This window comes from Sardina pilchardus, chromosome 15 (assembly GCF_963854185.1).
Source record: "Sardina pilchardus chromosome 15, fSarPil1.1, whole genome shotgun sequence".
In the NCBI taxonomy this organism is placed as follows: Eukaryota; Metazoa; Chordata; class Actinopteri; order Clupeiformes; family Clupeidae; genus Sardina; species Sardina pilchardus.
In genome coordinates, this window is record NC_085008.1 from 6,452,099 (window position 1) to 6,572,098 (window position 120,000).

General features: G+C 46.8%; 7 protein-coding genes and 1 long non-coding RNA gene across 9 annotated transcripts in view; 7 read left to right on the forward strand and 1 right to left on the reverse strand.

Annotated features, from left to right (window-relative positions):
- ell (elongation factor RNA polymerase II) overlaps positions 1 to 12,384 on the forward strand; it is a 31,885-nt gene extending 19,501 nt beyond the window's left edge. Inside the window, exons 4-12 of the mRNA XM_062555520.1 lie at positions 917 to 1,080; positions 3,116 to 3,375; positions 4,405 to 4,529; positions 7,321 to 7,417; positions 7,532 to 8,195; positions 8,602 to 8,665; positions 8,816 to 8,987; positions 9,391 to 9,435; positions 9,541 to 12,384. Of these exons, the coding sequence (XP_062411504.1) occupies positions 917 to 1,080; positions 3,116 to 3,375; positions 4,405 to 4,529; positions 7,321 to 7,417; positions 7,532 to 8,195; positions 8,602 to 8,665; positions 8,816 to 8,987; positions 9,391 to 9,435; positions 9,541 to 9,657 (1,708 nt within the window). The 3' untranslated portion in view covers positions 9,658 to 12,384. The remainder of the gene's footprint in view (positions 1 to 916; positions 1,081 to 3,115; positions 3,376 to 4,404; positions 4,530 to 7,320; positions 7,418 to 7,531; positions 8,196 to 8,601; positions 8,666 to 8,815; positions 8,988 to 9,390; positions 9,436 to 9,540) is intronic.
- Positions 12,385 to 22,736: 10,352 nt separating this feature from the next.
- dot1l (DOT1-like histone H3K79 methyltransferase) lies at positions 22,737 to 47,460 on the forward strand. Its single transcript, XM_062556467.1, has 28 exons — positions 22,737 to 23,051; positions 31,039 to 31,082; positions 31,360 to 31,434; positions 31,630 to 31,693; positions 32,363 to 32,591; positions 32,715 to 32,809; positions 32,958 to 33,020; positions 33,141 to 33,196; positions 33,452 to 33,531; positions 34,187 to 34,255; positions 34,441 to 34,547; positions 34,665 to 34,706; positions 35,069 to 35,158; positions 35,610 to 35,889; positions 37,113 to 37,226; positions 37,568 to 37,659; positions 37,886 to 37,987; positions 39,977 to 40,114; positions 40,480 to 40,605; positions 41,375 to 41,805; positions 42,079 to 42,178; positions 42,622 to 42,768; positions 43,230 to 43,314; positions 43,807 to 44,318; positions 44,468 to 44,673; positions 44,834 to 44,901; positions 45,031 to 45,744; positions 46,790 to 47,460. The coding sequence occupies exons 1-28, from the start codon at positions 22,971 to 22,973 to the stop codon at positions 47,458 to 47,460; spliced, it is 4,881 nt and encodes a 1,626-aa protein (XP_062412451.1). The 5' UTR covers positions 22,737 to 22,970.
- A 143-nt stretch (positions 47,461 to 47,603) lies between these two features.
- On the forward strand, positions 47,604 to 52,008 carry LOC134101826 (uncharacterized). Its single transcript, XR_009941457.1, has 2 exons — positions 47,604 to 47,870; positions 48,342 to 52,008. It is a non-coding gene; the product is annotated as an uncharacterized LOC134101826 (long non-coding RNA).
- Positions 52,009 to 54,333: 2,325 nt separating this feature from the next.
- amh (anti-Mullerian hormone) lies at positions 54,334 to 59,042 on the forward strand. 2 transcript variants are annotated; one of them, XM_062557023.1, is made up of 8 exons: positions 54,334 to 54,382; positions 55,230 to 55,429; positions 55,668 to 56,033; positions 56,283 to 56,467; positions 57,041 to 57,158; positions 57,254 to 57,401; positions 57,676 to 58,109; positions 58,338 to 59,042. In XM_062557023.1, exons 2-8 carry the CDS (start codon positions 55,336 to 55,338, stop codon positions 58,760 to 58,762), a joined length of 1,770 nt encoding a protein of 589 aa, XP_062413007.1. In that variant the 5' UTR covers positions 54,334 to 54,382; positions 55,230 to 55,335; the 3' UTR covers positions 58,763 to 59,042. The 2 variants fall into 2 exon arrangements, with proteins under 2 accessions (XP_062413007.1, XP_062413006.1); XM_062557022.1 differs by lacking the exon at positions 54,334 to 54,382 and having other exon boundaries at positions 55,105 to 55,429.
- Positions 59,043 to 61,646: 2,604 nt separating this feature from the next.
- On the forward strand, positions 61,647 to 68,672 carry oaz1a (ornithine decarboxylase antizyme 1a). The gene is given in 6 exon segments (XM_062555441.1): positions 61,647 to 61,830; positions 66,083 to 66,140; positions 66,142 to 66,228; positions 67,197 to 67,372; positions 67,511 to 67,596; positions 67,721 to 68,672. Coding segments are annotated over 6 exon segments (657 nt in total). The 5' UTR covers positions 61,647 to 61,711; the 3' UTR covers positions 67,852 to 68,672.
- A 1,266-nt stretch (positions 68,673 to 69,938) lies between these two features.
- peak3 (PEAK family member 3) lies at positions 69,939 to 74,343 on the reverse strand. The gene is made up of 4 exons (XM_062556907.1): positions 73,661 to 74,343; positions 73,098 to 73,273; positions 71,981 to 72,522; positions 69,939 to 71,364 (listed from the first exon to the last, which is right to left on the reverse strand). Exons 1-4 carry the CDS (start codon positions 73,720 to 73,722, stop codon positions 70,279 to 70,281), a joined length of 1,866 nt encoding a protein of 621 aa, XP_062412891.1. The 5' UTR covers positions 73,723 to 74,343; the 3' UTR covers positions 69,939 to 70,278.
- A 4,096-nt stretch (positions 74,344 to 78,439) lies between these two features.
- org (oogenesis-related gene) lies at positions 78,440 to 80,448 on the forward strand. The gene is made up of 7 exons (XM_062556186.1): positions 78,440 to 78,586; positions 78,863 to 78,943; positions 79,144 to 79,360; positions 79,510 to 79,673; positions 79,915 to 80,019; positions 80,176 to 80,224; positions 80,362 to 80,448. The coding sequence occupies exons 1-6, from the start codon at positions 78,458 to 78,460 to the stop codon at positions 80,197 to 80,199; spliced, it is 720 nt and encodes a 239-aa protein (XP_062412170.1). The 5' UTR covers positions 78,440 to 78,457; the 3' UTR covers positions 80,200 to 80,224; positions 80,362 to 80,448.
- Positions 80,449 to 100,986: 20,538 nt separating this feature from the next.
- The window catches only part of lingo3a (leucine rich repeat and Ig domain containing 3a), a 31,996-nt gene continuing 12,982 nt past the window's right edge, over positions 100,987 to 120,000 (forward strand). The window contains exon 1 of the mRNA XM_062555895.1: positions 100,987 to 101,074. The gene's annotated coding sequence lies outside the window, so the exon portion shown is untranslated. The remainder of the gene's footprint in view (positions 101,075 to 120,000) is intronic.

Here is a 120,000-nt window from a genome sequence, read left to right on the forward strand (position 1 = left end):
CTCTCTCCACTGTTTATCTTTCACACACTCTCACCCACTTTCGTTTCTTGCTCTCACTTTTTTTTAGCTTTTGATCCCACTGGCTGTCTTACACTCACTCTCTTTGTCTCTGTCATCCCTGCTCTCTCTCAGATATGTATACACACACATGCATGCGTGCACGCGCACCCACAGATTTATTTTAATGGCGAGATTTATGCGTACTACAGGCCTGAGCCACTGCAGCAAGTCATTACTCTTAAGTTTGTTTGCGAGCCACAGGCGAGTGGGCGCTCCCACGTCTCTGTTCAGTGTAAAGACGGGGGCACGGCTGGAGGTCACGTCCAGTTGTAGCGCATCAATCAGAAATGTGCGTGCCGAATCCCTGGCCCGGGTCCAGTGTCAGAACACCAGCTGCCCAATTACCTCGTTGGCTTGCGGCGGAGAGGGCCGCGCCGACACCAAATCTAATTTCAGCAGATGGTTGATGGGAAGTGGAAGTGGGAGCTTAGTCTGGTCCCAGCAAAGCCACTGTACCCAGCCCTCAGTACTGCCCTATGGGCCAATCACACTGACCTCTGCTAATGGCCATGTGGATGATTTGGCCCTGGTCACAAACATGCGGTTTTGGTTCTCATCCTGATTATTTTCTTAGCTGTCTCAGTTTTATCGGCTGAGTTTTGCTTTGATGCTAAATCCTTATCGAGGGAATAGCTAAAGCATCCAACATGCACTGTTAGCCAAAATAGTAGAACTGCTCGTAACTTTCACTTTTGAAGGGATAATCTAGTCTGAACGGTCTAATCTGAAACCTCTCCCCACACATGCCCCATCTGTTCACTTATCTGATTCACCCTCTCTCATGCTATGTTGTGGTTCAGCCTCTCTCGGGGCCTTCAGCGTCTGTCTCATCTGCTCCTCGTTTGTCTCCCGGCAGAGATGGCAGTGTGGAGCTGGACTGCCTGGGCGGCATCCAGGACAAGATCACGGTGTGCGCCACGGACGACTCCTACCAGAAGGCCAGGCAGAGCATGGCCCAGGTGGAGGAGGAGACGCGCAGCCGAGGCGCCATCGTCATCAAGCCCGGCGGCCGATACGTGGGTAAGGCACACGCGCACGGGTGCTGGCTGGCTGGCAGCCTGCCCTGACCTCCCTGCTCTCTGCCTGCACTCACCGATCGACTCGCTCCTGCAAGGAGTTGCCCGCTGCAGTGTCCAGAAATTACATGTCATGCAGCACCGGCGTTCAGCATCCATGCCGCACTGTTCCGCAGCCTGTAAAGACGAGTCGCCCTGAATTATTTAGTGCTCAGTAAGAACAGCGTCTGTTCTGGGTTCAATAGGGATTGCATCCTGCACCATTTAGCCTTTGGTACAGACTGTTTTGTGCGCGCATGTGTTTTTCCAGCGAGAACATTACACAATTCGGCGGTCTGTAAGAGCTGGTGTGCTGCGCTTCAGTTTGTGTGGATCAGCACCTGACACTTCCCGTACGAGCAAGGAAAGATACACAGTTCTGTTCTGGGTTGGATATAATTGGCATAGCTGGCATGACGTCTTTGCTTGCGGACTGGCAAGCCCCACTGTGCTACTCATGGTAAGACTGGCACAGGATGGTTTATTGTTTACCCCCTTGGCGTAGGAGTGAGCACAAGCTGTACTTGCTCCGGTCCTAATCTGGTTGGTTCCCGCTCTCTCCCAGGTTTTCGGAGAACTTCCTGTGCTAGACAGACACACATTCTGTGAAGTCCTAAGTGGTGCTACATGCTGTGTCTATGTAGGCAGGTGTTGAGAGAGTGGAATGACTTGTCTATGACTGTATTGGCTGATTATTTTCTGGTTTATTCTAGTATTTTATTTTTGTACCAAGTTTTGAAAGCAGTGCCTTATGATGGTGTACCACCTTTGCCCCAGATAAAGGCTTGAGATTATTTCTTAAAGGACTGCAAGTACAACTCCATTTGTTATACACTATTCTTGTAAGGGGACAGAGTGAGACTTTCACCACAGATTAAAGAGATGTTTCTGTTTTCTGTTCTGATGTTGCTATGTTTGGCAATATAACCACAGCTGCCATGAGAGTGCTGCTACTCTTTTGTTTGAGCTATTGTTTGAGTATTTGTCCATCCTCTCTGAAGTTTGCCACCTTCGGCAGAGTGCCTTTGTTTCAATTTGGTCTGACTCTGGATCATATTTCAAAGTGAGCAGTGATACTGAATTTAAAGCAGCCCTAGTGTTGTGTTTAATACTTTAACATATTTATTAGGGATTCTTTTTTTCTTTGTTCATGGAATGGCCTGTGGTTCTACAAAGAATGACATTTGAGTATGTCATTTCAGTAATCCTTACAGCACTGAATACACTCCCAAATTGAGGATATGAGACGTACTGGCCCACTGAGTCTGCCTCACGGCCAGGCAGGTTTCATGCCCATCTCCTCCCTGATGTGAGCTGAGTTGATCGTTGGAACTGCTGGCTGCGTCTGTGTGCTTGGATCTGAGAGCAGGAGGACTCGGTGTGCGAGGTGTTGGCATGCGGTGCCAAAGTCTAGGTCAGCAGCGAGAGAGAGCAGAGCTCCCCGTGTGGCTCAGAGAGCTGTGTGGGAGGTGTGCAGAGAGAGAGAGAGAGAGAGAGAGACACTCATCATGATGACCAGAGAGACGACGACTGCTGGAGGTGCTTAAGGACAGTCACATGATCCTGTGGTCATATGACCACCAGGTCACGTGATCTGCGCTCACATGATGACTGGCACTTTTGTCTATCAGCCCATTCAAAAGGGGAAAACGAGCAGAACTTGAAAAGCCAGCAACTGATTATATTTGGTGCTAATGCTGTTTAAGCAGTTCTATGATTGTGCGTGTACAGTATGTGTGTTAATTGTGTAATGTTGTGTATGTATTTCTTGGTGTGTGCAATTTGCTTAATGATGTGTGTGTCTTGAAGCTAATCACAGATGGTGTTTGGCATCTCCTTCTGTATTGGTCTCTGATTACGGAGTCTGCCATCAGTGTGCTGGCAAAGTCCGCAGACAGGGGAATTATAGCTTGCGTAATGATTAAGTGTGTGTTATCACTACATGTGCATCAGTAATAACAGCCGTCTGTGTGCGTCTGTGTGTGCGTGTGTGTCTCCAGGGAAGCGCGTGCAGCGGCGCGGGCCGGTCCCGGGCCTGACGGACATCGCTCCGTCGCGGCGCACCTCGCGGCCCGTGCTCATCTCGTCGAGCGCGCCGCGGAAGGGAGGGGGCGGCGGGGCGCAGCTGCGGCCCCTGAGGGAGCGCCTCACGCACCTGCTGGCCCTCAAGCCCTACCGCAAGCCCGAGCTCATCCTGCGCCTGCAGAAGGACAGCCTCACGCAGCAGGACAAGGACTCTCTGGACAGCCTCCTGCAACAGGTCAGCGCCACACACACACACACACACACACACACACACACACACACACACACAGAATGAGGGTGGCTATGTGGGGGACTCCACCCTGGGCAGTGGAGACAATGAGGGGAAAGGAAGACTCAAGGGATGAACAGAGAGAGACCAAGAGATATAGAGAACACATGCTCTCACACACACACACGCGCACACACACACACACACACACGCACACACACACACACAGAGAATGAGGGTGGCTGTGTGGGGGACTCACAGGGAGATAGATCAGAGCAGGGGGGATGGGGGGGGGTTGTAGTCAGGGTTGTACTACAAGAGATTTTGGGGTGCTTAGAGAAAAGCCATTAGCTAACAGTGAGCAAATTGAGAGGATTTTTTCTGGATTCTGGAGGCACTTGGAGTGTATGAAAATCCCTTGTCAAACACACAGGCTGTAGAGTCTAATTCTGGAGGTTGTTCATTTATGAGGTGTCTGTTTTCTCTGTGTCGAACGACAATTGCCTCTCCAGATGCATGGAAAACCCTGAAAAAAAACAATGTTTCAGAAATCCCGGGCCAGCCGTAGCGGCTCGCCGGCGGTGCGTCTGGCGTTTTTTTTATTTTTGGGCGTCGAGTTCTCTGCCACTCTGGGTGTCGCCCCGCACACGACGCGGAGAATTCCGCAGCGCTGCAGATTCCACTCCTCTCACGCAGCCATTGTTGCCCTGGAGCGCGCGCCCCGGAGATCACTGAAGTGGCCAGCGCTGCCCACGCTGAGTCACCGTAGTGGCCAGAGCGCAGCAAGGCCGCAGCTACAAGCAAGTCATGCGTGGGTGTTAGTTAAGACGGGGCTAAAGACGGGACCTGACCTGAATCATGCAGCCCACACCACATGCTGCTGTTCTGGCGTAATGGCGTCAGAGGAGAATAGACTGACTGATTGCCTGGGGGCAGTAATTACTAGTCAAGTTTATTTGTGTCTGTATCTGTGTCTGTGTGTGTTCATCTGAAAGATTTGTTCCCCTTCACCACCACCACCCCCTCTCTCTGCAGGTGGCTAACCTGAACGGGAAAGACAACACCTTCACGCTGAAGGACTGCCTGTTCAAGGAGATCCAGAAGGACTGGCCTGGCTACGCTGAGGTGGACCAGCAGATCCTGAAGCGGATCCTTGTACGGTGAGCAAAAGCCCCTGCCCACCCCACCAGCTTCAAGGAAATGACAACCACAATGCAAATGGATGACTGTTGAGTGTCTCATTGAGAAAACAAGGGGCTTGCCATTCTAAAAGGAGGGGGAACTCCAGTTTTGAATTATAGGAATTTTAGGAGGTTATGAGTGGTCAGTTTTTGAATGCATCATAGCAGCGCTTGTCAGCCTTGAAAGGCCCCAGATGTGTCCCTGAAGGCAGGTGTGATGAGGCCAGGCCAGGGTAAGGTCAGTTGTGTCCCTCCAGGCCAGGCTCCAAGGTGGCCCGACTGGGCAGGTGTTTCATAGCTGGCCCTTGAGAGAGGGTGGGCGAGACATATTTGTTTGCTCAGCTGGATCACATCAAGTTTCACCTCTTTTTACCCTTACTGATACTGAAAGCATAGGCTGGACACTTCTTTTGGTGTATGCTGTATTTGTGTGTGCAAGCTTGGACCAAAGTGTTGCTTGTATGAGTTGGATATGGTCTTTGATATGGATTTGAGGTGATCAATGCACTGCGCTGCATAATAAGAACCGTCTCAGGCTCGATATCGAGTTGAGTTCAGCAGCTAGTCTGCGTTTCAGTCCAGGAGCCGGGCCGTGCCCTGGCCTTAGCCGTCCCTCCTTTCAGCCGTGCGGTCGGAGTCGCTGAAGCCTCTCCTGTCTGCCTCGGTCTGTGTCGCTCTGTCTGCGCCCCTCGCAGCCCCAGTGGAAAACTCGGGTTTCTCATGCTCTCCGAGCCAGCGAGCGAGCGAGCCAGCGAGCGGCAGGGCACAGCAGCGCTCCGCTCCGCACGGCGCAGACAGCCGAGCGGCTAAATATAGCGGCGCGCGGTGGGATGCCGGGTAAACCCACACCAGCCCAGCAGTCTGGACAGCACCACTCATCAAAATATTTTCCCACAGTCTCGTTTTCTGAATGAGCGCCCTTTCAGAACTAACGTTACACTAATCGGCCGTGGGGTCCGGTCTCGGCGGCCGCGTGCGGTCATGTCCTGTGCGCTCACTCTGCGTGCACAGCGGCATATGTGTGTTTTGTGTGTTTAGCCCTGCGCTTTGAGCCCTGGTCAGTTGGTCAGCTGGTAGCTGTTTGCGAAGACACTGAGTCCCAGTCATGGCGAGGAGCGGCCCGAGCCAGATTGGCTAGTAAAGGGGCAGTCCTGAGAGGCTGCGCTGTGCGTGTGCAGGAAGGGCTCTGCTGCAGAAGGGCTGCAGTGGGCTTGCGGGGAGGAAGGCGCAGGGGACATTGGTAACGGCAGACTGTCCCTGAACATGCTGATCCATGTGAGGAGGTGGCAGCCGGCCAGCGCCTCGACCTCAGGCCCACCCCTCGGAGCTGCGCTGTGGGGTTGGACCTACCACACACACACACACACACACACACACACACACACACACACACAAACTCACTCTTTCCCTCTCACTTTTTCACTCACTCTCATTTTCATGCAGACACACCCACGAGTCTTCGAGTTCAAGAGAAACATTAATCTCCATTTCACACTCACACATTGCTCACACACGCTTCACAGTTAGTGACTGATACACACATGCACCCCCACTTCTCCTTTGCCCTCAACTCATAGGAAAATGCGACACACACACACACACACACACACACACACACACACACACGCAATCAAGCAAGCTACTCCCCCCCCCACCCCTCTCAGCTCTCAGATACACTGCATAACATGCACTCCAGTGATGATTGGGCTGAAGCTGTCTGTTGCTGCCCTCTACTGGCAAACCACCGCGACTACAACAATCGGGAGTCCCCCCCATTTGTGCTGCCCGCAGCTACAGCTGAATGAGTCATTCACAAGAATGCCTCTTTCCACACTTCTCGTAGACTGAGCTGCTGTAGCGGGACATCTTTCAGTTTTATGCTGCCCCTCATCGATTTTTCCCAACCTGTTTTTATTGTTCACCCAACCAGCCGCCTCTCCCCGGCGCTCGTGCTGGGCGAGGAGCCAGTAGCCCAGAAGGCAGGGCCTCCCTCCAGCTCTCCATCCAGCTCGTGCATCAGGCAGCCTGTGGCTGGTGTGTCATTCCCCCACCGCTCGTGTGTAATGAGAGGGGGTGTGTGCGGGGTGTGTGTGTGTGTGTGTGTGTGTAGGCCCTCTCCACAGCTACAATGTGGGAGGTGTGCGTGTGTCAGAGGGCTGAAGCACTGAGTTTGTGTGTCTTGGGAGATGAGTGATATGGCTGCGTGTGTAAGTCGGTATAAATGTGTGTGGTGTGTGACTGTGTATGATAGGTGTGTGTGTGTGTGCGCGTGAGAGAAAGCGTGAGAGGGGGAGAGAGCGCTAGGCTGATGCAGTGTAGCTGGGTGGGTGTATGAGTGGAGAGCAGTCTGCCATGTCCTCAGCTCCTGCCCACAGTGCCACTGATTCACCCAGGCCTGCCAGGCAGCGGAGAGTGCCCATTCTGTTCTATTCCCACACACTGCAGATGATAATCTAACGCCAAACTCGTTCAAACTTTATCATGCTTTAGCATAGATTTCTTGTGCGCCTGAGATGAATGTCATGTGGGAGTTAAGACTTGTTGTCATGGTGTACCGTTTGAGTTTGTATGTCTGTGCTGTGTGTGTAGGTGAAAGATAAAATTGACTGACATTTAGCAGATATGAAGATAGAATGAAATTTATGTCCATGGATTCAATCAGATCAGGGTCGACCGATTATCAGCTAGTGACGTGGCCGCTGCTCCGTGAGTGTTTGAGTGTATATGTCCGCGTGCTCAATGGAGTGTGCTTGTGCTGGTGTACCTGCAGGAAACTGTGCAAGACTCCCAGCAAGACCCCAGCCCCAGCCGCAGCCGAGGTGCCTGCAAGTCCCCCCAAGGAGCCAGCCAGCAGCTCGCCTTCTCAGGTTAACACACACACACACACACACAAATGTATGTGTGAGCATATTGTTGAAGTTTTGTCATAACTGTGGCCAAATATGTTACTTTTAATAATGAGGCCTATATTTGCGCAACAGAAACGGCCAGCTACAGAGTTCATTGACCCTCTGGCCAACAAAAAGCCTCGGATATCTCATCTGGTCAGCAAGCCTGCTGCACCAATCAACGGCAAGCTGAGCTCCTCCAATGGCAAGGAGGCGTCCTCGTCCGGGACGTCGTCCCTCCTGACCCCCCTGTCGGTGGAGAGCGCCGCGTCGAGCTCGGCCCTGCCGCCAGCACCGCTGCTGGACCTGCCGCGTCTGGACCTGCCGCGGCCCTTCGACCCGCTCTCGGACGTCAGCAACGACTCCAACCACAACGGCCGCGACAGCGACGGCCGGGACACTATGGCGGTGGCCGAGCGGCTGTCCCAGCCGGCGCCGCACCCCGCCGCCTCTGGGCCGGCCTCCAGCCTGCCCCCCGCCGCGCCCGCGCCCCAGACCCTCTCCCCGTGCCCGGACCCCGCGCGCGCCCACCCCAAACCCCCCTCGCCCGCCCCGCACGGCAAGACCAAGAAGAAGTCCAAGAAGCACAAGGACAAGGAGAAGTCGAAAGACCGGGAACGGGAGAAGGACAAGGACCGGGAGAGCCGCAGAGAGAGGAGGGGAGGAGAGGAGCGCGTGGCTGACCAGAGGAAAGCCTGCGAGATCTCCTCCAGTCCGGACGGCATGAAGGCCAGCAGCGGCCCACACAAGAGCACAGGTACGCACACACACTACAGAAATGCTATTCTATCCTACCATCATTTCCCAACTATTAGCCACGGCTTATACATTGATTTTGCAACATTTCTTCAGCTATGAGGTTAATACATTGGGGGCAGTTAATATGGTATTAATATGGCTTTGTTTCTTTTAACTTGCATAAAGCACTGTCCTGTGGCTTATTACACAATGTGGCTAATACACAGTAAATGACTATTGCAAACTGCATCCTGAAGTGCAAAAGCCATATGCACCTGTATCTTTGGAAAGGTTCATGCGTCTGTAATGGACATTTTAATTGTCTATTGTGAACAACTAATTGTCTTGGTTCTTCTCTTGTCATCCACTTGTCATGCACAACACACTAGTTGTTTTGTTAAGTAATACTTTTTAATTGCTTTCAGATCTCAATGGAACGTGTGACAGCTCCAGTGCCCCAACGCCACCAGAGGTGGCCGACTATTTATTGTAAGAGTCTTTTCATTCAGTGTACAGAATTAAAAAAGTGTTATTAAATAATCATTGTCAACAGTCTTGTACCACTGCACAAGTCCAGCAGTTTTAGCCCAGGACTCCTAAGTAGTCCCTCATCTTATTCATCCATGTCTCTGTTTACAGGAAGTACACTGTGATTGCCTCTCCGGAGCAGCGGCAGGGCTACAAGAATGACTTTAACTCTGAGTACAGCGAGTACCGGGGGCTGCACGCGCGCATCGAGGGCATCACGCGCCAGTTCACCATACTGGACGCAGAGCTCAAGCAGCTGCAGCAGGGCACAGACAAATACAAGGTACATTTGAACCATGTCTGCCTTAAGGTTTGCTCCATTGACAACCTATAGGCCTTAAATAAATAAACGCAGGCAACTACCATGTTTACACCTTTTTACCATGTCGTAAGTCGCTTTGGTTAAAAAGTGTCTAATGTAATGTAATAATGTAATGTAATGTAACTACCAGTGAAATACACTAATCATTTGGGTTGCCTACCAGCAGCTTTTTGAGCAGTAGTTAAAACAACAATATTTCATTCAAAGCCAATCAAACATCAGATATATGGCTTAACCAGCACATGGTTAGAGAGGCAATTATGCCTGTCTGCACACAGCGACTCAGTCACTGCGTTCTGTTACCGCCATCTGGTCCTATTGCCCCTGCCAAACATATTTACATGCTCTGTTTTTGTGCCCACAGCTAATCCACAATCAGATACTTGAAGAGTATCGCAAAATTAAAAAGGTATTACATTTTGGATATAGAGTTTTCATTAACTGTTATTTATTTTTGTATATTGTCACTTACTGTCTCCACCACCTCCCTCACCAGTCTTTCTGTTTCTCCCAGACTAACCCGCACTACAGTCAGGAGAAGAACCGCTGTGAGTACCTGCACAATAAGCTGGCTCACATCAAGAGACTGATAGCAGAGTACGACCAGCAGCAGCTGCAGAGCTGGCACTAGTGTCTCTGCGCGCCGCACGCGCCCCCTCTGGTAACCAGGCGGGGGGTTCAGGCGGCCTCAAGGACTGGCTGGCTGGTGTCTCTGGCCCGGCCCGCGCCACAAACAAACAAACAAACAAACACGCTCTAATGTGCCACGCCACGGAGGGATGGGCCCACCACCCCAACCCCCCCCCCCCCCCGACCCCGACCCTCACCTGATCTCCCCAGACAGGGTCCCTCTGTGCTCCACACCCCCAACCCCTCTCTCTCCTTCTCCATGTCATTTCATTCTCTGTTGATCCAACTCTTTTGGGAGAAAGCCTCGAGTCCCTCCTCAGCCCATTTCCCATCCCTCCTAGCACACACAGAGGCGTCTCTAGAGAGTGCCTGTGGAAAATCCACCTCTCTCCGAGGACCCCCTGCATCAGCCCTCACTCCCCTTCCCCCCCCTCTCCCCCTCGCTGCTGACACTGAGCTCGGGCTGGGCAGAATTTGCTTCCCGAAGTGCTAATAGTTTATATATATAAAAAAAAAAAAGTACAAGACAAAAATTTAAATGGATTATTATTTCCCCTTTGTTTGGAAATGGAAAAGCTCCTATGATATTTTATTATTATTTTTTTTATTTATTCTGTAATTTTTTTTTTTTTCCTTCCGGACTTCCATGGGGAATCTTGAGTTGATTTATGTACACTCCGCAGTATGGGCGCCAGAGTCTGTCTCTGGGGAGCCTGCTTTCCTCTTGCTTTCAGTCCTCTCCCTCTTGACTATCAGTATTTTATGCAAAAGCTGCCTTGGCTATCAAATTGTCCCAGCTGTTGCCATTCATGACATTATGTCCCCCCCCCCCCCCCCCCCCCCCCCCTCCACTTTACCACACGAGCAGTATACATTCAGCCAGTCAAAACAAAAGGACTAGTGCAGATTCTGACTGTTGCACACGTGCATGGAGCAGGCCGGTAAGGCTTTATTGGCTGCTGCTGGGTTGAGGCCACAGCAGTGTTCCTGTTTTATCAATGAATCTTGTGAGACGAAGCGAAACGATGTCTTCTGACTGAAAGCATCAATGGTGCTACCAAGTCATCTCTCCCGGTGTGGACAGTCACTACCAACCCCCTGACCTGTGCTCAGATCAGATCCACAGTTCACCCTCCACACATTTCATTCAGAGCCAATCTACCACTGGTCTGAGTTCTGTTGTTTGACTGGCATTACATTTGGATGAAGGCTTTAAAACATTAAAAAAAATCTCATCAACTCTACAAGTATTTCCCGTCTGTGTGCGCCAAGTGTTTTTAACATTTCTCTCTGGTCAGCTGCCATCCATTCCGGCCTTCTGTTTGGCAAAGGCTTCCTTTAATGAAACAAGTCCCCACAGAGTGGGGCTGTGACTTCACTAACGTACGTTTACACACCTACTGACTGGCTGAATGTCATTCATACAACACGCACACACGCACACACGCACACACGCACACACGCACACACGCACACACGCACACACGCACACATGCACACACGCACACATGCACACACGCACACACACGCACACACACAACCAACTTCCATGCCCCCCCCAAACCCCCCCCAAAAACCTGGAAGAGACTGTTATTTTAAAAAGAAGAGAAGAAAAGAGCTTCAAGCTTCTTCCATGAAGAGTGGATTGTATGTTTTCTTGATCCGGCGAAGGATAGAGAGCCTGGAGTCTTCGATCTCCCATCAGCCAGGGAGGACCTCCCCTCCGACTCCTCCTCCTCCTCAGACTCTCACTGCCCTGGGCTAGTCCGGCAGAAGGACCCATTGTATTTCTGATATTGATCTCTTTATGTTGATATTAAAACTCAGCACTTTCTTGCGTTCCGCCTCTTGCTGTTACTCTGACCTGGGTTGTTCTGAGGGAGAGTGTTTTTTTGCCTTGTCCCAGCGGAAGTGCATGCTTTCTTAGTGAATGTGTTTTAAGTACAGTCAGACCAGTATTTGCATCTCAATTTTTAAACTGCTGTTCCAAGGCATTCAAATCCAAACAAAGGCCTACATGCACACCAACCCCTGTTTGTATCGCCGACCTTCGAGAGAGAATTCTCATGTATTAGAAAATGCACAACTTTTAAGCCAGTCCTCAACCTTTAATGAACACACTGGGTTGAAATGATCACAGCTGAACATCATGGTGCTTGTACCTGCTGCTATTGAGGCAGTCAGACTGGACTGTACATTTATACATTGAACACACGGCTGATATGTGTGTGGAAGAGACGTGTTTACAGCCATATCTGACCTGTGTGATTGAAACACTATCTGTGTTTCTCTTGTCAAATGCAAGAGTATTTTCTTCCTTCTCTGAAATCTCTCCCGTGTTTTGTTTGAACCCCCCCCCCCCCCCCCCCCCCCCCCCCCCCCCCAATCACTGGCATTGTTCCCCTATAGCAGAGGCCACATCTGTGATTTCAGATGATCTCTGATCATGGGGGTGATGGTTACTGGGGTTTTGTTTGGATTTGGAGATACCTGTGTTGTTTTGTTTTTGTTTTTGACTATGATTTGCAAGTACACAACACCACATGGGTTGAATGTGCCAGATCTGAGCTGCAGTTGCAGATAGTAAAGGAGGACCTGCTGTGGCCAATTCAGCATTATAGAGGGTCCCACTGCTCGAGAGGGAAGTACCAAAGCACGCTTTCTGAAACAATAAGGGACTGGGACTGAAATTTCTCTTGACATTTGAATAAAAACCCTGGAAAATCAAGTCTTTTCTGTTTATTTGTTATGTGATCTTTCATCTTTCTATGTGATTGCGTGGAGGAATAGCACGATTTTGCGCATGTCAGACAGGCCTTTGTAATAACCGTAAACTAAAATGGCCACAAGGGGGCAGCCGATACTAGCGTTCAACAGCCCCAAGAGGCAGGCTATATGCTGAATTTGATTATCAAGTGTTGTCTACACGAAAGAGACTTCCGGAATCCCATCCCACAGCGGTGGCATAGAAAGATATACTGCCGTGTAATTTAGCAGATGCGACAATATGTCAAACCTGTCTTATTTTTAAAATATTGAGTCTTTGAGTTGCAACTTGTTAACATTACGATTCAGCGATCTACATCCAGGTAGCCTATGTGACTGAGCTCGGAGAAGGTAGGCTATTGCTTCCGAACTAAAAGGACCAGGATGCTCAGACGCTATTGCATAGGCCTATTTGATAGATAAAGGAATTGGGACGGTGATGTTGAAAATTGTTTACGGATGAGTAATGCAGTTTATAGAGATCAGGACAGAGTTATTATGGCAGATCTCGAAAAGAGCCATGCTTGGCTGTAGTTGGCAAGTCGCACAGTTTTTGGCTGTCGTTCTGCAGAGCAAGCTGGCCTCAATCCGGGCCGCGCACGGAGTGTCAGTGAGTTCAGTTTGGCACCGTGCCCACTCCAGCTCGTTCACGGTGAGCACAAACACACTACCCCTCCTCTGACCATCTCATGCATTAGTGCGAACACGCCAATGCGACCAGTCACTTTCGACACAATATGGACATAGGCTACTGCAGGTTAGATTTGACGTATAGGCCTTACACGATGCTGCGGGGGCGTAAAGCGACTTGTAGCCTACATATAGGCCTACCTACAGTGGATTAGTGTGAATCAAATGTGACGAGGCTCCTGTTTGAGATGCAAAGTTAGTCACTTGGCCAGTCACACTTCTCCTTTTGTTACCCATTAATAATAATTAATTAGGCTATCTGATGGATAAAGAACATCACAGATCGACTGACAGATGGAGAATGACTTACCAGGCAATGTTTGTGATGCTTTTGAAAATGGCAGAGCCAAAGCCAAGGTCAGGGGGTCCATTCCGGTTGAAATCACATTTATTGAGGCAGATCTGATGGCATTCACTGAACTAGGCTGCATTCAGTAGCTGAAAGTATAGTCTAACTGCTGTGTAGACCTCAGTTAACGCGTCCTCGCAGTGATTTTGAAGACAAAACACTAGGCTATAAGGTGGAATATTGTGTTAATGTTATCAGAAGAGATGCCCCCAGGACTTGTGGTGAGGCTATATGAGGGGCACTATAGTGTCCATGAAAGCAGGGGCTGTTGGAGGGTTAGGACAATTCAAAGGGCCAGCACTGCCGGGGGCCCCCAGAGAGCCCAGAATTATTGTCTGTCATAGAGCCCATATTTTCTAGCAGCACCCCTGCATGAAAGTGCAACGACATTAAAAACAATCTTTCAGTTGTCAAACTTCATGTCATCTGCAGAAAGGCGTATGGACTGTAAGAGGAACACGGAAGCATTTTATTTTATTTTATTTTTTTCATAGTCCAAGAAGCATGCTGAACAACCCATTAGCCTCAGGTGGTTCTGGCTGCAGGAGGCGCTAACTCCTCCACTCCGTCACAGCATAGCGCCCTGTGGTTATCCTGCCATGTATCCCTCGGCAACTACCGAATTGTCACTGACAGGGGGCAGACATTCATCTTAAGAGTCAAATAAATATTTCAGAAAATGTTACAGTGGGTTTCATCAGGTCCCTTTTCTCAGGTGTATAAAATCAAGCACCTAGATTGTGATTGACTGCATGGTGCTTGATTAACCCTGTGGAAAGGGACCCGATGAAACCGATGAATATAATAAAATAAATGATATTCTTAGTTAACTGTAGTAAGATGTAGCTCAGTTGTGCATTTCAATGTTTTTCCATAGTCACTATGATGTGACAGACAAAGATAGGCCTGTGACTTGTCTTTGGTGGTTTGAAAGGAAGTTTTTCTCCTGGAAATGAGCCAACTGTGATGATATAGGGCTGTATGAGTGCAGAAGGTGTTGGTGAGATGACGTTTATTGAAGGTAATGGCACTAGGTCTTCTATAAATGTCAGTGAATCTTCTTGATATTCCAAAATACTGTCTGACAAGATGATTCTCGGTCCCCAAAAGCTAGCTGAAGAGGAACATTGTAGCATAGTGATTCAAAGCACACTGCTAAAGTCACATGATTTTCCAAAGTGAAAGTGAAAAATATGACCTTTTTTTCTATGACCTATACATACACTGCATGACAACACCTTGCATTGAACAATCCATTCAGTATAAGCAGCTGAAAACATGCCTCAGATGAATGAATGAATGTAGAACCATGTTCACAATGTGTGCAATAATAATCTGTAATTATATTTTAAAAAATTTGAGTTGGACATCTGGCAGGGGTCCAAATGTAATGCTCCAGCAGCTGTAACAGCCGAACGGCCAGGAAGGTGGGAGAGGCCTACGTCTCAGAGGCAACCTGAACAGATCCACAAGGAGCCTCTCCACCTGAGATTCAACCACACACACAATGACACTATTTAGTTTAAATACAACTACACAAACCTCACAAATAGTTGAGTTGAGATGACATGGAATACCATCATGTCCATCTCGAGGCCAGCATATATTAATTGCATCTCAACCACCTCAGCAGGCGCCTTCACGTTGTGAATGCTAATCAATGGTACCAGCACATTTGCCACAGTTCTAGAAAAAAGGGAGAGATACAGAAATAGAAAACATTTGTCAAAAGGAAAATAATAAATGAAAACAAAATAATAATAATAAAACAACTAAATCACATCACATCATTGTGTTGAGAGATTCTGTTCCCCATTTTAATTGCGTGATCCACACTGCCTCAATTAAATTACATTTTATTTATTTGTTTTGCGTAATGAACATATACTTACAGCTCAAGATCCAAGACCTGACCTAAACCCTCTTGTGCAAACAGTCAAGCGATGACAGAAAGGAAGATGACCCAAATGGAAGAGTCCATGGAGAGATATGAAGGTCAAAAAACTGCAAAGCAGGGAAGTTCAAGGTGTCCTAGATGGCCTAATTCAGATATATAATTCTTACAGACAATCCAGCCTTTCCTCTTGTATAATAATCCTATTTAGATCTTCATGCAATGGTGTTTTATCCTTGTGTGATCTATACTGCAGGGAATATATTTTACAAAGTTTAGTAGATGAATTCCTGTAGGCGATCCTTTCTTTATGGACTGAAGAAATGTGTCTATGGTTTTTCATTTCAGTTGTTCAATCATGTCACTTATTGATGATGCAGTTGAGGAGATGCCAGATGTTGGACATAGTCAGACCTTGAAAAAATACACCACGAAGACATATAATGACATACACATGTGAAAGCTCGGTGTAAGTGTGTTATGCATTTATAGCTTCAGTTGGGTGAAGACTTTAATCCTGGAAAGACTGTCTGTCTTCAGTAGCCTACTCCTGAAGCTTGTCCTCCTGATCCTGTGTTTGTGTGTAGACATCAGAATTTTTTGAGAGCACACACAGTAACTGACAGCTTGAGGAACATGAGCAGAAATATTCTGAACCCAAGATTATATAGTAAATATATTTAGAAAATAAATGCTGAAAGCTTGTTATGAACGTTGTATAGTCCTTGCTGGTCTGCTCAAAGTACATTTACTGAGAACTTCTTCAATGTGACTGCAAGGTGCAACCTAAAGTCTCATCATTGTTGAAGGTTATCATTTGTAGGATACCTGGAATCATGAATTTGTTTTCTTAAACTGCAAACCCTTCAACTGACCCAGCGAGTTCACATCCGTCAGCATACTGAACATCCACCAGGTAAACATGCAAGAGCCACAGCGCAAGGACATTGAAGAAGTTAAAAAAAGTGAACATGTGGAGGATCTCATGCTTTTCTGGATGGTCTGGATGTCCAATAGTCTGGATGAGTATGCAGCAATGAGAGAGGCTAGCTGAAACATCAATAACTATTCTTAGCTGACTGTGCCTCTGAAACGATCTGATAGATCCCAAACCACAAACCTAAGGCACCACGCTCACCACTCCATCGACAACTTGCATATGGCTAACAACCTGATTTTTTTTTGTTTTCTGCAGTTAATCCCTTCATCTTAATCTTGCTGACACCATCCCCTCAAACCTCAGCAATCAGCATCAACTTCATTCTATCACAGCTTGCCTCAGCATGGACCAGGATCATTCTGCTGGTCACATCAGAAACATCCATCCTTTCTACCCAACAACAACTGTCACCCTATTATATCTGAGAGGTTCACAGACTATTCAAGAGATTGAATCCCCGCAAAACAGACGGATGGACCTGGCTCTGTCTCATGTTCATCAACAACTTCAACACCTATGGAGACATGGATACTTGTTTCACATCCTCTGCCATAAGTAGTCAGTACTGTCCCCCCGAAAGCTATAGGGTCACAGGACTTAATGGCATTTGAGCACATCGTGCTATTCCACCTCACCATGACTGATCCACTTCTGGTTCGTGCAGTTTGCCCACCGGTTCAACACAGATCCACAGGCTCATGAACAAGACCCTCCACTTCATCCTCCAGCAACAACTCCAGGATCCTCCAAGTAACAACTCCAGGATCCTGTTTGTGGACTTTCAGCTTCATGTTCAGCTATCATTCTGTCAACCCTCTTTCCCAGCTAAGACTAATGTCTGACTCCATCTGCTCCATCACTTTGTGGTACGCTGCAACTGCCGGGGACAGGAGCAGAGTGCAGTGTTTTGCTCTGCCTAGAGGGTGATTGGTTGCAATCATGCCATTGTCCCAGTCAGGACCTTGAAGCAAACAGGGAAGATCATGGCATACCCCTTCCACTCATGACAGAAACTTTTTGACAAACTTATTTCTGGCAAGGCACTGCAGTCCATAAGAATCAAAACCTAGAGCTGTTTCTTTCTGATGGCATCAGTCTCCTCAGCAACACCCAGGTCACCCAAGCAATTCAAAGTCCTTATGAAAACATCCTTGGCAGTAAAGCTTTTTCTGATGAGTTGTGATACTGAAAACACAACTTCAAAATGACACGATTCCAATGACTTCACACTAGCAACAACACCTTTTCTATTATTTTAGCATTTAGGCTACTTTATTTGTTAACCCGACTATAAATCCAAAATTGGAGATGGTAGTGTTAAGCCTGTCTATTTATGGCTATTTTGTCTATGCTTCCCACACTGACACAAGTGGTCCCAGATAGATGCCCATGGACAACATGAACTGTTTCAAGAAAAAAGGTCAGGGGAGAGCAGTGCCCCAACAAACTGTGCATTGTGTCTAGTATTCCATTGCTAAATGGAATGAAATGAAATGAAATGAAATGAAATGAAACAGACACATAATGGAACTCTGTTTGAGGATGCTGCAGTCTTGTAATTTTGTGGAGCACTTGTGATGTTGTGTAGGTTATTGGTCTGTGATTATGGTGAGATGGTTGGGCGTTGCCGTTGTTGGTGCTGCTGTTGCTATCAACGTTTTCTGTCTGATGACTTCTGCACAGCACAGGGCACACATGTATTAGCCTCGTGTGATAGCCTGGTCCAGACTCCAGACATTCATTGTGGTAGCCTGGGTCTACATTTGAATTACTCAAATAGGCCTATTAGCCTATCTCACGTAAAAATGGCGTCTTTCGACTTTCCTTTCCGGTCGCTGGAGCTAAACTTCCGGTCAGGGTAATAGCCGTTCATAGTGAATGACCACGGGGGAGCAGAGAAGCTAGAGGTGGTGTAATAAAACTCTGTGAACCGGTATCAAACAAAAATGTCCCGCTTTTAGCTTTCGTACATTTCTCCTTGATGTGGACCGTCGAAGAAAATGGATTCAAGCCACGAAGAGAGAGGAGGGAACACTATTTAACGTCTATAATGTCACAGTTGTTTGTAGCATAGCATTTTCGTATTAGCGACCTGTTCGGAATAGCTAGCTTCTAACGTTAGCGCTTTAAGTAAAGCCAGGTAGAGTTAAATAAGACAGTGCCTTGTGTTTGTTCAACGGTCTCTGACACAACCCAAGCCAGGACGTCTGTTTTCACGACGACAACGAGGGACTGAGGTTGTTTGAGAAGTCCAACCGTGTGGAAAGGAAGATGTTGCTGTTGCTAGCTTAGCTAGCTTTGCTTCGGACAACGAACAACGAACGACCGTCCCGGTAAGTTTTGATCAACATTGAGTAGCGTTAAATGAATTGGCAAGGAGATAAATAGCCAGATGTACATTTGCAAATATATTATGTTTGTTTGGAGGTTTTTATTGGCTCTGTGCACTAGATATAGACGAACTTCCGTGTTTGTCTTATGGTTGGCGAACGTGTTTCTTGCCGTCTCTTCGTTGTCATAGCTGTCAGAAAAGCACTGACTAATGAGCACTTCAATCATACCAAAACGTAAGAAATACAATGCATGCAACTGTGTTTTGAGCTCCTTAAAACCATGGGCGACAGCTGTGTGCCAGTTTGCTCGGTTTCAGGTCGATTTTAGCTTCCAGCTTTTTTCTGAAAACACCACCCTGTGTGTGCACGGAGGAGGGCAGGATTTCGGTGCCTGCTAACGTTACACGTTAATACAATTGCTTTTTGACATCGGGACTTTGTCTCTATCTAGTGTACAGAGCCAATAAATTGCCCTAAGTAACAAAGCAAAGATATTCATGGGTTTCATTAGGTCACTTTCGACAGGTGTATTAACGCAGCAATCATAATCTAGGTTGATTTGATACACCTGTGGAAAGAGACCTGATGAGACCCATGAATAGCTAGAAATGTTAGCTCGGTTTAGACAGCATATTGTGTTAGTGTGTTTTTAAAACTAAAGCCTACCTTACACTGACAGACTTTAACAAGATTTGGGAAAGATTCTTGAAAGATTGTAGTCTTTTGAGTAGTTTGAATGAGGGGCATACGTTAAAAGACTACAATCTTTCAAGAATCTTTCCCAAATCGTGTCAAAGTCTGTCTGTAAGGTAGGCTTAAAGCGAGAGATTATTCCATACACGTATAGTTAATACATATTTACTGAAACACATATTCTTGTGGTGGTATGTGACACAGCACTCATAATTTACTGTCCTCATTAATTAGCATTGTTGCTTACAGTTTTTCTCTACTTGTTTATGTGCTTGCATCAGGTGCATTGGATGCAGCTCACACGAGGATAAAGGAACTGGAGGTGCTTGTGTTGACGCGTGAGTATTTCTACTTCCCTGCTCTTATGCATACACACACCCATACACTCCCACAAAATCATTGACACATCACTCCCAAGTCCCAACCATCACTGATCTTCATCACTCACAGTGTCTGCAACGTGCACACAAAATCATCAGGGACCACACACATCCCAGTCATGGACTGTTCTCCAACCGCCCGTCTGGGAAACGTTACAGGAGCCTAGGAGTTGCACCAGCAGGCTCAGAAACACCATAACACTGCTTAACACCAAGACCCACCACTAGCCCCTGCCCCCCTCTCCCTTGCACATGGACTAGAGATGGTCTGACTACCGATGATAACTGCCCTTTATCAAATGCACCTCATCAATGCACTATTATACAGAATTCTGTTAATATGGACTGTCTGATTACTCTATGCACTTTATGTACATAATGAATCAAGATGAATTTGGTGTTTTATCTATATGTATACTGCTATAAAGAAAATAAGCACTTTTTAATGATTGCACTACTGGTTTGATACTAAACTGCATTTCGTTGTACTTACTTTTGCAACGACAATGAAGTTGAATCTAATCTAATCTAATATGTGAAGTTTCTAGAAATAATCACTGAATCCAAAATCAAGAAAATCCATGGGAAAATACCAAATTGAACAAGAGATGCATGCATGTATGCACACACACATACACATTATTGAAGAAATGTTCATAAATGTGGAAATGATAAAAACTTACATGAATGTGGAATGATAAAAAAAAGTCTAATTTGTCTTTCAGGACATCAATGAGGGTAATTTGTCTCACCAAGTCCTCCCCTCGGAAATGTCTGACTTGGTGTCAGTGACTGTCACACCAGGGAAGGGAAGGCTAGTGACCACAAGCTAACCTTGCTCCCAGATGGATCACAACAAAGCCACAGAAGAAACCTTGACCTGCCAGAGATCCACGTAGTGATCCACGTACTCCAGCCCCTGCCTCATAGCTGTGGTTTGCCATGTTTCCTTGAGGATCCTCCCTGCCAACCACTGCCGGGTCTTATTCCCCCTGGCAACAAGGACTTCATGACTTGCTTTCTTTGATCTTTGAGCCTGCTCTCTTCACAAGTGGCTCAGAGTGTACATACATACATACATATATATAGATAATTGGGTTATAGTTTGTTCATTGTGTTCATTTTGTGTGTACTTTTCTATGTTTTGTATTTCTATAATGTCCACACGTTTTTCAATAAAACATGTGTCTTGTTGGTACTTTGACACTAACCTTTGTAGCGCATACCGTATAATGTAGATCTCACTTTGCAGCTTCCCAATGTTTTTTTAAATGACCAACTGGTGTAGTTATGTTTACCTGAGCGCATGGCTTGTGCAACAATGTGATCACAAAATTCTCTACCAGCAGCACACAAAATAGCATATCCTCCACGGTCTTGCTGGCCGAAGTTAGTGTCAGTAGTAGTGGGGTGAGTGGAACATATTAGCAAAAGTCTCTGAACCTGAACTCGTGGAACAACAACTAAAACTCTAGTGAAAGAAATAAGAGATTTGTCTTGCATAGTGTTGCAACAATTTGCCCATTAGGTGTGTTTCAATGTGGAGATGTTTTGGATACCATACAAATGATGACCATATTAAGGACAGACAGGCACACAAGGCACTTAAAAAATGATATACCTGCTTGGCGTTTTAAGCTTGCCTTTTAGGGACACTCGCAAGTTAGGCTCCCTATTGTAGACTACTGTTTAGCCTACACAGGAAGGTGCATATTAATACTGCAAGATACTCTAAGTCGCCCAGGTCTTAGACATTGTTGCACGAAATGTGTAATCAATCAACTAGGCTTCAGTGATGTTTAACAAGAAACACGGGGTAAGTTATAGCTATTGTTATAGCTATTAGGCTATTGATGCATGCTCTAGACAAGTCGTTTTGATGGAGATGCGTATGTAAACAATAGTTATTTCGGTAATGGTTATTTCCCTGACAGATTCAATGTTTAAAACACCTTGTTTGCGGCTCCTCGATCTTTCTAAGAGATCGGTAGCACAATGATCTCACAACGTCAGGCCTACTACTTTGAAGACCATACAAAGATATGCACATAAAATACTTTATAATTTCGTTACACAGCTTTATTGAAGTGCAATACAAGCTATGGGTTTTGATCTGACGTTAGCCATGTAGCTAGCTGACATCAACATTACCTTCACAACTATACAGATTGTTCATGGAACGGTTTATATCCACAATCCAATATTGAACGTGTAGTAGAAGTACATGATACTTGTTTCGTTACGCTGCTTTATTTAAGTGCATTTACAAGCTGGTGTGTCTTATATTATATCTAGTAGCCTATCTGGCTATCTGGTATTAGCCGTCTAGCTAGCCGACTGACCTTTACCTTCATAATTATATAATTGTACATGGGACAATTTATATCCCCGGTCCAGTTTGGATCGCTTAGTTTTCGTGTGGAGTTCCACAATTTCCTCCACCTGTGATAGACTTATCTTTTGAAAATGCCGCAAATTCCTTGTAAACTTGTACATCGCTCCGATTACATTGGACTCTCCATAAGACAGTGTTGACCGGAAGTAGCACGACACCTAGCGAATATTCAAAATGGCGGCGTGATATAGGCTAATTCCATGCAATAGGTGAAATATCATTGGACAGTATAGGCCTAATAGCCTGTTCAACGTTGAACATTCAAAAACATTTCAATTTGGTTGATCAGTCTTGAAAAAAATGCAGCTGTTGATCTGGCTTCAAACACTTCTAAACTGCACTTGTTTTTTAGTGAGTGCACATGTTTAGACCTAAAAGAATATGTAAGTGGTAGGCCTACCTCCCGCCAATGACCGTTACAGCCACCGGGAACTTTATTTCAAAACTTTCTAGTGGAAGAAAATGCCTCCCCCTCGCTGAGTGAAGGTATTAAAAATGAAACAACCCGGTCGCACATTCATGTTTACAGCTGATGTCCCTGGTGTTTGCGCTAAGCATAGAGAGATCCTCCCCATCGCTTTTGGTCTTTTGGTAGTGTCCAAACATACAGGGATTTTTTCACGCCGGTCAAGATGGCGGCGGTGCCGAGGGAAAGCAGCCGCTCGGCATGAACATTTTTTATTGAATATTCAGTAATTCTCTGTGGGAATCGGACTTCGTATATACGTATTCACTTGGGTAACAATTTTGAATCAGTTCCAACCTGATTTTAAATATTTCATTTATAATTCATTCATCATGTTAAAATGGTATTGCTAGTTGTCGGTCATCTAGCCTAGCTAACGTTAGAAATCGCCGGAGAAAGTACTGTAGAATGGGAGAGAAGCTAGAACTGAAGCTAAAATCGCCGGTTGGAGCCGAAGCAGCGGGTTATCCTTGGCCATTACCAGTATATGTAAGTATTCGGTTTGTCGCTCTCTATATTCTCCTAAATCACAAAGAAAGAATCGACACATAATTGGGGTGATCCGGGGTAACTGGTTGACAAGCTAGCTAACGACCTATCCGAGCTAGGTTACTGTTCCATTTCACATCGAGTGAGAGAGAGATGTAGTCATGGTCAACCTAGCTGTGTAGTCCCTACAACGTTCACCATACAACACGATGTCGAGTGTATTTTGTGCTGTACAGTTTAGTCGTGTGAAGTGCACGCTGATTCCATCAGTTTATGCATGAGGGAAACTACTACTGTTTAGTTAACATTGCACGTGTCTGAGTAACGTTAGCTCCCTTGTAGGCAACCGAATCTTTAGCTTGCTGATTGATAACGTTAGTTATGGTGTCTGACCTTTCTCTCTAGCTTTCTAGTGAGGCTATTCACTCTTTCAATCGCTTCTATGTGAATATAATCGTTAACTTACCCTAGCTTACTAATGTGATTCTAATGTCTAGAGGCTGGAGTTTGGGATTTGATCGATACATTTGATTAAAGGAAATGGCAAATGTTGGTAATTACTTAGTGTCAAATGAAACAAAATATAGATCGTATGGGCAAATGCCTAAACTGATTTAAAGACTAATTTGAAAGATACGCTGGCAAAACAGGCTCTTACTGGTTCGTCAATCAAGTTTAGACACCTGACAACATACTTGCGAGTCGCTGGATTGTTGACGATCTAGTTTATCCATAAAAGTCACCCGGACGAGGGTGAGCTAGTTTTATCAGTGGACGTGTATTCACAGTCACTACAAAGCTTAACTACAATAACCGACGCTAACCTGTTATATTGCCTTTTCGTCGGCAGGCAACTATACTTTGAACAAAAGATGCCCATGGTATGAATCCCATGGGTAACATTCGCTAGTTAGCTAGCGGGTCGTAGCTGGAGATGTATTCTGTCATATCTCAATGATTCAATGTTGTTGTCTCCTGGTTTGTGGAACGTCAACATTATACTTGCTGTCTTGTCGAATATCGTCACAGCATGAATGTCATGTTTTGTGTATTTGGTGATTGTAGCACTTTCAACACAATAACGTTAAACGTCTAATCAAACGTTAGCCTACTTGTCTGTCATAGGTTTCTACTTGGCTGGCTAGGTGCCTAGCGTTAACGTTACCCAACGTTAGCAGAAACAAATCTCTTGATACTTAAACTCAGTAGGCTAAGCTAGCAGATTTGGCTAACGTGAAGTGGATCAAGCCAAAGCGACAGAATAACAACCAGTCACAAAGCTAGCATGCTATCCTACTAGATTCTAGTTGTATCACTGTCTGCACAAATAAGGAAACAAACAGTTCTCTTCAAGAAATACAGTAACATCGTGTAATAACATTTGGTAACACATCGACTGCTTTACAATAACAGTCGTTTACATTTTGTGTTTGTGGTTTGAAACGTTAGCTTTGAAGTGGATTGAGGGTATGGCTGATAGCGTTACTTTAGCAATCGAGGAAACTGACAACACGGAACAAAGTACGATTATAACCTTATAGATAATGCAATTATCTTGTGGATTGGCTTCCATTAACTTGAAGCATGTGTGGTGGGGATTTTTATTTTGCTAATGTTAGCTGTCTGGCTACCTAACGTTACCCCATCGCTGCGAGTCAGCAGATGTTTTGTTTTGCTCTGGTAGTCAATACTGGTGATGGCACTCCATTGTCGAGCGGGGAGATTAGATCAAGGAAAGATATGTCAGTCGTAATATTTATCACTGCTTTTGTAAATTAATTGATTTGTCCGAAGTGCATTCTCGACCGAACGCATAAACCAACGACTTGCTTCGTTGTAACTAGTAGGGCTTTCCCAGGCGACCCATTGTTTACATAGCAAGCATAGCACTCCTATGTCCTGTTGTCGGGTCTGAAAGCTGCCGGAGGTATGCCATACGAAGCAGCGATATTTCAAACATATCAGTTAAGATAACACTGTCAGACATTGTGATGTATATTGTTCGCATATAGTAGTAAGTGATATGATTTAGCGACTGTGGTTACCTTGAGCAACCCCGCTGAAACCTAATTATGGCTGGCGGTGTTTGCCGAATAGTCGTACCAGCGAATGTCCCCTCTGTTAAACAAAGCAACACATTCGTGCTTTAGGTGCAAAGAGTGAGGTATGAGATTAGATGCATCATTCCATGCCACAGTGTGGTGTTCCTCATTGGGAACACATGTTTATCCCTTGTCTCAGACCTAATGTGTTTGTAAAGAGCTCTTGCCTGCAGCTAAGGAATGCTAAGTGAGAGGGAGACTGCCGAGTAAAACCACCCCAAACAGGAAAATGGGTGTGCGCTGTGAAGAAGAAATTATAACCATGCTCAAGTCCTGTGGGATGACTGGTAATAGAGTTACAGAATTCTTGAATGAAGAATGGTCTTGTTGAAGTTACTGCAACCCTAATGTGTGAAACTGAAGGGGTTTCTGTGGGCAGGAGCACATTCCATGAATAGTTTTTTCCCCTCCGTGGAAGTAGTTCTTCATTCCAAGATTCAATGTAAGGCATTTGGTAGAGTAGTGTGGTAGCCATATACTGAATGGTTTTTCCTATGGTTTTTGGTTGTTACCTTTATGAAACTGTTCTAAACTGTTTTATTACATGCACTTATGTGCAGGTTCTTTCATGTATCAGTTGTATTTTGTTATACATTCATTTTAAAATGTATAGTGTGTGTGTGGTCTACAACATCATTCTTGGAACGCGCTGAAGCTATAAGTGCAGGAAGTGGTACCCGATTTGAAGGAAAAAGTGGCACACTGTAGGAGTGAATGAAAGGCTGAGGCTTTTTTTTTTTCTTCAATAGGAGCATGTGTGTCTCAGCTGTGGCCTCTGCAGTTGCACACTCATAGCCTCCACAGGCAGTCATACGTTACTGGCATCGAGTCAGTGAAGACAGACGCGAGTTTCACACTGTACGTATAAAAAAGAAAACCGCTTGAGGTTTAATGGAGAAAGTGGAGGTGTGTCTCTACTGCCTGTGGTGTGGTTAGTGTCTGCTGCCTTACGCACTCATGCAGGAAAGCACGCGAGGGTGCTGTGAATGCGACCGTGCTCAAGCAGACGAACCCAGCCCAGCATCATGTCAAGGCTTTGGCCACTGATAAGACCAGTGCTCCAGAAACAGCCACTCCCATGGAAGTACACACAGCGGAGGTTGTCCGATCAGACACAGACAGACTGCGCTTGGGTCCATGGAACTGTTTTGTTTAAATTGCTCAATAGGTAAGCGGTCCAGAGTGACTGCAATCTCATAGCATTGGAAGGGTTTTAATACATATGCTGTAATTGTTCACAACCTTGCATATGGATAAAATGCCTTTCCTATACAGGGAGGCTACACCGAGCATGTAACTCAAGCGTTTAGTTTGCAGTGAATCAGCCACAACAATTAATTTCCACTATAGTCAATAGAATTGACCTCATCAGATGTTACAATGGCACATACATCCAAAACAATGAGGCCAGTCCTCTAAAGCTATTATTACGCTATGCACACTGAACTCTAAGTAGTGCACCAGGTGTAGCCTCCCTGTTAGAGTGGAGTGCATACATGGAGTGTATCTATAAAGTTTTGTTTCTCCGTGTCTCTCCTACACTGCATAAGAGCTTTAAGACCAGTCTGTGAGGTAGCCATGCAAATTCACTGATTCCCAGCCCACACTTTATCTTCAATCAATCCGCAGACCTCAGTCATCTGCAACTGCTTCCACATGATGGACTCCTCTCCCCCAGTGCCTTCTTTTGGAACCCTTTGTGACCCAGTCTGACCCTACTGTTCTCTTTTTTTTTTTAACCTACCTTGCAGTTCGTGCCTGTATTGCAACTGTTTTCGGTCTCCTGCACAGAAATGAAAAACATCATTACCTCTGCCACCGCCACCACCCACATCCCAGCAGATGTGAACTTTCCCCTTACTTAACCAGATAAGACCGAAGTCTGTGAAGCGAATGCATTGACGTGTCGAGACAGACTGTGGCCCGCACACGCACTGATAAGCACAAAGCAGAGAGTCTTCAGTCTACCGAGCTCTGTCTCACACGGGAGGATGGTCACGCGAGCCAGGAATGCGTCAGGGCCGAGTGCCGTCGTCATCTGGCAAGGCGTGGTGAGGGGAGGGGAGGACAGCAGTTTGGTGGAGGGAACGTAGTGGACAGGAATTTCTTGCCCTTTTTGTTTTTCGGATGAAAGAGCGCTGCTGACGTAATGGTTAGTCACGTATTCTGTGGGCTGCATAGTAGCAAGGTGTAGTCTCCTACACACAGACACACGCCTTCGACTGTGACTCATGTGCCCAGTGGTGAGGAGGTGTGTGTGTGTGTGTCAAATCCGGAATACGCCACTCACGACTTTACTCATTTAAATAAGGCAGAGAGAGGTGAAGGGAAGGAGACCAAAAGAGAAAGCGGGTCAGATTTGGTTGTCATGGTTTCTTACTCACTTTCTATTTCTTTCTCTCGTTCGCCCTCCCCCTCCTTTGGGTGTTTCTTTTCTCAGCCAGAGTTTATTTTTAGCTGCTGCACTAGTGTTGCTGTGCGGCGTGAGTGTGTCAGCCTGCGTGCGTGTGTTTCTCTGAGCGTGTGTGTGCGTGTGTGGGTGAATGTGTAGGAGCAGGAACACCTCCCACTCACACTGACGACACAGTTTGCGCGTGTGTGTGTGTGCTGCTCACATACCCTGCACTCTGTGTCTGCAATGGCCTCCATTTTGAGATGTGGGTGCCGTGATCTCAACCCTGCCCTTTTCACGACCCACATGAGCTGCAGCCTCGGTGACATGAGCAGACTTGAGACCTTGGAGTCGGTACTCGCTCTACTGAGCATTAGCCGTTTGAAACCGAGCCGCTCTTAATCTGTGTCTGTGTTTCCTGGCAAGGCTGCCAAAGCGTGTGCAAATGCAACGGTTTGATTTCAAATAGGATGTGTGTGTGTGTGTGTGTCTGTTTGCAACTGTGTGTTTGTGTGTGTATGGTGTTCCCGCGGCAATGTTGCGCGGGAACCCAGTGACACTCCCCAGAGGAGGAGTCTTGCTGTGGCAGAGCACCGCTGTTCAGCTGAGGACAGGCTCTGAGGCTGGAGCGGGCAGGAAGGGGCCGGAGGAGGCTGGCTGGAGCCAGCGGTGGTGGTGTGGGGCTCGTGCAGGAGCTGAGCACAGCCAGAGGGAGAGGGAGGAGGAGGAGGAGGAGGAGGAGGGGGGCTGGACTTGGCTGGAGCTGGAAGAAAGGGGTTGGATTTGGACTGAGGCACGCAGGAGGGGTCCTAGCCTGGCTGCTCAACAGCAGCAGCAGCGGCACCAGAAAGTAGGTCATTGGGTCAGGCAGAGCGGGAAGAGAATCCTGCGGAGCAGCTCGAGAGTGAACTCGATGCACTGCCTTCTCTCACTCGCTCCATATTCAGCTTTAGAGGTCCACCCATTCCAGTGTACCCTCCTCTTCCTTTCTCTCCTCTTCCTCCATCTCCTCACCCTCCTCTTCTTCACTGCTTCTCCTCATTTCCAACCCCCCCCCCCCCCTTCCTACTCTCTCATTTTACAGTTTCCTTTACCACAAGCACAAACAGGCTCACTGACTCCAGTGTTTTCCCACAGGTCTAAAACTTACTTATGTTGACATGGCAATCCTGCTTTACAAATATTGCACTCCAATGAGAGAGGGGGAAGTAGGGAGAGAAAGAGAAAAAAAACAAAGAACGTGTGTCGGAGGAAAGTAAAGCCAGTGTGACCAAAGCATTCTGCTCAGCCTAGCGTGATGTTAGCACAGCAGGTGTACCAGAGCATATGGGCCATGTCACTCAACTGCCCTGCAGGCCTTTGCTTTGATGGATTGGGATTTTGTCATGCCTGAGGTGTTAAAGGGATAGTTCGGGTTTTAAGACACGAAGTTATATGGGTTCCCCGTCAGCAACGTTGTGCATCAGCACTGACTTACCCCCCGACAGCGTCCTGTGAGCCGAGATCCAGCCGGTTTTTGATCGTTTTTGATGCCGGACTATTTTCTTCAGCAAGTTTCTGGGGTCACGAAAGTAAAGTGTTTTTCTTCTCAAAACCATATGCGTTCAACAGAGTGATATATTTGCACCACAAAAACGTTGTCCAGCTGTCAGTAGCGCGCAGTGATAGGAATCGCGAAAAATAAGTAAGTGATAACGAGGTTTGAATTTTTCCTGGACAACGTTTTTGTGGTGCAAATATATCACTCTTTTGAACGCATATGGTTTTGAGAAGAAAAACACTTTACTTTCGTGACCCCAGAAACTTGCCGGACTACTTTCTTTAGCATCAAAAAACGGCTGGATCTCGGCTCACAGGACGCTGTCGGGGGGTAAGTCAGTGCTGATGCACAACGTTGCTGACAGGGAACCCATATAACTTCGTGTCTTAAAACCCGAACTATCCCTTTAAGGTGAGGTGAGGACTGGGAGTCGACCCGTCCACACCTGTTTTAAGGACTCCAAGGTCCAAACTTTAGTGACGCTATTCCCACGCTCCATTTCTCATCAACCACCATGATCTGTTTGGCATCAACAAGCAACATGAGCAATGTGTGACATGCAAAGTAAGAGGAAAAATTTAATGCCACACTTTGTTTTCTCTCATCTGTTTGTTAATTGGTCCTTTTCTCGCTGCCAAATGTTGGGACCTGGAGGAAGGCGGCAATGCATTTCACTTGCAGCGTGCATATGTATACTCATTAGTATGACTGCATGCTAGGCCTATTCATTTCAAATTTGAATGGCGATGTGGGAGAATTTGATCCATCAATGGCAATAGCATTGACATCTAGCATTGTTTTTGATCCGGTAGCCTTCACACCAAATAGGAACCACAGTTTGTAATAATGAGAAGAAGAAGAAGAAGAAGAAGAATATGCTTTATTACAGAGAGTGCACTTTCATAGAGAGTGTGCACTTCAAAGTGCTTTACATTTGGATCATTTAACTCCACACTTGAGTTGGTGTACCCCTCACTTGTCAGTTCAACTCAGACACAGTACCTTGGTCACCAGGGTTCACACACCGAGCTAGGAAATCATTGACATATTATTGACTGCTCGTTCAGTTTGTTTTTGTTCACGTTCACGGGAATTAACCCCAGTCTGCACCAAATATACCAGAGTATTAAGAACCCTAGTGGTTGATGTTCTCATCTTTCATCAATTGCATTTGTTCATTTTACCTTTCAACAGTGTCAACAGACATTTTCCTAAATGTGTGTGTCACGTTTTGTCTCTTGTCTACTCTTGGGAGTCACATTTTTCTACCCAGCTGCAACATCGGGCGATTTCATTCACGCTGCTAAGGCAGTCTGGAAACTACCGCCCTAATTTTGGCCTGAGATAGGGGACCAATCACAGAACAGGGAGGAAAGCAAGACGATGATGAGCTATGCACAGACGCATTTGATAGACCCCCAATGAACGGATCTGCGCTTTTTTTTTTTCCAAATACAAGAAAATGAACGGTTGGTTGCCAGACCACGTCTCATTTGAGAAGTGGTAGGCGCTAGCCAGCTAACGTCGGGCAGCTCCAGTTAAGCAAGTGGTATGCTCCACTGTGCACTTTACTGCACATCAGATAAGTGTGTCATTGCCATGCGGCCCCATATGTTGGGAGGCACAGGAACACCCCTGCATGCCATGTTGATGACGCGATTCTTCTAATCACATGCCATGTGCAGGATACACAGACGCAGCCCTTAGAACTGCTGGGCCACAACCGCCTTCAGCAAACCTCTGTAAAACACCGTGCAGAGATTTTCTCATGTCCTTGATGGAGGTGTGGGTGTGGGTGTGTGGGGAGAGAGAGAGATGACTTGCTTTGATGCTGCTCTGTTTTGCTAGTCTGTGTGGCCTGGCAGGTTCCGAGGGGTAGGAAATGAGTTGATGTTGACGTCTAACTGTCAGGAGAGTCGTTTGTAACCTTCCCCTCCTCCTCTCTTTCTTCAGGACAAACACCATGATGCTGCGCACGAGATCATCGAGACCATCAGGTGAGTGACAGCCTCCTTACTCTCATGGGCCCCTTCTCAACGTCTCCTTCATCCTCGATCCTCCGGCTCGTTCCCACTGATCCCTAAAGAAAACTGGATAGACATTCCCATTGTTGCCGCCTCATCATTCTTTATAAATCAGTGGGAACGAGCCTGAGGACCGAGGAAGGAAGGAAGGATAGATAAAAAGACCAATGAGAAGAGCCTATTGTCATCTGATCTGTCCTTGGAGGTCCATCATGTCTGATGGCTGTCTCTCTCTCCTGTCCATCTGCAGGTGGGTGTGTGAGGAGATCCCTGATCTTAAGCTCGCCATGGAAAACTATGTTCTCATTGACTACGACACCAAAAGGTGAGTTTTTGGGATAATTCATCAGAGGTGTTTGTTCCTAGATAGAAGATTTAAAGATAGCCCACACATAACAATGCCATCTTTGAAGACCTGTACACCAACTGTCCCTGTAGTTGGTGACTTGAGTGTGGAGTGTTTTTGTGGATCGTTTTCTGTTTCTGTTCTTTCCTGATCAATTGTTTTTGCTTCCTGCAGCTTTGAGAGCATGCAGAGATTGTGCGACAAGTACAACCGGGCCATCGACAGCATCCACCAGCTGGTGAGCCCACACACACACACACACTCACACCCATGCTCACACTTATTCCTACTGGGGAGCAGGAACCTGACACCTAGGCTCTTGCTGTCAAAACACCAGGCCACTGGTAGCAGCCTCCTGTGCAGTGTTAGTTTGTCTGCTCCACTCTCTCCCTGGCAGTGGCCTGTTGGAGTCGCCTTCCCTGCAGTGCAGGATGGAGCCGCTGCCAGCAGAGCAGAGAGTTCTCACACAGAAATGTGAAGATCCCTTACCGTCTGCCTATTTCAGGACTGTCCACACACACACACACACACACACACAAACACACACACAAACACACACACACACTCACTCACACCCTCTCTCTTAAAGCTCCTGCACAACCCTCATCGCCTGTAAAACTTGTCAACGGCCAACAGGCATCTGCAGTTTTGCCTTTTAAGAGCTGCCGAGGGCCTTAGAAAAAAAATTGTGAATCCCCCATGAGCCATCTTGCATTTTCCATGTCAGAATAAATAGTCCGTCCGTCCCTCCACCCAGAAGAGGGTGAGCTTGTCACAGGCCCACTGGGGGATTTCCCATCTGCACCACCCGTGTACTCCGATTTCTTCCTGTTTCTTCCTGCATTTCTGACTTTGTGATTATTTGTAACTGATGATCGTGTGTGTGTGTGTGTGTGTCTCCTCACAGTGGAAAGGCACCACGCAGCCCATGAAGCTGAACAAGCGGCCGTCGAACGGGCTGCTGCGGCACATCCTGCAGCAGGTGTACAACCACTCCATCACCGACCCCGAGAAGCTCAACAACTACGAGCCCTTCTCGCCCGAGGTGTATGGCGAGACCTCGTTCGACCTGGTGGCGCAGATCATCGACGAGGTGGAGTTGATGGAGGACGACACCTTTGTGGACCTTGGCAGTGGTCAGTTCAAATGGTCTTCCAAGCTGCCAAAGAGCCATTTCCCTGTGATATATAAAGCTATAATTCCCGGTGAACTGTACACACAGTGTTTGAATAGCCCTGTTCTATGCTCCGTCGTTGCAGGTGTGGGCCAGGTAGTGCTACAGGTTGCCGCGGCGACCAACTGTAAACACTACTTTGGAGTGGAGAAAGCAGAGACCCCTGCCACTTACGCAGAGGTACATTGACCTGAATTTACACAGTATACTGACCTCCCGTCACACCCGCGCGCTTCAGTGAAGTGCACTTCAAAGTGTTTTCATACTGTGGAACGCGGTCGTGAATGACTTCACTCTTGACTTCAATGACTTCACTGTGTTTGTGCAGGCAATGGACAGGGAGTTTAGGAAGTGGATGAAGTGGTATGGGAAGAAGCACGGAGAGTACACGGTGAGCGACCACCTCTGCACGTGCATTTCTGAGCCACTAATCAGAGGGACTTCCTCCCGTAATCATCCATGCGTGCGTGCAGCCTCTGTGTACTCATTGTTTTCTGTGTTTACTCTCCAGCTAGAAAGGGGGGACTTCCTCTCAGAAGAGTGGAGAGACAGGATAGCCAACACAAGGTAGGAAGTCCTCGTCTTCCTCTTCCTCTTATGTCACCTCGAGCGTAATGGCAGTGTGTCTTCACCAGTAAAAGTGCTAGAGGAGATTTTGTCCAAGATAAGCTAGCGCAGCAAACATACAGCTTTCAGATCGATCGAGAATTTCCCATCTGAGGGTGTTTAATTCAGTGATTGATTTGTGTTGTTCATGGTGTCACTGTGGAAGTGTGAGATCTGATTTTCTCTCTCTCTCTCTCTCCCTTCTCACCTCCTCAGTGTTATTTTTGTGAATAACTTTGCCTTCGGTCCGGAGGTGGACCACCAGCTGAAGGAGCGCTTTGCGAACATGAAGGAAGGTGGGTGGCACTGGAGCTGGGGGAAAAGGCTCCTCCTCGCAGCCTGTCTGTCTCGTGTGCTCCGGCCAAATTCACTTACCGCCAGCACTTTTATTACCACCCTTTCGCCTCATGTGACTGCAATCATATCCGTTTCCAAAGGAGTGAGAAGTGCAGGGTGGAGCTCTGCTGTATGCTGAAGATTATGGGCCGTTCACACTAACGAGGACCGCAAAAAAAGAGTCGCCCTAGACAATGACGATGACATATATAATATATAACAATTTGAATAACGTCGTCCACACAAGGATAACCCCATGCAAAATGGTGGTGTTAGGTATCACTTTCAGAGCCATTCGAGAATTGAATCAGAATCCATCAAATCTTAGACATCACATTCACTAACGTGATTAGAGACTTTCCTCATTGTTTGTATTGTTGTCCGTGTGTGCTAATATCGTTAGTCATCATAGTTATCTTCATAGTTATCGTTCCTGGTGTGAATGGCTCTTTATACTTTGTGCCCTTTGATGGGTTTGGTCTGTCCATCAGTGATAATCACCTTCAGTATCTTAGCGACATGTGCCGTGCTGGTCCTGATTTAGGGGGCTGTGAGGCTGCCTGTGCTGTGTACTTGCTGTCTAACAGTCATGCACTTTGTTTGTCGTTTGTACAGGTGGAAAAATTGTATCCTCAAAACCCTTTGCACCTCTCAACTTTAGAATCAACAGCCGAAACTTGAGTGGTGAGTGGAGAGGGGGGGGTGCTGTGGTCAATGTTGTGTTGCCATTGGGTTAGGAGCTAGAGTTTAATGACTATTGTTTTTTTCTCTCCCTCCCTCTCCCTCTCTCTCTGTCTTTCTGTCTGTCTGTCTCTCTCTCTCTCTCTCGTGTGTGTGTGTGTGTGTGTGTGTGTGTGTGTGTGTGTCAGACATTGGCACAATAATGCGAGTGGTGGAGCTTTCCCCCCTTAGGGGCTCGGTGTCCTGGACTGGGAAGCCGGTTTCCTACTATCTCCACACGATAGACCGCACCATAGTGAGTCTCTGTGGCCCTCTCACTCATGCATCCTAATCCTGTGTGTCCATGCAGCGCTAATAGCTCTGCTCTGTCTTATCACACTCTAATCATGGCGCTGTGTCTTGTCTTTTGCAGCTTGAAAACTATTTTTCTAGTCTCAAAAATCCTAAACTCAGGGTGAGTCTATCGTTCTTCTTCGTCTACCTCTTGTAGTATTGATGATGATGATGATGATGATGTCTTTTTAGCATGCACGTCTCACGTGTTATCTCTGGCTGGAATGTTTAGTTGGTCCCTTTTGTGGCAGGTCAGGATGTAGTTAAGAGTGGTCTTGATCCTTAGAAGTAGATACAGGCCTGAAGTGAGGATATGGCCTGAGCAGTGTTGGCACAAGCGTAGGAGATCTGTGGGTAGATCAAGTGTGTGGGTAGATCTTCGGAGACCGTCGGACATGGGTGTGTGTGTGTGTGGGTGTGTGTGTGTGTGTGTGTGTGTGTGGTTGGTTGAGTATGTTTGCTTATGTGCTGCCTGTGTTTCAGGAAGAGCAGGAGGCAGCCAGGCGGCGCCAACAGAAGGACAAGGACAGCAAGAGCAACACCACCACCCCCACCAAGGCCCGGGAGCAGAAGGTACAGAGTGCAGCCAACACACACCGGCACCATGCACATGTACACACACACACACACACACACACACACACACATAGGTGTGTACTTCTGCATTCAATCCACACCACAGCTTCACAGCTGATGTGCACATTTTCAGTTTTGGTTTTCATTCCTCTTCTAAAGTTCTGCATCAACCTCAAACGTCCTCAGCGGGTTACTCTGTGGAGGCGTAAATAACGGTTCTGTGTGATTGTCTGTGTGATTGTCTGTGTGATTGTCTGTGTGATTGTCTGTGTGATTGTCTGTGTGATTGTGTGTAATTGTGTGTGATTGTGCATGTTTGTGTCTGTCCGTCCAACTGTTCTGTGTGTGTGTGTGTGTGTGTGTACATTGACTTTTTTTTTTGGTCCCTTGACCACGTGTCTGAATGTTTTGTCTGCGTCTCCGTGTGTGTGTGTGTGTGTCCGTGCAGCAGCAGCAGCAGCAGCAGGACTCGTGCGGGGAGGACGAGCGGCCGGGGCTGCTCAACACCACCAAGCCCTCGCCCAAGCAGCGCCGCTCGCGCCTCATCGCCAAGGGCCGCAAGCTGGGCAACAAGAAGCGCGGCCGGCCCAAGAAGGCCCCCGGCGCGGCCGGAGCCACCGTGGGCGCCGTGCCCGGCGTCACCACCACCACCCAGCGCAAGAACAGGAAGGGCCAGAGCGCCCTGGACCTGCTGCACGCCAAAACGCTGTCCGCCGCGCCATCTCAGGGTGAGCTGGGCACCGCAGCTGGGCAGTTGCTCATGCCAGTGTTCCGCGATAGAACACAACCCTTTCTACCCAGATATAGCTATCGGCTAGTTCTCTGTACACGGATTGCCTCTAACCCTAAGCGAAGACTTTTTCAGTAGTTTAAGTTTTCCTTTATGGCCTGTACAGACTACACAACTTTTTTGTCTTTCACGATTATCTTTTACGATTGTCAGATTAGGCGATCAGAGAACCACAAAATCTTTCCGCGTCTTGGTCGCAAGAGTAGCCACATTACAAGATCATCTATCGTAGCCTTCTCGTCGTGTGTCGTTACAGTGTCAGTGTCAACACGGGAGTAGTAGGAGATTCCCCAAAATTCTGACATGCTAGACTTTTGGTCGTAACGTCGCAGAATGCCGCAGACAATAAATCGCAGGTCGTTGAACATGTCACATTACAAGACGCTTCCTCCTTCGAATGTCGTTCCCGACTTTCCCGATAATCGGACACGACAATGGAAATTTGTCGGCCACGACACAATCGTGGCAAAATCGGGCTGAAATTGTGTAGTCTGCACAGGACATTAATGTAGAACCAGGTCCATGGATCCATGTACGGGATGTCAGTATGTTGTCTTGGATGGACACTTTTAATCCCAGTAGAATCGGAATAATGGCTCAAACGGGCAATTTCATTACAACTGTCGGAATGAAAGGGGTGATGTATTCCGTTCTTATTCCAATTGAACAGCCATGTATTCGGTCAATCGGGTTGCCTGTTGTATCTTCTCAGAAAAGCAAAGCAGCAACAGCTATTCAAATCAAAGATTCAATAACGCTTACAACCACCACTTGATCGGAATACAACATACTTTATGTAAACAGATGACGCATCGTTTTCATTCGGAATGTTTAATCAGAATGACCAAAAAATGTCCACGTAAACCCACCTATGGTCAGTGCAGATTACTCCTAGAAGTCGTTATTCCTCACCCTCATACATCTTTACATTGGAGCATAGGCTGTTGTCCCTGTTATCCTGGTACCAGCTGGGACCCTTATTTAGAGCCTACCCTTATTTATAGCCTGTGACTGTCATACAGTAGGTCACCATCCTGTATATCTGCAGTATGTTGCCCTGGACAGTTGGTGTGTCAACCTGATTTGATGTAATGGAGGTATATTTAGGTCTGTGATGCAGATGGACTCATTGCTCCCTCTTGTCTCTGGTTGGCTTTGCAGATGCATTCCGGTCATCTCAGAGCCCCTTCTACCAGCTACCTCCCAAAGTGCAGCACTACGCCTCCAGCCAGCTTCTGCAGGGGCCCACCCCACCGGCCCTCCAGCAGCTGCTGGGTACGCTGACCCCTCCTCACCACCTCTTCTCCTCTTCTCTTCTCTCCTCTCCTCTTCTCTCCTCTCCTTTTCTCTTCTCTCTTCTTCTCTTCTCTCCTCTCCTCTCCTCTTCTCTCCTGTCCTCTTCTCTTCTATCCTCTTCTTCTTTTCTCTCTGTCACCCTTACCTCTTCCGATGACTACCCTTTTCTCTGGAGCATGGTCACATGCACCTCCTAACCTGACTCCACCATACACAGTTACATGTACCTCACTCTCTTCTGGGAGGTCTAGTGTGTGGTGTGTGGTTATCTTTTATTGTCACATGGTGGCTTATATTGCACTCTTACTGTTCTTGCACAGATAACTTCAAGGTTCAGTACCTGCAGTTTATGGCCTACATGAAGACTCCTCAGTATCGTACCAACCTGCAGCAGCTTCTGGAGGAGGAGAAGGTAAACGCGCACACACACACACACACACACACACACACACACACACACACACACAAAAGAGTGCAGTCATGTTCGGTGGCTCTAACTGAGCATGGACCGCTGCAGGTGCCCTGAGGCTTCACTTCACAGACATACACACATGCGCACACACACACACACTCACACGCTCTTTCTCATACCGTTTCTTTGGCCTTCACTCACCTTCTCTTCCTCTCTGTCTCTCTAGGTAAGGCACAATGAGCTGTCTGGTCAGGCGGCGCAGTTGCTGAATGTGTGTCAGACTCATAAAGATAAGATCAAAGGGCTCTTCCATTCAAAACTGGATGAGGTGAGTATTACATCACACGTCTATTGCTTTGCACGTAATGACTCAGGGGTGTGATTCTTCCGTTTTTAAACGGAATTCCGTTTTTTCAGGCCTGAAAATGAGACCCACGCAATTCGTATAGATCCGCTGAGTTTTTTTTTAGGGGGGGGGGGGGGGGGGGTTCAGAGGTTTATTTCTGTAGCCTAAACACAGACCATTGCTTTATAATAGGCCGCTGACAGTGACGACGGTTTTGGTGCTTCTTTCATTCATATCACTCTGCAAGCCTTGTCCGTTCTCTCACTAGTGGAATTCATTGAAAGTGAAAGCAGACGGGTTGATGAATGTTTGATGCAAGTTCGATGTGTGAGTGTGTGGTAAACTATTTGTTAATTAGCAGAAGCCATGAAACGGTAAAGGTCAAATTATTTGTTTAGGTATTATTATTAAGTTAAGTAGTATTTATTAAGTTTTTGCTTCGCGTTCGCGTCCAGTTTGACGTGTCTGGATTTTCCGATAATGACGACAATCTCCTGGTGCTGATAGCCTATTGACTTTTAATTTCTGCGTGTGTAAACTAGTCTAGACTACTGTACTTGAAGTTAGCTGTGACAGACTAGCCTACTGGTTTTCATCGTTTTCACCACAAAGCCCGTCTACCTTAGCTTAGGTCTACTAAATTGTTTAGTTAACACCTTGTCATTCCGTGTTTGTCCATCCGTTCACCTCCGTGCGCCCCATGTCTTTCAAAACATATTTCGGGATAGGCATCTCACTATGAGAAAACGTATTATGAGTGCTAAGAGATTGACACTTTGGCATTCTTGGTAAACATCAGTCTTGACTCTTGCACGTAATATTGAGCTGATTTTTTTTTGTGGAAATGGCTTATTGTAGCAATGTGCTGATACATGGAAAAAAGTTGCCTATTTAAAGGCACAGTCTGAATTTTAATCCTAGCTCTCCATTGAGTGTGTGCACTTGAACAACTGTGTAGCCTATACCAGTAGGGCCTGCCATTTATTTTAGGAGGAGAGGAGGACATGTTACCTTGGAAGGAGAGGGAGTGGTGCAATTTGATTTTCTTTCCAACTTAAATATCAATAACCTTCAAGCAACCTCTTCAATCAGCATCAATAGGCCTATATCGTACAGAACGACTGTAAGGGGGCAGGCTAAATGTTATCATAGGCCTATAGCCTACTAAATAATGTAGTCAACATTATAACTTTATGTTGGTTTAAGTTGATACAAAACATGAACTGAGAAAATCCATAATTCTACATCATTGTTGGCAAAATGATCATGATAGCCTATATTTCAGCCATATCTGCTTTAGTCTTAAGTAGGCCCTTGGCTACTTTGCTATAAATGAGTTTTCTTTAGGCCTTATAGACCATTTTGTAATATGTTATAATGTTTGAAATATATGTATCTCAGTCTATCAATAGTTCTCATAAAAGTCATCAGATGTCATCATTTAAGGGGTTATTTTTCAAAATGTTCTCCCGGGGGTGCATGCCCCCGGACCCCCCTTGTAAATTACATTGAAGTGCACAGTAGCGATACTATAGTACCTTAGCTATACACTAGAGCAGCAGTTCACAAACTTTAGCCCCCAAGGACCACTGACTTGGCTCGCGTACCCCACTGTCGACACATTAAAAAGGGAGGGGGGGGGGGGGGGGGGGGGGGGGGGGGGGGGGGGGGGTATATAGGGGTCGGATATATTTTCCTTTTTTTTTGTCCTTTGCCAATCACACCCCTGATGACTGTTCCACATATTACCATAATTGTGTGTGTGTGAGCGTTGCATATTAAACATGTCATTAATTTAATTAATTTGAATGTAATTAAAATCAATCATTAATGTTAGTTCATTTTAAGCCAATTTGTTATTGGTCATGTTGTCATCATACAACTTGGAGTTAGAACTAAGCTTCAGTCATGATTGAATGTCCACCCCTGCTGAGCGCTGACTGAGACGCTTCTCTCGGCCTCCTGTTCCAGCTGGGCGTGAAGGCTCTGACGCTGGATGACCTGCTGCAGGCCCAGAAGGAGATCTCTGCCCACAACCACCAGCTCAAGGAGCAGACCCGGCAGCTGGAGCGAGACATGTCCAAGCTGAGGGACCAGAGCCTGCTACTGGTGAGGACACACACACACACACACACACAGACAGAGACCCAGTGTCATTTTGGCCTGCGTCACCTCTTTCCAGGTTGAAAAGACCATGTCGCCTGAAGGTGTATTTCAGGCGTCACAGCGCTCCTTTCCTGGTGAAGTCCTGGGAAACTTTTTTTTTTTGAGCACGTGCCAACAACAGCATTTTGTCTTCCTACTGTAAATATTTAATTAGCCTTTTAAGTATGACGGAAAAACAACTTAAGCTTTTTTTGATCCATTCGTCAGCGTGGTCTTTGTTAACTTCAGTGTTCTTGGACAGTATGTCATCAGGTCCATTGATCATATTGCGTGTGTGTGTGTGTGTGTGTGTGTGTGTGTGTGTGTAGCTGAAGGCGCGCTGTGAGGAGCTGAAGCTGGACTGGGGATCTCTGTGCATGGAGAGCCTGCTGAAGGAGAAGCAGAACCTCCGGCGCCAGATCTCTGAGAAACAGCGCCACTGTCTGGAGCTGCAGGTACCTGCACTTGTACACTTGTACACTTTGCTTTGGCCCCTGGAGGAGCGTTTCGTCAGTGACTTCCAAGTTATGGCCATTTTTAACAGCTTTGAGAAGGTCAAGTGCGAGTTGGATAAATGCAGCTTGTGTCATATCAGTGGTCATTTCCTCCTCGTTGCTTGTTTTAGGGGAAGTGTCTGTAGCTGTAAGCCATGTGTCCTAACAAGGTCCTAAGTGTTGCAGACCTCAACTGCATGGCGGTGATACTCTTGAGTTTGAGTCACAGAGGCAAATTTTTCAGGTTGTAAAGCTCTCAGGGTCATCATTGAAGTTTTATGGTTCAGTCCTAACTTAGAAGTCTGTTATAGGTTTATGACCAATTTTGATCACCTTCAGCAAAAAACGGGACACTGTTTTTGTGACCACAAATCTTTTACGTTCCAATACACACGTTGAGACCGGAATAAACCATTTAAAGAAGAGACTGTAGCTACACCATGCTGTAAGGGGAAATTTTTGTTGTGCTGCGTAATGGAGCCAAGATGATAATCAGAGACGTTCTTGTACTTAGTCGTAGTAGTTTGTGAGCTGTAGATCTGAAGTCTGCAGCTCATGGCTGCTGTGGTTTATGTGACGTAGGTTAGAGGAAGGTGAGAAACCCATAGAGATGGCACTTCTAACTGTCACCAGTGACCACCACCACCATCAGTGGAACAGTGGCCACATGGTGTGTAGTGCTATGACACTGTGTGCTTACTAACGGCGCCCCCTGGTGTGTGACCCACAGATCAGCATCGTGGAGCTGGAGAAGAGCCAGCGGCAGCAGGAGCTGCTTCAGCTCAAGTCCTACGGCTCGTGCGACGGCTCGCCCTACCGCAAGAGCCTGCCCGGCCTGGACCAGAGGTCCTCCCTGGACCCCCACGACGGCCACAAGCTGGGCCTGGGCTCGGCCGTCGCCGCCCTCAACGGCATGAGCCCGGAGCTGTCCATGAACGGCACGGCCTCGCCGTGTTTCGAGCGCGGCGCCAAGAACGAGCTGCTGGCGCGCTACCTGCCCATCTCGCCCGACCACGAGCTGGTGCCCCCCACGCCTGACGGCCGCATGAGGCACCAGGGCCAGCCGCTGCCCGACTACACGCGCTTCTCCCCGGCTAAGATCGCCCTGCGCCGCCACCTGAACCAGGACTCCGGCCCCCTGCGTGGTTTCACCACACACAGGTAAGATGGCTGCTCTCGCCCTGCTCTGCTCTGTCTAGGATGCTGATGCATCGGTTAACTCATAAGACAGTATTGCATCCCCACTGCTAAATTCTATAAGATAAGGAAAGATCAAATAGGGTGGGAAGCATTTAACAATCGGTCTTAATTGTTGCATTCTAAGACAAACAATGAGTATGATCTTTTGTGGCTTTGTTTTGTTTGAGTTTTATGTTTTGGTTTTCTGTGTTTTTTTGTGTGTGATTCTCACCATTTCGTGTGTGTGTGTTCAAGGGGAGATCTGGGTGCGGTGTCATCTCCTCCATTAGGAATGAAACAGGGCAGCCCCTCCTCCTACCTAGGGGATCCTCAGCAGACCAGGGGCTCAGAGAGGGTATGTATAAGTGTGTGTGAGAGTAATGCATTTATTATCCATGTGTTTGGCTTTAAGGCCACTGTGTATTGGTTAAGTTGGCTTTCAAATCTGTTGTTGGGTTGCTACCGATCAATACCAAGGTTCAGTGCCATGGGAGCTCATCCACTGATAAAACAGCACTTGTACTTTGAGTCAGGGCTTAAAGTTCTCAGGCACTGGGCTGAAAGTCAGGCATGGGCGAGCCCAGTTGACAGTTGAAAATAGATTGCGTATAACAGATTTAAAAAAAATTGCCACAAAAGTGGCCCTTGTACAGTAAGCCCTGTTTGAATCTAAATGTCTGCTCAGTTCATTAAAGTACTGGGATCAAATGTAGTGTGCCTTGGTGGTGTATTTTGCGGATTGTGATGTTGAAGGTGTTGATGCTGATGTGAAGTGATTTTTAACCTTTGTGTGATCAGATGGGGAAGGAGAGGAGTCCAGCCGGGGGCGGAGACACAATCACCTCTCTGCCAATCAGCATCCCCCTCAGCACGGTGCACCCGAACAAGCTGCCCGTCAGCATCCCCCTGGCCAGCGTGGTGCTGCCCAGCCGAGCAGAGAGACTGGTGAGGACCGCCGGGACATCTCGTGCCCAAACACACCTGTTATCACCCAAGATAAAGCTGTGCTGTAGCAAAAGAGAACTTGATTTAAATTAGCAATTTATTATGTGAACGAGTTGCTATTTGTGACTTGTGAATTGTCAAACAGATTTGTAGAGTAGACGTGACTTTATGGAGTTACGAATAAGCAGAGGCGGACATCCCGTGTACAGAAAGTAAAAGTCCTTCCAACTGTTTGATCCAACCATTTAGGTAACCAGCTCATCCTAATTAGCAGTCAGGTAGATAATTAGTGATATCACCTGTGTTAAGAATATATGGCAGGACTTTTACTTTCTGGAACCAGGATGTCTGCCTCTGCAAATAAGCAATTTGAGGTGGTCGACTGCAGGGAGCCTGACTTACTGTTTCGAGCTGACCCCAGATCTGATGCGCTGCTGTTTGGCTTCTGTTCTGTTTGACAGAGGAGCACACCCAGTCCAGTGTCCCAGGGAAGAGACCCCTCCGCTGGACAGACCAATGGCAAGCAGCCTCTCACTCCTACCTCAGGTGGGCCCCTCCCCTTAGAGGAGAACTTTGGACATTTTATAACACGGAGCTCAGTTGATCATGTTCATGGAATACCGCTGGTCGGGAAAAAAAAGTGAAAAAAGTGAACTGTGCCCTTGTGCCTCTTAACAGACTCTGTCATTACAAGTGGTATGTGACATGAACATGGTCCTTATGTAACACCGCTGTGCTTGTTCAACGCAATAATTGTGTTTGTAGCCTGAGCGGTCACATAGCCTACCTTTTTCCCTCCTTTCCTTCCTGTAGCCTAAAGTCCCTACCAAAGTCTAGCTCATGCCTTTTCCCATTTCCATGGACACCAAACGTGAAGTTTATTTGTAAAATAACAACGCGGTCATTTCTTCTCTCCCCCACTTACTTCCTGTCACACTTCACTGTCCCAAGGCAAAAGCCCAAAAGACCATATTGAAAAAGAAACGGATCTTAATGTGTCAAAGATCTTAATGTGTCGTTGATTGTGTGTGTCCTCAGGGTATTCGTCCAGCTCAGGGATGGTGAACGGCGGGCCACACTCAGCGCTGTTCTCTGACCAGGACCAGTCGGCGCACGCCAACCCCCTGCTGGCCCTGCAAGGCCGCGGCTCCCCCAGCGCCACGGGAGGGGTGCTGCAGTACGCCGACGGCCCCCCCAGAATCCTCCCCGAGGACGGCTGCGGCGGCGTGGGCGAGTCGGAGGGCGAGGGCCCGGACAGCGAGGCGCCGCGCCGCATCTTCTTCTCCTCCTCCTCGTCCTCTTCGTCGTCCTCCTCCTCCTCCTCACGCCTGCACCAAGGCTCGGCCAAGGCCGGCCAGCATCACCAGAACAACAACCACCACCACCACCACCACCACTCGCCCGGCGCGCAGGAGGGCCGCAAGCGAGGCCGGCGGAAACGCGGCTCCACCGGGGCACCATCTGCATCCACGTCCCCCAAGAGGAGGTCCTTCCCTGGGCTCGGCTCCACCGGACACCCCTCTGGTTCCCCACTCAACATCAATTCAATGGTGAGATCTACAGTACAAGCTAGAGAAATATCTCATGTTTCTAATACACTTGTTGACTTAGCTGACACTGTATTGCATTGTATTGGGTGATTTATCACATGCATGAAGTTCTCACCCGTAGAGCATGTCTGGCCATCTCCTTCCCTCAGGTGAACAACATCAACCAGCCACTGGAGATCTCGGCCATCTCGTCCCCGGAGCAGTCAGGCCGCAGCCCCTGCGGCGGAGACCTGGACCAGCCCCCTGTGCTGAAGAGGGAGCGCCCTCTGGAGCTCAACGGCTCCAGCCGCTACCCCTCCACCCCCAGCTCAGAGGACGAGGACTCCGGCTACCCCGCCGACAGCTCCAGCTCCAGGTAGACACCCAGTTCCCCCCTCAAACTCCTCCCAGGGAATAGCATCGCTGGGGAACATGTGCTAGGTCCTCACGGCCCAGAGGTGTGAAGGCCAGACATACAGAAGGTTATTTCAGTCTTTATTGACGTGCCTGTCTGTTCTGTATCATATCTGCTGTAGGATTGAAAGGAAGATTGCCACCATTTCCTTGGAAAGTAGAGATGGGAGAGGAGGGGAGGGTGAGAGAGGTGAGCAGCCAATGAGTGCAGGGTACTCGCTCTGCTTGCTGTGTCTTTCAGAAGGTCATACCAGGTCAGCTGTGTCCAGCAGCAAACTCACGCTTGTACTGTGTGTCTCTGTCCACCTTTGTCTCTCAGGCTCTCTGGGCCGTAAATCAGGGGGCAGCTGCGACGTCTCCTCTTCCTCTTCCACTTGCTCCTCCTCCTCGTCCTCCTCATCGACCAGCAAGTGGAAGTCCACCTTCTCCCCCATCTCCGACCCCAAGCCCACGGCCTCGGACCTCCGGCAGGGCGGCTCGCCGTTCCGAGCGGGGGCATCCGACGCGGAGGCCAAGGCGAGCGCCGGCCAGCAGCAGCAGCAGCAGCGGCCCGACCCCGGCGCGTCCACGGGGGGCAGCCCCGGCCTGGGCGTCCCCTCCAACCTCTTCCTCAGCCAGGACCCCGCGAGCGGCCGGCCTGGGGGCCCCGCGGCGTGCGGCCTGCCCAAGGCCAAGCCTCGCGAATGGGAGCGCAGCGTCGGGGTCAGCAGCAGCAGCAGCAGCAGCAGCAGCAGCAGCAGCCTGGTCAGCCAGAACCTCTTCATCTCCGCCGCCACCGGCGGAGTGGGCAGCATCCTGGCGGGCAAGATGGGCGCGTCCGGAGTCGGCGCGGCGTCCGGAGGAGGAGGAGTCGGTGTGGGCGTGGTCGGCCCCGGGGCCCAGTACGGCGCCCAGTTCCCCCTGGGCGGCGCCTCGGTGCTGCAGTCGCTGTTCGGCAGCCAGGCGGCCATGCCCCCGGTCAGCGTGGCCCCGCGCCTGGTCAACGGCCACAGCAGCTTCCCCAGCGCCGGCCTGACGGGAGGAGCGGCCGGAGGTGAGACGCGAGCGGCCGGGGTCAAAGGTTACTGTTAGGGAAGGGGGGGGTCCGTTTTAGGGACACGGCAAGTAGGGCTTTTGGTGGGATTTGGGGAGATATTTCGGGGAGGTTACTAGAGGTCAAGAGGTCATAGAGTGGACCGAGGGGTGGAGGGTGCTCCATCTGCGGGAGCTGGGGCAGGAGGTGGAGGTAAGTGGCCGAGCTGCCCATAGCTGTGCTTCGCTGTGTTGCTGTGCTGTCCTGCTCTGTGCTGTGCTGTGCTGTGTTGTGCTGTGTTGCTTCTATACGAGACCACACTTGAGACTAAAACAGCATCCCCTCGGCTTAAGGTAACAGCCCATGCTGAGTGGGATGCACGAATGCCCCCATGCCAAGTGTGATTGACAGAGATGTGGGCACATTTTGATTCTCTCAGTCAAACATTCAAGTGATTAAACGGCACTCCCATGTCCTGAGTGCTTTTGTGTTGTCATGGTTGTTATAAAAACAGAGACATTTAACAGGTGGCCTGATCCTCTTTGAGCATTTTTAGCCTTTGAACACGAACCGGCGAGTAAATAACAGATGGCAGAAGCTGTGTGCGTGGAGGATCTTGGCTCACTTGTGAAATGCCTCTCTTGCTTTCTATGTCATGCTTGTATATGTGCTTGTGGACTTGCTTGCTGCTATGCACAACTTGGCTCAGCCCCCTCCCGTTCTCCCCCTCTCTCTGTCTCTCTTTCTGTCCACTCACACTCTCTCTTTCTCTCTCTTTTTCTCTCTGTCTCTTTCTCTCTCTCTTCCTCTCCCTGTACCTGTGTGTGTCTGTCTGTCTGTGTCTCATTGTCCCTGTCTCGCTGTCACTCATTCTCTGGCTTTCGTTCTGTCACTGTTGCTGTCTCTGTCTCCCTCTCTGTCTTTCTCTCTCTCTCTCTCTCTCTCTCTCTCTCTCTCTCTCTCTCTCTCTCTCTCTCCCATTCTGTCTGTCTTTCCCCTCCGCTCTCTCTCTCTGGCTCTCTGGCTCTCTCCCTCTCCCTCCCCCCTGTCTGCTGTGTATTCACAGGTATCTTTCACCACACGCTGCCAGCTTCAAGCTCCGCTGCTCCGTTTGGCTCCGTAGGCCTGGGCTCCCTGCTGAGCCTGTCCTCCTCCTCCTCCTCCACCTCCTCCTCCTCCTCCTCCATCTCCTCCTCCCAGCCCCGGCAGCAGCAGCAGCAGCAGGACTCCTCCCAGGCCAAAGGAGGAGGCGGCTCCGGCCCAGGCCTGGCCCTCCTCGCGCTGGCCCCCACCTCGGTCTCGGCCCCACAGCCACTACCCAGCCGGACGCAGTCGGTGCTCCAGACGCCCCAGGCCCTGGCGCTCTCCCTGCCCCCACCTCCCCCCCTGCTCAACGTCTCCTCCTCAACCGCCGCCACAGCACTGCTGCTACAGCAGCATCACCACCACCACCACAGGATGCATGCGTCCTCTGCTCCCTGTGTCTCTCTCTCCTCCTCCTCCTCCTCCTCCTCTTCCTCTTCCTCTGCGTTAGTGTCTGCCGCCGCCGCTGCTGCTGCTGCCAATGCTTCTGCCGCTCTGTCCTCCTCTGTCATGTCCTCTTCCTCTTCCTCACGCTCCACCTTCACCATGCACTACCCCCCGCACCTGGCCCCCCTGCCTCCAGCGTCGGGCTCGGGCAGCTCCTGGAGGACCGTGGGGCTGCAGGCTCAGGCCTCGGCCAGCCGGCCCAGATAGCAGCCGGCGGGGTGGGGGGTGGGCGAATGTGTAGGAAAGGAGGGAGGGAGAGGGAGGGAACTGAAAGGAAAAGAGGAGGGGCAGTGAGGGAGGGGGTCAGGGTGCTGACCCAGACGGCCTCTCTCTCCAAAAAAGGTATGTTGGCTTGAGGGAAGGGCTGTTTTCATTTGTTTAGATGCATGAACAGCGTTGGGTTCACATTTGTGAATTGCCACTAGGTGGTGCCAAAACCCAGTCTTTGAATTCAGTCATGTTTCTGCTCCTAGTGTGTATGCTAGGATATTAATGTTTGACATTTTTCTTTGACATGGTGCATTTGTATAGGCCCCTGGTGTACTGTAAATCCTGCAGTTGTGTAGAATGTCAGAATGACTAGTTCTTGAAAAACACCCCATCTTCAGTGTTACAAAGTAAGCCTCCAAAACCAGAGCACTCATGATGCACGTAAACACTAAACAGGAACCATTTTAACCCTCTAACCGCCCAAGTCGCAGAATTGCGACAAGCAATGTCACTGATGAATTAGATGAGCAAGTTGCCCTCCTTCCTAAACCTTTGTTCATACTCCATGGTTTTCACATTTACAGTAGGACTTTATCTCTGACCACTTTCAATCCATGTCCTTTAGAAAATGTCATGTAAAAATCCAGTGTTGTTTTTTTTTAAAAAACCCTTGCGCTTAGAGGGTTAATGGGTTAATGACCCCTGTCTGTCCTGTAATACAAGTCAGGACTAGTACACAGCCAGCTCACCTATCTGTTCTAGAGTCTCAGCATGTCCTCTCAGAGCTTTGTTGAAGTGTACATTCAGACAGTAACATGAACAGTGTCTCCCCCAGCCCTCCCTCTTGACTGAAGCGGCTTTGCTCCTCTCCTTGACAGGAACATGAAGAAATCTACCTCAACCCAGCGGAAACCTATGCAAAGCTCAGACGGACAGGTGTGGACCAAGCCAACCCTGCCACCCCGCCACTCGCCACTGCTCTGACCTTCCCCTCACCGCTCCACTGAAACCCAACGCCGGCATGGACAGCACCACACACTCACACTCACACACTCACACTCACTCACTCACACACACACACACACACACACCAGCCACGGTCACTGTAACGTATACTGGCGAGAGGACAGAAAGGACTTGGCACAGTTGTCTGTCTCTCTGTCTCTGTCTCTGTCTCTGTCTCTGTCTCTGTCTCTGTCTCTGTCTCTGTGTGTGTGTGTGTGTGTGTCTCTGTCTGTCTGTCGTGTGTTCAGGCTTCTGCCAGTGTCTATGCTGTGTAGCTGAAGTAGGCTCTGTGTGACTACTGTGTCTGCTAGGTGAGCCGACACAGTTGTCTCGAACAACGAGAGCTCTCAGTGCTTCTCAACTCTCACTCCACCTCCCATCCCTCCCTCTGACTCTTCCTTCAAAGACCTTCCTACTTGCCGTGCAGATCCTCTGCACTCCTCTCAGCCGATTGGTGGTGTGTCTGTTATCTTGTGGTGTGTACAGCAGTGGAGAGAAGGGATTTAGGTGGAAGCATAAAGAAGCTCAGCCCCCCTCCTTTCCATTCCGTCTGTGGGTCTGTCTCTGTCTCACAACCGCCTCCCTAAGACCAAACACACCCTTACAGCTGCATTGGCTTAGTGTAATGCTGCACTGATGCATACCAATGGGGCTTGTCCTCCGCTACACACACCTCTTGACTTCCAGCATACTCAACCAGACACGGCACAGCCTGGTTCAACTTTAAACTCATACTCATACTCACACACACACACACACACACACACACACACAGGCAGGCAGGCAAAACATGTGCACACATACACACGCATATACTCGTATTCAGAATTCTGTGTGTTTTCAAAGGTGCTTTGTCTTTCTGTGATTTCCGACGTGTCTCTGTCTCACACACACACGTTTTTCACATGGTGCGTTTGGCAGATGAATTGTGGGAATTCTCAGACTAAATTCAGCCGGACAGTCTTATCAGGTCTGCCACTTCAACTGCCGTTTCCCTATCCTGGTCCCGCTGTTTCCTGCGGCTGGACAGAACACCATTCCCAACGCAAGACTTTATTTATCGGACAGCTTCCTTATTTGAATGACAAAGCGCAACGCCGAGCATCCTGCTGAACCCATGCTGTTAGGAAAGGCTCTTTGGAGACTGGTCGTGTCTCTGCTCAGTCTAAAGTTTCAGGTAATCATGTGGGTTTTGTATCAATTCCGAGGTGTGGTGCTTAAACGTGTCGCTACAGGAACCCTGCCTTACCCCCGGCCCCCCAACACTGTTCCAGTCCTGTTGACCGCCTGTCTACCCAACCAGCACTCACTGAACACTCACTCATATAGCCTCAACAACACACCCCTCACAACACACACTGGGAAATGCAAAAATAATAACAAAAAGAGGGAAAGGAAGAAAAAAACACAAAACTACTGGGCGACATTCACTCTTCCTTTTGTTTTTGTTCTGTATGTTTGTTTATTGGTGGATAATTCCTATTCTAATGTTAACGAATCTTGTACTGTGAATGGGAGGTCTTCTCATACTGTGTAATTGTGCATTATTTAGTTTATTTATCTTTTGCGTCTCTTTCCAAGCAAAGGTGATGGTGTGTGCGAGTGTGTATGAGTTTATCTTATGTTTTTCTGTTTGTTTGTTTTGTTTGTTTTTAATCTATTGATAAAGAGTATAATTGTGTAGAATGCAATAGATTGTTTTTAAAAAAAAAGTGCGTGCTTGACTCACAGTCTAAAAAGAAAACTGAAAAACAACAACAAAGATGGTGCTACAATCTGTACAACTCTGGACTGTGCCTATTTATATGAAGAACATCAGTAATAATAATTATCGATTCTTGGTGCTTCTTTTTCACAGGGATGAAACGGAGGCCTCTTTATGGCTCTCCGGTGTTTTGTTTTTTTTGTTTTTGTTTTTGTTTTTGTTTGTTTGTCTTCTATTTATAATGTAATGACATTTCCTTAAGCGCGTAGTGTGAAAGAGTCCCTGCACGTTTCGATAAACTTAGTTGCGATGTTGTTTGGCACAGAGTATATATGTACATATATACAGTATTTTGGCATATAGCTCAACACCTGTTTTTGTTTTGTTCTTGTTAAGACGTTTTTTTGTTTGTTTTGCATTCAGGATAATGTGCAAGTGCATGTGACGTCAGTGGGTGTCTGTAGAGCTTTCTCTAGGTGTAGAGAGATGTTATACAGCCAAAAGGTTGGCAGGCTTAGTACACAGAGCCAGAATGGCTCCTTTGGTGCTTAGCTTTTAAGGTGTGACCCTTCACCTTTAACCTTTCTGACCCTTCTCATTTATTGGTGCTGAAGCCCAGAGAAGTCCAGGTGATTATTTTTTTTGTTGTTTTTTTGTAGAAGTCGTTAGTCAGCGCTGTGTGGTTCTCTGGGAAGCGGACCCCCACGGAGGGGGGTCATCATGTATGTGGTTGAGCGAAATCCTACTTCACTTGGTGCTGCACAATTGTGCCTCGCAGGTCTTACCTGTGCACAGTTCTCCCACCATCATCATGGTGCTTGCGCAGTCACGCTCCTTAGCAGGGTTCCTCGCTTCTCTCATCCCTCTGAGCCAGCCTGGTCACATGGCCCAGGCCTCCGAAAGCTCCCTCTCTCACACAGCTGTGGGAACGCTCAGCTCTTTGCCTCACTGCTGCTGGAGAGGGAGAGAGGGGGGGAGAAAGAGAAGGCGAGAGCTTAAAGTCAACAACTAATTGTGGTGCTGCTTGACCTGCTGGAATCAAAAACACAAGTGATAGCTGGTGCATCTGATACCAAAACCCGCCTCTCTGACCTTTAAAACTTTCAGCGCCTCTGCGTTGGTGCCACATCATTAGTGAATGATGTTAAAATGTGAGCTGTCATAGAAATACTAGCACACAGACTTTGGACTGTTTTCTCCCGTCAAGTGTAGCTATCTGTGGGCCACTCAACTTTCTCTCCACAATCCTTTCTTTCCAACTATCAGGTTTTTGGTTTGGATTTCTGTTCTTTCCAATTCTTTTTTTTTTTTTCTTCTTCTCTTGTACACGTTCAGGGAGAGCTCGGAGTCGGACTCACCTCAGCTTTACAGTCTGAATGCTGTTGGGTAGGACACACTTTTTTTCTCTTTTTTTTTCTCCTAATCCGAGATGTTCCCTGAGCCTTTCTGTCTCTGCATCTCCCACAAAACGAGGACACACTTACACACAACAACAGGAACAACACACACACACACACACGCCCATGCTGTGGACCAGAGAAGCAAGTCCTTCATTACCAGCACTGAAAGGGTTTTTATGTTTATGGGTTTTTCTGTTTGTTTATGAATTGTTGTTATTGTAATTGTTACAACTTTGATTTTACTCGTGTTTGATATAATTGCAAATGGTGATGCTTTTAATAAGACTTAAGAGATCCAGATGGTTTTAATACTCTTTAGACAGTAAGGTGCTCTCCTACACTTAAAACAAGGAAAAATGCAGCTATGAACATAATGAACGCCCTCTGCTGTGCTACAGAGGTGCAACTGTCTAATAAACTTCAGTTTAAACCTGACCAGTCTCTCTGTCGTCCTTCTCTACCACTCCATTTTTACTGTTCAAGTATAAATGTGTTGACTAACCACCCCTCCAGAAATACCCTTTTACAGTAATTTGTTGGTTAAACAAGCAGACATAACTGGACGTTTCTTCTCATGGAGTTACCTTTGTACATCAATGTCCAAAGCTTTACATTCCTCAGCAGACTTGTGTTTTATACCCCACGTTGTTTTCCCCTCAGGTGTACCGTGAAGCATGTGGGTGTAAATGGATCACTGGCCACTGACTGGTGGCCCACCTAAATAGTCTCACGTAATTGTGAAAAGGCTATTGCTTGGGTTATGCGCTGTTAACACTCCAGTGGTCAAATATCACTGTGCGCGCACACACACACACACACACACACACACACACACACACACACACACCCCTTTAATACCCTACTGCCCTGTCACTTGGGTGACCTTATCGGGTTACTCGTGTTCCATGATGTTCCCTGTGGCCTGCGATACAAACACTACTACAAACTACAAGTGACCAAAAGGCTCGCTGTCTTTAGTAATTTTGAGATTTGTCCTGACCCCACCCTGCTTTTGCACATAGTTGCACATAAACAGTGGACAGGTGCTGGAATTCTTCAACAGTCGGATATTAAGTGGGTATTGTATTACCAGAGTAGAAGAAACTTGAAAAACAGGACAGGAAATGTGATCCTTTGTAGTTGAAGTGGTCTGATATCACAGCCTGTGTGTGTGTTTGTGTGTGTGGGAGCGGGAGCGCAGCAGTGGGTGCTGGCTCTGCAGCTGAGCGTGGAATGGCTGGCTGCTTGTTTTGTCCGTCTGCAGGGAAGGACAGTATGTGCAGAGACTTATCAGAATACTCACCAAATATGGGTCCCACTGTTTTGGGAAATAGCCCCTATGGTCTTAACCTTTTACTGCAGATGGAGATTTTTGCCTAATTTTGAACCATTTGTACTTAAACACCATAACACTCATTATCTCAAGTTCTACAGGCAGCACAATGATCATTCAGGGCTTAAATTGAAGAAGACAAATGGGCCAAGATACAGGTGCTGGTCCTATAATTAGAATATCATGAAAAAGTTGATTTATTTCAGTAATTCCATTAAAACAATTAAACTTGTCTAATATACCACACAGACTGATATGTTTCAAGTGATTGCTTTTCATTTTGATGATTATTACCGACAACCAATGAAAACCCCAAATTCAGTATCTCAGAAAATGTGGATATTTTGCACACATGCATATAAATGCACACTTCCTGGACAAGGGAGCTTTTCCTCGCCACTGTTGCTCCTGGGTGTCCCTTGGTGCTCCCCAACCCCAGCTCTCCCCCCTCCCCCCTGGCTCCCCCCAGAGCTCTGTGTCCAAGCAAATGAATACAGCAACCTGGGCTCTCATAACACCTTCAGTGCCACAGACTGATCGACTTCCATCAGATATTCGTGCCCAAGGGTCTATGATTTGTTAATCCGGCCCTGCATAAGAGGCATGGGCATAGTTCAAATGACTCTGTACGCTTTTGGATAGTCCTTCAACCAATCAGACCAACGATATGGGTGCACCTTTTGGATAAGCTAGTTTGTGACTGGACCCAGATGATGTGGACAGGAAGCAAGATAGATGTGCAGATGTTTTCAGCCTGAGCTGCAGGGCGAAATCCAAATCTCCGGCAGATCAGACAGGGTTTGCCCAGCCTATAGGTAAGATTTAATGCAACAACCAATGGGGGAAAAAACATACCCTAAAATTGTTCACGTAATTCTGCTACGTCTTTCTGAATGTTTTGTTTGCACAGAGGAAACCAGTGGAGCTCTGAGCATCACTTTCAGCACAGAGTAGGCCTATAGCCTAATTCAACTCCTGTTTCAGTGTTACAAAGAATTCACAATTTGTTTGAAACAAACAATGAAAACTTTTAGAGAAGCTTTTAGAGAATGTTTCCCAGATAATTGGCATCCGTTTTTCCATGTGTAGGCCTATCTGAGTAGATACTTAAGTACATCTGAAGGCAGTTGTAGGCTAACATCTTGGTCAAAGGGGGTTCAAGTCTCCAAGATAAGAGGGCTTTATCAGAAACCCAATTTCAACATCATGGTTAGTTCATGAAAAGATGAATTGTCCTCCAGTTCATGCTGTGAAGACTGTGTGAGACAAAGTTAGAAAAACACTCCCTCCCCAAAATAGGACATCATTTTTTGTAGTATTTCTCTTTTATTATTTCATTGGATCCTGGGGTTTATTTTTTTTTTGCAAGGACCTTGACATCTGTTGTCACCCGGCACCCACTGGAAACAGAGGAGAGACCTTGAGATTCTGCACAACAGAAAAGCAGCTGTCTTCCCTCTGGTCAGGAACACAGAGGTGAGACACATTTTTTCCTGAAGATTGTATTCTAGCCGATGCTCACATACCCACTCATGCACTTCAGTCCACAGAGGGAAAAGAGTGGAGAGAGCTGAGAGCAGCAATCACATTTATTACATAACAGTAGCCTATCTAGAACTTCTTGAACGCCCTCACGGAGTTATATATAAATATGTGCCGTCGTATTAAAATTGTATTCATAGCGAAGCTCCTTCGGTTAGTGCTAAGGGAAAATGTGTAGAGAAAGTGAAGTATACTTGAGTAGTGGTAAGAGATGTTATTGTGTAGGACAAAAGTGTAGGTCTTCTTGACAACTGGAGCTTCATATTCTACAATTACATGCTTCCTCTCTAATTCAAATACTCCACATGTCGAGGGAGAGGAATATGAACGCTATTAACAAAAGGAGCATTTTGAAGCTCCAAAAATGTGATTCCCATATCGCACCGCTGATATGAACAGAATTGGCCAGACAGGAGGGTGTGTGTGTGTGTGTGTGTGTGTGTGTGTGTGGCCTCCAGGTCTCGCCCTCACCACACACACACTGGAGCAGTGTAGTAAACAATATCTCTACGTGTGGACAGCAAGTTTCATACCTCTCCATGAGACAGCACCCAAACTCCACCTCCCATAACCCATTCAAGGCCATAGTCCTGTCCTGTGCTGCTCCTCTCCTCTGACAGCTCCCACTCTGGGGAACCCGAAGAAGCCTTCGGCTGATATAAAGCCAGTCTTTCTCTCGGGGTCCATCCAGACAACAGGAACTTACGAAAGCAGGTCAAAACACCTTTGACATGTGGCTGTCCTTGCTCCTGCTTCTGCCATTGGGTCTTGCCCCCATTAGCACCACTCCCCTGGAAGAAAGCGAAGACGGCACCTTAAAGCCTCCCAGACAGGAAGTGGGTCAGAAGCCCAGGTCGGAGCACCCCGTGCCAGATCAGTCGTCTGCTATGCCTGCTGCTCTCGGCGAGCATGTGGGGCTTTTGGGAGCTGGGATGTTGAGAACAGATGCTGATGATGCCCGTGGTCAGGGAGGAAGGAGAGGTGTGTCTGCATTTTGTTGTTGTTGTATTTCCCATGTATGGTAGATGTATTGTGATTTCTAGATTAGATAAGATTGTATTTCTGTATGTTTATGTAAGTATTTTTGGTTACATTTTTTGTATTGTTTGCATATTCTTTTTATGTTATGGCCTAGATTCACAACAGCTCCATATTGTTCTTTTTTTTCATTTAATTAGCATTTTATTCAATGCATTATGGTCATTATTTTGCCTTCAAGGAAGTCAGGTGGATGTCCTGAAATCAAGCCTCAGCCAAGATGATGCTCAAAAGGGACAGGACTTGTTCACGCAGCCTCCAGTGATCAACAGAAGGCCCGTCCCCTCCCTGCACAGTGGGGAATCTGGGAAAGCTCCATGTTTTGCTGCCATTGCTGGAGGTTTAGGTAACGGACTGAAAGAAGCCCTGTCTGCCCTGCAAGATGGCTGGAGCAGGGAGAGTGAGTTGGGTAGAGACACCTTGACTCGGTTTGGGATTTGCACTGGCAGTGATGGCTCAGCTGAAGCAGGGCTCTCGTCTCTGGCCACACTGCTTGCAGACAGAGATGGTGACAGTGTGGGCCCTTGGGCAACACATCTGGATAAAGGTACATTTGTTATTGTGCTACTTTGGAAAAATATATTATATATCAAATGAATTGTCCTATCAAAGCTATCTCAACGGAAAAAGTCAATGTGCACCTTTGGAGAATGCTTTTAGTGTTGAACTCTAAACCTTAAACACAGTCTTTGTTCATTCTGTTTTGAAAGGGCATTTTCAAAACAGCTGTGTGGTATGAATAGCTGCAATGCTGTAAGAGTATTGATATTGCTTACTTTGGTTTGTGTTATGTCAGAACTCTGGGTTCCTGGAGAGGAAGCAGGAAGCGTTTCTTTGACCTTTGAAGTTCCTCCGGCCTTTGAAGTGAGGACACACCTCAGCACAGTGGCTCCCACGATGCTGTTGTTCTTTGTTGCCTCCAAAAGAACAGAGATCCTTGAAGTTACTTTCAGCAGCGATATGCTCTTTCCCAACAAACAGGTTAACCTTTCAGAACTTCTTGTTTGTTTTCTTGGTCATGGTGTAGCAACTTTGTATATGTGCTCTGTTTTTAAATCACATTCTGACATTTACAATCGAGTTTTACCCAAGCAAGACCGAATTTAGCGGCTGATGCAGGGAGAAATTTCCACTGAACCAGAAATCAAAGTTGATTAAATTACTAAATGTCGACGACACTAGACTTCTAGGAACTAAAACATAGCAATCAGTTACCATCAAAAACACACTGCTTCAAAAAATAGCATTGACTTCTTGATTTTCGGGTCTGCAAATTGCATAAAACTTGTGACTGCAAAAGACACCTGAGAAATACAGTGCATCTGCCGCCGCTGCATTCCTAGGCCTGTATCTCCTCTACCAGCATTAGAGATGCAAACACCACCCAGATGTCCTCCATTCTCAAACTAAATGACAGCCACTCCAACCCAAACAAGCAAAACACATGATCAAGTGAAAAGTCTCCGGGAATAAAGAATATGTCAGTACCTGCTGCAGAATCTGTATACTGTCCCACATGCCATGTCTGACCAAGTGACCTGGCCCTTCTCCCAGACTGCATGCCTTTCGGTGGAAACTCAGTTCATCGTGCTGACCAGAAGAGTGCCTGAAACAGTGAGTCCTAGACTGCAGACCATACGAATCACTGTTGAGTTGAAGCAGCCAAACAGCGGTAAGTACCTATTATATTATTATATCTTATTTTCTGGAGTTTGATCAATATGAAAATGGGTATTTATTCTCTATCTGTGGTTGAAATGATTTTAGGGCCAAATCTGTCTTTGTCTGAAGTCCAAAACGTGCTAATGAGACGTGGTAAAGAAGAAGATGCCCTGAAGAGACCTCTGCTGGTCTTTCTTCCAAACAAGTCACCGCATGAAGATAAGCCTGGGGGCATAACCTCCATTGATCACAGGTACGGTCATATGTGTTAAGTGAAACTCTATGTCTCATGTGGGACTTGTTTGTTTTGTCTCTCAATTTTTTTTGTCTCTCTGAATATGTATCTGGACTTAGACTCCATCGAGAATCTTCACGCTCCCTTGTAATTCTATCTGTGAATTGTTTGGCAATGTTTTCAAGGATCATGAATTTGTGTGCAATGGAAATGAAACTGACTTGATCGATCGTCACTGAGGTGTGACTGGAGTAATGGATGTTTGAATTTTGTTTCCTTTTTGTTTAAACAGAGCCCCATCTCCAGTGCCGCCACCTTCCAGAACATACCAGTTCTTGTGTGAGCTCCAGAGGTTCCTCAGTGACGTTCTCCCCAAGAAGCAGGCGTTGTCCTCACCTGACGGACGTGCCGTGACTCTCCCGCTGGCCTTGCTGAGCTCTATGCCACCCCTGACCCTGGGCGAGTCCTCCAGTGAGAGCCTCCTGCTGGGGTTACTGAACTCCTCAACGCCTACCCTCTTCTCCTTCCCCCAGTGGAGCTCCGGTCTGCTCGGCCACCGCGTGGGGCTCTCTCTCCAGGCACCGCTGCTGTCCATGCTTCGGGAGGGGCTGGATGACGCGTGGGCCCAGTTTCGGCGCGATGAGCTGGGAGCTGGGCATTTGACTGACAGACTACAGAGGCTAAGTGATCTTAGCGCCTTGCCAGCTGAAGGGGTGGATCAATCAGGTGATGAGAGAAGTTTCTCATTGTGTTCGGGACTAGACTAATCAATGTGTGACGTCTATCCCAGTTATTGTCTCTGTTTAATCCAAACATACCACAACTTAATCTACTGGTCAACTTAATATACCTTAACACATGCTCACACATAAACTCACAACTCTTCATTAATTAGGATGGAATTGCTATTGACAGCAATGGCAGAATTGTCCTGACATTAGCATGTGTCTGCAGGTGATGGGGAGTCCGGTGAGGTCCAGTACTGTGCCCTGCTGTTGCTCAAGGCCTTGCAGACTGTCCTGCGGGCCTGGGAGGCTGAGCGATCACAGAGGTCAACTCGCGGAGGGGGTGAGGAGAATCCAGGGAAGTACAACCCCTGTCGCCTGCAGAGCTTGACCATCTCCCTCGAGGCCTTCCTTCTGGAGCCTTCTGTGGCCACCATCAACAACTGTCAGGGCGAGTGTGGCTTCCCTTTGCCCAAGGGCAACAATCATGCCATCCTGATTAACAGCATGGTGCAAAAGGGGGGTTGGACTGGCCGCACCCCCTGCTGCGTGCCCATAGAGTATGGCGACCTGCTGGTCATAGAGCTGGACAAGGATGGCACCACCGTCTCTGCCAAGACAAATATGGTGGCCAAGGAATGTGGCTGCCGCTGAACTCATTCAAACTGATGTTTGTGTTTCCGACCACAGACCACTAACATGACAGTGCACAAATATACAGACTTGTGCATGCTTTTTTTTCTTCTCACTACCATTCTCACTACCATCATGTAATTATATTATTACGCTGTAGATACATCACAACTGTATTTATTTCCCTATCTACATATTACCACAACTGTGCTTTAACTGACACATTCCTTAATTCCTTATATATTTTTTGATGTACGTAGGGATACACAGATCAGATGCCTTTTCAGAAGAAATCATTAAAACCACTTCAGTTATGTAAAGGTGAATGGCTGTCTGGGTGATCTGTAAGTTTGCATACAAATTGATGAGTCATGATCATGACTGCACAGTGCATACAAGTATTGATTGACTTAGCTCAAGCAGCCTCTGAATAAAATGCTTTAGGGAGCAGTAACATGACATTTACATAGATGGACAAAATATTTGAACCAAGAAATGTCATTTATTAACAGCGACAAAACTAGTATTACAAACACTGATTTATAAAAGCATATATTGCTTCTCTTTCTCTCTTTTCCAATATCTCTAAGTTATGCTAGTGCTGAACAAAGTGTGAAATCTTGGTGTAGGTAAATCTGCCCTAATGGCATGAGTCATAGTAACATCCTGTCATTGGCTTAGTTTCTGAGCTTATTGAGCGATGCGACTGTCTGATGATTCATTCATCAGCACTATCACCATTGTCTCCTCTTCCAACATGTCCCTCCTCTTTCCTTCCCTCTTTTTTATCACATTCTCTATGAGCCTCTCTCTTCAGCCCCCATCCCCTCAGTCATCTCCATCCAGTGCTTCCAACATAGATTTCTCCCTCAGAAGTCTGACGGTCGGGTCTCGTTTATGGATCTTTTTGCGTATCGATCGTCTCTTTTGCGTGTCATCTTCCCGGCCCCAGTTCCAGAATGCCACGGTGTCCCACAGCATGCTGCCAGGCTGGTACCGACACAGAGGGAGCAAGTCATGTGATCAAAGCAGCACCTCCCACTGAGCGTCTGTACATTTCTCCCAAAGCAAACTCTCCCCAGGCAAAGAGACCTTGAACCAAGGAAGGTCCGTGGCTTTAAGTACCTGAATAATTCTGTCAGTCAGGCTCAGACCATCCTCCTCCTCCAGGAAGGTATCCATGGCCTCTGAAATAATGCAGGATGCTGGATACATTAGAACCATGTGCTCAACAATACAAATCATCAGTCACACATGGAAAACCTCAGTATACATAGGAAAACAAAGGTGAATATAATCTGAATCCTAATCTGATTGTGATGATAATACAGAGGTAAGGAGTGCACTAATACTGTAAACTGTAGACTGAAAAATAACATATCTATTGCATGGGCCAGTGGAAATGCAAAATTCATGCCAAACAACAGTAAAAACAGTTATTACCTTGCATTTGCTCAACACCTGAGCTGACCACCACAATTATCATGGCCAGGGCAATACATCGGTTTAGTGTGATGCCTTTCCATGGATTCTCCACCTCACTCAACGATTCAACAGGAAGTTTCCGGCGATAGGGCACTACCGTAACATAACAACGGCATGTAAACAGGCACCTTCTGGCCTCATGAATCATGATCTATGTCATACCAATGCTCATAGTCCTATACATCCACTTAGCAAACTCTAACTGTATCACATCCTGTCAGGCTATATCTAAATCAAAATGTTACCCTTGTTTAATAAGTAGCCTATGCCCTTCCAAGTGGGAGTGAGCCAATTGGAAAAATGTTTGAGTGGACTACATGGGCCCCTATCATTTACATTTGACATGTTTTTGCTTGCATGCAGGCATGCAAGTCCCCCCATTTTTTTTTCTTTTCTTAAAAACACTGTATAGGCTGTTGTTTAACAAACTATTTAACTTAGATTAGATACTGTCAAATGAAGGTAAGCAACAAACTTGAGGGCAGGTTTTCTTTAGAGCATTCAAGGAACCTGAAAATAAAACAGGAAACCATTAGCAAGACCTAGTTTCCAAGAAAACATAAGCTTCAAGTAGGCTAGCAATAATGCACCAGAATTAACCTTAAACGTGAAATTGTGATATTTCAACAAATGGTAGGCTAATATGTGTAATTTGATTGAATGATCCAAGTATCTATGAAAAGTCTGTAGCAAACGAAACCGTTGTGATAACCATTCCGGAATACAGTAACCCACTAGACTAGGCTACTTACTTAAAATAGCCACGCTCAAATCAATCAAATTGGATCAAAAGTAAGATAAACACCGTCGTCTATGGCCACAACATGCTGATTCATATGCAAATAAACAAACGGACTATCGTGACCTTATGAATTAGTATGAAAGTGTCCTACCTGGATTAATCTGCTGGGTTGTGCGATTGGACAAGAGCTGTAGACTTCAGAAGCAGGGTGTCAACCCACGTCTCGGATTTTGCTTCAGACACTTGACACTGAGCGACAGGCACAGCTGGGTCAGCAGCAAAAAATAAAAAGTTGGCGGTGATATGGACAGTGTTTTCATTTCATGTGATTTAAGCCCATATTGCAGGTAATGTACCTCGAACTAGGGGACATTCTTGTGTGGCAATATAGGTTAAGCCTATAGACTTGTTAGCCTAATATTGGCACAGGCACGGTATGGCAACAGAAAATAAATCGCAGCTGCTCTAGCACCAACTTGAAAGATATCTCGTTGAATTATTAAGTCTTGCATTTGTAACGAATATTATGTAAATCAATTTCCACGGTGGTTTCAGGGCATGTAAATCTCGATTATGCAATGAAATATAGCATAAGATCATTTACGTAAGATAAAGCGCTCTGCCCCCATTATGACTCTGTTCGGGCAGTGCCCGCCCCTTGCTAGCAAAACTGATCGTCGTTAGAAAAACAGTGTCATTTGGTGGAAGAGCGAGAAAGATCTGCGGGCTTGGACGTTGGCCGGATGGTTAAATCCAACCTACAGACGATACTAAATAGCCATTGTTTTGTGCGCGAAAAAGAAAGAAATATATCCAAAATGCCTATCATCGAGCTGAATAGTAATAAACCCGAAAGTGAAAGGTAAGTTCTGAATCATAGAATTGTTGACATGGAAATGGGCCCAACTTAGCTATGTTACCTGTTTAGTTAGCCATCCTGCTGAGCTAGCTAGCAGCTTAGCATGCCTTTTCATCAAGTTTTCTGAATCTGGTAGATAACGTTAGCTAGCATTGTGGGCCTCGTGCCTTGTTTACACGCAATACATTTTATAAAATATTTGAAATATGAATGTTTTAAACTTAGAGCCATGTATTCATATTGCCTTTAGTCCATTGACGTATGTGGTGTATTTCTCAAATTGTCATTGGAGATAAATTCAGATGTAAGTTGGAAAATGGTTGAAATGCAAAGCGCTCGGCTATGCTGACTAACCAGTCGAGAATCTTATGAAAACAATTTAGCAATCCGACATGGTTAGCTAGATAAATAGCACGCTAACGTTAACGTTACGTGTTTACCTTGCTAGGTAAGCTAGCTCTGGAGTCAAGGGTCGCCTTTATGCAGCTATTTGTGCGACTGTCTTAATTAGCATCGATTAACACGTAGTTGTTGTTGATTAATTGAGAGATTCCATTTTAAGGAACAGTAACTTGCATATTAATGGATAAACGAATTAATTTGTATAGACTTGAAAACATAAGGTAATTGCCACGGTAATACAAGGAATGTAATGTAGTTAGCTAAACTGTATGCTATGCTACCTAACTCAATTTGACATGCGAGATAGTGCTAGCTATTTGGCGTCAAAATGTGCTTGAACTTGAATATGGATTATGTCCACAAGTAACCCTAATTCATTCGAGGGAGTCAAATGCATTTATCAAGTGTTTTATGTTGTGTGAAATGCCATGACAAGTGGATAATAACATGGAATATTCTAGAAATTGTTGGCTAGCAAAGGGTCCGGTTTGCGGTAACGTGAATTTACCGTACCGTTGGTGGTGTTAATATTAACCTCGAGATTACCAAGGAACGCGTACAATAAAAATATAAGCCACGTTTTAGATATGTTTACAAACTCTGCTGCCCCTCAAGTAGATTTGTGATTGTCATCAAGATGCTAAGAAAGCTAAGAATCTTTTAGCTCGCCTAATTTCTCTGGTTGTAGTGCTACTTCCTCAGCCTTCTTGTGTTGCGTAGTTAGCTAGTTAGCAAGCTAAACTAGCAATACTCTTGATTTGTAGTGTGGCATCTACGTGCTAGCTGTTTATTGAAACATAAAGAGTAACGTTATGTTACTATAGTTTGGCCAAAATTGAATAACGGTAGAGCCTCAGTTGCTTTGAAACGTTTGAGGTGGTTTAGTATTTAACAGCGATCCTTTAAAAAAAAAAAATCAGGTTTACAGGTAATGTTAACGTTAATCCCAACCACGCGACAACCTAAATTCCGAATGGCTCAAAGATGGTAATGTAACGCTAGCGATACGGGCCATATCAGAGACCATTGATCGAAACGCTGACTATTGTCTTCACGTTTAATACCACAGCGTCTGGTATCAATTGATGAAATATAATGATGGTTGTCGATTATGTCGATAATTAAACATAAGGAAGGCTATTTTCATATTTTTTTAGGGGCTTCGTATTTGGGCCCTGACTGAAGAGAAATCGAAGTCCCTTCGGTTCTAAGGAAAGTCATTCATGAGTTTGTCTAGTTGGTAACTGCCAACACAGTATGCATCGTGTAAAATGTAAAGCTGTCACATCTACGCAGATTCTCAAAGTGGCACACGCTAGCATAGTGATCTGCGAGCAGAAGTGGTGGATCTTAAACTGCCTCTGCGTGACTCAAAAGCTAAGTTGTGAATCACGTAGTTGAAGTGGTTTCAACACTGGTATTGCAACACTTGATGTAGCAAGGCCTCACACTTAAATTTGCGTCAAAATGCTCAGCAGCGTGACCTTCGAAACAGAATGTGGAATACAATTAGCTTACTAGTAGCTTGGCATACAGTAACTAGCATCAAGCAGTAAAGATGGGGTTAGTTAAAAGAATAGGTGCTTTTTTGTCCCTTGTGTATAAACACTGAAGCCCCATATAGATGTAATGCTATTTAGCAGTCTACAGCAGTCATTTCTGGCTTCATATCTTTCAGGCTGACAGCAGCTTTTAAAGAAATCTGTTGGTATTTAGTTTCTACCAGGTAAATTGTCTTTCATAAATAGACATAAATAAAAAGGTAGGGCAGTTGTATCATCTTGTTGTTACGCCAAGCTCCTCATGCCTTGTACAAGTGGGAACATGGCTTTTGATCAGTTGTGTCTCAGTATTCCGTCTCTTTTGGTTAGCAAACTAACAGCTGTGCTCTTTGGCTAGCAACTGAGTGGGCACTCAGAGTTTTTTGCAGGCAATGTATTTTGCGTGTTGGTGGGTTTTAGTGACAAGACTGTACAGAGTGGCCATGCATCGTCATCGGTTGCACTGGTTTCCATGACGCGCCAATACCCTCCCATCACCCCTTTCTCAGGATGTCTTCCTAAGAGCCCTCCTATCCTGTGCAGGTTTTTTTGGCGGATTTGTATCTTGACTTATGGGATTGAATGGGAGCGGTTATTCTGGCCACTCTGATCCTCTCACGTAATGCTTGTGATTCAGCCAAGTACGAGCTGCTTCATTCATCTGCGCTGTGATTCATTACACAACAGAAAACTGGTCCGCTGTGTCAATCATCCCAGCTGTCTGATGCTTTCTAAGCCCTATTTTATCTGTGTATGGTTTTCATTTGGTTTTGTCAGTAAAGAGCCTGTGTGATCTGTATGAGTCATGGTTAGGGGGTTGACAAGAGGTGTGTGTGTGTGAGACGTGGTGGTTCAGATTTTACCATCACACATTCACTCCACATGTCACACCACCTTAGTGATGACGTAGAGTGCAAGTTGTTACGGTCATTCCTGTCTGAGAGACGATACAAAGAGGCCTATGACCACGTTTCCTTATTCTTGAAACCCTGCTGACTGCCCCCTTTGCCTAGATGGCCTGAGATCCCCAGTCATTTATGACATCCGCAGAGTTTTAATAATTAAACTTTGACCCTCTGAATGGCACACTCTAGTGGTAATGTTTGACAAGGACAGTTAGTACAGAGCACAGAGCATCTGCTCTGATCCTCAACTGCTCGGGGGTGTGCCCTAGAAGTGCTAGCAAGAGTCACACACTGTTGTGACAGACCACACTCTGAAGCTACCTCATTGTAAATCCACTGGACACCTGGCAGAACTGAGCCCTGGTTGTTAAAGCAGTGAAATGAAGTTGGAGTGTTTTTGATGTTGTTAATTAAAAAATGACTTGGTTTCAACTCAAGCATGCTCCATAATGACCAGATACAGTATATATAACTCATAGTTATCTTATCAGTAACTAGTGCTTGTAGTCTTACAGATTAATTTATAATGGACCTGTGGTGATTTTAGGCACTCTTTACTTTGCAAATTGACCTTGTAATGCAGCCTAGATAGTTTGGCTCTGTAGTGCCATTATTCACCTTGAGCATGGCTCTGGTTTGTCAAGTGACAGACAAACAGGGAAATAGGATGTTAGTTTAATGAACAAAACAACTTCCAAACTTGCTATTCCAAATACGAACAAGTTTCAACAAGGAAATGCAACAGTTTGTATTTATGTTACCAAATTGTCACAGCATTCCACAAGGAAATGCAACAGTTTTTATTTATGTTACCAAATTGTCACAGCATTCCACAAGATGGCTGTTTTGTGAAGACAGGACCCAGATTCCAATCCCTGTCATCTCTGAAGAATTTGGACTATTTTTTTTTTTCTAAAACAACTTCTTTGCTCCATAAACTCAGAATAGCTTTGGTTGGTTGTAAACAATGGAAAATTGGCAGAGTTCCTCTGACATGGCTAGATGATTCAGTTCTGAAATTATGGTGGGAAGAGAAGGCTTGAGGTTTGTTTGCTCAATTGTTTTCTGTACATTGCACTCTGAACTCCCTGCTTTGAATACAACAAGCAAGTTGACTTTTGAAATGTGGTTGTGTTAACATTACCCATGTTTTTGGAAAAGTAGCCTCATGTTAATCATTACTTGACGATGCAAGTAAACAGCCTAAAACCCTGCCTCTCTGACTTCCTCAAAACAAAACATTGGTACAATGTGAGCAGTCACAAGATGAACAGTTCCTCTTTTGCTTCAGACTGTATAGGAATGTTTAGTAATCAACTTCTCTCTCTCTCTCTCTCTCTCTCTCTCTCTCTCTCTCTCTCTCTCTCTCTCTCTCTCTCTCTCTCTCTGTCTCTCCTCCTCCTCTAGTGTGCGTCGGTGCTCCCGGTGTTGCAGTAACCCGTGTCCGGGGCCTCTGTGGTGTTCCTGATGCCCCTCTCCCACCCCTGAAGATCCCAGGTGGGCGAGGGGAAGGCCAAAGGGATCACAATCTTACAGCTAAGCTATTCTATTCTGTAAGTAAACACTCACCATTTACACACACACGCACACACATGCACAGCCTCCCAGCTAACCAACCCTCTGTCAGTCTGCCAAGAGTTTATAACCTGTTTAATTGGGCTTCATTCATATACGGGAAAGACTAGTCCAGCTAGCGATTCAAAACAAAGCATGTCCCCTGTTAAAAAAAAACTTCTAGAACTAGAACTTCTAGTTCGGCCACTCTCCCCTGTCAGGCCCATGGCCACTGTCTCTCTATTTTGCCATTGGATTTTTCTTTTTCGGCTGTGCTGTCCTCTATTTTCCATGCTCTTGGCAGCAGTTAATCTGTCTAGTCCAGCCACTCTCAATCTCTGTGCTAATCTGCTCTCTGTTCTCGGTGGCCTGTCGGCCCCGTTAGAGCTCTGACAGTGACAGTGTCCTGCTTAAGCTCCTCTGTGTCTCCCCGAGCGACCGGCTTAGCGGTCATGAATGTTGTCATGTTTTTTTTTTAATTTCTCGATAATTCTGCTTGCAAATTGTATTGTAAACCCAAGTAGTCTCGCTCATCATGACTACTGCACCTTCTTTTTTTATTATTTTTTTTTTTTCGTTCACACAGTGACCGAATAACCAAAATAGCTTTGTTGACAGATTTATGAACATCATAACAACCCTCAAGGGAGTCTGACTCCCTCAAGTGAAATTACACCCCAAAGCGGTGTGTTGTGATGAGCCAGTCAGAGCCAGCGGTTTGTCCTGTGGGCTTTTCCAAGTCCTTTGGGTAGAGAGGAGATTCGGCGGGCTGCACGGCCAACCCTGCCACGCCATATCTATACACTCGGCCATCCCCTTGACCTTTACTGTATGCAGTGATGGGGCTATTATTAACCTGGAGGGGGTGATTTCCTGAGCGTGCTGTTACCCCCCCCTATGTGTATCCCTTGCTATGCTGCAGAGCCGGTTCTGGTCTCACGCTCCGTCCGCTTGTGTGTCCGTGCAGGATTCTCATCTGCTGGTTTTTGAGGAGCCTCCCCCGCTGACTGGCCGAGTGCGCTTCCTGCTGTTTGAGGCGCAACGTTCCGAGGCCAAGGCACCGGCCTGGAGGGCGGCGCTGAAGGGGGCCAGCCTCTACGTGGAAATTCCCCCCGGAGCCCTGCCCGAAGGCAGCAAGGACAGGTACACACGAATACACACATCCACACACACATCCACACACACACACACACACACACACCAATTTCACAAACATTCTTTCTCGCATATGTTAAATTATAAGTGTATGACTTAAGACTGACTGTCTGTGTGTGTTTCCAGCTTTGCTCTGTTGCTGGAGTTTGCGGAGGAGAAGCTTCACGCGGATCACGTCTTCATCTGCTTCCACAAGAACCGAGACGACCGAGGTGAGTCTGCCGTCAGACTGTTTTGCATCTGTCTGGTTCCTCTTTCACTTCTCCCTGGTTTGCTTGTCTGTCACTTCCCTTATTGCACAGATAAGCTAAACGCTCCTTCTCTCTCTCTACCCAGCTCAACTGCTTCGGACGTTCAGTTTCCTGGGCTTTGAGATTGTGCGACCAGGTCATCCCCTCGTCCCTTCCCGCCCTGACGCTTTCTTTATGGCTTACAGCATCGAGAAAGACTCATCTGACGACGAATAAGCTTAATCCTCTCACATACACACTCACACACACACAAATGCATACTCACACACATTCACACATTCTAAAATGTACACACTTGTTTTTTTCCCACCATCATCCTCAGTGATTGACAAAGATTCAAGAAATTAAAGGAAAAAAACTAAGAGTAGACATTTCCAGTGACTTTTTTCATTTTTCATTTTATGCTTCCCCTTTGGAGTTGTTCTGTAGAAACGTGACATTTGCACTTGTTTTGGATCTGGATCTGGGTCTCATTCAAGCCCCGCTTACACCTGGCACACATTAACTTGTTACCTTTCCTACCAGGGCTTGTCCCAGTTCTCTGAGGCACCCGCCTCCCCCCCTCCACTGAGTTGAGGGCACTGGAGAGGGAGGCCTGTCTGGCTGATATCCCCATCACTTGCCCTATCAAATGGCCCAGTGGAATGTCAGCCATTTTGTTTCTGCCTATCCAGTTACCCTAACACAGTTTGAGGAAGGGAGGCGGTGCAAGCAATGAACTGGGATGGATCCCCAGGATTCTTATTTGTTTGTTTGTTTTCTGTTTGATTATTCTCTAGTCCTCCAACTCCCTCCATCCTCCACTTTTACCAATCATCTCTAGGGTGTAATATTTATGATTGAAGGTGTCCATGCAACATTAAAAACATTATGTAAGTAGTTTTGTTCTCATGGCTATTTCATGTTGATTTTAATGTTTGTATTGAATTTTTTTTTTAATGTGTGCATGAATCTTGAGTTTTTAGTTGTGATTCTATTGAAGACCGATATCTGCATGTTGTAACAATAAAGTGCACAGAATAAAGTGCTCAAACAGATTAATATGAATGGGTTTTTATCATTGGACGTGTATCCTGTTTCTTTTCTGAGTAAAGGGATTACTTTGGAATCGTCTGCCTCTTGCTAATGGTTGTGTGACCTTGTTCATGCTAATACTTCTGTGTCTGTGATGCCTGTCTGATGTGCACTCCGTTAAAGTACCACAATGAATGAACTAAAACAGGTGTTCTGTCCTATCGTCTAATGTAGTTGTTACTTTTGACCTGCCCTCTATCTCAGCCCTGTGGTTGAGGATTATATAGCTCTGTTAAAATGCTAGATGTGACTTGGATCGTGTAGGTTCCTGTACCTGTGCCAGCTTTGGTAAATAAATAAACTGATATCGAGCCTTGTTCTCACAGATAGTATCCATGATCATGGTCAAGGTCAAGGTCCTTCACTCAGGTGATCATCATAAGCATTGAGAACATTGAGTATTTTTCCCCACGCACGTGTGTCCTTAGGAGAATATTATGTCACCCAAGGTGGAACGTTACAAGGAACACATACTACACTTGCACAATTTGTTTTATGATGTCTCATTTAGCTTAGGTGCTGTAGAGGATATTTCACATTTTGCCTGATGACGTGAACATTACAGTTCAGTCAGCACTTCACTTAAACATGAAATTGTAATGGGAGAAGAAAGATGGGATTTCAACACCACTGAATACATTGCTCATCTCCTATATCCCTGCTCAGTTCTAGCTGGAATGTAATATGCAGGGCATCAGAATGGTCACTGGTATTATTTGCCCTCAACGGTGCCTTCCAGGCACTACTCTCCTCAGTTTAGGGGTAGGATGAGGGTTGAGGGGTTTAGGGTTAGGAATAGGGTAAAGGTAGTGCCTTTTAGGCTGTGCTGCCTGGAAGGTGCCATTGGGGGCAAAAAACACCATTGAGCCATCAGAATCTTGTGTTTGAGATTATGGCTGGCCAATCGGAGAGTTGAGAGGTTAGCTCTATGAGGCCCACTTGTTCCACTAACTCAATGGAAATGAAAATGTTTCATGGCCACAGTATGAGATTTATGGAAAGGCAACATCAGGCTTTCATGCTAATGAAAGTGTCTGCTAAATGTAATGTAATGATTTGAAAATGTAGGCCATTGACAATGACTTAAGTTCTAAATAGAGAGGCTTTTTTTATTATATAGTTCATCCTTCAATTTAGAGATAAAATGTCCATGTCTAAATGGCATCTGTAACAAATATATAACTTGCCAGCTCATCTGGTAAGTAATAAGAGTAGACAGTTGGGACAGATTTCTTTAATTTTTTACCAATCCTTTAATCGCTGTTTCAGGAAGAAAAAAATACTGAACCACAGCACTTGTCTGTTCAGTTATTAATAATTGAACGTAGCAACTGTCTGTAGAGCATGAATCTTCAAACTCTGAAGAATGTTAAAAAAACAAACGAATGAACATCCAACATGGCCTTGGTTCACCTATTTACTCAATTTTGTAGCATTCTTATGACATTTCATATCCTGGAAGCTCCTTCCAGGAAAAGCTTATTTGAAACTTCGTCACATTCATTGAGGAGACCAGTGGGAGAGAAGCAATGGCACTTATCACAACAGGAGCACCAAACCCAGCCAGTCTCATATCTCTGAGTGGTGGAGGCCCAGTTTCGCAGTGGCATTAAGCACCGTATGGGGATCAGTGAGGCTGAAGTACTGAAGGCAGAGGTAATCCTCCCAGTCCGCAGAAGACTGATCTGAGAACAGGCCTCTCTCGGCCAGCTTGAGAAGCAGGAGGGAGCGTTTGACCAGCAGCCAGTTGTGGACAGTGGTGGGGTCAGGGAGACTGTGCTGGAAGAGAGAGGCCCGTGGGCCCCAGAGCAGAGCCTGGAGGAAGGGCACTGTGTCGGTCATTTGCAGCTGGTGCTCTGGAACGATGAGCTGGGAAAGGAGGCAGAGGAGGCCCTCGGAGTAGGGGGAGTTTGGTAGGCTGTTGGTGCAGCTCTTCTGGGTCTCTGGGAGGTGCAGACAGTGCTGAAGCAGCCGGCCCAGCTGAATCTGGTGTGAGGTGACTGGTTGAGATGGTTTGGTTGTGGAAGGGCTTAATAAGGTCAACACCACTCGAGGGGTCCCCCACGTCATCCAGAGGTTCTCAAGGTTCCCCAAAAGCTCATTCTTCTGCTTTTCCACTGTGTTCTTCCTCTCACAGTTGTTCTTTCTTTTGTTCACTCCTTCACTACTCTCCTGTGGCTCCTCAATCCCCCTCGTCTTCAGCTTCAGCCTGCCACTGTCATTTTCAGCCCAGGACAGACGGATGCTATGTGGGTCCAGGTCAGCCACCTGAATGCCATGTGTCTGCAGGTGCAGGAGAGCCTGGGTCACCTGAAGCAGCAGGAGGGCTAGCCGCCTGTGGTACACCTCAGGGTGACTGCTGTGGAGAGCTCTCCCCTCCAGCACAAACTGCTCCAGGTCGCCCTGAGTCACGTCTCTGCTGACCGTGACATGGTAATCCTGTTTGAGCAGAGACAGGACTGAGGGCTCTCTTTGCATTTCTGCCTGACTGCTGCCCCCTTGTGGCCAATCTGGGGCCAAAGTTCCTATTTCCCTCTCTGGTGCCAGGAGTAGCGCTTTAACTGAAACACCTGAGAAATGACTTAGCATCTGTTGAACATTGGCGTGGGGATACTGAAGTAAAGGTGAAATTGCGTTGCCTGACTCTGTGCTCACCTGAAATATAGAGTTAGCGGTGGGTCATTAGGACAGAACATCAGTGTTTCAGCTATACCAAATATAACTAATCTTCCCATTGTAGTTTGTGGTTACTTGTTTCTTTTGCTTTTCAAATGATAACATGCACTGTGGTGTTTTTTCAAAATGTAGACTGTATGAATGTGTTTACAGAGTGACAGTTAGATTTCTCAACACCTGTTGCCAGCTTACAGGAAGTGGCTTTGTATGACAGATAGTGTAGTCAGAGGCCTTCCTTATATGGGAGAGTGTGTTTGCCTGTGGTTTCCATCTAAAGTATGAGAATCTCTTTACAAATGATAAGAATCATCACAGCTCACTCTCATTACCTCTGCAGAGCTGGGAAGCTTGCCAACTTGATCTTGGTTAGAACTAGCAGAGCACCTCAACATGCTCGCACGCAGAGGTAGTGAATGAAGACTCAGTCTGTGTCTGTGCATAGTGTTACATTTCCCTTCAAGCTGTGACTGTGATTTGACGAGACACTAAACTATTTCATATTATACATATGTGCACAAATTAATTAGCCATAGTTATAAAGTATCATTCAAGATTGTTCCATGTCAAAACTGCAATTGAAATATGGTCTCCTCACCTTGATATCAAACTCCTGTCCATGCAGACTGGGGCATCTCACTCTGTAGTGCTGTACCCCGTCCTGAGCATTCAGGAACAGGTCATCCTGGCACAGCATGAGGTCCTGGGGCTGGATCTGCCCCAGGCTGGCCCCCGCTGTCCCGACCCCTTTCTCTATCTTCTCCACAGTACTCCGCAGGAACAGCAGGAGGCGCTGTTGGAGCTTCTCAGACACCTGCGCCTGGTGGCCAAGGTTCGAGAAGAAGCAGGGAAGCTGCTCATCTGGAGTGTCGAAGCCCAGCTGAGGGAGTTGGGGCGGAGACAGGATGTCCAGCTGGGCCTCAGAAGCCTCCTCTTCGACACTACAGCCTGGCTCAAACACGGCATCCTCGAGAGGGGACAACCTGGATAGAGGGTTGAACTGAGGCAGGTGGGTAGGACGGGTGTAAGAGGAGCCAGGGAACCCCTCTGGCAGGGACATGGTGCGGGCCAGTCTCTTTTTGGGAACAGGGGGAGGGGTGTTCTCTGAGAAATACCTCTCCTGGTGGCAATCAGAATGTTCTACAGTAGAAGAAAGATACACGCACAAAGACAAGAAAAAGTGAGAGATCATAATTTCTGAGAAATCACAATATCTTTCTTACAAACATGAAGTTCTTCAGGTAGTCCTAAGCTATCGCTGTTGTTGCTAATCGTACATAAGTTAGTAGTTAAAAGAAAATCAAATGAAAAGTAAAAGGCAAAGCAAACCCCAAGCTATTTTTACATGATCTAGAACATGTCTGGTCATGGCCTCAATCACATACTGTATGTGTCTTGGTACAGGTGTCATGTGCTATAAGGAAGTAGTAAAAGTAGTAGCCGCGTACGATGGTGGTTTGTGACAAGCTTGTCTTGCATGTGGTTGGCCTGCTAGTATGTATTGTTAAGGTGTGGTTTCAGGTGCCACTTCCCTTCATTCACTTCCCACGGAAAAGAAGGAAGGAGAACGCTTGCCACAAAGGTGTTAAAAAATCCAAAAAGAACACAGCCACCCCCTATTTTTTGGAAAACACTACTTTGCAGTGCCAACATACTAAAAGACTGCTCTAAAAGACTACTGTGTCACGGTATGCACTGGTTTCGTCTTTACTCACCATAGCGGTGGTGTATGGGACACTGCGGTGCGAAGCAATCACAGGAAGGCGAGGTGGGGAGAGAGACTGAGCCGGAGGTCAAGTCAGGGGAGGGGAGCGGAGAGGGGAAGACCATGGAGATTGATCTGGACTTCCGTTCAACAGAGCTGGTGCTGTAGCTTCGAGAGTACAGACTCCTAAACACACGCACACACACACACACACAGATGAACTTTTTCAGTGCTTCAAAGGGGTCTACTATGAATTGAAGGCGCTCTGCAGCCTTTATTGACAATTCCAGAGAGAACACTCTACTAACTGAGCACATGAATATACACATTCAAGTGAATTCACATGAATACATCCATCAATTCATATATCCACCAAGAATCTTTGTCATCTAAATGGCTAAAGAAATATTGACACTTCCAGATGCCTCTAGGACCATATCACATTTGCACCAGTGTCTGCAGCTCAAGACTTGCCCTTCTGTCGATCTCTTTGATGTGTTGAAATCTGCAGGCATTGGATGCCAGTGCTGAAGATGCAAGTCGAAGTGATAACCTTGTTCTGACAGATCTTACCTGCGTTGTTTGGCTGGCAGGGCGGGTGGCAGGCCCTCTGCTCCACTCGAAGAAGAGTCCATGGCGGGAGGGTTGGGTGGGTGGCTGGGTGGCTGACTGGCTGGTGGTCGGTCGTTCGCCGACTGTACTCGAGCCTGACACGTCCTCAGCTGAAGGCAACTGCAAGTTCCTGCTGTCCTTCCTACAGTTGACTGTACTTTCTCTCTCTTTTAGCTTCTCTTGTGGTCTTCCGAAGGTCTACGTCTTGTACAGGAACACGAGAGTTTGCGCGACTCTGAGTGCGCGTGTGTGTTTGTGTGTGCATGCATGCGTCTGAGCGCGTGTGCTGAGTGAGTGGGGGGGCATATCTCCACTGTGCACTGACCTCAACTCCGAAATGAGGAACAACCAAAGACCCACAGCGACTACAGCATACTATGCATCATCATTCCCCGGCTTTCACAGAGTGTACTCAGGCAGGGCTTCTGCAAGTCCAGTCACCGTGCTGCAAATGTCCTGCTTCTGCTTCAGTAGTATTTCCAGGAGCAGGGGATTCCACAAAACACCACGAACCGACTTTCTTTCCTTGTACACAAATGCTGTTTGTGCCTCTCTTGTCTAGTCTTTGACATTTACTGACTGGGACGTCTCTGATCTTATCTTAGCATGCTGCACATGTTCCTATATGTCTGCTGTCTAGAGCCCCTTCAAGCAGAAAGTCCTGAAGACTTGAGAGTAAAGACCTATGAGAACCTACGCCATAATTCTAAACACTCTACTTCAACACAGAACATGGTGGTGCCTCAAGAGAAGTGCCTTCCTTTTGTTCGTGAGATAAACATTTGGCAAGTCATAGAGAGGAAACCATGTGTGAGTATGGGGTGGTTTTTGGTGCTATCTCTTCCTGTCTGTTGGTGTTGCCATGGTGTCTCAGGCTGATGTGTTTCACTGGAAGGGCGTGCCATCTGGTGGGAAGTTTGTGTGTGTGTGTGTGTGTTTGTGTGTGTGTGTGTGTGTGTGTGTGTGTGTGTGTGTGTGTGACTGCGAGACCGCACTTGCTGTGGTTGAATGAGAGAATTGCAGAAAGAGTACATGAAGTTCACACTCAAATAGTTACAGAGGTAAATTGAATGGGCTGAGTCTTAACACAGACAGTCTTAAATTACTCTCATATCATACTAATCACTTTGTGCTCACCTCTAACCAAATGATATGGAAACTGAAATGTTCTAATTGACATCTGGCAAGAGTTTAAATGTGCATGTTCTGTCTTGTTCTCAACAGACGTCTCACTCACAGCTACATAACCCGTCTTCAAGACTCCAGCATGGTTGAGTCAAAAAAGAAGTTGACTGATTTGTGACATAAAATAGAGGTTGACTGTGTTGTGACTGTGTGTCATGACCATGATGCCACCACCATTTTCCCCAGAATTCAGAAGTTGGAAATTCTGAACAGAGAAAAAAGGTCTGAGCACAAAATCACATGAGACTATAAACAGCCTACCTAAAGGTCTCGAGGTCTGACCTGGTTCGTCTTCACTAGCTCCGCCCCTTCCCTCCCACACACACCCTCACACGCACACACGTAAATCACTGAAGTATATTTCTATGATTGTCCTCTTTGTGTGTCTTTGCCGTGACGTCACCTTTGGCCTTTCCAGATGCTGATGTTCATCAACATGATAATGGCCTTCGCTGTCCTTAGGAGGCTGTGGCTCCAAAGCCTAATGAAAATGCATGAGGTGGTGCTATAGTGGGATCCCTTTCGTCTACACAGACTGCCTGCTCGGGCAGTGCACAGTATACCCGTCCGGTAGACTAATTACGCGCCTAAGGAGGTGACGATGCTCCTGGGTCCTCGTAGCAGAGAGAGGGAGGGAGCAGGAGAGAGAGGAAGAGAGAGAGAACAACAGAAGGAAGGGATGAGTCAGTGTCCTTAGGGCCATTGTCTGCTGTGATACACAATCCCAGTTAAGGTAATGATGATGATCATGGGAAAGACAATCGATGTGAGGAGGCAGACGCAAGAGGCCTTCAGCAAGAACCCTCTCAGAGCTGTGCTCACTGAGTAATGAGTGCTTCTGAGAACAAATATGAATTTTAACAGCATGCATGAATGTCCCAGTGGTCACAGTAGGCTTTGTAAAATGAGTAAATAATGCTTGACTGACCGAGTAAACATATCTTGAGTTGTTGGAAAAATAAGTTTATGGTGGCTTTGTTTTGCAAGTTCCAACAACATCAATAAAATAATCGGCATCTATCAGAAAACCAAATAGAGAAAATATTAGCGCAAAGGCTATATTGACTGTCCACACAATGTTGATCATTGCTGAATTACTAGTGCCAACTGCTAATATTATATTCAACTGCCTTGTCTGTTGTGACGGAGGGATTCAGTGATGTTGATATCGGAATACTAAAAATCCCAAAATGTATGGTCAGGTAGGAAACACTTGCTGTTTTGCATGCTGAAAGACTGAAGGAGGAAAGAAGAGCTTTTTTGGGACCCTCTTTAAAGCACAGATTCAAATGAGAGAATGAGGGGCAGACAGAGACGAGAGAGAGAGAGTGGGGGATAAAAAGGCCCTTTTATATCTCTGCTGAGTGCAGCGCCATTAAGGCCTTGAGCTTTCTGGTTGAAGAGCTCCTTCAGGGTTAGATCCCAGGCAGAGATGGAAACCCAGCCACGTCAGCTCCCACAACATCAGCAACGCGGTGAGGAGCTCAGCTCAGCTCACAAACAGCTGGGGGACCAATGACAACCTGAATTTACTACTGTATAGGCTGATGGGAAAAGTCAAGAGCTGTACGTTGTGAAACTCTATGTAGACTAGGCCTATGGGCTCATGGGTTGTTAACTTTTGTGTGATTTTTTGCACCTCCTCCAAGCAGACAAAATATTTAGTTTGACCCATAGTAATTCTTAATAGTGATAAAAAAATCCCTTGCTCAGACAGAAATGTTTTGCCATTTCACTACCTCATCAGCACCTATCTGAATCATTAATTAATCATTAGATTAGATTAATTAAGATTATTCACAGACTATCCTTTCCACAGAATGGGACAACTAGGTCAGGTCATACTGTTGAGAGGATGAGCAGAATAAACAGTCAGATATCCAGGAACACATTGTCTCTTATAAATATATATTTATTTGACTTCAGTTATTGCAACAATGCACAACCTCACATTTGTTTTTCTTGATCAGCATGTAGTTGTCATCTCTTTTACAGCATACATCAAAACTAAACCATTGCTCCACATGACATCAAGAGCGTCTTTAACAGCATAATGATTACGGACATGAGGGCGGTGAGGTGCTCCCTCATACATTGGCCTGTCTCTGCATCCCTTTCTGGCTGACAAAGTGTTTGCGGAGGACTCCCCAGAGCCTGCACTTGGGTTTGCTCCCTGAGCTTCTGTTGTCCGGGTGATGGGGCTTCAGTGCCGTGCTCCCCTCCGTCCTCTTATTGCCGGTCCCTTGCAGCGGGAGGGGCGCGGGTGCAGGAGGGGTGTGAGTGCAGCTGGAGGTGCTTGTGGCAGGCCGGGTTTGGCTGTGCGAGAGGCTTCTCCTCAGCTCTGGCTTGAGGTGCCTTTGGTGCGTGGCACTCTCCTCCTCCAGCCTGCTCCGCCGCCGGCTGAGCCCGGCCTGGAAGAGCAGGGCCTCCTCGCTGGCCATCTGGGGGCTCTGGCTGAGAGTGACAAAGCCGTAAGGAGTGGTGACTTTGGGGAGGTGGGGGAGGGAGAGGGCTGCGCACGAGGCCGGGTCATAGTGCTGCTGGGCCCCTCTGGAGAACCTCCGCTGTGCGGACGCCCATTTCAGGCTCTCTGGGTCTGAGATGCTCCTGCAAGCTTTTCGGCTCACCATAGGGGAGGATCCTAACCCTGAGGATGTGGAGCCTGAGTATGATGACGATGAAGAGGACAGAGAGTTGGACATGAATAGAGAATCAGTCTCGTCCAACATTGCCTGGTATATGTCAGCATCCTTCTCCATCCCCGATCTCTCTCTATCATGGCCGGTGGACCTCAGGCTGTCTTCTACCGCCAGACGCGGAATGGTGAACTGCGGGATGCTTCTGGGCGTCACCACGTTGCTGAGAATGTTGTCCTTGCTTGTCACTCTCTCCCAGCCCAGAGAGTGGGAGCTGTTGTTTGCAAACATGTGCGCCCTCATCCCCACAAGGCTGTGCCTGCGTGCGCCATGAATATCCTGAGGATCAGACCCATGCGACGAACCTGCACAGTTTCCCATACTGAAAGTTCGTGTCACTGCCATACTTCGACTCATTTTCACGGATCTGTTCGTTGCTGCCTTCCTGTTGATGATGGTAATGTGATTATACGGGCTGTGTTGTGAAGGAGATGCTTGTTGGAGAGCTTTTATATTCCCAGGCCCCCAAGCCCCTCCTCGCTGCTCTGAAGAGAAATGAGACGTGCGTAAATGTGACGATAGCCTACTCCAACGGAAGCATCAACAATGCCAGACCAAACACTGAAGCAGACGGTCTATGAGAACAAACTAAATGTAAATAACCGTAGCCTACGAAAGAGCTTCAACCATCAACATTATTATTCTCAGGTTTCTTGAAAAATAGCCCTAACATTTCAACCAGGTTTAGTCTAAAAGTAAATCACATAAATTGCTAAATTACAATTTATCAATGTTACAGATTTATTTTTAAATATAAAGACACATAAAACCAGAACAGTTTGAGCCAGCTGATTAGGCTAATTAATGAGGTCAAGGCAAATTGATTTTAGACCTACCAGCAGATGTGATTGGTTGACCTTTGTCAGACACTGGATTTATGGCAACACCTGTGCGTCGATTATCACACAACAGTCGTCATTACCCACGCAGTGATCCGAACAACAGGAGCATCATGACATCTCAGAGCAGCGTTGTGATCGAGCCAGAGGAGAAGACAATCTCCGAGGTGTATTTTATTTATTTTTTCGACGACCAATACTGTGTAATTTCTGAACGGGTCATTTGTTTATTGCGCGTCTTAAAATCTCTGTTGTGATAATAGTTGTTGCTTACCTTGCAACTGACCGTGTGTTGACTGAAGTTTCAACTTCAACGATATTGTTCGTTTGATCCATGTGACTGCTTGCTAGCACTAGGCAAGCTAGCAAAAGTTAATGAAATGAGTGGTGATTGTGTCTCTGGTGCCCATAAACTTGATAACATTTGCTCGTTTCTTTTTCAGGGTAAATCTGAAGAGAAGAGAGTTGTTGTCGTTTCTACTGTCTTCGGTCGAATCTCCCAGTTCTGGCCCTTCAGATTCACGGTATTTTCCATAATTTCGCAGTTTGTTGAAACCACTTTAGCTATAATAGCCTAGCAATGTAAGGCCTAACCATGTTGGCTGACTACCCAGTTATGTTTGCCACAACGTAATTGTAAAATTCATTGAGCAGTCGTTCTCTTTTATTGGGGATTCTTAAAAGTCAACATGTATAAAGCAGTTCCACTTAATTTGTGTTGTAGATGCGCGCTTTCCGTGGGTTCTGGTGGTTTTTCGGTTTCTCCACTCCAGAGAAGCCGCTTGCCCTCGCTGAAGGTGACTCTCCGACCCGTCCCTGCCGCACAGGACGTAAACGATTGTGGCGGGCGACTCGCATCCTGCTCGCTATCTTGCCATGCAGGGTTCAGAGTGCTCTGGGCTACCCGGTGTGCACCAGCATCGGCCGAACAGTTTCCCCAGGTAGAAATCCCGCTAATTAATGAACAGCATTTACTCGATATAAAACACAGCTGCTTAACTCTATGGGGGGAGGGAGACTAGTGCAGTGCTTTCTCGTTGGCTACTGGCAAGTTGTAATGGGACGTTTGAACTGTTTCACCGCCCTAAAGAGGTGCAGGGCTCCCCCACCAAACCGTGTGGAAAGGGCAGCAAGAGGAAGCAGGATGACGTGGATGATGAGGATGAAGATGCCGAGCAGCAGTCCTGGGTGGAGGCCCTTAATCAGGAGCTGGCTGATGAGGATGCAGCTGATCCAGAGGATCCTGACTATGAGGTGCTGCCTGGATTTATTTATTTTGTAAGAAAAGGGGGAACTCTCCCAGCGCTTCTTGCACTGACAGACTTTGGGAAAGACTCTTGAAAGACTGTAGTCTCGAGTAAAGCTTAAATGAGGGGCATTAGTTAAGACCACAATCTTTCCCAAATCATGTCATAGTCTGTCAGGTGTAAGGTAGGCGTATGGTGTGTGTCTCCTTCTCATTGTGTGGCTTAACCCATCTTCCATCTATCCACAGCCGAGCAGCATAGTCACAGACAGTGAGGAGTACCAGTCCCACAACAACACAGACAGTGACATTGAGGTGGACAAAGGTGTTGTTGTAATCAAAGATGTTCCATTGGTAAGTGGCCTCCGTTGACCTGTTCTAATATGTAGTGACTTCAATCCCATTGTATTTGTTGCCCCTAGATGTGTTGGGCAAAGAGTGAAGATGTGTCTTGTATATTTATAATGTATAATGGTGTCTTGGAGATCTACAACAAAAATGTATTTACAGGATGCGGCTTCCTCTGACTCGTAGTGGAAAGTGAATGGTGTCGGTTAAGGTAAATGCTTTGCCTTTATGCTGCCAAGTTACTGGCCTTCAAACTAATTGAGATTCGATTTAAAGGTTAAATGATTGAGTCGTCTTTTGATTTGCACAGCTGGTTGAGATTCTTATTTGTGTTGTGCTCCTTCACAGGTCTTGTTCGTTTGGACTGTGTTCTATTTTTTTGTATACATGTATGTAATATATATTTGAAAAATAAAGTGGTTCTTTAAAAAAATTGCAAGATGTGTTTTCTTGTCTGAGGGTTGTAGTGAATGGCCAGTAGATGGCAGGAGTAAGCTGAAGAGTGAGTAGTTTGTGATTTCAGAGCCTGCAACTGGAAATCCATGTAAAAAAATACTATGCAGAGTTTCGTAAATGTGTGTCTGAGGGAGAATGTGCATATGTCTTGCTAAGTTGTGTCTTTCAAGCAGTGCTAGTTGAGCAGATGTGGTGCCCCATAGACCAGAAGTTTGCCTACAAAAAGGACCCAAAGCTGCCATCTTTGCCCATATAAGGAGATCCGGGAGTTAATTGAAGCTAACTGCCTATGGCAAGTTGCATTGTAAGTTAGCTCTGAGGTAGCAAAGATCAGTGTGCCGTCTTCACCTACCAAAGGATCACATTATCCACTAGAAGGCAGTGGACAGAACTGTAGTGAGAAATGTCTGCATTTCCATGTCCGCATCCCCACGAGAGTTTTAACAGGTGCAGTAACTGAATCTTCATGTTTTCCCATAGAAAGAATCTCGATGTTAGATCTCCTTATTTGAGCAGAGATAGCTTTTTTTGAAGGTGAATTTCAGAGGTCTAGTCTTGCTGAGCCCTACAAACAAATGACTTGACCTGTGCAAGCTTTTTGACCTCATGTGAACCTGCAGAAGTGCGGGGGAGGCTTATATAAGCCCTTTTACATATAAAAAAGGGTGATTAAAGACTTGGTGTAATTACTTTGGCAAATGAACACTGACTGGGCATCTAACATTGCTGGCTGCAAAACATGTTGCTAGAAATGCCGTTTTAGCACCATTTTTAAATGTTTTGTCAGGTTGGTGTGTTGGAAGGACAGACTGCCTTTTATCCTGTGTTGGATGTCCTTGCATCACCCAGTGGATTTGTTAGAAGAAATGATCGGCCGTTGTGGTGGCATGGCCATGCCATAACCAGGTATGGCTTTCACAGGATGTGTCTATTAACCATATTCCCTAACTGTCAAGCAGATGGACATTTTGGGTGGGCATAGTTAGAGCTTGGGGCATGAGGTTATTCAGAACAATTTAGCATATTCTAAGAATTCACAAGTTAACATTTTCAGATTAAAAATCTGGGTTTGCACATACCCGCTTAACTTTTATGGACACTGCACTGCTGGTCCCTGACTCATTGCTTTCTCAATGTATGTTTCAGACCACCATGTTTAAATCTCCTTATAAAGGTGAAATGGGGGTGTCAAAACCATGGGGCTGTTTACCTCCTTCCCAATGTGCTGTTTGGGGTGAGTCAGCCAATCTCTTGTAGACGGGTGGTATTGTCAGCCAGGAGTGGCACTTGGGTGGCATGGTAAACAGGATGTGGTTAGAGGGCATTAGAGGAAGGGAAGGTGAAAGCCCAGCCACCCACACCGCTGATCTCGCCAGCCTCCAAGAGGCCTGCTTGGGGCAAGAGCATCTTTATGTGTACTGTATGTGTGTTCATTCAACAAGCTGGCAAGAGGAAGGTCAGTGTGTGTGTGTGAGGGTGAGGGAGAGCGTGTTTTGTATGCATAATTGGTGTTTGTGTCAGGTCTAAGAGAGCAGTGGGTGTTTGTGAAGAATCCTTTGTGCCGCTCTCAACAATTACTCTTCCAGCGTGCTCGCGAGCAGAAGTGCTGTTCTCACTAAATGGCTGACTCTCATTTCGCCCCTTCCCCCACGCAGAACATGAGCCGCCTTTGAGCATGCATAATGAGTACCACACACTTGAGTAAGTTTTTCACTTTGTATCAACAGATATGGAAAAAGCACTGACTCTGGTCCTTTCAGGCCTGGATAAGCTCATTAACTGATTTAGGGATGCAGTGCATGGTTGACAGTTTTCCTGCAGTCAGCTGGAGGTTTTTTTTTTGTTGCTGTTGTCTGTGTTTGAAAACTTGGCCTTGGAGGACAGAGCGGGGTAGGATAATGGGATTTTGGTCCGCTCTCGGATGGAGGAGGAGGGAGGAAGGCGAAGAGCGGAGCTTTGAGGATGCAGGCAAGAAGCGGTCTCAAAAGCGAGCGGCAGTGGCCTGCTGGGATTTCTCGGCCGTCTGCATTTGTGAAGAGGAGACAGCTCGGTCGGGGGGGGAGAGCACTGTGTCTGTGGCAGGATGGAAATAAACCTGCTGTACCTTCTCTCTCTCTCTCTCTTTCTCTCTCGCTGTCCCTCCCGAGTGTTTCATATCTTTCCTCTGTTATTTCCTTCTCTCCCTCTCTCTTTGCCGCCTGCCTCTAATCCTCATCCTCACCTTGGCTCTATCACCCCTCATCTGGAGGAAGCAGAGTGCTGAATGCGGATGCTGAGAAGGTGAACTTTAGCTCTGCTGCACAGGCTACGGATTAAAACAACAATCCCTGTTGTGTAGTGGATTTGAGTTGTTAATATGCTGTGCATAGCCCATGTTTATGGATGAGGTTCTGCTCAACTGCATGGCGCTTCAGGCCAAGTGTCTGGTGTAGTTGATGCTTTTAATTTCTTTTTAAGACTAGAGTATGAGCGTGAATAACAATATAGTGATTGGGAAAAAAATAGCAACAGCACTGCCTTATCTCAGGGGCATAGTTGCCATAAAATATTGATACTGGGTATTTTTTGGGCACACTCTTTTAAAAAATATTTAACATTTAACATATTGTCTCGTCTCATCTTCCCTGCCTGTTTTAGTGTTGTTTTTTATGACTGGATTCATAGCTGCTGCTACCCTCTTGTCCGATGCTTACATCATGGCCCGTAAAAATAAATGAGTGAATTTAATTAAAAGTGAAGCTATTACAGGGACCTCTATAGCGGGAGCATATTTTCACAGGCTAGCTGGCTGACCGCTGACGCTGCTGTGCGGCGAGGCCTGCTGCCTGGACGCTAGGCCGCATTTTCACGCCGCTCTCGCAGCTGAGGTCCGTCCTCCTGCTGACCTTGTGGGGACTCGCCGTGGGTGTGAGAGGCCCCCTTCTGGAGTTTTTGGCAGCGGACCCTGCCACCGTCAGCACATCCTGGTGTGTCCGTGCACTGTCACCTTGAGTGCGAAACGGCAAGCGCTTACCGTCTTTAGGTTGCGTTTTCTGACCCTTCAAAATCCATTACCTGCTGGATTACACAGTGTTTGATGAGTCCCGGCTCCCCTCCGGGGCGCCTCTTTTCATCCATGGCAATGTTCTCTCTCTCTCTCTCTCTCTCTCTCTCTCTCTCACCTTCTCTCTCTCTCTCTCTGCCTTTCTCGCTTTTCTCTGTCTCTAGCCCTGTCATATTTTCTCCCTCGTCCATTGTCAGTTTTATTTCCCCACAGTATCAATTCCAATTGAAATCACATTTATGTTTTTTTCGTAGTAAGTAAATGTATGTCTGCTTGGTCAAAGTGTGGAATTGCAAAAGAAAGAAAATGACTCTTTCACTGGCATTCAGCTGTCTTGCACTTCAGGTCAGGACTTACTCCTTCAGCTCTTGAGGTTGACTAGTGAGTCAGTGGTTTAAGAGCCCAGGCTGAAAGTGGCCTTCATGGCTGACCTTGAAAGGTGGTGTGTTAAAAGGAGAAGGGTTTGCTTTTTCATACCTTCTCCCAACAGTCATTCATTTTCATCTGTGTTGACACGTGCAGACACCATTGCATTTTAATGCCTCTGTGCCAGTGATAGCCATGGCCAGAGGCATTATGTTTTCGGGTTGTCTGTCCGTCTGTTCGTCCTGATCTCGTGAACGCACGTAAGTGCTTCAGATTTGGTATGAATGTTCACTTGGATTCAAAGATGAACTGATTAGAGGTCAAAGTTCAAGGTTACTGTGATTACATGTACAGTATGTCCCATTCGTGTAACCACAATAAATCAAAAATGCCTACAGGAACATTCTTAAAATTTAGTATGAATGAGCTTACTTGGACTGATTTGATTTCAGTCAAAGTGTCACTGTAATCACATGTAGGCTACATCCTTTTATTGCAATGTCTTAGTAATGCCTTGAGGAACGTTCGTCAGATATCATCAGATATCATGTTCACTTGGACTAAAAGATCAACTTGTTTGGTTTCTTTCAACTCTATGATCTACTGTATGTAGCATTGGCATGCAAATGTTATGTCCACCAGAAATCCACGTCTGTGCAGAAGTGCACCACTGCAAAATAGTAATTCAACTCATTCATTCTCTCTCTCTTCCTACCTTCTCCCTCCACTGATATGTCTTAACCCCCTTTGCCCTCACCAGCCACTAAGGTCCTGGGAGAAAGCTGAAGCCGGCACGGGAAGGGATTAGACCTGTGAACCATGTAACTGATAATTCTGTCCTGCACGTGCGTGGAGTGTCTTAGGAGCCGTGTGTAATCTACACTGCTCTGATGAAAAGCTCAGCTGCTCGAGTGCTACCCGTCCCGTCCCCCCCCGCCCCACCACCACCACCACCCCTCTCCTTGGCTCGTGCCAGAGCTGTTTCTTGATATTGAGATACTAATTAATGAGTATTAGCTCCATGGGGAGACGGAGAGAGAGCGCGAGCAGTTAAATCCTCCCATTAATTAATCATTCATTATCTTTGTTTAGTTTTTTTTTCTTCCCCACCCCTTCCTCTCTCTTCCAGCTGAGAGCATTTTCCCTCTCCATTCAGGGAACTCGGTGGAGTAGCTTGCTGGGCTTGTCCTAATCTAGGCCAGAGAAACGGATGGCACTGCAGCTGGAATGTAGGTGCAGAGGCACAGGTGGGAGAAGGTGATTCCTCCACACACTTTTCAGTCGTGCGGAAAAGACTGTGTGCCTATTGAGGCCATAGACACCGTGATTTATTACGATGGCGATCCTTTTTTGACAGCTAATACAAGAGAGAGCAACGTGGAAGTGAAAAGAAAGATTTTCTTTTTGGTGAAATTTTTTTTGTCTGCCGTGGATGGATGGTCTGGTCGATAGCTAATTTCCGTCTGTCCTTGTGACACCTGAGGTACAATGGAAGTCACCTGTGCTTTCTGTCTTTACCCAGCAGCCCCTTGGCCTGCCAATCACAACATAGAATATTAGTCACTCTGAGTGACTTCCTAAGGGTGGTAGGAGTCAAGCAGAGAGGAGAGGAAGTGACTGATATTGTGTGTGTGTGTGTGTGTGTGTGTGTGTGTGTGTGTGTGTGTGTGTGTGTGTGTGTGTGTGTGTGTGTGTGGAATGCAAAGAGATGACATGGGCCTTTGATCATGCTGTGAGAGTAGACATACAGTACAGGAATCAGTACTTTAGCTTTGAGGTGCACTCCAACCAGAGCACAGAAGATGTGGTAGTGGTTAGTAATGCATTCAACATATTATCTGCTGTAATACTACTACTATGTCAGGGGCCATTTGAAGGTGTTTTCTAGTTCAAATCTTTGGCAGTAAGGGGTTGAAAAGTGTCCCCCCAAAATAATGTTCTATGGCTACAATGAAGACATTTGCTCCGACAAATCTCTCCTACTCTGCTTGTGTGGCCTCATATTGCCCTCCTACAATTTTCTGAAGAATCTTCTCTCTCGCCCCCGTCCTATTCCTCCGCCTACAGCCTGTGTGTGTAAAAGCTCATCCCTGTTTAGAAAACACTGCATGAATCCGTACGCTGTTGAGCCTCTCTGGATGTTCCAGTCATCACATTGCATCATGATTGCTTGCTGCTGAATTGTCTTTGTGCTTTTCTGCTGCTATTGTGGGAAAGGTTGAATATACGGGTGGGGGGGGATTGTTCTGTCCGTCCTGTCCATGGCTTGGTGACACACAGCAGTGCGTGTGACGCCCCCGAGTCCAGATGCGTGGCAAGTTTAGCCTGTCACATCCGCTACGGTCTCCCTCTGCTCGCCACGTGGACCGAAGGGAGGTTCGCGGTCCGAGGGAATGCCCTGCTGTCAGCGCAGATCGCACGGGCTGTCACACAGCTGGGATGCGGGGGTGACCGCTGAAGCTGGCGCTCGGCGCTCGGAGCTCGGAGCTGACCCGCCCGACGGAACGTGTGAACGCTTTCCCCGTTTATGTCCTCATCCTTTAGTGATGTGATGTGATGTCTGACCGACTGCAAAATATTGCAAATTCAATCTGATCGAAGGAGAAAGTGAGAGCGAGAGCAAAGAAGAATGAATTCTAATTAATTCCAGTGATATGTGCTTGGGGGCTGTGCTGCTCCAGCAGTGGTCGATACTGAGTATGTATGTGCGTGTGTGTGTGTGTGTGTGTGTGTGTGTCTCTGTGTGCCTCTGTTGACGTGCTGGCTTTGTATTAATGGGATTTGTCAGTGCCTCCAACACAATCACTGCATCACTCTGCACAGGGCTATTTTCTGCCCCTTCCCAGGGACTGCTGTAGCTTGTGGACCTCACAACCACCAATCCCAAGCAGCTCTCCACTCGTGTGTGTGTGTGTGTGTGTGTGTGTGTATTTGTATGGTTATGCATGTGTGTGGGAGGGAGAAACAACAAAGCATCCTGTTCAGTACAGTGGGTAAGAATGCATCTGTGTGGTTGTGATGGGATGTGTGTGTATTTGAATGATTGTGTGTAGTATGTATGTATATGTGTGAGAAAATTGCTGTGTTAATTAATGCACCAAGGCGTGTCGGGGGCAATACAGATATGATTTAAAATGGGATATAAGATGAAGGCAACAAAGACCAGGCTAGAGGAGATTTTTGAGTTATCCGGTACCCACTATACTGACCATTTACAAACAGCGAGCATGGGCGCATCTACCACACAGGACACCGAGGTCATGTCCTCGGTATGTCTTTCTTCAATTTCCGTTTAATTTATGAAGTAAAACTACCCGACGAGACAATTACCATAGCCTCAACGCACCGTCAAGTATCACGTAGCCTAGTTGCAGTTACATGCCTTATCTACCATAGAGGCCACCGGTATTTCTTTCTCTAAGTTTTGTTAATTTATGAAGTAAAAATAGCTGATGATACAATTATCCTTGCCTCAATGCACCGTCACGTGACACATATTTGCAAATGACATGTCAAAACGAATGAGAAAACTAATGGTTAAATACAATAAAGATGCAGTAGGGCCACCAATGAGATGCTGAAATTCAGTGGAGATGCACCTAACCTGCACAGATTAAGTTATGTTAATGTTATATGGAATGGATATTTTAATATTGTGATGGATATTATTTAAGCATGGCCAAACATAACCTACTTTCAAATTATATCAATTATTGGTTACTTAGATTTGTTGTTTTAAAAACACAACACAGGAGACAGGAGAGAGAAAGAGTTAGGAGAAGAGAGGGAAAGAGATGTGACACTCACCGTGTCAGAGAGTATAAGCTCTGCAGTCTGACCCTGCAATTTATAAATGCAATATTTTCTACTCTGATGAGAAGCAGAACATTCCTGAAGAAATAGAAAAGCACTCCAAAAGCGTAGACCTCTGCCAAGGGAAAACATAACCGCCTCCTGGATCCAGACGGTGATCTGGATCACTCCCAAAATGTAATGGTTTCTTTTCAGATCTTTCCTGAAAATTTTATCGAAATCCAGCCGTAACTTTTTGAGTTATCTTGCAAACAAACAGATAGACAGACAGAAAAACAAGCAAACCAACCCCGATGAAAACATAACCTCCTTGGCGGAGGTCATAATAACAGATGGAGCAGGGACCAGTATAAATATCCCCAAAGCCAATTTGGTTGAAGCAAAGATCCTTCATTACTGGCTCCGCTTTAACCCTCTGGTTGAAGGCTCTTGAGATACAGGCACTGGTCATATAATTAGAATATCATGGAAAAAGTTTATTTATTTATTTCAGTAATTTCATTCAAAACGTTGTATAATACCTTCATTCCACACAGACTGATATATTTCAAGTGTTTATGGCTTTTATTGCTTTTGATTTTGATTATTATAACTGACAACTAATGAAAACCCCAAGTTCAGTATCTCAGAATATTGTGAAAAGGTTCAGTATTGAAGACACCTGGTGCCACACTCTAATCAGCTAATTAACTCAAAACACCTGCAAAGGCCTTTAAATGGTCTCTCAAGTGCTGTAGGCTACACAATTATGGGGAAGACTGCTGACTTGACAGTTGTCCAGAAGATGACCATTGACACCCTGCACAATGTCATTGCTAAAGAGTTTCACAGAACTCTGTGTCCAAGCAAATTAATAGAGAGGCGAAGGTAATGAAAAGATGTGGTAGAAACAAGTGTACAAGCAATAGGGATAACCGCACCCTGGAGAGGAATCCACTCAAAAATGTGAGGGAGATTCACAAAGAAGGGACTGCAGCTGGAGTCAGTGCTTCAAGAGCCACCACGCACAGACATACTGTATGCAGACATGGGCTTCAGCTGTCACATTCCTTGTCTCAAGCCACTCTTGAAAGAGCGCGTCAGAAGCGTCTCGCCAGGGCTACAGACAAAAAGGACTGGACTGCTGCTAAGTGTCCAAAGTTATGTTCTCTGATTAAAGTACATTTTGCTGACCAAAATTCAAGTCTGAAATGGCCACAGACTGATCGACTCCATGCCACGCCGCGTTGCTGCAGTAGTTCAGGCAAAAGGAGCCCCAAATAAGTATTGAACGCTGTACATGCTCATACTTTCTTGTTTATACTTTTCAGTTGGCCAACATTTCTAACAACCTTTTTTGTATTGGTCTAACTTTCTGAGATACCGAATTTGGGATTTTCATTAGTTGTCAGTTATAATCATCAAAATTAAAATAAATTAACATTTGAAATATATCAGTCTGTGTGTCATGAATGAATATAATATACATTTTTGAATGAAATTACTGACATTAATCAACTGTTTGATCAACATCTCGTGCCCTTCCGCACATTTCCTCTCTCCCCTCTTCTTTGCTCCTCGTCTGGGAGCCGCTGCTGCAGGGCCTGCAAGTCTAGGCTGCGCATTAGGAATGACAGGCGGCCCCGACACACACACAGCCACGGGCGCCACTATTGTCCCCGCAAATTGTTTAGGGGGATCCCGCTTAAACAGGCGCGACAAGAAGGATTCGGAAAGCGCCCTCCACTTTGTTGTTTGGGAAGCGAGTCGTTTATCATCTGAAACTTCCCTGGATTGGTACGTGACTGTGGCAATTCTTGTGTGTGTGTGTGTGTGTGTGTGTGTTTGAGTGTGTGTGTGCGTGCATGCGTGCGTGTCTACGCTTGGTGAGTGAAGCAGGTTCCCATCATACTCTTGAAGTTTCACACAAATTCACATTGTGATTGTAATGACACACATAGGTCAGGCACAGGCACAAGTCTTCCTGTACTGCCTAATAAGGCACACACACATCCACATGAGCCTGTACATACTCTCGGCACACTAATGCAAATAGATTCATCACTGTCTGACTCAAAGCAAGACGATAACCCCCCCCCCCATTACTCTGACACATCATTAGATGAAGTGGGGGTTGTTTGTGTCATACAACTATTTAAATGTCCATACTGTTTTTGGTCATATTGGGACCAGCTGGCTGGAGTATAGACCACATCATAGCGCAGGTAAATGTGAGGAGCAATGTTGGCGGGTACTACTGTTGATACTCCAGTAATGGACACGAGTGGTCACACATCGGTCAAACACACGGGTGTGATGGAGCCGTGGTAACTGACAGTCAGGGTTTGGTCCCCGCCGCTGCAAGTCCATGTCGCTTTGGATAAACACGTCTGCTAAATATCAGTCAATTCAACAGTCAGAGCCACATGCAGCCTTGGCTTGATTATTGATGACTCGACTAGCCCCTGCGGCATGTGTGTGTGCGTGCGTGCGTGTGTGTGTTTGTGTTTGTGTGCGCTGCATGCGTGCACTGTTCACCCCATGGCTGGAAAAGAGACTTTTTTCGCGGCTTTGCACTGTTGCTCTCGAAAACGCCAGCAGCTTTACGGCAGAAAATAGAGCTCAGCTCCTGCATTCAAGTACACACACACGAACAGAGAGAAAGCTTGAAATAAAATGTTTGGGAACCACCCACCCACACATACACACACATACACATACACAATCACTTTTTCTCTCTCTCTCTCTGTCACACAGACACACACACACACACACACAGAAAATGATCTGCCATTATAATTGCATGCTCCTTAACTATCTGACACTCTATTTTAATACAACTATTCTATTAAGTGACAACTACTTTTCCATTTCCATAGTGTTATCAGGCAGCGTTTGTCATTAACGCCAGTCTTCACCCACGCCTCTCCGCCCGGCTGTAATTGGTCTGCGGCTAAACCTTGCGCCAGTCGCTTTCATCTTCGCCGTGTAGTGGGGGGACAGTGGCTGTTTCCAAGCGCCGTGCTGCTGTTGCTATCGCTGCTGCTGCACGCCACCCACTCCACGATCCCCGGTGGGAGCACATCTGCGCATCGTGGGGGCCCCGTGGGTGGGGTGGGGGGGGGTGTGCATACCGCCACCGCTGCTGTTAGCGGAGGAGGTATCTAAGCGCGGAAACGGATCCGGGCCTCGATGGAGCCGCGGCTGCCTGCGGCCTGGTCAGATGCTATCTGGCGTGAAGTTGGACGAGTTGGCCTCATCATTTCCCCGAGATGATATCGCTTCCCTCTCGCTCCCTTTCTTCTCGTCTCCCCCAGCTTTCAATTAAAGCTCGGAGACGCCGCGTGCGCTCCCAGCAATTACCTCACCCGGGCACTGCGGCAAACCTAATCGGGGTTTTGGACTAGATGCCTGGGCCTGAGTCACGTTTCCATTAAACATATCTGTGTGTGTGTGTGTGTGTGTGTGTGTGTGTGTGTGTGTGATGAGTGTGTGCGCTGAGTGTGATTATGAGTGGGCTGGGTGTGATGTATTTACTGCTGCAGCAGCAGATTGCTTTATTTATCAAATGTATTGAAAGGCCACCGAGTGCACACAAGCTGTGAATAAAAACACTGGCAGCCAGGCAAATACACTTGTGTGCTGTCTGTATGTGTGTGTGTGTGTATGTAGGTGTAGGTGTGTGTGTGTGTGTGTGTGTGTGTCCTGTGTGTGTGTGTCTGTGTTTCTGTGTGTGTGTGTGTATGTATATAAATGTGTGTGCATTTGAGAACTCTAATGGCTTCTGACTTTCCCTTTGATCTGAAATGATTTTAAAAACAACTTGTGTGAAAATGTTCCTACTCCCACGATCAGCAGAAAGACAGATGTATCGACTGTGTCCATTGCTCATGCTCTCATTGGCATTGAACACAGCACAAAGTCAGACGCAAGTGAGTAAACATCATAAACTGCTTAGTAGGAGAATAGAAAAAAATCCATACTACACAAAAGACTGTCTTCATGAAATGACTTGCTTGCTACGGTTTTTCCTTAGCTAATGTCATTTTTTGCTCCCCAGGGATTCTATTTAAGGATGAGCTAGATTTTATTTAATTGTGAAAGTGCAGACAGTTTTGTTCTTTCGAGATTAATGATGAGCTTTTAAATTCCATTTATTCTCCTTTGGTCTTCTGTACAGGCTAATTTGTTTTAGTTTGAGGCTCACATACAGATCTAATTCTCAGTTGAACCGAACAGTTTCTTGATGAAGGCCTATCTGTCAGAATAAACTAACCCCCCCCCGCCCCCACTTGCACACACACACACACACACACTCTACATCTGAAGCGTGTGGAAAAGCACTGGTGCCGCTGGTGCATATCTTTTCGTCTCTCACCACGACACCACTTATCAATCTCAGCACCCACACCTGACGCCCGCAACCATGCACTCCAAATTGTAGAGCTCTCTCTCTCTCTCTCTCTCTCTATCTCTCTCTCTCTCTATCTCTCTTTCTTCCCTCGCTCTTCTGAAGACAAACTTCAGAACTGCCACTCATCCGTCACCCTGGCTGCACCTTCACACGGACACACACACACACCCACCCTCCTCTTCCATCCTCCATCTCCCCATCCTCTCTCTCACCTCCTCCCTTTCTCCAGGGTACTGACTGGCCTTGAGATGCCGGTGCCTCCATCTCTCTCTCCCCTCTATGTCTCTTTCTCTCTCTCTCTCTCACTCCCTTCTCTGTCTCTCCATCTCTCTGTCTCACTCCCCTCTCTGTTGTGCTTCATTAGTAACCTGAGAGAGGGACTAATCAGCAGAGGTGTTGCCGTGGCACTGATTCACATTGTTCAGCCTCCCGGGACCCTGCAGGCCCATAACTTAACTGCTGTTTGCCTTGCCTTGTCCTCCTCCTCCAGGTTAGACTTGAATGTGCTCTTGGCAAGTGGGACATTTTTCTGAGGTGGCCTCTTCACATGATGTTTTTTTTTTTTATTTCTATTTTTTTATGCAGAGCTTATCTGTGTCAGTTCACATGTGTCTTTTTGGATTTGGCATAGAGATGAACTTATTTGCAGATAGGAGGCACATGTTGTTCCACACACACACACACACACACACACACACACACACACACACACACACACACACACACACACACTCAAACACACACACACACACACACACACAGACACACACACACACACACACACACACAAATACACTACAGTGAGTATGGAAATGCCTGCTGTCTTACTGGTCCCTGTGGGATCGCCACATGCTCCTTTGAAATTCCAATCACCTAAACCTCACGCTCCGTCTTTTATTCTCTGCAGTGGGCCCAGAGCAGGCTGCTGGGAGGGACCACCTCAACAATGCAGGCAATCTGTGTTCCCTCGCCATACACACACACACACACACACACACACACACACACACGCACATAACACAACACAACATACAAACACACACACACACACACACACATTGCCCTGCGTGTAGCAGCTCGCCGGCGGAGCTCTAATTCCATAATCACAGCAGCAGCCGCCTTTTGTGTGAGAGCTGTCTGAAGGCCCGCGGTGCGTGTGTGTGTGTGTGTGTGTGGCTGCGGTGAGAGTGGTGGAACGCTTGTCTCATTTCAGAGCAAACTGTACCCACTGAACCACACAAAAACACACAAACACACTGAGGATATCCCAGGAGAGACATCCTTTATATATATATATAAATATAAACATGCAAACAGTGGCCATTTGTTCTCCAACCGAGCGATCCCTCTATGTGTAGCAGTGGCATGAACTCCCGCAGCCCTCTTCCCTGAAGAACACAGCGCGGTGAGCAGATGGGTGACGGATATGGGGAGGCGGTGAACGGGCATTTGCGCGGCCCATTTGCCAGAGTGGTGCGGAGGTGTTCGAGAGCATCAAACTCTGAAAGCTCTGCAGTTATGCGATGTGATGTAAATGTCAAGTCTCCGCTAGCTTAGCAGCTGTGTGGGCAGAGAACGCGTAAGCAGCTGAAAATAACATATGCGCGAATCTAGGATGGTTGCACTTTTGTACTGTAAAAAAATAAATAAATATCTAAGTCTTTGTGCCGGTAGAGTTTCCTCCTTATTAGATGTTGATGTGAAGGTTTCCATTTTTCTACAAACGATTTGTTCCCTTGACAGAATAAAAAGTGGATTGTAATTCTTGTTGATGGCTACGTTCCGGTACCCTCGGCTGTGTGTGGAGGCTGCCGCACAAATGACGTTTTAATGAGCCGCTACCCGGAGCCTTGCAGGAGGAGGGAGAGATGTTCCCGGGTGCCATGAAGCCGCAGCCCGTCATGTTCCAGTTCAAGTTTATCTGGGCACAGCCCACAGGAACCGCAGGATGACACGCGCGGTGACACGCAAATGTCAAATTAGTAGCCCACGTCACCTCACAAAATGTACTATTCCAGGAACAATGTTGCTTCCCGTTTTCATAGTCCCAGATTTAGTGGCTGATGAGCTTCTGCATACACGATGTCTGTGTGTAGGAAGCTGAAGAAACAGCTCAGATTTTGTAGTTGGTCATTAAGAAAAGCCTTGCCACCTTTCTATGCATACAGTATATACACACAAAAAGTATTCATGTACACACACACACACACACACACACACACACACACACACACACACAGGCAAAAATGAATCCATCCCATGTAGAGAGATTTAGAAGATGTCTTTGCATCCAGAGTTTGGTAAACAAACTGCTTGATTGAACACTGTAATTGGCTTTGCACTGATCCTCTATTGCTTTAACTGCCTTAACTTCTAAGCACGTACAGTATGGTGTGATTCACTTCGAACGAGTACGCAAACAACTGCTCATGAAACTGACGTCACACTGACAATAATCTATCCTCTCTTCCAGAGTGTTAACCCTGTCTGTGGACCTCCAACCAGCTCGACAGATCTACATCACAACCACGATGACGTCCCCTACAAAACTGAAGTTCTTTTCCCCCCTCAAAGAGAACTCCATGGCCGGTGAGCAGTAAGTCACGGCTCACTCACACAGACAACACCGTATCCATAATGTAGCATCTGCGCTGGTCTCTGCAGCTCTTAATGCACTGTGCTCAGGTAGAGGAAATGCTGATGCCGTGCAGTCTCTTACACTGCTCTGAGGACAGTAGATGGTTGGTTACCTTCTGCTATTAATAGCCTCATCCTTATACTCCCCGGGGGGAGGATGGGAGCCCCACAGTAGCACCTGAAGCCCATATTTCACGAGCCAGAGACTGTGTTCCCAGAAGACTGCTGGAGTTGGATGCAGGATGTCCTCCTCTTCTCCCCAAGGCCCCTCCTCATGACAGGTGATCAATGCTACAGTGCCACCCCTGGTCCGCATAACAGACAAGCTTGACCTATGAAACTACCATACCCATGATTCATCTGTCATCACTTCCTATTGTTGGCTCCCCTGACCCCCCCCCCCCATCCCCCCCCCCCCATCCTTTGCTGTGTCTTGTTGACTCCCAAGGCACCTTGGCGCTGCGCTCTTGTTTCTGTCTGCCTCAGCAATATTGCGGCGCGCGCTGCGTGACTGATTCTTTGCCGTCTCCATTACACGCCCCGTCAGCTGTCCTCCATGCTTTGGGGCCTCTCCCAGCGTGGGGCCTGCCATGTTGTTTGGATCCCGTGTCATGTGTGCCGTTTTGTTTCAGTCAAAAGGGGGCGGATGGGTTGGCGCCGTCTCATCTCCCGTGTCTGTTATCCTGAACATTTTCCAGTGTCTCTGCTCCAATTGCTACAGGATTTTTGAGCAGGCGTGGAAAAAGAGGTGTCGCAGAGTATTTCATTTTCCCAAAACTGGAATGGCTGCGATTTGCTGTGTTGTCCTGATTCTCCGGTGATCTTATTATGTCTTCTCTTATGAGTCATATGTAAAGGAAGCCTTTTGCTTGGTTCCTATATGGAAAGTCCTGCTACTTAAAAGGGACATTGTACAGGGAAGCAAATGTGCCAGTTGTGTTGAACAATTCTATAGATTTGGATCGGTTGTCCATAATGGCCATAACATGATTACATCATCCAAATCATTTTGAGTTAGGCCGCAAAAGCCCAAACCTTTGGCTCTGGCTTCGTGTTTGACTCAACATGCCAAGTATCCATTTGTCTTCTGGCAAGTTCAATCAGAGCTACTCTCATCAATGATATTGTCAATGTTAATCTTTTCGGGAACAGTCAGCTCTCTGTGTTGTTCTTCATCGACCCCTACTGTGCTCGGCATTGCATCAGCTCACAAGCCAATGCACTACCCAGTCTGTAGCGAATGATACTTGTGAGTCTTGAACCTAGGCAGGAAGAAACATTTGGCCATGGCTGCTTATACCAAGACTGAAGACTGAATTGTTCTAAATGATAATTACTGATAATATCATGCTTAGACGGCACATCTTTCCCCTTGGAATAAGTCCTGTTAAGTCATCTGTGTTTCTAGAATCTCATACACAGTGTAAGGGACAAGGTTATGTGGGGACAATGCGGGCACAGCTTTAATCATCCCAGGTGACGGAGATTGACACTGACATTTACACGTGGTTCTAGGCATAGGGAAGCCATTCCAGTCATCTCCCCGGCGGGCCAGCCATGTTTCACATGACACGAGTGCCTCCATGGAGACTGAGAGCGGGTGGACAGGACAGGAAGGCGAATGCGAACTACACAAACATGCCTCAGTAATAACATTTGCCGTCCCTTGCACTGTCCATGGGCTTCTGAGGAGTTGTCCTGGTGACATTTGCACAAGGTATGGCTTGCCGCTTGCATTTACAAAGCTAGCGAAACACCTGAATGTTTGTAATAGTACTCTGTGGTCCTGCAGATGAGATGACCTTTGGGGTGTCTCTCTGTGACTCTGAGGTTTTGCCTTGTTGGGACAGACTGCTTTACTAGACATGGTGTGCTGCTGAATCATTCTAAACTAAATGACACGCTAAATCTGAATGAGTTGCTGCCAAAGGCCTCCCTCTCACAGTAATGTTGATTTTTCTCCCTAATTTTACAAGCATATCCTCCAACGCATGAGTGCCTTCTATGCACGGAATGCATGTACGCACACACACACACACACACACACACACACACACTTAAAAAGTGGGTCTCGGTTGGTTTTTACCAAGTGCCTGTAAACATGGCTCCCTGCCTGAGCGTCTACTGGGGCTACCGAGCCTCAGGGGCAGCACTGCGTCCTGCTCCCACTGGAGAGGGAAGTAGACTCCAGGGCTCACGCATAAACACATACACACACACACACACACACACACACACACCTAAACACACTCACAGGGACAAGCAAACACACTTTCTATCTGTCCTCGTACAAACCCCGCTCTACTCTCTCCCTTTTTCTCTACAATATACACACACACACACACACACACACACACACACACACACACACACACATATTGACTCTCCTAATGTGATTGTCACACTCTTGCTATCTCTGCATCTCTATCCGTGCCTTTCTGTTTGTGGCAAACACGCCGCATGTTTCTTGGCATGGGTTTGTATTTGCTGAGCGCCTGTTTGCTAGTAAGTGTAATTGCGGTGAGTGAGATTGAGACTGGAGGATAATCGCTGATTTAGGGGTGATTTGGGGTAAACCATTACGACTTAACAGCTGCACGCCTACTGCGCCGAACAGGGCGTGGCACCCGATGGTGACAGCACGGCACATCAAACAATAAACGGAATTGGTATTTATACACTTTGCACACTTACACAACAACAGCAGCAGCGGCAGCAGCAGAAGCAGTCACAACACAACAAACGTGCTCCCACTGAACCGCTGCCAGTGCACATACATGATTTGTGAGGTCAAATGCTTCCTTATACTTATGTAATCTTATACGTAATGTCATTATTATCATTATCAATCAGCGTTAATTAAGGCAGCCAGAGGACACTGCAGGCATTATACAAGATGCTGATGACTATGGGCCGGTTCTCATGCCAATGCCATATGCCTGCACGATGTGCTTCTCATACGTGCTTAGAGATAACGCTTTTCCCATTGTACAGTCTAATATAATGCCTTCCCTCTGCACCTCTCTCCACTGCTGCATGCCAACCGTTTCCAAGCCTTGTGTGAAACTCTGTTACACCTTAAGCTCGATGGCAAAAGGTGTGGGTGGAAGTTTGCGGGTGCATGAGTATGTGTTTGCGTTTGAACTCCGTCTTGCTTTAGGCCATTATGTGAGCTGTTATTTGTTCTTGTGTGTGGGTGGGTCGGGCTGCCTTGGGAGCAACATATTTGTTTCCCCGGCTTTGGACAGACACACAGCCATTTGGGTGAGAGCTGGAGACAGTGCAGAAGCACAACAGCGACGGCAGGTCTAGAACAAAAGACCCGATCGGCCTTAATATAGCGCCTATTTAACTGCCTGCCTTTGTGCCCTTGCACAACTGCTTCCAGAGGCCAATTAGAATGAAAAGGGTGTGCATGGGTTTCATAACCAGCAAGGAATGTTTTTTTTTTATTCTGCAGCAGGTTTTACAGTAAGCACATACAGTTGGAGCCACTTAACCCTCCATAAAATACCTATTGTTTTATAACCTCATATTAATTAAATGGGAACATTGCTGCAGTGATGCAATGCCATGGCAGCCCATTAATCTCCCACTGGGAGGAGAGGAAGGTGGATGTAATGTGGAATCAGCTTATGGACCTCTCATCAACTCTTAGGCTCAGTGTGTGTGTGTGTGTGTGTGTGTGTGTGTGTGTGTGTGTGTGTGTGTGTGTGTGCACGTGTATGCGTGTGTGTGTGTGTGTGGGTGTTTGTGTGCGTGTGTGGGTGTGTATATGCGTGTGTGCATCCATGCAGGTTGTGCTTGTGCAGGTTCATGTGTAAGACATGGAAAGAGAAAGAGTATGTGTGTGTGTGTGTGTACAGTAGGTGTGGGTGTATACAGTATGCGTGTCTGCACCCATGCAGGTTGTGCTTGTGCAGGTTTATTTGTGAAACAGGGAAAGAGAGAGTGTGTGTGTATGTGTGTGTGTGTGTGTGTGTCAGCTGTGTATAGTTTGTGAGAGTGGTGAGTACATGAATGTGTGTCTAAGGAGCCAAGCATATGCAAAAAGATGGCCTTCAAAACAGCTGCCTATTTGGTTTGTTTTGTATGCATCTCATATTACAGCTGCAATATTGGTACTGTAGAGAAGCTGACGTCATTGCAAAACAGCTGCTCAACACAGGCAATGGCAAATTACAGCAAAGGACTACGGCAGATTGATGCTTCTGGTGCCAGTAAACACCGTGTTTCTCCCCTCTCCAAATGTTTTAGTAAATAGCAGATTTATTATTTTGCTTCAGTGCTTCAGATAAAAAGAGTGAGCTTGTGTCAGAGTGCCCTCCATTGATTCATCGAGAAAAATTAGACTCATCCTCTTTCCACCTATTACAACATCAGACTGCAGCGGCAGCTTCATCACACCCCATTAATACACACATGTGTACACACACACACACACACACACACACACATACACATATACACACACACACACACACACACACACACACACACACACACACACACAGACAAAGAGTTACATTGGCTCCCAGCTCTGATGTGCAGCGCGATGGCTAACCCAGACGACAGATAAAGGGATTTTCTCGCGCGGCGCGTCCGGGGGTGAGAACAAGGCCGCGGGGGCTCGCTGGCCGCTCGGCTGGCCGGGGGCCATCCTGGCCGGTAAATTTAGCCTCGGCGGTCCTCAAGTGACATTAGGAGTCAGGATGCGGGGAGGCGAAGGCGGTGATTATCGCCGGGTGACGGGGCACTGCAGCTGCTGCTGCTGCTGCCCGGCCCTGATGCGGTGGGTGAGGACGACGCCGGGCCATCTGACACTGGCATGTCCCGCATGGTGCCAAGCAGGCAACTCCAACGCCTAGGCAAGGCTTTGAGTCGCCCCTTACGCTCCCTTGGTCTCGGTGCCAGATGGATCTCTCCCCCCTACTGCATGACACATTCCTGAGGGCTTTGTGATTTTTTTTTTTTGCCTTTGTGCGCATTTTTGAGACGGTCCCTTGGCTGGCTGTTGGCCGATACAGAGAGAGTTGTGAAGCTAAACAAGCACAGTAGTAGAGAGAGAGAGAGGGAGCTTGGCAGAGGAAGAGAGAGAAAGAGACGGGGATATAGTGGCAGCAGCAGCAGCAGCAGCAGCAGCATCAGGCTGGATGTGGATTTGTGATCAGCAGTAGTAGGACTCCCTCTCTCTGTCCTCTGCTCCCTCTTCTTCTCCCTCTCCCTCTCTTTATCCTTCTCCTCTCTCTCTCTCTCTCTTTCTTTCTGTCACAGACACACCCACCCATCCACATGTACATACACTGATGCACACATATGTGTGCAAATAGACATACACAGGATCACAGACACAGACCATACAAACACACACACACACACACCCATACGCACACATACAGTACACACGCACATATATAGCCATGCAATGCAGTGGTGCGGTGGCACCTCGCTGCATATTGCATGCTGTGAGTCAGGAGAAACCGTGTGTGGAGAACAAAGGATCTGAAGGAACGCAGGACCGGAGCAGTGTGTGTGTGTGTGTGTGTGTGTGTGTGTGCAGTGGGAGAGACCGGGACGGCATGTGTATTTGTGTGCATGAGTATGAGCGAGAGAGAGAGAGAGAGTGGGGAGAAAGAGAGAGCGAGAGAGAGAGGGGGGATAGAGAGAGAGAGAGGGGAGAAAGAGAGGGAGAGAGAGGGGAGAAAGAGAGGGAGAGAGAGGGGCGAAAGAGGGAGAGAGAGGGGGGGGCAGGAGGAAAAAAAGGAATACATGTGCATGCGCGCGTGTGTGAACAGGGACTAGGACTGCCTCGTCTGTGAGTGAGTGAGTGAGTGGGTGTGTGTGTGTGTGTGTGTGCACCAGTGATAGGGGGCTTGATGTGTATGAGCGTGTGTGTTTGCTGGAGCATGGTGGAGGAAGAGAGAGAGGGAGAGGACGCGAGCTGTCTCAGTGTATATTAGAGAGGGGGGGAGAGAAGCATTTGATAGAATAATGACAGTAAGGGAGGGAGGGAGAGGCGGATTGTGAGAGAGAAAGAGAGAGACGGACAGAGAGAGAGAGGGAGAGAAGGGGAGCAGCGGTTGCAGTGAGTCTTGCTTGCAGATGCCAGAGCCTGCGAGATCAGTGACAGCAAAGCTCCGTGACCAGCTGTGCTCTGTTCACGCACCCACTCGCACACACGTTCTGTTGCATACACACACACACACACGCACACGCTCACGCTGGACACTGGGCGAACGGACCGCAGTGGGACCGACAGAACACACTCACATACACACACACACACACACAGCGCTGAAGCGGGTCAGAGGATCACCAATGTGGACGAAGCAGCAGCTCAGTCCCCGTCCCGGGTAAGTGAGCTGTCAACTTTCTGTGCACGCATACATGCATATTGCCTGTCATTCCACATGTGTGTGTGTGTGTGTGTGTGTGTGTGTGTGTATGTGTGCGCTAGTGCGTCTACATGTGTAGTGTGCTGAAAGGTCTCAATCTATAGTTTAAATGAGGCAATTTATCGTCGTCCACGACTCTTCATTCATTCGCTGAAAGACTAGGCTGTTTGTTTAGAAGAAGAGCTCATATCGTAGCCTATAGAGTCTGTTGGCATGAAGAAGCACAGGAAAGCATAGGCAACTCCTGGAACAATACTGATGGTTGCGCTGGCGATTCCTCTCAGCCTCAAAGTTATGGAGCCCCCCGAGGCACGTCGCCCCCTCAGGACCAAACAGCACAGTGGCGTGGCGATCACTCGCTCTCTCTCTCTCCTCAGTAGGTCCTCCTCACTATCCTATTTACAACGCCTGTCCTGGCCATTTTATTAAGCTCTTGTGTTGCATTTGTTCTTAGTTGGAGTGTGGAGAACGTGATGTGTGTGTGTGTGTGTGTGTGTGTGGGTCTGTGTTAATTGGTGTGTGACGGATACAGTCAGGTGTGTGGTTACACTGAAATGAGCTAACGAGCCAATGTAACAATTAGAGAGTGGTGTATTTGTTTTCACTTAGGAACCTGTGCAGGTGTTATTGTGGTATTGTGTTTCTCTATGTATTTGAAGGAGAGAGATGCTGCTTCTATGTGTACAGTATGTGACTGTGTGTGTGTGTGTGTGTGTGTATGTGTGTGTGCATGAGGTATTAGGTTTCTTTGTGTGTTTGAAAGATGGACTTAACAGGGGGTATTTCTGTGGGAATGTGATGATGTGCCTGCTTGTGCATGTGTGTGCTTGAATTGAAGTGCATAGAGAGATTGGTTTCGTTGTTTGTTTTTAATCACTTGCATAGAGCACGCACACGCACATATGTCCATGCAGAGATCTGACACTGATCCATTTGTAAATGTCACACACATTGACAAACAGATGCTTATGCTTCTGAGATCCAGTTTGAAATGTGAACACTCAAACAATTAGTTTCTCTGGCTTTATTCTCTGGCTTTATCATTGTCCTCACTATAACTCTCTCTCTACTGTTGCCAGTAGAGAGAGAAATCCCATATTCAATCCATATATCCACTGCTTCTTCAGTAAATATCTTATACAACATATACAGTGTGCAGTAGACACACACACACACACACACACACACACTTTATATATAGACCGCAATGTGCTCGGTATGTATCGGCAGTCAAGTGCTCAGCTTCTAGCGTTGGAGTTTATCAGCTGCAGTGGCTTTGCCTGGCTTTGATGTCTTCATCAGAATGATCATCCCTGACTTTGATGATGGCAAATTTCTTGGGCATCATAAAAGGCGTATTAAGAGTGCACGCACTAGCACCCCGTTATAGAAACAGCTGTGGAGCCTTGGGCGATAGCACAGAGTTCTCTCTCTCTCTCGCTCTCTCTCTCACTCTCTCTCTCAGAGCCCCGGACATCCGCCTCTGCCCTCTCACACACATCCACAATCAAAAACACATATGCACACACTCTCATGTACGTAAACACACACACACACACACACACACACACACACACACACGCATGCACGCATATTTATGCCCATCCATGCACACACACTTATTTTGGTGTAATACCAGAACAGCTGTATTTATCCACTGACACTGTGGAGACACTAATGAGAAATGTATTCACACACACACACACACACACACACACACACACACACACGTTCAAGGTGATCTGTTTAGTTCCTGAGTTTCTACCAGAAAATATGCATTAGACAGAAGTTGTATGTTTTTCTCCAGTGTAGTATGTTCCAGTGTAGTGAGTTGCAAATGGACTCAATAGGAGCGTTAAGAGAGGTGATAATCTTCTGCCGTTTCATTTCAATGGTCCCATTTGGGGAGGAAGATGAGCCGTTGGGTGGGTTGTATCTCATTATGGTAGCAGGCATCGCTGACACTTTCAAATAAATGTGTTGCATCCTTTTTGTATCACTAAAAATCTCTACGTAACCTGAAAAAAAGATAATTCTGAAACAATGTAATTTTAATTTTGACACACTCACATATAATGGATGCATCAAAGATAAAGATGTAGGATCTGCTGTCTGCTGATAGTAATGCTTAAGACAGTATGCATGTAGCTTTCCTGATGTCAGCACCAAGCCAGTGAATCACGCCCGCTCAATCATATACAGCCTTATGATCCAAGGACGACCAATAAAACCATGGCATCGAACTGCTAAGTGACATTCTGGCATTATGGCACGTCTTTTTATGGAGCCACTGACTGTGAAGTGGTGTGCCTGATGTTGTCGAGTAGGCTTTTTATCACCGCGGTAAAAGCGCGGAACTGTCATTGACGTTTCAGCGGGGGAGGTGGTGACTCTAGAACGAGCCTGGTCAGGGTCCACTGAACAAGCTCAAGAGTCAGATGTGGAACCACTTCAAATAATTCATTTCACCAAGCTTTGTGGTGTAGAGAAGACAGTGGTGTATTGGTTTATGTGTGTGTGTGTGTGTGTGTGTGTGTGTGTGTCTGTGTGTGTGTGTGTCTATGCATGTGTGTGTGTGCATACTGTCATTGTTCCCTTACGTCTACTCTTCTGAAATGTCTGTCTTATAGATAATAAGTCAGACATGACTCCTGTCTCCTCGGTCTCTTTCTCTCTTCCTTTCTCTCTCTCTCTGTCTCTCACTATGTGTGTGTGTGTGTGTGTGTGTGTGTGTGTCTGTGTGTCTGTGTGTGTGTGTGTCTATGCATGTGTGTGTGTGCATACTGTCATTGTTCCCTTACGTCTACTCTTCTGAAATGTCTGTCTTATAGATAATAAGTCAGACATGACTCCTGTCTCCTCGGTCTCTTTCTCTCTTCCTTTCTCTCTCTCTCTGTCTCTCACTCCACCCCTCCATCTCTTTGCCCTTTCTGCCAGCCCCCCCCCCCCCTTCAAACCTTCCCACAGGTTCCCTTCATCCTATTTCCTGCCTGACAGTGATTGACATTTCTGTCACTTCACTCGGTTCACTCCTCCATTGTTTTGAGTGCACGTGCCTCAATGGGCCTCGCCACAATAGCATTCGTCACCAAAACCCCCCTCTCAACAGCTGGCAGAACCCTAAGTGGCAAAATCCCAAGAGCATCGAAAAGAAAGAGTACATTGTGTAATGTACAAAACGCTTCGGTAGAATACAGGACAATGGGCCGTCCAGCAGACTGCTGCTGCTTTAGGGTATGGGATGCTTATGAGGAGTCAGATGAGTTTGGAGGGATATGAGGGAACCTCTTAATGACTGTAAATGCTCTTGCAATGATGTGTGAGGTGTAGAGTAGACGACAGTACATCCATCAAACAGCAGGCTACATGACAAGGCCAAGACATTTTCTACGTGAGAAATTTGTATTCAGTGTATCAATTCGGCATATTATTGTAGCCTGCCAGCCAGTAATGCGTAATGACTGCAGTGGAGGATCCGTTTGGAAAGAAAGATTTTTCCTCATCCGCACAATTTGACGTGAAGCCTTTCCCCTCATGTCCCAAGGGCTAATGGCATAATAATGAATAAGACATTAATATTGGTGATGTGTGGCTGAGAAGATGTGAAAATGGTCTCTCAGTGGGATTCTCTGAGGCCCGCGGTATTGCTTGTCGTTGGTAAGATCAGCCCAGCAGGCATAGGCTCCTCCACTCCCTCCTTCGTGGCCCCTCATCCCACCCACCCCAAGGCACAACCCCCTTCCCCTAAAAAAACTATCATCCAGAATGACGGGAGTTGGGGCGAATTGTCCTGCTATCGTCCAGTCTCTGTGGGTCGTTCTGCTCTGCTCTGCTCTGCTCCCGGTCCCCTTGCGGCTCCCGCAGCCAAACCGTGACGACTGCGCCTGGCATCAGCTCTAATGAGTTGCCCTGTGACCCTTTTTGTGTCGTCCAGCGAATCCGCCGGCGCTAAGCCCCGAGCAGGGTTTTACCGGAGCCACAAGAGACGAGAGAGAGAGAGAGAGAGAGAGAGAGAGAGAGCAGGAGAGGGCCAAAGAGCTGATCTCTGATGCCATGAACTCCACTGAGCCCTGAGTGACTTTAGGAGAGAGAGAGAGAGAGAGAGAGAAAAATCAGAGAGAGAAAAAGAGAGAATCGAAGAGAGAAATATAGATACAGATACAGAGAGCTAGCAGACCAGACCAGGCAAAAAGAGCAAGAGGCTTGGATAACACACCCATGTGATGTGCGGTCTATAGGAGGCTGTAGAGTACACATGCCATGAACAGACGACGTGAGACTCTGGTCATATGCATGCATAGTCTACACCCACATAACGTAGTTAGCTTCCCGCTCCCTCACCATATGTCCGCCGAACGATTAAAAATAGCCAAATCCACGTCACAGGCAGAGCGTGGCTCGCCGAGGCCCTTCTTGACAGTAATATGCACAGGGGCCACCCTGTGGGATGTGTATGGGCACGCACGCCATCGATCTGTCAGGCAGATTTATTTCGGGGGAAGTGATGGGGGCTCTTTTTACACAGAGTGGTGACAACTCTCTAAGCACCGACTAAGCCTGTCCTTCAGCTGCACCTAAATCAACCAGAGAGAGAGAGAGAGAGAGAGAGAGGGAGAGAGAGAGAGAGATGCAAGAGGATGATGAAAGGATAGTGAGTTATAGAGGTTGGTATAAAAGAGCAATAGAGGGAGGGAAAGTTAGAGAGAGAGAGAGAGAAAGAGAGGATAATGAAGGGAGAGTGCGAGTTAGAAAGAGAGGTGCAGAGAGAGAGAGAGCGAGAGACGGGAATGAAAGAGCAATCGGGAGGGAGTTGGAGTGAGAGAGCGGGAATAAAAGGATGACAGGGAGAGTGAGCGATGGAGAAAGAGCGAGAGGAGGTAAAAAAGAGGGTGTTTGCACTCTGGCCAATCTCTCCCTCATCTGGCCTGATGGATTTGACAGGAGCGGGTGCTTTGAAGGCCATAAACTAGCTCCTGATGCGCGCCCATATTAGTGCGCTCGCCGCCGCTCAGGGCTCGCGGCTGCTCGGCCTCATGCTGTGCCAGCTCAGACTTTCATTTTTTTCATTCTCTCCCTCTTTCCATCTGTCTTTCTTCTTCTGTTTGCACCCTCCCTCCATCTCTCTTTCACATAGTTCACGACTGTGTTACCTCTCTTCCTCTCTCTCTCTCTCCTCATGTCCTTGATTGTTTGTTCCCCAGGCTCCCTAGGGCCCATCTCAGGTTTCTGTCCTATGCATTCTCGCCGTCCTCTCGTTTGGTCTCTCGTCTGTCCGCACGCCAGGGCTGTGGGCAGCTCTTTAATTATGCAATTGAATTAATGATCCACTCATCAAACAAGCCACAAAGCCTCTCCGGGGTGGGCGCCCCTAATGTGATTGGCTTTGGTGGATAGGTATTTGATTACCCCCTCCTCACACACACACACACACGCGTGCACGCACACAAACACACACGCACACACGCACACTCACCCCTTTATAACTTATGCTTCTCTCTCTCTTAAGCAGCAGGTGGCACTATGCTGATTAATTTGCAACTCTCTATTTATGAGCTTCGCATAATGAAACTTATGTAATAGTCGTGACTCCCGAGATGTTTTGTTCCTCCAGTTGTGATTGATGTCGTTGTGAAGAGGCGTGTCAAGAGACAGGAATTAAATCTGTTTAAAAAAAACTAAAACAAAAAAAAACATCATGTCCAGTCCACTGTCTTCTACATCCTCGTCAAAAACATCAAATCCACTGTCTTGGATGTCCACGTCAAAAACATCACATCCACTATCTTCGACATCCTCATCAATAACATCATGTCCACTGCCTTGGATGTCCATTTCAAAAACATCATGTCCACTGTTGTACACAGTGGAGGTGTGGCTCTACCCAGATGCAAAGCACACACCCATGGGGATTATTCTCCTTGACCGCCCCCCTTGATACATGACGTACCCTCTTTGCGTGTGCCTGGCCTTGGGTCACCAAGCATCACCTGAGACAGCACGTAGCCACGTAGCCCCTAACCTCCCACTCTCTCTCTCTCTCTTTCTCTCTCTCTCTCTCTATCTCTCTCTCTTCTCTCTCTCTCTCTCTCTCTCTCTCTCTCTCTCTCTCTCTCTCTCTCTCTCTATCTCTCCATAAAAGCAGCAGACCTAGCTGAAGTGCTCTGCTCTTTGCTTTGGCCGCACATGAATAATTATAATAAAAAAAAAAAACACTTTAACACTCATCCCCTCATCTGTTCATCTCTATTCTCAGGAAAGATAGGATGCAGAGAGAGAGAGAGAGAGAGAGAGCGAGAGAGAGAGAGATGTGGAATGAAAAGGGAGAGGCAGATGAAGCTCTGCTCTGTGCCATGCCGTGGCGTCCTCTGCTCAAGGACACGAGGTGTGGGATCCTGACGGAGCGCTGTCACTGCGGCTCTGTTCCTCCACTTCAGACGGGTGGATGTGGGACTGGGGCTCTGGGGCTGGCAGCGGCCCCTTTCTCCTGCTGCGTGCGTGTCCTCAAAGCCCCAATTTAGCAAAGACAGACCTCAAAGAGTCCCCCCTTTATTTCTCCTTCAATCCATAAACCCTCCCTTTCACGGCTGTCCCTTGGAATCGCGATAATACATCTGTATTGTTCAGAGCAATATGGCACCAGATGGATGGTGAATGCTCTTTCTCTCTCTCTCTCCATCTCTCTCTCTTTCTCTCTCTCTTTCCATCTCTCTCTCTCTCATACACTCTTTCCAAACAGACTGTTTTCTCTCCATGTCTCCCCAGAGGAGAAGCAGACACTCCTCATCAAAACAAGCACGCTGTCTGATCAGACAAATCTGGTGCTGGGGATGGGCGCTTATCTGCTCTCCGTAATACTGTTAAAAGAAGGCCATGGGCTTAAGCAAGGATGGTAAACGCCACAGAGAGAGAATATAATCAACAGTGGTGTGTCCACGGCTTGCGAGCATCTTTAAATGCTTGTCCTGTATTACATGGCTTGGTTTGTATGCCAACATTACCATTGCATTTCCATATGCAAATGAGGCTTCTTTCTGAACACATCACGAAGCGTATGTTGAAGCACAGATGATAATCGTGCGTTTGTGTGTTTATCTGTGTGTGGGTGCGTGTGTACAGTATGTATGTGCTGCTGTTGTGTGCTGCTGTGGTATGTGTGTGTGTGTGTGTGTGTGTGTGTGTGTGTGTGTTAGTGTATTAGCCTCTCCCTGCTCACACAGATGCGGGAGGAGGCGAGCCATCGTCAAAGTCATTCCCTGTATCTCGCAAATAAATTATTCAGATTTCTTGAAAGCTCCAGCAGATAGAGGATCGGCACAAACTGGCAATTTCATAAGCAAAGACCAGGAAAGGTAGTGTTCTCCCCGTCTTTTGCCTTCCCTGCTCTGCTTGCCTCCGTCCTGTCATCCTTGCTCCTTGCCTCCTCCCCTCCTCCTCTCTGTGTGCATCTTGCATTCAGAACATTTTTTTATCAGCTTGACTGTTCATACACAGCGTTGCCAAAACAACATCAAGATGAGTAGCAACGAGAACAGCAGAGAGAGAAAAAGAAACATCTGCACTAAGTGTACAACTGTCTCTCTCTCTCTCTCTCTCTCTCTCTTGCTCTCTCTCGCTCTCTCTCTCTCTCTTCCCTCCTCTTCTTTGCTGTTAGTTCCTCAGACTTTTCTTCAGCTACTTTTTCATCAACACAGCAGTCACGTTGCCCAGACCGGTACATCTTCTGTGAGATGCCTCTCACAGAAGGCAGGAAGAGAGTGGTGGTGAAGTTAGACGTGTTGTGATGTGCATCATCCTCTGATGTGCTCTGAGTACACCCAGCTGCTTTGTTGTGGGTTTGTCAAGAGGCGCGGGGAGCTCCAGACGCCATGGCCGTGTGGTATGTGCGGTTTCGTCGGAACCCCCGAGCGCAGTGTACTGTATGTATTGGTCTCAGCTTCAAGTCAAGTTGTCAAAAGCAAATGCGCCTTGTTAGGAGACTGGAAGACATAATGCAAACATTGCTCGATCCGTTGCTCCTAAAGGGACGGACATCTTCGCCATATCTTCCGGTGGTGCTTCTGACCCCACCAGTCACTTTGGTGCCCGCTTGATGCCAGTTGGCACTGTCGTGTTGCATTAATCATCAATCAATGCACGGCAGTCCAAAGTGTGTGAGCAACAGAGCGCCACTTGTGATCAGTAGCAGACACACACCTTAGCTTTCGACGGCGCATAAAGGGGACGAGCTGATTGGCCGTGACCTTCTCTGCCCGTGACGACGTTCTGTTTGAAATGGCAAATTAAGAGTCCTGGAACGGCATGCTTACGGTGTGGTTAATAATGATCTGCCAGTGTTAATTGAGTGAATGGTAAATCTCTCAGATCCTCGTTAATGATCCCCTCTCCTGGCCTGCTATCACTCTCATTAGTCTCAATTTATACACTGCCGCAGCAGGCCGGGGCAGAAGGCCTTATAAGCTGAGAATCGCAAGTGTGAAAAAGAAATAGCAAGTCTAGCCTGTCATTTGTTTTTTTTTTCTCCCATGAAAGCCCCTAGTTTCTCGGTCTCGGTCTCTCTTTTTTTGTCTCTCTCGTTTGCGCTCTCCTTTTCAGAGAATTGGGGATCGCACAAAAGTATCCTCTGAAATTCCTCTGGTTTCACGGTGCTTGGGCGTGTTTTTCCGAGGTTCTGTCTTCGCCGAGGTGCTGGGCCCAGCCGGGTTTTCTGAGGCGTGCGGGAGCGCGTTAAGAGTCTGACAGCCTGTAACATGCCGCTCCACCCGAGAAGGAGCCGCCCGAGCCTGTCAAACAGCCATCCAATCAAATCGCTCGTGCCGTCTGATGTGCCTGCCATCTGCCAAAGAAGTCCTCTCCTCCTGCATTTGTTTTTCTCTTTCCTTTTTCCTCTCCCTCAAACGTATATATGCCACAGTCCCTACTCCTTGTTAGTCCGCTCCTCTCTCATTCTCTCTCATACTTTCTCTCTCTCTCTCTCTTTCTCTCTACTTCACACAGTCCCTTTTTCTGCTGCCTCTCATTCTCTGCTCTCTTTTCCAATCCATTTTCACTCCACTCCACTTGCTCTCCCTTGCCTTCCTCTCCGACTGCACTTTTCCTCCTTTACTTTTTCTTTCTCTCTCTCCCCTTCTCCTCCATTCTCCTCTTTCCCCTCCCCTCTTTCCTCCGCTACCCTCGTTCTGTCAAGCAGCATAATCCTTCATCAGCCTCTTCTAAGCCTCAGCACGTTTTCTTGGGGAGCGGGAGTATCACTGCTCCTTCTTTTTCCCCTCCCTCTCTCTCTCTCTCTCTCTCTGTCTCTCTCTCTCTCTCTCTCGCTCTCTCTCTTTTTCTGTGGCTCAGGGACACATCTTACATTCCTGTACCCTCTCGTCTCCCTGCTGGTGCCTTAATCCAGGCTGGTCTTCTGACGAGGTCTGCTTCCCTCCATCCCTGACTGCTGGGGAATGAACAGCTTCCTGTCTCTAATTGTGTTAGAGCATCCGCTGCCGTTACCGTCCGCTTCGGCTGCAATAGCGAGGATAGTCACCGTCTGTCACACATGATTTGTAATATACTGAAATATGCAGTGCTTAAAAATCCAGCAAAATGGGATAGAGGACACAAATCCACTAAAATGAGTGCATATGGGTAAACACACACACACAGAGAGACACACACACACAGAGACACACACACACACACACACACACACACACACACACACACACACACACACACACACACTCACACTCACACACACACACACACTCACACTCACACTCACACACACGTACACACACACACACGTACATACACACACACACACACACACACACACACACACACACACTTACATACACACGCACGCACGCATGCACACACACACTCACACACACACTCACACACACAGACACACACAAACAAAGAGACATCAGCCATTGTAATATTTTTCTACAGGCTGTATTTTCTCTGGAGGCGCTGAATGGAGAGCAGGTATTGTTGTGTGCTATCTGGAGCAGCGAGCAGCTCGGCTTGATATTTAACCTTTTGTCTGGAGGTTCCAGCTATTCTGGTGTCCTGGTGGCATGAGCCTGCATGGACATTTAAAGCAGTGAGCAGAGCGAGAGAGACATATGAGAGGCATCCCTGTGGATTTGAATGAGTTCATGTGTGTTTGTGTGCGTGTGTGTGTGCCTGTGTGTGTGTGTGTGTGTGTGTGTGTGTGTGTGTGAGAGAGACAGAGAGAGAGAGAGTGAGAGAGTGCATTTGTGTATCTGAAGGAACATGTATGTTGTATGTGTGTGTGTGTGTGTGTGTGTGTGTGTGTGTGTGTGTGTGTGTGCATGTTTGTGAATGTTTCAGCTGTCCCCATTCATGAGGTAGCCAGTGAGATTAGCCTTGAGCTATAAAAGACAGAGAAGAGTCAGCCAGGGCAGCCGTGGATTAAACAGGCACCCTGAAGTAGGCCACGCGAAAACACCACCGCCTCAATCACACCACAACACCACATGGCCCCCACATGGCCGAGACACACTGGAACATGTCCTGGTATTTTTAATAATCCACCTGTCTCTGACACAGACACATGCGAATTCTCACTCCTGTCTGGGAGGGGGAAAAAAATAATCCAATCGTGTCGTCAACCACCAGCCTGTTTGTGGAATGAGAAAGAAAAAAAAACAAAAAACAAAAACACCCTCAAGTCTTGCCGTCACTCGTTTTTCACGCTTGGGAAATGTGATTTCATTTTGTCTCTAGCCTCTCCCTGCGGGATCGGCTATTGTTGAGTTGCTCGCTTGAAAATCGGTTTTGGCTGGAGAGTCCATGGAGATTTCCGCACTCTCTTTGGTACCACAACGACGATAATGCCTTTGAGTGCCGAGCCGCGGCGTTATTACTGTTTGCTCCTCAAACACTTCACGCAGTTGAGGCATATTGGGAGCTCCATTAAACCCGTGGAAGGGAGGAGATGTATTCATGTAATGTAATATTGATAGCAAGTCAAATATGTGTATACATGACAACCATACAGAGAGAGAGAGACAGAGAGAGAGAGAGAGAGAGAGAGAGAGAGAGAGAGATGTTGACTCGCCACCGGATGAGTATTCGTAGCAAACTGTATTACTAGCACAACCCACAGTACCCACACATGTACACAAACACACTCGCATACATACAAACACACAGAGAGAGCGAGAGAGAGAGTGCGTGCATTATGTGTGCTGCACAATAAAGCTGGTCATCGGGTCATTGTTTCACTGTGAGCGGTGGATGGGAGCGCATCAGGTGACCTATTGTACTTTTGCTTTTTGAACCTCGGTGCGTAGGAGGAGGTATCGGGTGATCTCCTTTCTGTCTGTCATCGGAACCTGGGCTTATGCTGGCATCTGTGTGTTTCAGAATATTATGCGCACGTACAGACACACACACACACACACACACACACACATATGATTTGATGCTAGTCTCCTAGTGCAGGGCCAACAGGGCATTCAGCTTGAAAATAAACAACAAGATAATACCCTTTTATTTTGGATAGTTTTATAGTTGATACCCTGTCATGACCTGATTTTTCTCCTAACACAAAAACAATCTGCGGTGCCGTGCGGTGACATGCAAGAGCTCAGGATGCAAATGGGGAACAGCAGTTTGGTGTCAGTAGGTTTCTCTGCCCCCCTTTAGTGCTTGAGAGAACTTCAGCTTCAATTCAAATTGCATTCAGAACGTAAACAAAAGCCAAGACACTCAGACACACACACACACACACACACACACACACACAGGACACCCAGAGAAGCAGAGGCGGAGGATGAGTGACAGTGAACTGGATCCAATTAATTAGTGCAACTGAATGTTTGTCAAAAACACGTTGCACATTAGTCATTTCGAAACGCATTCCAAAATGCATTTATTGGTTTTGGAGCGTCGTTGTGACTAGGGCCTGCGAATACTTCAAATCTGGGTTGAAGAAGCCACCACGGGTTTTGAGGCCTTTCAGAATGGCAGGTCATTATTTTACCGTACTGAGTCCCCTTTCTCGTTCGCCATGGCATCATGGTTGGCATCTGTGCCTCCACTCTTAGCTGTGCCCGTGGCCCAGAGGTGAGATGAAACGGCATGGAGGATCAGCGCAGGGGGCAAACGCAAACGAACACAGTCGATCGTCGCTGGCAGCAGTGGAAGAGCGAGAGAAAATAGTCATTTGACTGGAAGGAACGGCTTCACGCATCACTGCAGCGCTGATGAAAGCGCGGAGGCTCAGGCCTGTTTCATGGAGTTTTTCACTCATCAATGCGGCGGGGGGTCGACAGAGCTGCTCCAGGTCTTATTGATCAAGCCACCCACAAGCACACACAGACACACACACATGCAAATGCACACAGACACACACACGCACACAGACACACACAGACGCGCATGCGCACACACACACGCACTCTCTCTCTCTCTCTCCAACACACACACACACACATTTTAACACAGTGGCCTGGATCTGTGTGCTGTGGCTTTGATGAATGCATCTGGGCGTGGATGTCTAAGACATTGCTGTGCGTCGGTGCATGTGGGGGACCCTTTATTCCCTGCCGTGTCTCTGGCTCAATCCGCGTGGCCTTGGAGGAGGCAGGCGTGCTGGCGTAATGATGCGGTGGCGCAGCCTCTGGGGAGGGCCCAGGGCCGCCGATGCCCCCCCTCCCCGAGTGCCCGCCGCTGTCTCTAATGGCTGAGGGGTTGGCAGGGGCTCAGCAGCTGTTTTGACCGTAGCAACGTCTGGCAGAGTGTGTGTGCGTGTCTTTTTGTCTCTCTCTGTGTGAATGTGTGTGTGTCTGTGTGTGTATACAGTATGTGTGTGTGAGTGTGTGTCTATTTGTGCGTGTGTGTGTGTGTGTGCGTGCGTCTGTGTGTTTCTGTGTTTGTGTGCATCTATGTGTGTGTGTGTTGGCGGTTGTTGCTAGATCAGCTTTCCACTGTCGCAGTACTCATCCGTCTGTTCATGTTTACCAACCCAGAGAATGTGTATCTGTCAGTATTAGCTTACAGCTGAGATGACCAGTGTTCAAGGGGGATTTTCTGTTCCCTGTCCTGTCCAACAGGGAAATTAATCCTTGTGATTTACATGCACTGTGCCACTATTCAAATGATTTCAATTAAAATTGAAACAGTATTGTTCGGTATCTCTCGGAATGATTCTGTTCCTGTTCCTGTTCCAATGTTATTAGTAAATAGTAACACCATCAGGACTCTACTGTGGTCTGTACTAACATATAAAACCATGTTTTATTACCCTTCACCCTTCAGCTGTGATTCCACCAAACCTCTGCTCCTTCTGCCTCCATGATCTTTTCTCTGGGGGCACTTTAAAGGAGAAGTAAATGTTGGTTGTTTATCTTACAAGATCTTTTAAGCTCCATTGTCCGTCTCATTTGTAGGAAACCAGCCATAGACCACTGGGGTAACTCAGTGTGATTTATTTCAGCGTGTGGCTTCAGTCCAGGGCAAACATCTCCTTTGGCTCTACGCTTTTTGGCCCACATCAGCCACCTTACTTTCCCTTTCCTATTCTCTGTGCTGAGGTTGAATGTGTGTGTGTGTGTGTGTGTGTGTGTGTGTGTGTGTGTGTGCGTGTGTGTGTGTGTGTGTGTGTGTGTGCGCACGCACGCTCATTTTCTCCCAGCGATAATGAAAGTGTGATGACTCCAGTTAATGTTCTTTAATTACTCTTTTTGCTGATTTGTAAGAGAGCAACCTGTGACTCTGAGACGAGGAGAATGTCAAACGCCTCAAGGCCTCCTTACTGCTGCCTCAGAGAACAAGGAAGGGAGAGAAAGAGAGAGAGAGGCAGATAGAGACAGAGAGAATGAGGGAAGGTGAGAGAGACAGAGGAAGGGATAGGACAGGAAGAAAGAGAGAGAGAGAGTGAGAGAGATAAAAGGAAAAGGGAGAGCGATAGATAGAGAGGAGTGGAAGAGAGAGAGGGAGACAGGGGGATAGAGGGGGTGGACCAGGGGAGACATAATAGAAAGAGACAGAGAGATCCAATGCAGTTGCCTGTGAATTAATCATTACACCAAAGGCTTTCTATCTTACGAAACAGTGGTGTATCTAAGTGATGTGTACGGTGGCCCTGAAGTGCAAAACACAACACAAATAAGACAACACAACACAAATAAGACAACACAACACAAAAAGAGAAAACACAACACAAAAAGAGACAACACAACACAAAAAGAGAAAACACAACACAAAGAAGAGAAAAAACGGCCTCGAAGTGCACAACACAACGGCAAATCACACAACACAACACAAAAAGAGACAACACAACACAAAAAGAGACAACACAACACAAAAAGAGAAAACACAACGGCAAATCACACAACACAACACAAAAAGAGAAAACACAACGGCAAATCACACAACACAACACAAAAAGAGACAACACAACACAAATAAGACAACACAACACAATTAGAGAAACCTCGGCCCCGAAGTGCACAACACAACGGCAAATCACACAACACAACACAAAAAGAGACAACACAACACAATTAAGAGACAACACGGAATACCTTCGGGCCACATGAATCGTCGCTGGGACACGTACGTAGGCCTACAGCCCGCAGAAAATAGCATGCTGGGTCTTCACATGTCCATAAGAACCCACAGTAATGGAATATCCACGTTGTGTTTTATTCATAATATGTTTGGTGTATAATCCAACTCATACAAAAGCAACAAGTTCGAAACAAATCATCAGAAATCAGGAAGTAAAACAGCTTGTAACTCTGTCACCGTTCTAGATACCGTCATATACCATATATGGTAATTTTTTGTGAGATCCCCCTAGTTACCGTGGTAGCTACCACACATCAGAGCGATGGCTTTGCCCCACATGTCTTTCTGCGACGAGATATTCAAAACCGGAGGAGATTGGGCAAGAGAGCTGTCAATCAGGCTCCCCAAAAATCTCCAGAATATTAGCTTTCTTTTGACACCAATATGCTTCTACTCAAAGGGGTTCTTGTGTATGAGTTTTATTGTCAGTAGCCTATGCACCATTAAATCTTCGAATTATTTCAGCCTGCATGTCTCTTTAAATCTTTTAATGAATGTTACGAGGACTTTACTAGGGTTTATAAAGTAAAGTCGCATATCACTGAAATCGTCTACCCCTTGGCTTCAACATTATCCGGTTTTCAATGAGGCATGTGGCTGACTAGTGCGACCTGATTGACAGCTCTCTTGCCCAATCTCCTCCGGTTTTGAATATCTCGTCGCAGAAAGACATGTGTGGCAAAGCCATCGCTCTGATGTGTGGTAGCTACCACGGTAACTAGGGGGATCTCACAAAAAAATTACCATATATGGTATATGACGGTATCTAGAACAGTGACAGAGTTACAAGCTGTTTTACTTCCTGATTTCTGATGATTTGTTTCGAACTTGTTGCTTTTGTATGAGTTGGATTATACACCAAACATATTATGAATAAAACACAACGTGGATATTCCATTACTGTGGGTTCTTATGGACATGTGAAGACCCAGCATGCTATTTTCTGCGGGCTGTAGGCCTACGTACGTGTCCCAGCGACGATTCATGTGGCCCGAAGGTATTCCGTGTTGTCTCTTAATTGTGTTGTGTTGTCTCTTTTTGTGTTGTGTTGTGTGATTTGCCGTTGTGTTGTGCACTTCGGGGCCGAGGTTTCTCTAATTGTGTTGTGTTGTCTTATTTGAGTTGTGTTGTCTCTTTTTGTGTTGTGTTGTGTGATTTGCCGTTGTGTTTTCTCTTTTTATGTTGTGTTGTGTGATTTGCCGTTGTGTTTTCTCTTTTTGTGTTGTGTTGTCTCTTTTTGTGTTGTGTTTTCTCTTTTTGTGTTGTGTTGTCTTATTTGTGTTGTGTTGTCTTATTTGTGTTGTGTTTTGCACTTCAGGGCCACCGTAGATGTGCCAAAAATACAAAACAAAACAAATGGCCTTGTTTGTATCTTCTGTACTCAACATTTGTATTTATTAATTACCGGATGTACAAGCTGTGTGTTTACACGGGAGCGTCTGGTCTCTCGCGGAGGTGGGCTGTCAGCACTGGGAACAAACAGAGCACAACCCTTTGTGGACAACCTAGGTTCAAAGTGAAATTCTTTAAAAAGCTCCCACGTTTTGATATGCAAATCATTTGTTTGGAAAGACAATGAAATGAACAACTTAACTGACATCTGTATATCCTATGACAGTCACTGCTTTATATCACAGTGGTTTAAATGCACCTTTGTTTTTGTCTGTAAGTGTTTAAGGTTGGCAGACAGATCTATCTATGCGCTTCTTTAAGTGTGTGTGACCAAGGTTGATGAGTGTGTCTGTGTCTGTATTTTGCATGATTGTGATTGTGGGAATATGAATGGGTCTGTCCATGTGAGTGAGTGAGCATCTGTGTAGGCATGAATGCCTGTGTGTACATGTGTGTGTAAGCTGTGTGTGTGTGTGTGTGTGTGTGTGTGTGTGTAATCTTACCACTGCATGACTGTGTGTATGTGAGAGTGTGAGTGAGTGTGTGTGTGTGTGTGTGTGTGTGTGTGTGTGTGTGTGTGTATATGTGTGTGTGAATGTGTATGTGTAATCTTACCACTGCATGGCTGTGTGTGTGTGTGTGTGTGTGTGTGTGTGTATGAGAGAGATGGAGCGGGGCATGTGGCCTCATGTGCCTCCTCGGTTCACCCGCTCTAGTGGGCAGCGGGCCGTGCCAGTGGGCAGTGCCCACACAGGGGGAAATGATGTCTCCTGACAGCCGAGTAATGCCAGCCAGGGAAGGGTGTATGCCAAGCACCACGACTCTCACAGTCACCTCACGCAAGCAAGCAGGAGCACGCATGCACACACACACACAATCACATACACACACACACACACACACACACACACACACACACACACACACACACACACACACACACACACACACACACACACACACACACATATCATCACATCACATATTCACAAGCAGTTCTCTGGATCAAATGAATACACACACATATACACAAACAGTTCTCAGAATCAAATTAATACACACACACACACACACACTCACATAGTTCTCAGAATCAAATGAACACAAACACACACACACACACACACACACACACATTGTGCTAAGAACTGAATACACTCACACACATACCCAATTCTCAGAATCAAATTGTCTCTCTCTCACACACATACTCATCTCACACACCACACATGCAACCACAAACACACACACACACACACACACACACACACACACACACACACACACACACACACACGTGACCAGACATGGATTCCTGTACACTCCCTCCGCCATTTTTCTCATCCCTCCCTTGGAGAAATAAGCCCTGTGCACGTGTGTGTGTGTGTGTGTGTGTGTGTGTGTGTGTGTGTGTGTGTGTGTGTGTGTGTGTGTGTGTGTGTGTCTGTGTGTGTGTGTCTGTGTGTGTGTCCTTGTGTGTGTCCCTGTGTGTGCGTGTGCGAGCTCGCGCAAGCGCATATAATTGGCCCCCAAGATCTAATAGCTGCAATAAATAAGCTATTAGCGTGAGGGGCTGTCATCTCTCAAGGACCCTGATTGGATGAGGCCATCAGCCGGGGAGATTTGCTGTGCACCTTTTGTTTCAGAGCACTGGGGGAAATTGGTTTCACGCTGATGCCATGCACATTCTCACACACACACACACACACACACACACACACACATTCAGGCCTGGCACCAGCGCTGAATAGGAGTTCAAACACGCCTCTATATAATCCCCAACCCGGTAGATCTAGCCAGTGTTTCTCATTTTTTGACATTTTTTTTCTGTCTCTCTCCCGCAATCCACTTGTGGATTAAAGTACACTGACGTCGTTGGTTTTGACATGGTGAGGTCATGTTGATTTCAGAGAGCATTTTCGCTGCTCTGACTGGCTTTTGAAACGATGATTCATGGTTGATGTGATTTGAAGAGTTTCCAATGTGTTTTAGAACAGGATTAGTGCTGGCTTGTTAATTCATTCAGATGTCACAGATGAAACTTCAAACTCTTTGGTCTCCAAAACAGTGGTTATGTTTTGCAGTGATTGTTTGAGTGTTGGTTGTTGAGATTAATAAAATAAATTCATAATGATATTTCAATCAACAACAACAAACATTTAATTTATTTCAGTCTATAATGAGCATTTGCTAATGTACTATAACCAAGGACATGCAGTGACTCTCTCGTGGCCTGGAAACTAAGGTTGACAGGCTGCGGTATGACCAAGGCTGATGTTGAAATGGCACACACTAGTCACTCACTACTGTACTTTCCAATGAGTTTCTTTTCTGGTGTGGATGAGTGTGTGTTCTCTGTAGTTCTCTGGGGCCACTCAAGTGAGTGCATCCTTTACTCTCCTACCCTTCCCTGCTGCCGTGTGTGTGTGTGTGTGTGTGTGTGTGTTTGTGTGTTGTCATATTGATGAAGCGCTCCCTAATTCTTGTGCAGGTATTAGTAGCTATGGCATCCCCGTCATTATTTCCTAATCTTTCCTCACTTACTGTGCACAGCCTGCAGCTGTTGCTGTCCTTCCGTCTGTTTGAAATGTGACACACACACACACACACACAAACACACACACAAACACACACACACACACACACACACATACATAGAGAGAGAGATAGAGACAGACAGAGCGAGAGGCTCCCTGAAGGGCTTAGCAAGATGGTGCTCATTCAAAAGACTATTTGCACTTACCATACGTTCCTGACCTAGTTTCTGCCTCTCTTTCGAGCTCCCTGACTTCTGACTCTGACTTCTAATTTTCCTCTTTCTATGTTTCCATGCTCGCCTGCCCAACCTCTCTTATACTCTCCCCCATCCTCACACACACACACACACACACACATGCACGTAC

Excerpts from the sequence above, each read along its gene's own strand:
- peak3 (XM_062556907.1), bottom strand. The coding sequence starts at position 73,722 with ATGGACTCTTCTTCGAGTGGAGCAGAGGGCCTGCCACCCGCCCTGCCA. Across the intron at positions 73,274-73,660 it reads CTGCCAGCCAAACAACGCAG|GAGTCTGTACTCTCGAAGCT; the intron begins GTAAGATCTGTC and ends GCGTGTGTTTAG. Across the intron at positions 72,523-73,097 it reads TCCCATACACCACCGCTATG|AACATTCTGATTGCCACCAG; the intron begins GTGAGTAAAGAC and ends CTTCTACTGTAG.
- org (XM_062556186.1), top strand. The coding sequence starts at position 78,458 with ATGGCAACACCTGTGCGTCGATTATCACACAACAGTCGTCATTACCCA. Across the intron at positions 78,944-79,143 it reads TCTGGCCCTTCAGATTCACG|ATGCGCGCTTTCCGTGGGTT; the intron begins GTATTTTCCATA and ends TTTGTGTTGTAG. Across the intron at positions 79,361-79,509 it reads CGGCCGAACAGTTTCCCCAG|AGGTGCAGGGCTCCCCCACC; the intron begins GTAGAAATCCCG and ends ACCGCCCTAAAG.
- dot1l (XM_062556467.1), top strand. The coding sequence starts at position 22,971 with ATGGGAGAGAAGCTAGAACTGAAGCTAAAATCGCCGGTTGGAGCCGAA. Across the intron at positions 31,435-31,629 it reads ATTGACTACGACACCAAAAG|CTTTGAGAGCATGCAGAGAT; the intron begins GTGAGTTTTTGG and ends TGCTTCCTGCAG. Across the intron at positions 34,707-35,068 it reads TCAAAAATCCTAAACTCAGG|GAAGAGCAGGAGGCAGCCAG; the intron begins GTGAGTCTATCG and ends CCTGTGTTTCAG.
- amh (XM_062557022.1), top strand. The coding sequence starts at position 55,180 with ATGTGGCTGTCCTTGCTCCTGCTTCTGCCATTGGGTCTTGCCCCCATT. Across the intron at positions 55,430-55,667 it reads TGGTCAGGGAGGAAGGAGAG|GAAGTCAGGTGGATGTCCTG; the intron begins GTGTGTCTGCAT and ends TTTGCCTTCAAG. Across the intron at positions 56,034-56,282 it reads GGCAACACATCTGGATAAAG|AACTCTGGGTTCCTGGAGAG; the intron begins GTACATTTGTTA and ends GTGTTATGTCAG.